The sequence below is a fragment of the Neopsephotus bourkii genome, unplaced genomic scaffold, assembly GCF_033783945.1.
Source record: "Neopsephotus bourkii isolate Nb327-2 ecotype Australia unplaced genomic scaffold, CSIRO-AGI_Nbou_v1 NB_595, whole genome shotgun sequence".
NCBI classification, from domain to species: Eukaryota; Metazoa; Chordata; class Aves; order Psittaciformes; family Psittacidae; genus Neopsephotus; species Neopsephotus bourkii.
The window spans coordinates 1,970,664-2,113,767 of record NW_026901096.1 but is presented as its reverse complement, the minus strand read 5'-3'; the positions used below and the strand labels follow the sequence as shown (position 1 = coordinate 2,113,767).

The 143,104-nt window shown below is 45.3% G+C and overlaps 2 protein-coding genes across 5 annotated transcripts; one reads left to right on the top strand and one right to left on the bottom strand.

Moving 5' to 3' along the window:
• The first annotated feature begins 25,466 nt into the window (after positions 1 to 25,466).
• On the top strand, positions 25,467 to 104,194 carry HPCAL1 (hippocalcin like 1). Of its 4 annotated transcripts, none has more exons than XM_061351740.1 (5): positions 25,467 to 25,553; positions 57,718 to 57,764; positions 98,241 to 98,643; positions 99,819 to 99,924; positions 103,004 to 104,194. In XM_061351740.1, exons 3-5 carry the CDS (start codon positions 98,266 to 98,268, stop codon positions 103,099 to 103,101), a joined length of 582 nt encoding a protein of 193 aa, XP_061207724.1. In that variant the 5' UTR covers positions 25,467 to 25,553; positions 57,718 to 57,764; positions 98,241 to 98,265; the 3' UTR covers positions 103,102 to 104,194. The 4 variants fall into 4 exon arrangements, with proteins under 4 accessions (XP_061207724.1, XP_061207723.1, XP_061207725.1 ...); XM_061351739.1 differs by lacking the exon at positions 25,467 to 25,553 and adding an exon at positions 41,956 to 42,243; XM_061351741.1 differs by lacking the exon at positions 25,467 to 25,553 and adding an exon at positions 50,041 to 50,225.
• Positions 104,195 to 120,621: 16,427 nt separating this feature from the next.
• Positions 120,622 to 130,293, bottom strand: ODC1 (ornithine decarboxylase 1). The gene is made up of 11 exons (XM_061351736.1): positions 129,997 to 130,293; positions 126,978 to 127,128; positions 126,636 to 126,809; positions 126,301 to 126,473; positions 125,882 to 126,016; positions 125,657 to 125,738; positions 125,278 to 125,361; positions 123,894 to 124,056; positions 123,693 to 123,805; positions 123,198 to 123,412; positions 120,622 to 121,098 (listed from the first exon to the last, which is right to left on the bottom strand). The coding sequence occupies exons 2-11, from the start codon at positions 127,077 to 127,079 to the stop codon at positions 120,957 to 120,959; spliced, it is 1,383 nt and encodes a 460-aa protein (XP_061207720.1). The 5' UTR covers positions 127,080 to 127,128; positions 129,997 to 130,293; the 3' UTR covers positions 120,622 to 120,956.
• Positions 130,294 to 143,104: the final 12,811 nt, after the last annotated feature.

Here is a 143,104-nt window from a genome sequence, read left to right as displayed (position 1 = left end):
AATCATACTGTCATTTACCTGGAGATAAAATAGCCTGAGGGGAGCTGGGATTCCTTGCAGAACATCCAGTTCCAACCAACCAGCTGAGGTGGGTTTGTTGGCAGCTTCTGGTAGCAGGTCCTGTGGTGGTTGGAGCATGGAACTGCAGACATGGAGGTTAGATATTACTCGAATCCTGATGCTGAAGCCTTCTCAGACAAGGCCTTGGAAAAGCTCTGTGAGGGTGCATTGAGGAAGGAAATTGCCATCAGGTGCAGGTATGGCATATCTGTGCCAAAATACACAGCTTCACTGTGAAACATTGCTGAGAGACATATCTGGTCCTCAAGCCAGGGAGTGGCTTCATGCAAGATCTGGAGGAGCTAGCACAGTTTAAAAATAACTTTTACCCATTAAAGCCCTGTTCTCAGATCTTCTCTGCAGTGAAAGACAGGCCTGGGGAGACATCTCTATGGCCTTCTATGTCCATGATCACTTAAACACTTATATACCAAGTCCTGGAGTTCCTGGTTCACTTTCACTAAATTCTGGATAAGAAAATACTTTCACTGAGTCAGCTGAGATTTTTGCTTTCTAAATCATGACACCCTTCATGACCAAGAAACTTTACACCTCCAATATGATGGTATTTAGTTTGTGCCAAAGGTGGTTAAGCCCTGACCGTAGGAGACGCCACAGGACTAGGTGCTGTACCATTATGACCAGCTAGCTGAAAGTGTGAAATAGCAGACTATCCTACAGTTCTGAAATGCTTAACATTTCTGCTTCCCCACAGGATCCAAATGAACAAGTGCCTCTAAGACATGAGGTGTCTTCTTCCTGGTCTCTGAATGGGATCTGTCTTATTGACTCCCAGCCATCACACTGCTCACCTTCCATTAGTATCCTGGGTGAGATGTCCCATCACCTCCCTGCCCTTTCCTGCACAGCCTTCAACCCAGGTCTTATTTTTTATCTGCCCAGAGCTGCAGGGATGGCTCAGACCCACATTTGTGCCAACCCCTCTGATACTGTATTTGCCTGAGGTTCCCAGTTGTGGCAAAACCTTTCAAACAATAGGTGGACCTCAGCAGTAAATTTTAGCTGACTATCAACCTTGGTTTGGCTACCCAGTTGAATCTGGGCAAGGCAAATCTTAACTTTGTGTGTTGTTTAGAAATGCTTGTACCATGTGTAGAGTGCAAAAACATCTATAAACTCTCCTGCTGGTTTTATCCCTAATACACAAATTGCTAAAGTATAGAATCATAGGATCATAGAAGAGTTAGGGTTAGAAAGGACTTTCAGATCATCTAGTTCCAACCCCCCTGCCATGGGCAGGGAAACCTCACACTAGACCATGTCACCCAAGGCTCTGTCCAACCTGGCCTTGAACACTGACAAGGATGGAGCATTCACAACTTCCCTGGACAATCCATTCCAGTGCCTCACCACCCTCACAGGAAAGAACTTCCTCCTTATATTGAATCTAAACTTCCCCTGTTTAAGTTTTAACCCTTCACCCTTTGTTCTGTCACTGCAGTCGCTAATGAGGAGTCCCTGCCCAGCATCCCTACGGCCCCCTTCAGATACTGGAAGGCTGCTATGAGGTCTCCACGCAGCCTTCTCTTCTCCAGGCTGAACAGCCCCAACTTTCTCAGCCTGTCTTCATATGGGAGGTGCTCCAGTCCCCTGATAATCCTCGTGGCCCTCCTCTGGACTTGTTCCAACAGTTCTATGTCCTTTCTAGGTTGAGGACACCAGAACTGCACACAATACTCCAGGTGAGGTCTCACGAGAGCAGAGTAGAGGAGCAGGATCACCTCCTTCAACCTGCTGGTCACACTCCTTTTGATGCAGCCCAGGATATGGTTGGCTTTCTGGGCTGCGAGCGCACATTGAAGCTGGCTCATGTTCATTTTCTCATCGACCAGCACCCCCAAGTCCTTCTCCGCAGGGCTGCTCTGAATCTCTTCTCTGCCCAACCTGTAACTGTGCCTGGGATTGCTCTGGTGTAGGACCTTGCACTTGGCATGGTTAAACTTCATGAGGTTGGCATCAGCCCATAAGTGCATCAAGGTCCCTCTGGATGACATTCTTTCCCTCCAGCCTATCAACTGAACCATACAGCTTGGTGCCATCGGCAAACTTGATGAGGGCGCAATCAATCCCAGTGTCCACCTCACCAACAAAGATATTGATCAAGACCAGTCCCAACACCGATGCCTGAGGGACACCACTCATTACTGGTCTCCAGCTGGACATTGAGCCATTGACCACAACTGTTTGTGTGTGGCCATCCAGCCAGTTCTTTATCCACTGAGTTGTCCATCTATCAGATTGATGTCTCTCCAGTTTAGAGACAGGGATATCATGCAGGACAGTTTCTAAAAAGCCTGTGTTTTTTTTGTGTGTCATTGGCTTCTCAACATGAAGTCTTATTCGTCTACTGGGGTGACTTGGTCAAGCAAAGCAGCTAACAGTGAAACTATAACTAAAGGGTCTTTCTATTTAATTCACATGCCACAGAACTAACAATTTGCTGATGATTTTGGTCATTAGGGATGAGACTTGAAGGAGGGGAAACCTTTTCTATCTAATCCTTCTTGATAGTTCTGTAACATTTGACTGTATTTTCTAGAGAAAGCAAAGTGTACAGCTGCCAATGGTAGATCTGAGCAAAAGACAGCTAAGGAGAAGTATGGGAGTGTAATAAACTGAAGCCTAATGAAAAGGCATTCTTAAAGGGTAGACAGACCAAGTGCTTGGGCAATAGTTTATGAAAGTCTGGGGAAGATGTCCAGCCCAGCAAAACACTTCATTGCTACAGGATGGTTGTTTCTGTATTACGGCTATTTAATGTTTCCATCAATCTTTCAAGCAATAGTAGTGTAAAAACTTCTATACTCACAAGTCAAAATGTGCTGCTTTGTTTTTCCTTCAATGAAGACATTGTGGAAGGTTATTATCTGTATCAGCCTACTGCTCCTCTTACTTAGGTTGTATCATAAAGGAGGATACAGATTGTGTATTTCAATGAATGTAGTAGTATTTAAGGAGATAACAAAAGCCAAAGTAGCTGAAAGCAAACTACTCAACCTTACTATAAAGGGAAAGCTTGCAAAGCAAGAATGCTACAAGGAAGGGAAGTTGTATAGACTCAGAAAGTAGGTTAGGGTTCCCAAGAGATAATTTAAATGAGCTAGGAAGGAAAAACAGATCTGGGCTTATTGTGAGACATTCCTCTCTGTTAATATTGCAGAAATTAGTAAATCCAAGGAGTGGGGAAATCCCATTTCATATGTACTATTTCATGTTGTGCTGATTTCTTAAAACCTCTATGAATCATCTGCATCTACACTGTAGGAGACAAAGATGCCAGAAGGAGACTAACATGTGTGATCAAGTATAATTTATGGCACAAATTATGAGGGAAGCCTAAGCTTGTTTTCCATGACTAAAGGTAGTGGAACATTTTGGGATCTTTGGTTTTGTTGTGCACAGTTGTGTATCTGTGCTAAACTGTTGTTGTTATCAATGAGCAAGAATAAAAGCCTGCCCTGAGTGGGATGCTGTGATTTAGCAAGATACAAAACGGGAGTTAACACAGTTTCTTGGGAGGATGAAGGAGAGGAGTGCATAATGGTACAAGTGAGATGAGGAACATGAATGCTGGCATGCAGGCTGGAAAAGGCTTTTGCTAAGGCTTCTCTGAGCACCATACCTGCAGCTTTGGAAGCAGTGGCTTAATGTAGGAGCTCACCCAGTGCAAACAGCAGTCAACAATCACAAAGCGAACCACTGCAAAATGTAAGCCATTGATTTTGGCTCTCATTAGCCAAAGGCAAGTCTTTATGCCTGAGGTGGCTGCAGCCAGCCCATGTTGCAGTTTTCATGGCTCTGAGCACCTCTGGGGGTCTGGCACTCTGGATACTCCCATTCTGCCACCCCAAGAGAAGTTCATGATAGAGTAAAGCCTCAAATCTTTTCACATTGCAAGCTGGTAACCTTCTTTCCCAGCGTAGAAAGGATCCTCCATTTTAAACAGAGTGAATTACTGACAGGCAGAATATTCAGTGGTCATAGAGCAGCTTTTATGCTTTTGTTCAGTTACGCTCCAGTTGTTCCTTCAGCTGAGAACTTGCCACAGGGGAAAGCACCACTTATGCCCTGTTCTTACACTTTCATCGCAGTCCCAGGTGAACAACACAATTTAAAGACATCTCTGAGTATTACCTTCTATCATCTTTGTGACATGGGTCACTCACCTGATAAAAAGATATTATCTGTTGGAAAATTAGAAACCTTTGTGTGAAGTCAAACTTCTTTCTATAGCTCTTTGTAACTGCACTCATTTCATCTGGGATTAAATTCTGCAGTTTCCAAAGCAGTAACTGTGAATGCTAGTGAACCTTATGCAGCAGAACTGCAGTGCTGAGCCCATTACAGTACTCAGCTGGAGCCAAGATTACAAAAAGGGAACAGGAGCAACATACAGATTTTCGTTTCTGGTTTTAGCTGTCTGGTAATATCACTAGAGCAAAAGAAAGGGCTTGCTTGTAAATAGAATTCCAAAATTCAAATGAAAATCTAGATGAAAATATGGGTTAAAGACAGAGGACAGACTTTATCCAGCAGCACCAAATGAAGACAATTGGCCTTATCTTTTAGACCTCAGGAGTTCCAGAATCAAGTACTAGTTATATTTCTACCTACTGGAAGAAAGAAGAAGCTATTTTGTGTGCACAGGTACTGATGAAGCCTGTTTTCCAGTGGATTTCTCTGCCAGTTGACCACTGGCACAGTGGATGTCTTCTTCCTAGGGAACAGAGGGACCTCATAAAATGGCTCACATAGCTGGCACTAAGGTATGAGCTTGGGCTACAACTTTTCCATTTGCCAATGCCACTTGCAGTATGCTTTCTCTGTGCTACTCAGTCAGCCCTTGTGCCCACAGAGCTTGACTAGAAACTAGATTATCTCTAGTTTTGCTCTTCTCCTGTTGACTTCTGGCTGGGAGGAGCAAAAAGGGTTCAGAAGTTACTAGAAGGAGACAAGAAGACAGTGTGGCTGCGTTAAGCCTTGTTCCCATAGAAACATATCTAAAAAGTGTATTTCTTGCCAAATCACAGGAAGGGAGTGCTGCAGGGGACAGCTCACCGGTCCCAAGAGCTTGGCCACAGGCAGAGGGACATGCAGTAGCTGGTTTGCATGTTTGTGTGCTCAGTCCTGTGTGCAGTCAGGAGGGCATAGCCAGGCACCAGGGAGGGAGAATGCACCTGGCTACCTTGTTCTGGCTGTGGATCCTACGTAAGGTGGGGACCCTGTTTTGGAAAAAGGGCTGCATGCTTGCGCCCAGGGAGGGCATGTTTTCAATACAGCTTCTGTGCTTCCCAGGCAGCAGCCGAAGAGACTGGGAAACTCTGGAGGAAAGCGTGCTCCCCCACTGGATTCAGAGAAGAAGGAAAGACAGACTTTCCCCTAGGGCTCAGAGGGACTGCACGGGGTTCACTGAAAACTAGGAGCTTCATATAGCTAGGTGACTGAAGGTAACCTCAGAGGCTGGGATCTGTCCTGCAAAGCCATGGATGGCAAGGAAGGAGCCTGCTTACATCTTAGCTGGCATAACTGAGTTTCTCTGCATAAAAAGCTTATTTTTCAAGTAAAACACAGCCTTAGAGATTAGAGACTCTCATGGTGTCTTTGAACGTTCATGTTAGATCTGCCACTTGGTTTGTACTGTTTTTTTGTGAGCCAGCTGTCACAGGCACAGTGCTTTGCCATTGTGAGGTTTCACTACATCGTAGAATCATAGAATTGTTACAGTTGGAGAGGACCTGAAGATCAATAGCAAAAAGATGCATAGCAGCAGAGCATGGCTGCTTTGAGCTGAGAGAGGGAATGATTTCACTGTGCCTCAGTGACAAAGACTATTCCTCGTGCACACACTCTGCACAGGTGTCCTGTGGTCCTTATGTCCCGTCACTGAGAATATGGGGACTTTTCTCACAGTCTCTTGAGGAACATCAGGTGGAAGTTGGCCTGAATGAATAGGGTTTATGGAAATCTGGGCTGAACTTGCATATTTCTTCAATGCAACTTTGGAGGAAACTATATTCCAGTATCTGAGCTACCATATTGTACCAGGCATGCTGCAGCATTACACAGCAACTTTTGCACCCAAGGTCCTCCTAGATTATTTCTCTCTGCAAGCAAAATACATCCTAAAGCATTTTGACTTGTTCTGTGCAATAACCATTTCCTTTGAACTCCTGACCAGCTGCATGTGCTGGGTCACTGAACAGAGCAACAACATGATGATGAGCTGTTGAAGATGCAGGTTTTTAGCTCAGTAGGTAAGACTCTACTGGGTCTGCATGAAAAGTATTTTCCAAAAAGCCTGTGCAGGGTCTTCCCTAAGCCATTTAATAATAGGGGAAGAAAGGGAAACAAAAACCAGACTAAATCCCCATAGGAAATGCCACACTTTTGTTTACTCCACTGTTTTTCAGAGTATCATTTTCTGAGTAGTTACTAAAACCTTCTGGAACCGCGTCCTGTGCAGTAGAGTTCCTCTTTTTGACATCTTCAGCAGGATTTCAGGCCTTAAATAGAGTGCACTTAATATAGGTTGGCATTCCTGTAGAAATCTAAGCTGACATTCCTGTATATGAGTGCTTACTGTGGTCATCTGGGCTCCTTCTAAACCAATCATTGTTCTTACAGAACTGAGCATCTGAAGCCTTGGAAATATGCAAAAGAGACATAGAAGAATAATTAAAATGGTGATAGGAAATCATACCAATGCAGTTCATGGCTCGAGGTGACTCCTGTTCTGATTTTGACAGTATGATTCTGTTAAAATTGTTCCTTTTTTCCCCATTGGGATGATATTGCAGCCTGGTGATGATCCAAGCTGTCAGAGTTGAAATGCCACCCATTTCTACCCTCCTTAGTTGCAATATTGCATGAAAGAAATGAAAAGTCTTCTGCATATACATGTGGAGATGTGGCACAGGAGTGAGCAGTTAGCATTCTGGTAAAGGTCTGATAATGCCGAGCCAATTAAAGATAATTCAGGATTATCTGCATGCTGAAAACATTATTTTTTTTTCCCCCAGAAGATGAATAAATTTTCTTCCTCAACTGTTTGGAGTTGTTGAAGAATTTTGTTCTATTTTTAAAGCAACTTTTTTAAGCATTGATCTTTTCTTCCCTCCACATCACTTGAATCTGATAACTGCATATTTATTTGGGTAAGAAACGCTTTTTGCTTCTTTACACTGAAGTTCTTGTAACTTATTTTCTGTTGGTCTCTTTGAAATCCTGAGGTTTTCTATAACCAGCCTGAACTTGAGGAACTGATGAAGGCAATTAATTTAAGTAAGCCATCAGTATGCGCTCGCAGCCCAGAAAGCCAACCGTATCCTGGGCTGCATCAAAAGGAGTGTGACCAGAAGGTTGAAGGAGCTGATCCTGCCCCTTTATTCTGCTCTCGTAAGACCTCACCTGGAGTATTGTGTGCAGTTCTGGTGTTCTCAACATAAAAAGGACATGGAACTTCTGGAACAAGTCCAGAGGAGGGCCACAAGGATTATCAGGGGACTGGAGCACCTCCTGTATGAAGATCAGCTGAGAAAGTTGGGGCTGTTCAGCCTGGAGAAGAGAAGGCTGCATGGAGACCTCATAGCAGCCTTCCAGCATCTGAAGGGGGGCTATAGGGATGCTGGGGATGAACTATTCAATACGGACTGTAGTGACAGGACAAGGGGTAATGGGTTAAAACTTAAACAGGGGAAGTTTAGATTGGATATAAGGAGGAAGTTTTTTCCTGTGAGGGTGGTGAGGCACTGGAATGGGTTGCCCAGGGAAGTTGTGAATGCTCCATCCCTGGCAGGCTTCAAGGCCAGGTTGCACAGGACCCTGTGCAGGGGGTTTGGAACTAGATGATATTTAAGGTCCTTTCCAACACAAACCATTCTGTGATTCTAAATGTGCTTAGAGGAGAACTGGGTCAAGAGTTTTGGCTTAAAATGTGCCATGGCTTTTTTTTTTTTGCTTATTTTCCCTTTGTTAAATCCTCTAAAACATTGGAATGGAAATCTTCAGGCTTTCAGAATGGCATTTTATATGCACAATGATTTTTTAATGTCAACAGTTGTTTGTGGGTGTAGCTCACAGGTTTTGGAAAACTATCTCTCTTCCATCAGAAAAATGTCTTTAATATTACATATGTTGAATTCAGCAAATTGCACCTTCAGTGATAATGTAGGCTGATGTGAGATCTTTCCCAGACTACCCAGCTACCTTTCTGCGCAAGGTTTGTTTATTTCTCAGTTGTCAAATGTACTTTCTCTCCCATGTTTCTGGTTTTATGTGTATAGACATGTAACCATTTTACAGAGTTCACACTTCTCTTGTTTTCTTCTTTTTATTCCATATCAGCATTCTGGGTTCACCATAAAGCTCTTCACCTAATGTGTGCTCTTAGGAATAGAAGTCTGACAGATTGAGTCTAATCATTAATGTTAGGGCCCAGCTCACTGTGGTTGCCAGAGCTGGAGCTAATAGGCCCAACAATCCCTTCTACCCTGTGTTCCTACCAGTGAGTTACAAAAGGTAGGAAGTTATGTCCTTCTCCTCCTCCTTGTAAAGTAACGGCAACCAAGAGTAGACTTAACATGGATGTCCTATGAAGAGACAGGAGTTGCAAGTTTTTGGTCATGCTATTGAAGTGAGGACAGGTAGTGTGTGTACAATAGTTGTGTAGCTGTTGTCATTTTAGAGTATTCCTATTATTTGTCATCCAGTATTACCTGGAAAAACGGCTGACAGAATTCAGGTGTAGCTTGTGCCCAGCACTTTGTGGTCACTACTCAAAAGACTATTTGCTGGTTTCAGTTTCCTCATGTATTGAAATGTGAGGCAAATACTGGAGAGGAAACTCTTGCACAAGAAGATGAAGTGAGTCACTTGTGGTTGTGCTATCAGTCAGCTGCAGAGCTGGGACCAGTGCTTGGCTCTGGAGAGCCCCACCAAGGCAGCTTAGTCCTGTTCCTAGCTTGAATTGACTGATTTTAACTACAGCTTCCAGATGGAAAAAGTGGTTGGTGGTATCCTGTTGTGCTTCTTGGGATGGTAGTAATTTGGTAGGCCCGAGAGCAATGTCTTTCTAATGCGAAGTCTGGGGTGTCATCTTTGGTGGCTTAAAATGGTTTTGCTGTTAAGAGGTGAGCTGTGCAATCCATGCATTTCTGACTAAATGCAGCCAGAGAAACCCATCTCATTAGCATTTCTACCCACAAACATCCTTAGTCTACTCAGAAATGGGAACTATTTAAAAAACAGGCTGTGAATAGAGATTCAATAAGGTTGTTATAATTACTGTACCAGACAAGATGGCTCATTTTAGGAAGGGGAAAGTAGTTACAAATACAGCATCTCATAAAAGAGACTTTAATTAAGTTGAGAGGCAAAATATAATAACAGGCTTTTTAATGTAGACATGCTGTATCAAAGATCCCCAGACTGACAGGAAGATTAAGCTGGTTATGGTTTCTACGTCAGCTTAACTGTTGGATTCAGCACTTGCCAAAATAAAGCCTGGATCATAAAACAGGCAAGTTCCCAAATAGAAACTATGGAAAGTTTTCAGGATTTTTAATGTTTTTAATCTGGATGAAAGAGTTTTATTCACAGTGAATGGCTTAATACTATGCGCATTTGTGTGATGAGGGACAGAAGATCCTTAAAGTAATGAAAATTGCCCAGATTCTACTCCAGATCTTCCCAATACAACTAAATTTTGGGCACATATATTCATACATACAATGCTAGTTATATGTGCAGTGCTCCCACTAAAGCACTGCTGGTTATGACCACAGTTTCAATGGCTTTTCCCATGTCCTTCAGTGGTGGTCCTGTGATCCTACCCACTAAACCTTTCCCAAATCTCCACAGCCCTTGGAATCTTGTGCCTCTCTGGAGGTGACTCTACTTACTACCCCAACTTGTCTGTGCTTTCCCTGCTCTGTGTTGTTACCTACTCGCCATCCCAGCAAGGTGGCCTGGCTTATCTCTCTAGGTTGGGTTTGGGATGCTGCAACAATCAAAAAAGAAAAATGTCAACCTTTTTCCATACGCTTATTCTCTGAATAAGCAACAGCTTCCTTGTGTGGTTCAGAAAGCCAGGCTGTGTTGGCTTGATCACTAGCACTGCCTTTTCAGTAGATGGTGCACCTGGGCTGGTTCCTGGACATCCCCCCTTCTTGCATGCCATGGTTAAAGCCCCTGGGTTTGGCTGCTCTAGCAGCAGATGGGACCATCAGGGACTAATGCTGGAGCTTGTACCCTAGGAAAGAAAAGGTGAACTTCTCTGACCAAATAAGCATCAAGTACCTATTGCACTGTGTGCTTGTGCTGCCAAGTCCTTAAGATTTTGGACTGAAATCAGAGGCACCAGTTCCTATCATTGGCACAGACTTTTTTTCCCAATTCAGGCAGGTCGATGTTAATAAAGACAACTTTAGAAGCTTCACTGCACTTGGAATGTTACGTATTTATGGTTAACTTCAGTGTGACTTAAGCACTTGAATCTAGATCTTCTCTATTTATTAGATGTGGTTCCTTTGCCTCTTATTTGCCAAATGTGGTAAGTCTGTTCCCCAAAGAGCTAACTCTGTGAATGTGAAATAATTTGTATAATAGGACACTGCTACAGCAATACTATTCATTGTTAGTGAAATTCTGGCAGACGCAGTAGATGAGAGCTGAGAATCACTATCTGCTTATACAACTTTGCTAGGACTTCAAGGTAGGGAGGAAAGCAAGAATATGGTGCTATAGGCTGGACTGTAACTTCCTGATAATATTTATAATGGTCCTTTTGGATGAAAGATATTTTGTGAATGTTATTTGTAACCACTCAATACTTCAGAGCTACCCTGCTATTGCTGGGTGTCATTATGGGCAAAAACCAAGCCGTTTAGAATTCAAATGAGATGCAGAGAGCATCATTCACAGGGCTGGCTCTGCTTTTGTTGGCAATCTATCAAACACACTACCAGTGGGAGTCCGATTCTGCAAGATGAAGAACAGTCAAATCTGCTGGCCCTGCTGCACCCCACGCTGGTTTTCAGCCATGTTTGAAGTTAGGTTACTAAACACCCATTCTCAGCCACGGCTGGTGGTGGGATTGATCATGGCTGCTTGAAATTCTCTTAAAGGTGAGAATGTTCCTGGCAATAGGAAAGATGCTGAAGGCTCCTGGACCAGGGCCTCTGCAACAGCATATGCATTTTCATCCAGAAGATCATCAGAAAAGCACTGCCTCTACCTGTAATATTTGTTACTTGTTTTTTTTTCACTCCTCAGGCTTGCTGGCAGTTTTTAATAATGATGTAAAGGGTATCTGTTTTCTCCAGGAGTATATGCACAGCATTCTCAGGAGACGAGTAACCCTTGTGTCCTGCTTAAGGGTTTGGTTTGATAGTTTGTGCCACCCAACTTATCTTTCACTTAACTAGGAAATTACAGGGACGTATTGGGGTAGTTTGGAGCCAGGAAGCAGTTTCCCAGGGCCAGGGTTATCTGCCTGTATGTTTGGGTGAGCTCCCCAGGCATGGTCCCACAGGCAGAGCTTCTCCAGGGACATGTGGGGAAAGCCACTATAGCTGTTGCAGTTCTGCTGGTTGTGCAAAGGCTTGTGCTGGCTGTTCAGAGCTCTGTCCTGGGCTGCACTGCAGCCTTCAGCTGCTTGGCTTCTGCCCTGTCATCAGGCATGCTGCAAGCATACCCCTCTTGCCCTCTTTGGGGGGCCATAAGCTCCAGTTAACGTGTAAACCCATGTTGTCCCAGGGCTCCCCTCCTTTCTGTGTGCACTTCATCACAAGCATAATTCCTATCAACAACTGAAGGTTTCAACCCAGAATAGGAAAAGAGCAGGTTAGAAGGTAGCTCCTGAAGTTAAGAGTTCATTCTTGCTTTCATCTTTGAAGACAAAGTGATATGAGGACCATGATGAATAGATTAGGTTTTTGGAAGTCAAGGAGCATTCAAGGTATACTGAAGATAAAGTGAAAGAAAAGACTCAGAGATGAGTCAGCTGAAGGTACAGCCCTCCTACCCAAAAGCACATGGAAGAATAGACTGTTGGAAAGCAGTTGGAAGGACCAGGTAAGACAGGTAGCAACAAATACCTTAAATTCCCAGGTATTTTCTCTGCATAGTTAGATAAAAGCCAATGTGCTAAAGAGAGAAGCAGATATTGGAAATACTGACTTCAGATTTTGGATATTATGTGTAAATGCCTTATCTGACCAGGAAGAAAAACATGGTCTGCCAGAATCTACCATGACATATGAGTGAGGCTGGTTGATAACAGTGTGGTAATGCTTCGCTTCAAAATGAGATGAGGGTACCATTAAGAATTGCTGCATCCACCCTGGACGTGGTTTTGCTGTGTTCTTCAATGATTACCTGGATGAGGGACCAAGGCAGACTGAGCTTGTTAATCTGCAGACAGCATGCACCCAGGAGTATCTGCAAGAGCGTCAGTGGGCAGGGTGAGAATTCAAAATAACCTTAAAAAATGGACTAAAAGTGTAGGAGGCGAGTCAGTGATGGCAAACATAAGGCAGGGATGGGTGGGGGAAGATAGACAGCGTGAGGGTGTGTGGCAGCCCACCCTCTGGGGGAGGGATGACAGAGGTGGCAGGCTTGCGGTGACCTGCTGGGAGAGGCAGAGAAGAAAGAAGTCAGTTCTTTGTGCCTTTGGTGGGCAGGCAGAAAAATAGGAAGCTTATATCTGCAGGAAGAAAGATTCAGGTTTTACATTATCAAGAAGCTCATGAACTGCCAGGAAAGCAAGGCAGTGGAAGAGCAGGGGGAGGAACTTTTCTTACATCTCCCTCCTGTCAACCACCACATTATTAACAGCTGAACCGTTTGCAGTGGTGGACCCTGTAGTTCATCTGAATTGGTTTCAGGCAAGTGCTTCTTGTTTTTCAGACCAAAGTGCAGAGATCAGTGCTCAGTCGTCTGTCTCCATGACAGCAAAACACTAATTTTGTGGGGAGGGAACACTTTGGGAGGTTTAAATCGGGAACCTTTTGGCTGTGGAAGCCTGGTGGGTAAACACTGGTTTTGCTCCTGGCAGATGTTCTTAGCACGACTCTTCAAGAAAGGAAGATGTGAAGTTGGGCCGTGACTGAATGCACAGGCGGTGCGGGGCGATGAGCTGGCACGGAACAGAGGAGAGAGAGGTGGCTCTGCCTCTCTTCACACAGTGCTTGGGCGCTGGTGAAACAAAGGGCTAAATATAAGCCTGGTGTTATTGTTAATGTTATAAATGAGGTGTTAAGCAACAAAAAATGGAGAGACCAAGACATTCCTTTTTGTCCCTTACCATCTCTACTTGCCACCTTCAGCTTGCCTCTTCTCATCCTGCCCTTTTCTCCCGTCCAGCAACCAGCCACAGGCTTTGGCAGGTTTCCCAGCCCTCCTCCATGGTCTGACCACCACAGCTGGAGGCAGTAAGCTCTGTCACTGGCCACAGTGTCCTGAGAGGGTGGATGAAGACACTTTCCTCAATCCATGACTACATGATGAAATTCTTTATAAATAATATACATTCCTTATAAAAATTCCTAGATTTTGCAAAGATCTTGACATGCCTCCAGCTGCGCTTACTCCTCTATGAATACTTATGTAGTGAAGGGTCCCAGTGCTTGCTGTGGTAGGGTGTAGAAATAGCTCACTTATTTAAAGATGCAAACCCATGGTAACTTTGTTGGGTTATATTCCTGTGTCTGAATTCTCTTCTTGCGCACTGTTGCCCATTCAGTTACTATGAACACTGGATAGGTGAAAAGCAGTGTTGGGTTTCTGTTGGTTTATGTTCCTTTTAAGTTGCTTTCAAATTGGAAATTCAAATAACATGTGGGTAGAGTTCCAGTCAAGCTGTAGAGGTCCCATTTGGATGCTGTTACAGTTATATTCTGATCCTTAGAGATGCTGAAATGTGTTTTCTGAGATGGAGGCAGGCAGTGGTCAAGGATACTTGATTTTTTTATGACTGATTTGATAAATGAAACTTTTATTGCTATTGTCGCAATCAGGCTAGTAGATTGAGTTCTGTGATTGCTTTCTGATCATTTAACAATTCCAAATGCTTAAGCACCTCTATAGGTTTTGATATCTGCAATACCAGAATTAAATAGAAATGAAAGTAAACTTTGCTTCTCCATGACAAGTATTTCCTATTTTGTTTCTGAGATGTTACCAGTATCTGCGTGATATCATGCTCTGGGAACAGTTTTACCTTGCAAAACATGACAACTATTAGCACATTACAGGTTACGGTTTTAGGCACAAGGAATCGTGCAAGTGCATAATCCTGCCTAGATGATGATCCAGCCCTTCCCAGAAACATGGCGATTTTCAGAGTGAAAGAAGAGTGAAGGAACAGAGTGAGTATGTGGCAAGATGTTCATAACTTCATTCCATCTGCATCTCCTACCTGTTGGGAGTCATACATGATGTTTCCCCAAGTTGATACTCTTAGGAGGCTCCCATCCTACTCCATATTTAACTCAATTTTTGTGCACCACAGGTTTTTTGTAACCATTGGTAAGATTCTCTAGAGATGTTTCATCATCTGATATTTTCTGCATGTTCACCATTTTGTCCAGTTGGAGAACATTAAACAACACTGGTAGGAGCCAGGCTCAGGAACGATCACCTGTCCCACTTGGACTTTGTGACTCCTCCCTGTGGTGCCTCTGATCCATTGCCTCTCCTGGCCTGAAGATAACCAGTGTGTTGAGTCTTCATTGCCCTTCCCTGTGTCCCTCTCGGCTCCAGTCAATGCTGCTGGAGGTGATGGGCACCTGACCCCACATCATGTGACAGATGGCAATGTTCCCTGCATGGTCATAGTTCCATGAGGACAATTTTTTTATGTTCTTTACTTCTCTCCTTATTTTTATGTTCCCTGTATCCAACAACTACTGTGTGATTTTGGCCAAAGCTATCCTATCCATTAATTGTATGCAAAAAGATAATTTAAAATCCATTGTTGTGCAGGATTACACATGCATTTTCTATGGCAAGGGAATTGAACTGGCCACTTTTTTGCACGTGTTTCACTTTGTATTTCTCATAAATTACCTACCAGCTTGCTGCCAGTTGCTGCCAGTGAGGTCCTGAATCTCCTCTGTCACCTTCAGATTTTCTTTCTCCATCCCTGGCAGTGTTCAAGGCCAGGCTGGGCAGCACCTTGGGCAATGCGGTCTAGTGTGAGGTGTCCCTGACCATGGCAGGGGGGTTGGAACTAGATGTTCTTAAGGCTCTTTCCATCCCAAACATTGTATGAGTCTATGATTCTGTAACTCTGTATCATCAGCAACATTTTTTGTGTCATTATTCAAGCTCTTTACAGCTCATTACATCTATTATAACTTCAGGATCTTCTTCGTTAATGGTTTGTTCAGAAACTGCTATCTTGAAAGTAAAGCAAGAACTGTTCTTCTCATGTTTATTTACCCACAGTAAATTTAATTTGTCATTATATAAAATCACATTGATTCAAAAACTAGAAGATATTTATTTAAAACAGATTTCGGTAAGAAGCAAAGTTAAAATTAAACTATAATAACAAAACATGATCTGTTTTAAGACATCAAATTATGAGAAGTGTAGTAACGCCAGAACTTGCTGTAATATCTGAGAACTTAAGCTGATGTAAATAAAATATATTTAAGAATGACATTGCTTATTTCCAAAGTTTGAAAAAGTAATAGCATAAAGCTCATAAAAGTCACCAGACAAGCATCTAAACCAAGTGTTTTGTCAAAATAATAAGACAGTTTTACAGCTATTTCATCTCAGCAGGAAGTCAGTGGGGTTTTTGTTTCAGCATGTTCATCTAGTTCAGCTCAAAGACAAGTTAATTGAAAGATGAAAAACTGTTTCAAAATGGGAAAAGCAAAGTGCTTTTTTTTCTGCACTAACATAGAAGAAAGTGGGATGTAAAAAGACCAGCTCATTTTAAAGGACCTTGTGGCTAGTAAATAGCCAATTCAATTCACTTGTCATGGAAAATGCATATGCTAATAAATTAGATACTTCTTCAATGGCAATTGTATTTCATTCAGGACTTAAAGATATAAACCCAAAATAATCGTTGTTGTTTGTTTGTTTGTTTTTCTAAGTTGCTATTGTGCTTTGTACCTGTACTTTTAACCAAATACAGCTTGACCCCAGGTACCTAGGAAAAGAGTCACAAGCAAATAACAAATCTTTAACTTATGTTTTAAAATAGGAAATGATGATCTACAATAAAGATTTACAATCTGGATGTATAAATACAGCTTATCGCCCAGTCCTCAGATAGTACCATTTGTACTTCCATCTTTTATTAAGCTGTAAAATATCATATCCTGATAGATGCCAAGCAATAAGAATTTTGTGCTTGTTTGTTTTCAAGTAAAATATACAAAGTATGATTAAAATTAATTAGTTTCTATCTGCAGTTGGCAGAACTTGTAGAAACTGGTGAAAATTGCAAGTGGTCAGAGTCAGCTCTTCAGGAGAGAGCTGTTCCTGTATGTGTACTTCAGCATCTTCTGGTCAGCCAGCAGCTTGGTGCACAATTCTGCCAGGCTGATGAAATCAAATTTATCTAATCTCAGTTCCAAGCCTGTAAGCAAAATTACCACAGCTAGAGGGTCACGTACAATATCAGTCTACGGCAGTAGGTTAAAAGCAAGGGCACAGCAGGATGACTTGAACAATACCTTCTAGCTAAAAGTCTTAATGCAATTTTGCAGCTATTCGAGGTAAACCTCAGCACTGATAATCATAGAATGATTTCGGTTGGAAGGGACCTGAAAGATCATCCAACCCCCCCCTGCCATGGACAGGGACACCTTTCACTAAACCAGGTTGCTCAAAGCAGGCAGGTGGGAACTACATTATAGTAATGGTATTAACTGGATGATAGATGAGTCTCCTGACTGGGAATGAACCAAGGATTCCATTCTTGACAATGCCTCTGATACCATGAGCTTGTGTGAGTTTTCATTTTCATTTCCAGGGACTTGGTAGTTACATGCAACACCAACACTGCAGCTTCCTCTGGGTGGGATCTGACACCTGGAACTTCCCTAATGTTAACAGACTACTCCTGGACTCTTTTGGCACCAATCCAAGTCTTGGCCAGCACAAATCCATGTAGCCCCATCGACTGCAAAGGAGACCAATTTAGCAACAACTACAGACTGAGCCTTGGTTATGCATACGTGAGCTTTACATCTAATATAAAAGGAATGTGGTAATCGTTCCTGTCAGTAACAGCCTCTCTTTTGCATCTACCCCCTCTGAGGTATGAATCAGCTTTCTTGCTTCTCTGGTGAGCTAAGCAGGGTGGCCATCTCGGAGAAGGATTTAATTAACATGCAAATATTAGATTGTATAGAGAAGAGCTGACACCTCTGTCTCGACCTGATTCATAAAGCATTGTAAGCAAAATAATTGCTTCTTTTCTGAGGCTGTAATTGCTGAGTGCATTATACTTGGTGTTCAGGAAGAAATTATCACCGTGCTATCAGACAAAAAATCAAGAACTAATAGGAAACACAATTTTATGTCAGGGAAATACAAAACAAGGTCATGCATTTTCTGCATGTAATTGTGATAATGTAAGGCCTAATTCTGCAAGACCATGAAATTCACCCACTGAACAAGAGTTCTGATCATTAGCATAATTCAGGAGTGGGTTCCTATTGGAATAACAATTGTGAATAACATTCCTAACTAGATTTAAGTTAGGGTAACAAAGCAGTGCAGAAAGCATTTGGATAACACACATGTTGGATTCAATCATAAGATACATACATAGACATTGACATTTTAAAGTGTCAGGGAGAATAAAAGCAAGCTGACTTGTTTTTCTCCCCATGTAGATTTTTAAAGAAAACTATAACAGTCTGATTAGGGAGATAATATCTCAGTTGCTGATATGAGGCGGAACTTGAGAGTCGATGGTGTTACTCCAAATCAGTAATCAAGTATCATCAGGCAGATTGCTTTTGACTGCAGTATTTTTGTGGAAGGACTAGATCAAAGAGATGGAGCTAGTCTTAAAAAGCAGCTTAAAAATGTAAAAAGAAAGGGAGGAAAAAAGCCATCCAAACAAAACAACCCTCAAATCCCAGCTTTTAAACACAGAAAATATGAACAGAACTGCATTGGAAAGGGAGAATGCTAGATGCTAAAATCTCATGTACTGAACTTGGCTAAGCAAAACACCTGTAACAGCGTTATCAGCTTCAAAACAAGACTCATGTTGATAGCATTGGCTTCTGAGCTGTTGCAGTGGTCCTGGGGTACCTCAGGTATCCAGAACACTGGCAAAGCTGATCCTTTAAAGTATGAAATGAGAAGAAATGTCTCTCAATGTAAAGCAGGAGCAACTAATGCATGGACTGAAAGAGGGTAGATTTAGATGAGGCATTGGGAAGAAATTCTTCACTATGAGGATGGTGAGGCACCAGAACAGGTTGCTCAAGAGAGTTGTGAATGCCCCATCCCTGGCAGTGTTCAAGGCCAGGTTGGACAGGGCCTTGGGCAACAAGGTCTAGAGGAAGGTGTCCCTGCCCGTGGCAGGTGGGTTGGAATTGGATGACCTTTAAGGTCCCTTCTAACCCAAACCATTCTGTGATCCTGTGACTAGACTCCTGCCCAGGCTATGCCAGCTGGGTGGCTTGGAGCAGCTCAGAAAGCACCATATCCTTCCTTCCCTTGAGAGCTGCCCTTGCCAGGCACTGGAGGGGAATCATTCCAGATGCACCAGGGTGTGTAAATGCACACGGGGAATGGATGGGATCCCTGCTGCCAGCTGTGGCAGAAGGGCTGCTAGGAACATCTCCCTGTGCACAGCTCTGCCAGCCTTGTGGAGCCTGTGGCTGGGAAGATCACACCTGCCCTCCCTCTTGGTGTTGACAAGGTGAAGGGCTTTGCAAGAGTGCATAAAGGCTTCAGATGTCCCTGTCCACACCACACGAAGAAGACAACCTGCAACAGCTGCTGAGAGCCACTAACTAACACAATTAGGTGCCTAGTCCTGAGCTCACTTGTCCTGCTGCAGAAACACGCTTTGACTTTCCACGTGTGAAGCCCTGATGTGTCATACTCACATTAATTTTGAAAAGAGGTAGTAAAGCCTCTTTAACTATGCTTTTTAATGCAGACCAGTACGGCTGATGTAAGTGTGCATGGGCTTGCCTTGGACTAGGTGAGGGAGTAATCAAGCTTTGACACAATTGCTGTATAATGAGAGGTAAGATTGTCCCTTGGAGAGAGATTTGCATTGCTACTAGATTAATCTTGTTAGGCTTACTTGTGCCAGGCGTTTATGAGCATGTTTAAATGAAGATAAGATGTGCTTCTTTTTCAGGATTCACTTACTGCCTAGGTACTGCTTGCCTTTCCCTGCCGTTCACCCATGTATCAGTGTTCAGTGGGAGTAGCCACAGCCTTTGTCAACTGAAACTGAAGCTTCTCACACAATGGGACCCCAAGTCAGGGCATCCCGATACTGCTCTAGGGTATAAAGCAGCATATGGGTGGTAGTGTGTTACATAAACTAGGAGAGAAAGGGATGTTAATATTATTATGAGATATTGATTGTTGCACTCCTGAGTTTCAGAAGCTAATACCTGCTGTGTATGCACACCACTCTGTACCTGGGATTATTGACAGAATTTTAATTTATATGTTAAATACAATGCACTTACAGTATTGATGTGATATGCAGGAATCTACTTATCTTTCATTACCAGCTTCACAAACAAAGAATATTTCATGCTGGCATCTGCATTATTTGTAACATGTTCTCCCTATTCATCACAATAATTTTGTTTCTTCTCTCCTTCTATGTGCATATGCGACATATCAGACCGGTTTCACTATTTTCTTTCTCTTATTGTTCAAGATTAAATTCCTCAGAATTGTATTTTCTCTTCCAGCTAAGACTGACCATGCAGTCTGATATTGCTTCTTTTCTGAGTATTAGATTTCTCAACAGATGAAATATGGACGCTATTAGATGGCATTGATTTTTTTTAAAGCTGTAAGTAGTAACTGATAAAATCAGCAATACAGACCATTTTAAGTGACCTTTCATCTTAATAATTCTTTGGCTTAGTCTGATATGGAAATTCATTTTACGTAATGGGAGAAGATACATTTACGGAGTCTTCAAAGAGCATATCTTACGAGTAATTGAGAAGAGCAACTCTATTCACTTTTTAAGTTTGTGCCATTCTTTGTGGTAAATGACTGAAGATGCTATCCAGCTCTGTGTTTTAAAATTATGTGCAGTGGAAGATCTGGCTAATCTGCCATATAGTTATTGCAGTCATGATGGGCGAGTCTTGTAACTCTGCAAGAGGCAAGCTGTAGCTGGTGCTGCTTAGAGCAACATGGTCTAGTGGAAGGTGTCCCTGCCCATGGTGGAGTGGCAAAGGAGCTTCTGCAGTGCTGGAGTCCTCTGCTAAAGCTGTGAAAGCAACTGGAGAAAGTGTATGCGGCTGAGGATGATGGTGGTGGGATGAAGCCACCTTGCTCAGGGCTGTGTTGTTTAGATAGGGTCAGAGTCAACTTGGCTGCATGTGTTTGGGGATGGTCCAGCAGCTTATGTTCTGTAAGGAGGAAGGTTTGCATGCCGAGCTGAAACAATGTCCAGCAGATCCTGAAGCCAGAGGCACTGGGGTTTTCTCCTTTACCATAGATGGGTGGGTAGAATAGATGCACAAATCCAGGAAAACTAAGGGTAGAACAGATCCGCAAATCCAGGAAAACTAATGTCATCCAAAACTGAGCAGCACATACTCATTACAACAGAGCTCCCACAGTTGTCACAGACAAACATCTGGGTCCCCATGCATGAAAGAGGACTGGGGTGGGCCAGGCAGCCTGCACTGTTAGGGTTAGGAAGGGACAGAAGCCAGAGAGTGAAGCTATTGCTGCTGCTGAAGTGTGAGCAATGGCACCTGCTTCTGTGAAGGATGGAGAAGGAAACAAAGAGCTGTGGAAAAACTGTGCTGGTAATAGAGAAGTGTTGATTCATGTTGTTGTAACACTCCAAGGGCAAAGCTTGGGGGTCTGCTGTGTTGACTGCCAGGTAAATACATAATTGCCATCAGCAGATGAAAGCAAATGTCAACCTTCCTTTGAGGTGAGAACCCCTTTCTAATTAAGGGTAAACTAAAGCCCGTGACAGACCCAGATTACTTGGAAATATCATGCTCTGCAGCGTAGTACAGGGTAGCAGAGACCAAGGTAAACGAGTGAGGGATTCCTGAGCTATGAAAGGTCTTCCATCACCCCGTAACTCAATCTTGCATTTTTTGTCTTGCAGAAGCTTGAACTGGGTATTTAGCAGGTGCTCAAGATGACTGCTGGCAATGAACTTGACATTTTTCCAGCACTTTATGGGATAAAGCTTGTTTAGTCTCTAATTTATTTTTGTGTGTATGTGTGTTACTAAATATGAAGACTTTTGAAGGAACTTCTATTTCATCAAGGGTTACCTTTTCTCTGTGCCTCCAGACTCTTGGAAAAAACATTTAAACTTGCACAGCTGTGTAGACTTGGAATTACTAAGCAATTTCCATTCTGAAGTCCTGTTTATAGTCGCTTCTGCCTTGTCAAATAAGATTGAATCCAAGTGGATTACGTATTATACTGCCTATCCCAGAGCATGGTGGCTTTACAAGCTTCAGCAAACTTGATCCAGCAAATCTGGAAAAAATCTGACACAAACCATCTTAATTTCCTTAATTCAGAATTCTTGCAGCTCTTTAGCCCAAACTGCAGCGTCTCTTTTTTGAGCAGGAATTACAGCTCAGTAGGAGGGATTGATTCACTACTGGATCAGTTTTCAGTTTTCCCTCTTACCCAAATCTGATCAAGATACAAACCTCTGAAAAAAATAAATAAAGACCACTATTTCATGTACACTTTAGGTATGTGGTGGTGCAAGGAAGTTCTTGGATTATTTAATCTCCAAACAGAAAGTTCCAGCCCAGCATAATCTCTGGAGCTTTTCCTTTGTAATTGGGCACTGGAACAAACAGCAAAGAAATGCTGTGCTTGCAGTTGAAGCATATAGATGCATAAGGCAGAGTTTTAAGAGCAGGTGAAGAAGAGGCAGATTAGTGAGTGGGGATCAGATGTAAAGATAGAGCAATCTGGGTGGCAGGAATAAGGGCAGGGTAAAAAGCACAGTAAGGAGCTGGGATATGAAGAAGGGAAGATAAGGGGGAGGCAGTTGGGTCTGTAACCAGTGGGACATCTGACCTAAGATCAAACTCAGAATGAGTGGGTTTCCTTAGTATCTTCCCCAACAAGTGGACCAGAAATAATGTCAAGTAAAATGTGAATGTTTTCCTACACAGAAGGCAAGACCTTGTGGTCTCTGCTGCACTAGCTTAGTTTGAAGGGATTCACAGTTCAAAGCAGCCCAGTTTGGGTAAGGGCTGCTTTGGGGTGGAGCATAGAAACACCTTAGGTGCCCCATACACACGAGAGACAACAGACCAGTGCATCAAAGGGAAGTAGAAAAGCATTGAGACATTTCAGGAGAAAGCCACTGGTGTGGGATAAGGCCACCTCTGAGGAACACGACCACAGTATTAAGCAGACTAGTTTCTAGTGATAGTGTTTGAATAACATGATGAAAAAGCTGGCAGATGTGTTTCAGAACACCCTAATATCTTGTATAATATCATCCAAGGATTGAATAGCTTCATCATGACAACTAGAACAGATTGGCAGAGCACATCACGCCGCAGGATGCATGATACTTCAAGAGAGAAAAGTACAGGAAAGGAGATACTGAACTTAAAATCTTGTGTATTAATACCAGCTGCAAAATATAGAGCTCTATGTTTTGCTATGCCAAATCTGAAGAAATCTATTCACCTTCATACAGCAAACCCTAGCACTCATTTGACATATGGGTTAAGGTTCTGCTTATCTGAGAAAGGAGACACAACCTGAGTGATAATGAAAGGACTGTGAAGGGTTGACAGCATTTGAGCAGGGTTGATGCAGAGATGCAATGAATGGACCAGGCAGGTATTAAACTTAGCGTGGCCAAGGGGCATTGATTACAGGAAACTGGCAGTCCTGCAGCTTGGGCACAGGCTGAGTGTGACGCTTTGGCTGGGAGCAGAAGAGAAAGGCTGGGGAAAAAGCAAGGGATGCAGCTAAGTTGTGAAGGCTGGGGGCATGTGGGGGGTGTTTTGTGCTTCCATTCAGACCGAGGGAGATGTGAACAGCAGTATTTCAGTTGCGAATGGCTGATGCTGGCTTGTTTTGGAGTAGCAGCCTTGAATCTCTGCAAAATATTTGTTGGAGGTAACATTTGGAAGAGCAATACATTTCCAATACAAGATTAGTGCTCTTGAATTCAACTGAGGAGGGGCATGACATTAGTGCAGGGAAGGGACCTTACCCTGTGCTCCCAGTTACATCCTGAGTTTGAGCACCTTGGTGGGGTGTAATGTGAATGATCCCATGGTTGCTGAATGATTGTTCATAGAACTGCTAGAAAATAATAACGAATTTGTAAGAGTAAACTCAAATAACTGAATTTACTCATTCGGAAATTTTTCCTGGAGCTTTGCTTGAGTTCTGCATGCCTTTAGCATATGCATACCCTGTAAGTGCCAGGAGAAATTCTATATGCAAGTCATGAAAGGGACCTTTGGGTGGCCTCCCTGGGAAATGCAGCGATATTTAAAGTAAGACTGAAAAACTCCCCTCTAGGGCAATGCTGCTCTGGCAGAGATGGCCTACATTGCCCTTTTTGATAGTCGTATCAACATGAAAAAGTGTGTCAGAGTCTTACTTTTAAAACTGGGTAGGTTTCAAAACTCTCAACTATTGGATTCAGCAGAAATACATAACTTAACAATTTAATTTTATCAATATATTAACATAAATTTCAGATTGAGTGCTGCTTTATCTGCACTTCAGCTGGCTCTAAAATGAGACATAGTCTTTGTCCCTGTCCCCTGCAGCTTCAGTCCCCAGGATAAGCCTAAACTCAGGGCTTCCTTCCTGCAGAGTGGAGGGAGAAGATGGCATGTGTCTGTGTCCTAACACAGACTTGGAGAGTGTTTGTATCCCTCTACCAGAGCCTAACAGATATCATGTGTGTCACAACAGGCTTTTTCTTGCCTTGCAAAGGTTTGTTTAAAAGAAACTAGCCTTGAAACACACTTTCAGTGAAGAAAGAGTGTGCTTAACGTACACAGAGAACATAGGACTCATGCATAAATAACACTTTCCTGCAAACAGTTTTCATGGGACAGCCTTTTCTGTCAGTATTAATGATTTACATTGGAAATATGAACCTATAACTCAGGTTATTCATATAAATAAAAGAAGATAAATGATGAGCTTCAGAGTGTGAATCAGAGGGTCTGCAAACTGCTTCTGGTGGTGGCTGCATCATATTTCTGTAAGTGCTGGTCTCAGTGCTGATACCATCAACATCGGCCTATTGCAGTGGCACTGTGTGCGCAGAAGAAAAAAAGAAAAGAAAAAACAAGAAAGCATCAGTTTGGAGATGAAATTTACTTTCCCCTCTTCTTTCAGGCTCACGGTTTTTGTATTACTCAATTCTGTGGTCACTTTTCAGGAGCTCCTGGAGGGGATTTTGCCTCCTTTTCTGTGGGAGGAAGGTAACACAGGGAGTTTCCAGCTGTGTTCAAGTACTGTGCAAGTACCAGCTGGTTTTAAAAAGTCTGTCTTTTTAAAATGTGAGAATCAGACATCTGCACAAAGTTGCAGGAAATGATGAATGAAGTTTGGAAGCTTCTTACAAACATGAGTGGTTCTGCTGCTTGATCTATTTGGTTTGTACTTACTTGTGGCTTAGCTTTAGCTGAAGCTAAATGCCAGAGGTGTCGATCTAGCACAGAAATGGTACAAAATCTGTGAATCTGGCTGCAGAACTCATGTTGCTCAAGGCAACCTGCATTCATAGTCAGAGACAAAGGTAGCCCATCTTGCTTTTCCTACAACACAGTCATTTGGGTGATGTATTTGCTGCTGTGTACTGTAAGTGTTGATACTTTCCATGTAGAGAATGCCACCAGTGTGACAGATAATCACTGCCAACACATTGAAATGGAAAGCCTGCTGCAATTCGAATAGAAATATCCTGGGAGATTCTCAGCTATGTTGAATTAAGGAAGAAGAATAGATCAAATGCTTTTTTCTAAGCTCATTTAACTCCATGAGAACAGGACACAGCTGTGAATCCCTTACAGGCAGTACACATTCCCTGCCAAGTTAGAAGGCAATTATTCTTCATAAATCTGTCTTTTTAAATTCAAGCAGATCGATTGCCTCGTCCATCCTATGCCTATGCAAGCACCCGGAAAAGCTCTTTTAGCACCTCCTATGACTATGTACCCCGCTTATCAGGAGAGCCACACCATGGAGGCAATGAAAGCCCTGTCAGTCTTGCGCATCTCTCTATAATGGTGGATGCAAAGGTAGGTTCAGATTTTTAATGTTTTAACCAAGAAGTTTCTGTGCTGTTTTTAAACATTGTCTTGGCTTTAAATATCTGATCCCTATGCAAAGAAATAGGATACTCCTTAAAAGATATTGTCTAGGCAATAGGCAGAAGAGTGTTGCAAGAAGACAGGATAGTTTACTTACACGTACTATCATGGTTGTATCAGCATAGGGCTTGTAGAGCTGTGCTAAACTGGATTGGTTACAAGACAGTCATCTCCTAATGGCTCTGTGCTGGCAGATCAGCCTGGCTCTGAAAGTCAAAATGGCTTCTACCCTTTCTGGTGACCTGCAATCACGGCAAAATACCCAGCACGTAAAGAGAAGGCAAATATTGTTTGGTGGAGTTGTGAGCAAAGCCATGTGAAAACGTGTGAGACTGGGGAGGATCAGGCACCTTAACAATAAAATCTTGATGTTTTTTCACCTTTTTTCTGCTTTTCAGTGTTTGTAAAGTGCATTTTGAGATTACAGCCATTACTGTCATGATGTGTCTTCTCTGGCTGACATTTGGTGGATTTACTACAGCCCTAAAAACCAACAAACACTATGAGAAAAGGAAATGAGTGGGCATATATTGTCTCCCATGCTGCAGTAGCACAGCACTGAAAGAACAGGTTTTCATTAATTTTTCACTTTTTTTTGAGACCACATTGGTATACATACCTCGTTTGCAATCTGTTATAATAAAACAAAGCAGGTAAATGAGATGTTTGTCCTTATCAACCGGCCTCCAGAGCCCAGCAACAGAAGTGAGCCAAGGAGAACTGAGGGGTGGGATAAAGTGTGAAACAGACCCAGCAGCAAGTCCTTGGTCACCTGCTTGGTGGCACTGGGTAGGACTGGGGCAGCCTCGGAGGACATGCTTATTGTTGCAACTTAAATCCAGGAGAAAAGCATGTTCGAGGCATGAAGAAGTGTGGGAAATTCTGCTGTGAATTGGGAAATTTATGCTGGCATCATAGAGGAGTCCCCTGGGGTCTTAGTCCCACCTCTGACCATGGTACGGCCAACTTCAGAATCAGGTGAGACTGTCCAAGGGCTTGTCCCATTCAGTTTGAAACTCCAGGATGGAGGTACCACTGCTTCCCTGGGCAACTTCTTCCTGTGCTTCACCACTCACTCTCATGATGAAAACTTCTTCCTCACTTCTAACCAGTTTCCCTTGCTGCATCTGTGACAGCTGTCCCTTGTCCTCTTGTGGTGCGTATCTACAAAGAGTCTGTCTTTGTCCTTCTCTGTCACACACCATGCTATTAGGTAGCGGGAGGCATTACTGCTCCCCCAGAAATAGCAAATGAAGGAACTAGAATAGAGCCAATATATCCATAATAGCTTCTGGGGGACTGAAAGGCCATGTGAATCTCAATTTGTGAATCATTTCTGCTACAAAAGCAGAAGGAATTCAGAAAACTCAACAGCTTGGCATTGGCACTTCCAGGACAGGAACCTGAGTTTTCTTTTTATTTCACCTTGACTTTGAAGAGACCAAACGGTTGTTAAGGGATGATGGGAGAGAACAGGGTTAAACAACCTGGAAGCTGAACTGAAATACTGCTCTTATTTTGCCTCATCTGTAATTTGGTGTTGATATTTTAGTGCCACAAAAACTGGAGAGAAAAGCTTTGAGTGTTGCCTTCTCAGATCCTGAGGAGACCACAGCACAGCTTGCTGGTGACTTCATGGGGGTTTTGCTCCAAAAGTGGTGGGTGTCACTGGGCTTAGACAAGAGGGCTTTCTCTTTCTCCCAACATCTCCACTGTGGTGTTGGCCAGTAAAACTGCATTTTTAAACCATGAAAACGTGGAAAACTACATCTGTGAATCCTCTGATAAATCACAGAAAAACAGGGCCAGAAAGATTCGCAAGGGCTCATTTAATCTTTCCTCCAGCTTCAAGGCAGGTTGTACCACTTTTATCATCTCTAACCACCACTTGTCTGACCTCTTTGTGATGTGATGGAAAATTCAATTGCCCCCAGCCATCCACTCCAGTTCTTTGCTGCCCTTACCTGCAGAAATTCTTATTCCTATTCATGCTCTGACTCTTGTTTTAATTTAATCTCATTGCTCCTGTTCACTGCAGACATCCTCCTCCGTTTAAGACAACATTTTACGTAGACAGAGGATTACGTTTTCCTTCAGGCTTCACATATTTAGGCTAAAGTCCAATTCAGTCAGCCTCTGCTTTTGGGGTGTTTTCCATCTCCCTGCTTGGCAACTGGGCTCTGTGCAAATGCCACTCCTCAAGCCACTGTGCATCACTCTAGCTGGTGTGGAAGAAGGCTTAACATTTCCCATTGTATGGGCTCTGCTCTTCCTTTAGCCACCCTAGAACATCTGTCTTCTTCATAACAACACGATGCTGTTGACTCGTGTTCACTCTGCAACCCACAACCACCCTCTCAGACCTTTTCCTGGCAGAGCTGCTGACCCAGGCTGTGTTTGCACAGCTGATTGTTCCCGCCTACCTCACACGCGTCTCTACTGAAATGCATCCTTTCTTCCAGGCCTTTTCCCCAACTTGTCAGCGTTGCTTTGAATTGTCATCCTGCCTTTCTTTGTGCCTGCAGCTCCCACTTGCTTTAACTTGTCTATAAGCTCATAAGGATACTCTCCATTTCTTCATTATCTCTACCCTTACCAGCTACTCTTCTCTTCAACTGACCCTAATGCTTTTAGACACAAGGGAAATATGTGATGCTTTACCTGCCACCCGCTTAAGAGCTCTAAAGAGCTGTGTCTCATGGAGTTGGCCTTTTGTTCCCCTTTCATCAAGAACCACACAGCAGGGTTGGATGCATTTTTTACTGATACAGTAATGCTTGTTTGCTCTCTCCAGTTGCTTTGTCTTGTGTCAAACAGCTCCTACACTTCAAAAGGAAGGAGAGAATATCTGCTTATAGTATATGACTCCTCTTATGCACATTTAAAGTTCAAGGAATGGCAGTGGCTTAGAGGGGAGCCTTTCACTTTGAAGGATGCCAATGCTCTTAAGTCTATAAAAAAATCATAGCCCACCACTATGAAAAGAGTACTTGTTTGATAGCATGCTATGACTGTACCAAATAACTTTGTTCTGGGAATGAATAATGCCATAACAGAGAGCTCAAGCACAAGCTGACACAGGACAGACCCCTTTGCCATTCTGTCCTTCTCTTTGGCCAGGAGATACAACTGAAAGTGCCTGGTCCTATGGCACCAAAGTCACACTGAAACAGGGTACTGGACATTAAACAGCTCTTCTGAAGTACTGGTAATAGGATCATAGAATAGAATCATAGAATAGTTAGGGTTGGAAAGGACCTTAAGATCTTCTAGTTCCAACCCCCCTGCCATGGGCAGGGACACCTCACTCTAAACCATATCACCCAAGTCCTCGTCCAACCTGGCCTTGAACACTGCCAGGGATGGAGCATTCACAACCTCCCTGGGCAACCCATTCCAGTGCCTCACCACCCTAACAGGAAAGAACTTCCTCCTTATATCCAATCTAAACTTCCCCTGTTTAAGTTTTAACCCATTACCCCTTGTCCTATCACTACAGTCCCTAATGAAGAGTCTCTCCCCAGCATCCCTATAGCCCCCCTTCAGATACTGGAAGGCTGCTATGAGGTCTCCATGCAGCCTTCTCTTCTCTAGGCTGAACAGCCCCAATTTTCTCAAGTCCTTCTCCGCAGGGCTGCTCTGAATCTCTTCTCTGCCCAGCCTGTAGCTGTGCCTGGGATTGCTCCAACCCAGGGGTAGGACCTTGCACTTGTCATGGTTAAACTTCATGAGGTTGGCATCAGCCCACCTCACAAGCGTGTCAAGGTCCCTCTGGATGGCATTCCTTCCCTCCAGCGTATCAACCGAACCACACAGCTTGGTGTCATCAGCAAACTTGCTGAGGGTGCGTAATCTCCCTGTTTGTTAGCCTGTGAGCAGCCTGCCAATTCTGGCTTCATAAAACCGAATTCTCAGGTGATACGTTGCTATTGCTAAAAAAAAGGCAATAAACTTCTTCCTCTCTGTGGGTGTGCTATTTTACCTAGGAGCAACACCTGAAGGCCAGAGTCTGTCCTGGGAGCCCTGTGCAGAGCCTTGGGAAACCCACTGAGATGCTGAAGGCACTGGGGTTGTGTGGTGCCAGCCATAATCCAGTCACCCAATGCTGGCTCCTCAAGTATTCAATTAAAACGTGCCCAGTATGCAGCTTGTCTCCATGTGTTAGTATGTAGATGAAAAAATCCCACATCCCCATACCTGAAACTGGTGAGTGAAACAAGCAGTCCCAAGGATTCAACATCTTAAACCAGACACTCTAATGACTGGCTTAAAAATTGGGAAAATGGGAGAAATCGTCTTTGCTTGGTTGCTTGTGACTCAGGGCCCAGGGTTAATGTTTTCAAACTTGCCATGAAAAATACAGACTAGAAATACAACTGCTCAGAAACCTGAAGATCTGTGTTTGCAAGCAACACGTGAATTTCAGCATCTGGAGCTTTGAAACAAGCCCAAATGTGATAAGGTCTGCAAACAACCTGGGATGTTAGAGAACCAGCTGTAACACAGTAGACATGCAAGTGGAGGCAGGGTGGGGGGAAGCAGGCTAAACTAGCATTAAACCAAAATATTTCAGAAAACATCACTCCCGATTTGCCGCCGGGATGTGAATGCTAACCTGAAACCATTTCACTCCTTTCTTTTATGCTTTCTATATTAGGAGGTGCTATTTCAGATTTCTACTCCCTTCGTCACACTGCAGAGTCTCTCTTCTCTCCCTGGGCTGAATCAATCCCGGGAGGAGCCCTGCAGAAGACTGTGCAGCTCTGCCAAGTGTGGATTTGACCCACTGTGCTCAGTTGTCCTACTAATGCATCTGTCTTGGGTCCAAGTGCTCTCCTGATTTGTACTATAATTATCCTAAAACTAGATTTTTCTAAATTTCATTCTCTCGCAGCTTTTTATAGTTCTGGGGATTAATTATTCAGAGCTGTGGACGTTCTCAGCAGTGCTTTTCCTCAGCTTCTATGGACACGAATGCATCTAGCTCGTGTAGAGTGGAGCTCACAGTGGTGCTTCAGATGGAGACAAGGGAATGACCTTTGGCCAAATGTTAAACACACCGTGTTCATGTCTTCTCCTCTGACACCACCTTCTGCTCTCTGCTCTGGTGAGACCCCACCTGCAGTACTGCATCCACATCTGGAGTCCTCAGCGCAGGAAAGACATGGACCTTGTGGAGGGACGCACTAATTGAATTGTGATTGGAAGTTCCAGAATCAAAGTGCCAAGGACCAGCACAGGAGGTTAAATTCCTGGGATTCTGGTGGACTAAAGGAGCTGCTCCTGTCCTCTCCCCACCTTTCACATGACCTGTTGGAGAGGGTCCAGAGAAGGGCCACAAAAATGATCAGAGGGATGGAGCACATCTCCTGTGAGGAAGGGCCAAGAGAGGTGGGGTTGTTCAGCCTGGAGAAGACTTCAGGGAGACCTTATTGTGGCCTTTCAGTACTTAAAAGGGGCCTATAGGAAAGATGGGGACAGACTTTTCAGCAGGGCCTGTTGTGGCCTGAAGAGGGGTAATGGTTTTAAACTAAAACAGAGGAGATTCAGCCTGGATCTGAGGGAAAAAATCTTTATAGTGAGGGTGGTGAAACTCTGGCACAGGTTGCCCAGAGAGGTGGTGGATGCCCCATCCCTGGAGACATTCAAGATCAGGTTGGATGTGGTTCTGGGCAACCTGATCTACTTGAAGATGCCCTTGCTTAAGGCGGGGGGGTTGGACTAGATGAGTTTTGAAGGTCCCTTCCAACCCAAACCATTCCATGGTTCTTTAATCTTTTGAGGCATCACTGCCTTCCCTCACTGGTGTTCACAGGCTTTAGAGTCTCTCTTTACCTGTTATAGGTGGATGTCACCTGTACCATTGTGGGTCAGGAGGGACTGCAGTGAGGGTGGGGACCAGTATGCCTGCAGAATGGGGCAGTTCCAAAGGCCCCCCACATTCTGGCTGAAATGAAGTTGAGCTGGGGTGCAGTGGGTGGCTGAAGGGGACAGACTTCTAGCCTGGAGCCAGAAGCTGGGGAGAAGTCAGCAAACTCATTTTGCTGGCTGGGAGTGAGTGGACATGCAGTCAGGTGGCCAGGCTCTGGGGGACACATCCAAAGGGTGTCTCTGAGGGCTGTAGGCTGCGAAGATGTGTCCTTACAGCCTTACAGGCTTTGTTTGAATCCCACTTGAGCTGGAAGTTAGGAGGTGTGTTTGGAGGACATGGAGGCACCAAAGCACAGAGCTATGAGGCTGCTGCCAGCACAGCTCCTCTGGCTTACTCAGCTGGGGACAGAGTGGTCTCCAGTGCAGGTGTGTGGAGCAGTGCCTGTGATGCAGTGTCCTTCCCTCCCTCGCCAGGCTCATCCTGTCTGCCCAGGGAGTCACCGCCACTGAGCCCTTTCCCTTGGAACCTGCCACTCACACATAGGGGGGTTTCCATCGCACAGAGCGCTGGTGAAGGGAAGGGTCCATGCTGCAGCTGCCAGGCTCTGAGCAGGACCCTGGCTCCCCTGCGGTTGGCTCTGCAGAGGCAATACAGCAGTGGAAAATGAGATGGAGCCTCTTCTGCCTCCCACATCCTCGTCTGGGTAAGTGCAGTGTGTGTACTTTAATTAGCAGTGATACATGAGGGAGACAGGAGATGAAGCAACACTCAAATTAAATATCTGCAGAGCTGGTGAGAAGGTAAATATGAGCTCCCAGACTTGGGGGATTTTTTTCAGTCCCTTCTTCTGCAACAACAATTTGAGTTTTAATTTAAAAAGCAAAGAAATCATTGTTGCACCATATTTTTTTTTCCCTAAATCCATCACCTTTGTGGTCCACCTTCACAGGCCCTGGGGCTTTATGGCATGGCAAAAGCCAGGGAGGGATAGCTGGGTTCCCACTGCAGGGGAGGAGGCCAGATCCCTCCCAGATACAGCTTTGCCTTAGGCAAAAGGCTGCTGCTCCCATGCTGCAAACCCACGGGCAGGGTGATGGATTGATGCCTGCATTACACCACCAACCCTCCTGCAGCGTATCACACTTTATCAGGAGCAAAGCACAAAAGGTTTGGGTCTTTCCTCAGGGATGGAAGCTTCAGTGATCTGCTAACCAGCCTGACTCCTCTCTCCCATCACTTTGCACTGCTGGGGGGACTGTGGGTGCACCTCTGCTCCCACAGTCAGGAAGTGCCACGCACAGCCATGTGCTTTGTAGCTCTGCCCATCCTCAGGACATCTGAACACCTCCAACTGTTATGCTGAGCATTCTGTTCCCTGCTGGCATGGGTTGAGGCTTCCGACTGAAAGTGGATGGGATACTGAACACAAATGTTACACGTGTCAGAAGGATAAATGAAGGTTTATTGAAGGATAAATTAACCTTACGTTTCAAAATCGTTGTTTCTTAAGTGCCTGATTTCCTCTGTGCCCTATATGACAGATTTTTGTTTGTTTTTGTAAATAACTTGGTATTTCATTATTGAACAAAGCATGTTCCACAGCGAAATATGGTTTCTAATGCATTTTAAACTGGTAAATGCAAAGTATTCACACCCCCTTTGTTACAATTTCACTTTAATAATGACTTCGGTGTTTCGGTATGAGTCAGGCAACAACACAGGAATTGCTGAGGAATTTTGCTGAAAACCTCTCTGAAAAACCAGTTATGAGTCAGAGGAAGCACAGACGAATTTTACTGGTTCAGGCCTGGCTTGGTTGGGTCTGTAATTTCAGAATCCAGATTCCACATCTGGAATTGTCTAGAGCTCAGTTATTAATAGGATGTCTGTATTTTCATTTGAACACCACCACTGAGAGACCGGACCTACCTTGGGGAGGGGAGTGGCCACTAGTGCTGGCCTCTGCCTGGAGGAGGGGACCCTACTAGAACGGGAGATTTCCTGCAGAGATGACTCAGGAGAAAAAACCTTTTTTCCAATGGAAAAAAGCATTGCCAATGTGAAAGAAAAGACACTTGAAGACCCCAAAGGCTCCAGAGTCCCTACTTCTTGCTTTCTGCCCCTGCTAGTGTAACTTGTTTACCTACCTTTTTGTTACCAAACATGAAATTTTATATGCCATTAAATGTTGGCTATTCCCAAAAAGAGCCTAAAGCAAAGCCGCAGTTGCGTTGCTCTTGGAGTTCATGTGTGCAAGGGCAGAAATGTGCTCTTTGCATGGCTGAAGCCAAACTGTACATTAATTAATCAGTGCTGAGACTCTTATGTGAAAGGTGACCCATTCCAGCATTTTTTAGGAATTCATCTGGTTTAGGAACTTGATTACTTCTTAATCTCTGTCAGCATGAACAGATATCTCCAAAATCTCTGTCAGAGGGAATTACTGTCGTTCAGATACCCCCAGCATGGAGTAAGTAACTGAATCGCTCTTCCTTGCTTGGGTATCATTTTATATAAAACAGGACACCTGTATCATAATATGAAAAATCTGGTGGTATCTGCATGGCAATGTGAGCACAGAGGAGCTGCTGTGGCTTTAATAAGCTGTGCCACTGTTTGCCTTTGAACGCTGCTGGGCGGATCAGCTGAGAGCGGCCGCACCAGCGGGTGACTTGAGCACCAGGTACCTTGCCAGATCACTGTGGGATGCTGATGAAAACATGGTGTCATGCATTGTCCAGGATCCTGCTAGCAGGCTCTCTTATAGGATTATTATCTGTTTGTTTGGACGGGGAAGAAAATATCCTTCGCTTGAAGCAAATTGCCTCATGGTTTGTGTTGTGATACAAAGTGATTATATATCCCTGAAGGCTGAAACTGATTTTAGTTGCAAAGTTGCTGCTCCTCTCTGTTGATCTTACAGAAAAATGCACGTTTTGGTGGTGCCGTGGTAAAGGTAGGGCAGGATGCTTGGCAGGGCTAGAAAATAGCCTGCCCTTGGGAAAAGTCCTCCCATTTCAGCAGGAGTCCTCTATATTTTGGTGTGATATCCCCATTGGGTGAGAAGCACCAACAGGGGGGATACTGCTCCCCTTTGTACCTGCCCGAGGCCCACCATGTCAATGGGTCTTTTTGCTTCCCCCTCCTCCTGCACCCACCAGGTCGGGCACCAACTATGCATCACTGCCTGTCCCAGCTAAACCCGTCCCAGCTAATCCCAGCACCCAATGAGTTGGAGGCCCTGCAAAGCCAGGAGGCTGCTGCTCAGCCCATAGGCTGCTGTAGCTTTGCAGGATCATGTGTTGGGTTCTCCAGCTGATGGGAAATGCATGTGGACTTTGCAGGTGAAGGCCGGTCAGTGAAACATGGTTGTCTTATGCTTGAAATTAAGTACAGTTTTCATTTGAAATCAAAGCTTGTGGCAGCAGACCTGGGACGTTCCTGCAACAGCATGGAGGATCTGGTGATTATCTAAATGAGGAATCAATACCACCATTTAATTATTAGTACACATCTGTCAAATGCCCAACAATGTGATTACCCTATTTAAGTATTTTCTCCAGGCATAAACCAACCTTTTCAAAGTTACTAACTTTTTTCTTGTTGAAAGTGTTGTTAATTAATACCTTTATTGTCCTCCCCTGTGATTTGCTTTCTCTTAATTACCAACAGGAGCAATACAGGAGTGCTCCATTGCCTGTACCAAAATTAATCGAACTTCCTCCAAATTGCACTGAATGATCCACATGGCTTTGCCTTCAGGTACTAAGTAGGAAATCTTGATCCCATGGAAAATGCTGCTTTACGAGGCCCTCTGTTTTCACAGAATCACAAAATGGCTTGGGTTGGAAGGAACCTTCAAAAGTTCTCTAGTCCATCCCGCCTGCAATGAGCAGGTACATCTTTAGCTAGATCTGGTTGCTCAGAGCCCCATCCAGCCTGACCTTGAATGTTTCCAGGGATGGGGAAACTGTTCCAGTGTTTCACCACCCTCACCATAAAAAATTTCTTCCTTATGTCTACTTTGAATCAACCCTCTTTCAGCTTAAAGCCATTACTCTTGTCCTATCCCAATAGGCCCTACGAAAGAGTTTGTCTGCATCTCTTCTATAAGCCCCCTTCAAGTATGAAAAGGAATTTCAGTATTAAGCATTTCAGGGTGGATTTATGCAGATGGGAATGGTGTGAGGACATGGATGACCCGGCAGGAACCTGGATGAGGGGTGCAAATGTGATGCAAAAGCCCCTTAACTCCAGAGTGGGGGGGCAGCAGCTTCCTGATGCTGGTGTGTGGGGTTCCCCGGCTCTCACAGGGCTCTGGAAGGCATCCCAGAGCATGCAGGCTGGCAGAGCACTAAATCAGCATCTTGTTGGCTTCAACATCCCAGAAAGCACCGTCGGGTTTCTTTCTTTCCCTCTTTTGTTCAGCCATATGAAAAAAAGCGGTCTGAGCAAAACTGAAAGTCCCTGTGGGGAAATACCAGGTTTACTGTATCATTCAGTATTGCCCTGATTGAACAAAAATACTTTGTTTTGTTTTGCCTTTTAAAGCTTTTGTAATGCCAGGCCAAACCACTGATTTTCATTTAGACACACTGGTATTTCTCATGCTTAATTTCTGACTCTTGCATTTTCCTGTTGTGGTTCAACATGGAAAATGTAACAGCATTGATGCATAGAAACACTTGAATCTTCTTACTCTATTCCACCTCTCTCAGCATAAATCTGCCACATTGGATCACAAAACCAGAGTTCATTCTCTTACATCTCACAGACACAACAGTCTTTGAGGGCTACTCTGCTCTGTGGAAAATCATCCATTTCGAAGGCGCACTTAACTTTCTGCTTGGACAAATTAGACATGTCATTTTGTGTTTTGAAATTGCTGCTGCTGCCAGTGTGAGGAAATAGCCCGTGTGGGGATGCCAAGTCCAGGTGGGAATGCTGCAGGATCATGGGCAGACACCCAAGGCCCTGCTGCTCTGCCCTGATAGCAGGTATCCTCGTGTGTAGAGCCCGCAGGATAACTGGGTTGTTGGTAGATGCAACTTGAAATAAGCATGTGCAGGCTATGGAACACAGGAAATTCCCCTGGCCCCACACTTTGTTTGATGGTAAATCCTAGCAAACATTGTGGCAAATCCCTCAGTGCAAAACTGCACCGCAGGGAGAAATGAGGCTTTCTATTTTTCCCTATTTAGCAAGGCTTTTCCCTTTTTGTTTAAGAAGCTTTAATATTAAAATCTTACCTAAACCACCTTAGTGTCTTGCATAGCAACTGCAGCCTGGGAGGCACAATCAGGTCCTTTTTAGATTTCCATGTAATAAGCTACTAAACAACAGCAAATAAAATGAAAATGTGCCGTTTAATTCATAAATTCTTCATCTCTGTCAGGGCTGATGTTTTTTAATATTGCCACCCCCAGTCATTCTATTATCAGAGGGAAAAACCAGGAAGCCAAATTTCTTTTCATCATTACTCTCTCTGACTTTGAAAAGGACACCAAGTGTTCTTATACATGTAAATGTGCCTGATGGCTTTGGCTGTTCATGAGTTAAGTCCCCTGTAGTCGCTAGGATATCCCTGGGGCAACCTTAATACAAATGTAGGTAGCAGAGTGAGTTTTTGTCTTTGTCCAGCTGTGCAGGCACACATCTGCTGTTCTCAGGCTTACTGCCAATCATCACCGCTCTTAACAGTTCATTTCTCCTTGTAGGGGAAGAAAGCACCCAAGACAATCTCCTGCTAAGAGAAAGCAGAGCAATCATGCAAAGATGGAGTACTGCCACTATTTCTGCTACTTATTTTTTAATCTATCTGACGTTACTGGCACAGTGGCAGGCATAGCAAGTAGGTTGGAGATGAAAAAGCATGCAAAAATTACATTAAACATCGTGTTGTAGCTAAATCTGCTGAACGCCCATTTGCCCTTGCTCCACATTATATCATTCAAACTAGACAAAGAGACTCTAGAGGGTACTGCCAGATTCGCCCCTCCTGCCTCTCCCCATCCTCCAAGGTCATTTTAAACAGGCCAGGAAAGTGCGCTAGAAGATACTGCAGGGAACAATCCTGCTTTGGCAGGAAAATGCACTGTAAAAATCTACCTGCTCATTTCCACCTCCAGTTTCTGTGATCCAGACGACTGACAAAACCCCTTGGCATATTTGTTTTGGTAGTGTGTAAATACTGGGTCTGCCTGCTCAGGCGATGCCGCCTGTCCATACTGCGGGTGAGAGCAATGTGTGCAGCTGGCATTTCCCAGGTTATGTTTTCTTGCCTGTTAAGTCCCACTTGGAAATGCAAAGGAGAGCAAAGAAGGGTTAAACTGGTAAAGCCCGTCACCTGGTAGCAAAAAAATGGGAGGCTTTATAGATGAACACCCAGGAGTTTGTTACTGGAAGACAAAACTTATCAAAGAAAATAGTTCTGATGAACAGTTTTGTCTCTATTATTTCCCCAAGCACCTGTCATCCATCTTGGCTTTATCACAATGAAATAACAACTGCCTGCACCACTCCTTTACTATTTTCATTTGTGTTTCTCTGAAGTGATTCTTCAGTGAGGGATTTCCAAAAGCAAGATTCTAACAGGATGAAGAAAATAATTACAGTGTCTTTTGAAAGGTTGCCTTCTTGCATCAAATGTAGGTTGTGAGGCAGCTCAGTGATGGGGGGGAGGGGTGCTCCTGGGGGTGCTCTTCCAACTACTTGTGTGAGGCTGTCCTGCAAATGCCCCATCCAGTCAAGAGCTCCCTCCCAGGCAAAACTCTGGTCAGTGGTTCCCCCCAGAGAAGTGCCATCTGCCTCCAGGACAGTGTGGATACAACCAGGGTGATCGTGTCCACAGCCCACAGCCAGAAGACATGCTTTTACTGTCACTGCCTGCAGTGGAAGCACATCCTGGCTCTTACGACAGAGGCAGATCAAGGCCTCTCAGACCCACACAAACTTTGCACCAAGACAGATGCCCTGAAAGCGGACAGAGCAATTGTCTGCCTTCAAGGATACTGCCAGCTCTTTCCATCCCAACAACCATGACAGGGATCAGGAGACCAACAGGGAAAGAGCGGGATGAAGCCTTAATCCTTGCCAGCAGTTTCTTTCTTTCTTCTTTTTGGTGCTGGGCTGCCCACGTCAAGCTGATGAACTGCTCAAAAAAGGTAATATCGCTTTAATCTCTTCTTGAGTTAATCATGCCAAACCACAGGAAGGCAGGTAATAATTCAAGATTAGCAATAGCCTCATAAAGCTCACATTATTATGGCAGATATTAAAGAACAGCAGCATGCCACACAACTCAAACACTTTAGCTTCCACCTAATCCCTCGGTGATTAAACCCCAGACAGCAGAAGGAATTTCACGTAGTATCTTCAAATCCAGCATAGTTGGAATGATGCAGATGAATCTAATTTAATCCATCTTTGTTTCTTACTCCTGACTGTGGAACTAGAATGAAAAGCAGAAAGAAAAATCAAACGAAAGGTGAGATGCCAGAGCAGCTATGAATTTAAGTTTGGGAAGGTCCATGCTGGGTCATCATGTATTACAGATAGGCTTAACAACATACACTATCAAAAGAACTTTAAATAAGCCAGAAACACCCAGTGGGCCCAATTTTACAAACGCTTTCATAAAACCGCAGAATCAATTAGGTTGGAAAATACTCTTAAGATCATTGAGATCAACCCTTAACCCAGCACTGCCAAGTCCACCACTAAACCATCTCTAAATGCTACATCTACTCATCTTTTAAATACCCCCAGGGATGGTGACTCCATCACTTCCCTGCGCAGCCTGTTCCAATGCTCGACAACCCTTTTGGTGAAGACATTTTTCCTAATATCCAATCTAAATCTCCCCTGGCGTAGCTGAGGCCATTTCTTCTTGTCTTATCACTTGTTACTTGGGAGAAGAGACGGACCCCTACCTCTCCATTCTTCTTTCATGTAGGATGAATACAGTATTTCACAGGACATTAAGTTCTCACAGCAGTATACTCAAGTATGCATTTAAGCACTTAACATGAAAAAGTAACTACCTACATTCTCTGGTACATTCTTTGAAGAGGAGAGCAGCACTGTGATGCTGCAGAGTGGGAAGAGCAGCCTCCCCAAACTCATTGCAGGAATGAATATGCAGCTTCTTTTAATTTCAGGTTGTTTGTGAGCAGTTGACAACTTTCTACAGGCCATCCTTCCTTGTTTCCCAGGGGATTTCTATAACCTACAAATTGCATGTTATGAAGCAGTAGGGCTCAAAATCATCTGAAATCTTGGCGGTGTTTCTTTGGTTGGATATCTATTGGGGTTGCACCATCCTGTATCCAGTTACAACTGGAAGGGTGCAATTCTTGAAGAAAGAAGTTTGGTATAAGTGTCTCATTTGGTCCTTGTTGTGTGTTCCCCAGTAACTGTTGAATTGAGAATGATTTTCAGTATTTATGCAATTTATCATAGGATAATATAAAAAATGCTGGAGGGCTGAAAGAGAGGGGCAGCTGTGGGTACTTCTCATAAGTACTCACTGACCATACAATGTCCATGAGTTTCCAAGCACAGGCAGCTCCTGACAGAAGCATTTGAGAGCTGTGCTGAGCAGCGTGCAGTGAGGACACCCACCCAAGAATCACCCCAAACTGAGGCAGGGTGCTTGCATCCACCAAGCCCCATCGAACCAAGGCATCCCTGCAAGAAATCAGTGGCTGCAGGTCTCATCTCACAACCTGTCTGCTGCAGAATGCAGGGTTGTGCTGTGCCGAGGAAAAGGTGCTGCTGTTGGAGCAACCATGTTAAAAATGAAAGTGGAATTGAGTGCCATAAACTGTCTCATCTTGCCAGATGTCAGCCCCAAAGGTTGTAAATCACGGAGGCTTCAAGTAGGTACTTGCTCAGTTGCCACCTATTCCTGGGCTGCGGGTGGTGGTGTCACCCATGCCACCTCCCCCCTGGCAGAGCGGCTGGTGAGGCACAGTGACAGCCACAGCAGGGAAGGAATTACAGGGAAGTCATGGGGATTACTCACATGTAATCATCTGCAAGGAGAACCCAGTTTCAAGTATGTGAAGTTGGCAACAACAATGGTGGTTGCATACAGTTTTCCATTATATGTTCCTGGTCAAGCTGCTTGTAGTTTTAACTTCAGGTTCTTTAGTTTCCACACTTGTTCTTTGCCTTGGGCTGACATTTTTATTTATTTATTTTTCAAGCTGGCAAAATGGTTGAACTATTTCTGAAAGCCCTTGGAGAAAATGGTATTACTTGGTAACATTTTAATCTATTTGCCTCTGTGTATTCAGTTTCAACGGATTCAAGCTTTTGAGTACATGTGAAAGGGTTTGATGCTTTCTTTTTTTTTCCTGTCCTTATAAAAATCTGTTGGCCCCTGTGCAGATAAGCTTTGAAAAACTGCTGCTTTGGCGGTGGTGTTTTTTTTCTGTTTGCTCCTATCCCTCCTTGCATCCCAACGTTTGTCGCTAAGATCTTTAAGTATCTTTTTCCTGGTGTGGCCTTGATTTCAGTTCGGAATAGTTCTTATCTAGTGACTGCGCTCAGTGTGCTCACTTAGTCTCCTGTAAGTGGAGGCAGACTGAAAGCTACCGATAAGGCAACACTGGCAACTACATTAAATTCTCCATACGTTTTTGATTTGAAAACGTGCTGGGCAGGATCTGGGGAGGGAGATGGGAGATATCCTAACAAGATTCACTTTCTTTGTGCTGCAGGCCATATTTCTGAGCAACGCTTCCAGTTATCTCCCTCGGGAGGCAGATTAGCATCAAACCCTAAACCCGCTCCATTTTGTGGTGGGGTGCGCGGGCAGGCTGGGCACGCTCGTGTCTCGCACAGAGCCGCGACCGCCTGCCTGCAGCCGGACGGGACTACACCGACCGCGGACTCAGCCGAGGGTACCGAATTCACCTGCATCGCTGACAGCCCTGGTTGGGATACCCGTGGGATGGGAGGGGGCACCGCGGGTGGCAGGGGGCTCAGCGGGGCTGCAGTGCTCCCGTCCACCGGCCGCTCCGGAGCCGCCGCGTCCTCCCCGTTCACCGAACGCTCGCCACCTTCATCCGCGCTGCGGATGCGCGCAGGGCCCGGCGTGAGCCGCTGCCGCGGGAGTTCTGCGGCTCCCTCGTTTCCTTGTTTGCTTTGGGGTTAGAAGAAAAAAAAAAAGCATATATAAAGAAAAGAAAAATGCAAACTTTTTCCACCCGCCCCACACGCCGGCAGGGATGGCAGCGAGCGCCGCCGGGGAGGGCGCGCCCCCCGCAAGCGCGCAGCCCCGCGGAGCCACCTCTCCGCGCTGCCCCGCCGTCCCCGCACTTCCTGCCCGCCGGCGGCAGCGGCGGCGGCCCGGAGAGGCGGGCAGGGCGATACCAAGTGGCCCGGCTGGGCGGGAGCGGCGGCGGGCGGGCCGCCCCTGCTCGGGGCTCGGCGCTGCGCACGCCGCGGGGCGGCCGCGGAACAGCGGCGCGGTGCAGTGCGCTCCGCCCTCCCCCCCCCGGCGCGCCCGCTGCCCCGCCGGGGAAGTTGAGCTCCGTCCCTCGCTCTCCGCGGTCCCTCGGCGACGGCTCCTTCCTCCCCCTCCCTCCAATGCGCCTCCCGCTCATTTCCTCTTTTCCTCCCCGCTCGCCGCCGCTCCGCAGGCGCGCGGCTCGCCCGGGCGCCGCCGCGGAGTTGTAGCTCCCAGGAAGCCGCCGCGCAGCCGCCGCCGCCGCCGCGGGACCCTGCTCTGACAGCCGGGTAAGGGGCTGGGGCTGCCCCGCCGCTGCCCGCGGAGCGGCGCGGAAACTTTGGCGGGGCGGCGGGAGACCGCGCTGCCCTCCCTGCGGCGGGGACTGTAGAAGAGCGGAGCGGAGGTGGGGAGGGCGGTGAGGGGGCTTTAACCGGCTTTTGCAGGGGTATTTCTGCGGAGCGAGGGTGAGAAGGATCCCGGCTGGATTGCGGGTGCGGAGCGCTCCGCGCATCTCTTACTCTCCCGCGGGGCGCGGAGCGGGCCGGGGCTCGCCGGGAGCCCCCTTAGCAGCCCGGGGACGCGGAGCGGGACCCTCCGGCCCCGCCGCACTGAGGCTGCGGTGACAGCGCCCGCCGCGCCCCGAGCCGTGGGAGCGCCAGCGCTTTCCCCTTCCCTCGGAAAAAACGCGTATGCGCGTATCCGTGCGACTTTATTATGTTTGTGTGTGTATGCAGATATACGTGTGTGTTTATACACATGCAGCCCGCGTGTGTATCTGGGGTGTGTGTGAGTCTCGCTGATGATGAAGGGGGTTACGCAGCTAAGCTTTATGGTGGTTAATGGTTTACCCGGCGAAGTTCCCGCCGCATGAATATTGCAGGGTGTTTTGAGTCAACTCCTTGAGAGCCGGACTTCCTACTTGCCACCCTCCCAAACAGCCTCTAAAAATGCTGGCGTTTGCCTGTGGTGAGTAGGATTTTTTGGCTGTCATCCCCTGGGAGATGTCTGGGGTGCACTGGAAGCCAGATGGCTGCAGCTGAGGTCACCCCAATTCCCTGAACCTGTGTCTGCCAGCCACGGTTTGCATCTGGCTGCCGGGGGACCTGCAGGAGTGTGGGGCTCCAGTGTGCAATAGCTGCTGGGGTACCGAGAATCACAAGAAATAGGGGATAAAACAAGGCAAGTGTATTTACAAGTAAGTTTCCATGCAATAAGTTCCTGCTCGGTTTGGGAAAAGGTCACGTAATGCATCATCTAGAGCAAAGGACTGACTGGGAACAGCAGCTGGGTGTTCAGTAGGTCTGTGTCTTCTGCTTGCAGCTGGGTAATTTATACCTTTGTGACAAAATCCTGCTTTTTTCACAGGAATACTTAGTGGCAAGCACTGGAACTTGAGTGTTACCCTGTAATCCCATTCCCAGGTGAAAATCTGGAGGGGAGATCAGATTTTCTCTGTGGGGAAAAGAAAGAAAGGATCAACTACTCCCTCCCCAGAATACTCCCCAGTTTTCCCAGTAGGAGCAGTCTGTTACAGTTTCAGGTTCAAAAGCTCTTCTTGCCTGAGGTGAATCTGCAGCAAAGACCAAAGGGTTATTTCAGCAGCCCACTGGCATGAGAGTGCTGGCCTGCATGGGGTCCCACCAGCATCATCCGGTGCTTCCCGTGGCAGCCAGGGAGCAGAGCTGGAGAGGAGCCCTCTCTGGGGCGAAATACCCATCTCGCTCCTGGTCTCTCAACTCTTCTAGGTGCTTGGATCAGGAGCCCTTCTATTTGGGTGAAAGATCTTACAAGTGCATGTGTTTGATTTCAGATAGTGTGGTGGGGCTTGGGGGACAGGGCAGATCATCTCCCCACATCTTCCCTTTGGTCAGGTGAGGAGCTGCTGGCTAGCTAGCCAGACACATTGGCTTTTCCTGATACCTGTTTTTTGTCTTTGTTTCTTGCCTTGAATTTTGCATTTCTGTGCGTAGAGGAGAAAGTGTAGGAAACTGGGAAGGAAAAAAAGTGTGTGCTGCTATAGAGTAGCTGTCGCAACGCTGGCAGCAGCTCAGCTGAGGAGTCAGCTATGCTGGCAAAAAAGTGTGTTTTGTTGGCACAGCTAAGTGCATTCAGGGAATTGCAAGGGTGAGAAGAGTTCTGCGAGCTGCAGGAGTGGGGTTTGCGCTTGCAGCTGGATGCTTGCACGAGCAGGAACTTGTGTACAGGTAGACAAGCCTCTTGCGTTCTCTACTCAGGCTCTCTGTGCAGGCACAGGCAATGCTTTGCTTGCAGCTGGCACTGCAGTGCCTCCTCTGCCACCCGAGCGCATGGGCATGGCAATAACATGAGCCCAGTTGTTGGGAGACTATGGTAGAGATTACTTGGTAGCCTAAGCAACATTAAACTTGGATTATGGCTCTGCAAAAGAACAAAAAAGTAAAAGAGGCAAAAAAAAAAAAAAGAGAAAGCATGTGATTTGTGATTAGAAATGGTTGCAATTAAAAATACTCATGCAATGTGATTTATTTTTCTGTCCAAGCACGACAGTATTCTTCTGAGTGTCAGTTACTTTGACGTGAGACAAGAATGCTGGTGGATGAAGGGGGCAGTTGTGAATTAAATGTTGGGTATATTGTTGGGGTTTTTTTCTTGGTTTTCATGATGTGAGTCTGTAGGGAATGAGGTTGTGCTGTCTGCATGTGCAAAATGCACTGGTATGGGAAGAGGATCTCACACTTTTCCAGAGAACTGCTGGTCTTTCTTTCAAGCATGGCTTTTGGGGCAGATCCGGTAACAAATGCAATATGTTTTCCAGTGAGTGGAAGAAAAACAGACTTTAAAAAAAAAAAAAAAAAAAGCGTTTTTCCTCATGTTCCTAGGATGCTTCCCATAATGTCGTATGTGGGATCAGTTTCTTTGTTGTCTGTATTAGAAAATGGTGTGTGTCCAACTTCAGTATCGTCATGGAGCTTAACTCAGACTGAAGTTAAATTTCTTTCATCAAGAAGTGATTTATCTTAGCTCATGTTTACTGTATTACTGTGTTGTATGGGATACTACCCATGGATTGTGGAAGGATTTGCTCTTGCAAAATTGTTGGGGCTTAGCCTTAATGAGCAGGAAATGTCTTAAATCAGTGCTTGACATTTCTGTTGTTCCAATAATCCTTCACCATCCTGAGAGGATAACAAATGCAAACAGTTACCTTTGGTTCCTCAGCCTATACGTGCATAAAAGCTTTCACAGGTTGGTCATGTTCTGCTAACCTGCTAATTAACCCGTTGATTTCTGCATTTCTTGACTTCCCCAGATAAGTATCTTCTGCCTATCGTCACACTCCCATAGCGAAGTAATTGTGAAACCTTCAACAGTGAGGGCATATACTTCATGAAGGAGCTCGTTACTTTACCTCCAGAGTCTTTCAATGGATAGGAGAGAACATTCTTCAGCTGAGCCTCCTGGAAATGTGACCTTTCAGGAAGTTCAGTGTTATATTGCTTAATGACTGGGAGACTCAGACTGCGGGATGAATTATTCATTCTCCTCCACTGATTGCACTGGAATTTGAAGGCAGGAGTGGATCCACCTTATAATCTAAGAAATATTGCAGTTCTTCTGGATTGCACTGCATGAAATACTCCTTTATTAAGAAATACTGCTTATAATTCACAGAGTAGATGTGTGAATACCACGGTGGAAGAGATTGCAGTGGTACTGTGATTTTTTCAGTGTTTCTTGTCCTCTAGGTTTTATCTTTTAAACTCAAAGAAAGCAGAAACTACTTTAAGGAAGTCTCCCTGGTGATCTGTTAGTTGAGATACCGTGGAAACCCTTGCCCTCAGCATTCCATGCAAAAGATGCTGGCTACAACCTGGTCAGCTTTCCTCTTCTCTTGCATGCCACGTGTTTCCTGATGATCAAACTGCCTGTAGCAAGCAACACAATCTACTTGAAATCTGGCTGGGGAAAAAAGCCCAACCAGAGTAACAAAACTTAGAGATAGCTATAGTTACATACGGTTCATGGTCCAGCCTTTGAGACCTTCTGCCAGTTTTTTTTGGTGAAATTTACAAAAATGTTTTCTCCTTGTTTTCTTTTTCTGCGCTCTATTTTCAAGGGAGATCAGGCTGCCTAAATGGGAAAGGGTGCAGCTGTGTAAATGCGTATTTAACAGCTGGGGATGGGAAGAGAAGGATGCTTCCTAGTGTTGCAGTTCCTGAAATCGTGACGTAGTCAAAGGGGTGTTCTGAGCTGATGGTTATTCACTTGGGTTGGAAAACACTGGATTAGGGTAACAGGGGCATCTGGAGGCTTCAAGGGTGCAAGGCACGGCTTGCACCTACAGAGGTGCTTGCTGTAATGAGGCATACTGAGATCCTGACACGCTTGCCAAGAGCAACAGCTAAACTTGGGCATCTGGTTTAGCAATTAAAGTATGTTTTTGTTTTGGACAATGGGTTTATCGTAATGAATTAACCGGACTGGTCAGAGTGGCAGAGGGGTTTGTTTTTGATTCCCCAACCGTGCAGCATGCCAGCATCAGGAATGTACTTCCCACCTGTGGAAGTGCAAGAAGCATTTCATCCTGAGTTCCCCCAAGGAGAAGGGAGCACTCAAGTGTACCTTCTGGTGCGCAAACCTCAAATTCTTGTAATGTCTTGAAAATACAAGCATATGATGGATGGTATAGCTTGCCATGGGATAAGGAAATACATTATGCTGAGGCTTGAAAGTTGGCACGTCTCATGCAAAGTCATTTTAGAATAGGCAGGGGTGGTGGCAAGTGGGAGGAGAAGGAAAAGAGATGCCTTCAGGGAGGCGGGAGCCAGCACATAGGCGTGCTGCAAGGCTTCCTCACTGCTTCTTGATCAGGTCTGCTTCACAAAGGCTGGTGTGTCTGTGCAGAAGGGATGCTTTGCCTTGCTTGCAGGTAGCAGGATTTTTCCTTTCCCCATTTCTTTTTTTCCTTCCTTTCTAAAGGGCACTTTGCACAGGATGCTCTGTTCTTGGCAGCTCACTCATGGTGTGAGGAGAGAAAGCTCACTGCTTTTGTCCATCTTGCAGATAGCCACTGTCAACGCCAGTTAGCATTTGCAGGGCATCCTTTCCTTTTTTCTCTCAGTGAAGCTTTTATTTTAGCAGGTAAATGGTGTTTCTCCAAAGACTGCTCATTGTCCTTAGATCTTACCTGGGGAGAAGCAGACTTCCCTTTGGAGAACAGTTTGGGGCTGGTTGATGCTAGCTGCTTGTGTGTGAGAGGGGAGTGGGATTTACAAAGGGGGACCCTGTGGATACATCACCATCAGCACTGACTTTAGTCTTGAAATGTGTGTTCAAAAGAAAGCAAGTGTACTTTGTGGTGCTTTGGAAAGGGTCTAGAAGTAACATCTGTTACATATATTAGAAGATGCTTGAAAACCATGTATCCCCTTTACCAGAGCTGAAGGGAAGGCAGCAGCTTGAAGCATAGGCCTGAGAGCACAGGCCTGTCAGGAGCTGCCTGGCCGGTGGGTATTGCGGGCAGCTGCATTTCCTAGTCCTGCAGTGGTCAGAGCACCATCCTGGAGCAAGCTGGGCTTCTGCTGGTCCTTCCAGTTTCCAATTCGAGTTTCTTCTTTGATGGTCAGTACCCCTGTGTCTTGTGTGGCCTCTCTCCCCACCCTGGTGTCTGTCTTCTAAAGCTCTTGTACCAAGAGAGCTGGAGTTGCTGTACAGGGGAGAGGGGAGAAGAAAGCAGAGTGAGCATAGAAGGCCCTCTGTGATTAGACACTACTGTGATTTTTGCTCGCTGAGTTCTACTGCTCCTGAGCTCGTGTATGTCAGCTTTGCTGCAGAGGGATTCTGGGGGGCTTCCTAGAAAATGGGTGCTTGTGTGTGCAAGAGTTTAGTAAAGGAGCTACTTACACAAAACAAACGGGGGTTGGAATGCAGTCCCCTTTTCGTGACCAGTCTCTGAAAGCCAGAATCATTTGAATGGGAATGAGCATGTGCCTCTCTCCTGGCTTTGCACAGTGAAGCCTGCTGATGGCTACATCCAATGGAGGGTGGCAGGCCAAGCCTGTCCCTGGTTAAACAGCCTGATTAACCTAAATCCCATGGCAAATGATTCCCCTTGGCTCAGTTAGGTTTGGTGTGAAGCAAACCCACTGAAATTAGTTGTGGGAAACCATTTCAGCTGGCTCCCTTGCCATTGGTAACACATCAGCTGGGGTTTTTTCTGGGTGCTGTACCCTCAGTGATGGCTGTGCCCACTTCTCAGGTTGTCAGGACAGGAGTTTGGCCCTTGCATGTGTGCCGGTCTCCCCAGGGAGCACCATGTGAGCCTGGGGGTGCTGCGCTCCTCCACACTGGGCTCACCCCAGCAGCAGCAGCTCTTCCTGGGCCATTCTGGGTCTCTTCTGAGGTTTTTAGGAGGTGTATTGAAAAATCTGTATTTTTTAATGGAAATTGGATTTCACTCCAGCTCTGGGTAATTTGTGGCTGCAGTCTGAAAGCAAATGAAAATGAGCTCTGTAGACTGCAGCCACAACTCTGTTCTGCTTGCGTTGTACTTGTTAAATTGACATTCATTCCTAAGTCTGCCCCTGAAGTTCTGTTACTAAGAGCTACGTTTTTCCTGGGAGATATGCAAAGTGAGGGAAGACCACCCTTCACTTTAAATTCATCTGCTAGCTCTCCTCTTCCATCTCCTTAAGGATGCCCTGAACCTGCCCGCTGACCTGCTCAGCCAGGCTTGTCCAGTGGGAAACCACCTGATGCTGGTGGCCCTTTGCAAAGAAACAAAAAGCGTCTTGTCCTGTTCAGATCACAGCAGCCCCCAAAGCAGCTTATATAGGAGGAATCTGTGACTCCAGTAATGTCTCCCTGACAGCCAGGAGGAGGAGAGGAGTCTTTCCAGGAGAAAATCCCATCGCTGACACCTGCCAAGGTACTTCTGGATCAGCCGGAATGGAGAACCAAAGCAGTTGCTGTGCCTGTCACAGGAGGAGGTCTCTGTTCTGACAGAATGGCTTATTGCACATGGGTTTTGCCAGATCTGAGCTGCTCAGCCGCACCGACTGTGATTTCTCCTCTCAGATCTGCTGCTTGCCCGTGTCTTTCATCACCCCCGATGGTGACTGTTGGTGGGCTTTTTGCAAGGTGTGTGCTGCAGCTTTCCAGAAGTCCTGTCCCTTAAGTAAGGCAAGCTGCTACGAACTGACAGCACCAGAAACAAGTCGATGTATGGAGTGCTTATTTTTATGAGTGTAATTCAGAAAACTTAGTTTGTAAGTGAATGTGCCCTTGCTGCCCATTTCCACAGCTCTGGCTTGTTGCAAGACACAATCAAGGATATTCTTCTTAGCTTAGCCGTTATCTTCTGGGCACTGAGCTTCACAGCCAGCCCTTGGCTAGTCCTTGTGTTAGGACATTTAGAGCTAGGTGCAAGCTGCATCTTGGTTCCAAGCTTTGTTTTCAGATGCTTGGCACCCGTGGCAGGTGCTGGGATTTTGTATTCCTCAGTAACGGCCTTGATAGCATTTTATGCTTAGTGGGGATGCATGTCTCTAACAGAATTCTCTGCCACACTTGCTCCATCTCATGCAAGCACTGCAGGAATGTTTTTTGGGAAATTTTAATATTCTTGAGCTGTATGCATGCAAAAGGCTGGGCTGACTATGGAATATTAATGACTGCTCAGGGGTTTGTAAGGAGCATGCCTCCAGGTGTAGCAGTCATTAGACAGGAAGGCGAACTACATGTAGCTTTTAAGTACCATGAGGGGTTGGGTCAGTGCTGTGCCTCCTGATACCCATGCAAGCACACTTGCTGTCCTGTGCCCAGTGTTTGGGTGGACTCCAATGTGAGGAGGATGTGTAGGCACTGGGGAGAGCGGTGCTGCAGGCTGAGCTCCTCAGCCTGACCACCACTGCTGCCTCTGTCTGTGGCAGTGTTTGTGACATCACTGTGCCAGGTTCTGCGGCTCTGGCTGGAGCCCATGGTTCAGTGTGGTGAGAGGTTTGCAGGCTGCTCACTTGCCATCACTTGTCTCCTCTCCTCCGCCACCTCACCCTGCTGTCCACGTCAAGCCGTGGAGACACCAGCCTCCATTTAAACACATTTCTTAATGTCAGTCAGCCGTAGGAGAGGGAAAAATCCCTAACCACAGTAGCAATGGTGACAGATCCTGAAGCATAGACTTAAAGGTGGTCACCCATCAGTCTTCTCCAGGTGCGTGGTTTTACGCAGGTTGTGTGGCTCCCACCAAGTAAAAAGAGGAGGGGACTTCAGTGGGACAGCCCGTGCTAAGGTAAGCTGTGGACTTTGGGAGGCTGTTCTGACAGACCGAGGAAGACCCATCAGCCTGGAAGAATCTTTATCACCCGAGGTTGATATTTTAGAGCCTCTAAAGCCATGATGGATATGTGCAGGAAGTTTTGCTCTTAATGTTGCTTTTCCAGCTCTGTGGAGGGTAACAAGACACTGGTGTGTCTGGTTTTTGCTTTGCTTTCAAGGTGGTTTTCCCCTTGTAATTATAAAGATGAGAATGTGTCATTAATTTTAAATGAATAAATGATCTGCCCAGGGGCACTAGTTTGTGATAAACTCGATTTAAATGCAGCTGCATATTCTGTGTCTGGAGTGCATTTGTTAGGTAGCGTAAAAGAGCCTCAATATGCAGAGAGGGTTAAGGTTATGTGAGGCACCTTGTCTGTGCCATAACAATATCACTGAAATTTTGTTTTTTAATAAATTCAGGCTTCATTCAGTCCTTGGAAAGTTTTTGAACTCTTTCAACTACTCGGTTATGTGCCTCCACCTGGTATCTTAGCTGGTACAGATTCAGAATCTCCTTTGGTAAAAGGTAGTTAACACTACGTCCTGCGTAGCTGTGCAGAAGACCTTATTTTAGCAGATACCTCCCTTCCCATATCCTTCCTTATTCACTCTATCCCTCCCAAATCATTATTGTGTAAATTGAACGTAATGTTTAGTTTAGTGCATCCTGTGAAGCAGAGAAATGCAACTGAAAAGGAGGCTAAAAATGGAAAGAGAGAAACTTCCTGGACAATCAATGTGTAATGACATAATTTAGTTAATTGTACTGAAAAAAAAGTTTAAAGAAGGAAATAGAGTAAATAAGTGGCACTGTTCTGTCCCCAGCTGCCATGTATCCTTACCTGTAGGTTGACTGCTTGTTTACAAGTCAGACCAGGCAGTATGTGGCATTTGTAAATAGTGGTTTTGGAAGAAAACCTGACCAAAACAACCCTGCAATTCAATAACGGGAAAATTTTTAGGTGAAAATAGTTCATCTTGTTCTGTCACCTGAAATTATATTAAAGAAAATGTAATTCTTTTAGTCAGCAGAGTGTTTGAATTTCCATACCTTCCCTTCTTTCACGCAACTTCTCGGGAAATTTAGTGCAGTATGTGACCTTACTTTGGGGTAACATCAACTTACCCAGCTTGGCTTCTAGTCTTATCCCTCGTGCTGTCTTGAAAAAGCCTTTGCTTACCCTTGGATTTGTAAAGCTTCCTTACACTGTTGTGGTTTCCTTTTTGTTGTTTCTGTGGAACCCAAGTTTGGGGTGCGTTTAAAAAAAAGACAGAGAGCTTTGCTTTTGTAAAACTGTGCTAAGGACTGCAGATATTAATTACTCATTGAATTGGGTGGAGGAGATGTTTAGACAGCTTCCTCATCCCTCTGAAGAGAGCATGATACGGGCATCCTCAGTGGCCAGAAGTTATCAGCCAACTTGTGAGAGGGTCTGTTAGGAGGCACTGGAGCCAAACCTAGGTGTAGTACAAAAATGCAGTTTTCAGCTTTGAGTTGAAATGAGCAAAACTCCTCCAAAGCCAGGGGAATTGTATCTGCCTTCACTGAGATGAATCTGTGGTGGTGTTTCCCATGGTATATTTCGTGATATGCCTCGCTGGCGTGCGTGTTTCTCCTTTGCATGGGCTTCTTTTGGTTTCCATTGGTTTCCTGGTTGTTTCCCTGAATCTGGCAGGGATAATTGTTTGTGTTATGATAACACCAGCCAAAGATAAGATTCTCGTACCACACACTTCAGGCTGTTCTTTAGTCAGTGGTTTAACCACTACCTTGCAGCTGTGTCCAATAAATAAACCTTCAGGGATGCTCAGACTGGGGTTTTTAGAGATGTGAAACAACTGCTAATTTACATTCAAGCTTTTTGGATTGTACTCCAAGAGTGTCTGTGCTGTAAAGACAACTCCAGCACAGCAGACATGGAATGAAGATGTGCAGGGCAGCATGGAATGTTCCCAGAAATCCCACAAATTTTGAGGGGATAGATGAAAGGGATTTGATTTAGATTAGATAGTTGGAAGAAGTTCTTTACTGTGAGAGTGGTGAAGCACTGGCACAGGGTGCCCAGAGAAGCTGTGGCTGCCCCATCCCTGGCAGTGTTCAAGGCCAGGCTGGATGGAACTTTGAGCAATCTGCTCTAGTGGAAGGTGGCCCTGCCCATGTCAGGGGTTGGAACTGGATGAGCTTTAAGGTCTCTTCCAACCCAAATAATTCTAGGATTTCTGTGACTTCTGTGAGCCCAACTCTGATGTCTCACAGCTAAGGTGTGTTGTTCCTGCTTGGGTGGGAGCACAAGTCACAGTCTTGCAAGGGCTCTTACTTACTTGGAGAGTTGACATTTAAGCACACAAGCAAACATCTTGTCATGCTCTCAGGATAGTAGACTTACCTGATAGACTTGAGTGGCAAGGGAAACCAAAGAAAAACCTTCTGCCAGGGCAGAGATTACAGCATCATTCCTGCAACACCCAGCAGCCCCACTCTTCCTGGGTTTTCTTTTTTCTTTTTTTTTTTATCCAGTAGTACAGTATCCACCAATGTTTATTCTGTCTTCTCTGCTGAGAGGTGGACCTGGCTTTGCATTTTAACCTCACTGTTACAGGTTAAATTCTCCAAGCAGTGTCAGGGTGGTTTTGTCAGCAGGTAGGTATCAATGATGCTGCATCAGTTGTCCTGGGAGATTGCAGGAGAAAGTCTGAAGGCAGAGAGGTGGCAGGGGTTGGACACCTTCTGAACATGAAGGCTGCTTTACAGCATGAGAAATCAAAGTAGCCTGGGAACCTGCCCAGTCTGTTCAGTCAATAGGTGCAGGAGGTGCTCCAAATAAGCAAACACAGCCTCCAAGGAATGTTTTGAACTCTTCCCGGATGCTGTTTCCTGAAACTGTCATTGCTTGGTGTTTCCTTCATGCTCTGACAGCCGCTTGGTTGCAGTCTTCCCCATGAGAAGCAGTGCTTCACTATGGTGACTGCTGGGAATCTTAAAAGAGTTTTTGGGCTGTGCAGCCATCTCACTGCATATGTCCAGTTTGATGCATTCAGATTGAGATTCACTGTTGTTACTGTCATGGTGACAGCTGGAAGCAGGCATAGGCTGTTACCAAAGATGATGCACTTGTGGCTTGGCTGAAGGCCTGGGGCTCATGGGAGTGACATTCATTCTATGACTTAACCCTGTGCTTCCTGAGATGTTCCTGGGACATCAGATTCACATTGCAGTGGTTGGATTGTAATACATTTCTGGGGTTGTTGCAAGCATTTGGCTTGCAACACCCCCCCAGCACAAGTGCTGGCACACCTACACGTGCAGTCTGGGTGCATCCACAAACATGTAGATGCGCAACAACCAGTGGTGAGGTGGTGAGTGATGAGCTGTCTGGCTCGGGGGAGCTGGAGGAAAATTAGAATACAATAGTTCACCTGGAAGGGACCTACAGTGATCACATAGCCCAACTTCATAGCAAGTGACAAGACAATTCATTTCTTGTCTGTCCATGCACTAATGTAAAGGGGACTGCAAAATTCTGTCTCACAAGCCCTCACCAGTTTCCATTTGCAAGATAAGAAAAGAAAAACAAAGAAACATATTTTTGTAAAACAGCAGAGTCTAGTTGAAAAAGAAATTTTAAAAGGGAGAGCAAAGGCTTCATATAGTGCTGCGGGTTACCTTCTGTGCCGCATGCTGGTTTGCAGGCAGATCACACCATCCCCAAATGTAGCAGCATTAATAGCAGTATTGATTTGTCTTAATGCAGTTATGAAAGCTGAACCTTGGAGGTGTGGGAGGGCCTTATTGGGAATCAGCATCAAGACTGATGAAGGATAGAACAAATGAAGTCTAGAGCAGGGCAGGGTAAAGTAGTGGCCATTAAAGGGAGGAAAGTGTCCACAACACTTCAGGCTTCTCTATCGTGAAAGGAATCTACTTAATGTATAATCTCTATGACTCGCAGCAAAGGAATGGGGTTAAAATCACTTTGAAAAACAAGAAAAAAAAGAAAAATAAAGGTGTCTGCAATGGTTTTGGTGCAAGCTAAGGCAGGTCCAAGGATGCTGTGGGATGTGGCAGAGCTGCAGTGCCTGCAGGGGAGGCAGGGGTGGGTGATGTGTGACTGCTGGAGGGGAGTTTTACCCCTGCCAGATGGGTCAGAGTGTGGTCTGGAAAAAACTGTTTGCCACTTTGGTTTCTCCAGGCCATCAATGAAGCACTTTTTGTAAGGAGGATCTTTGGAAATGATTCTTTGGATCAGTCTCATTTTCAAAGAGTTTTGCTAGCAGGTCTGAAAATAGACAGATGCACTCGCCTCTTCCTGCCCAGTCTCCAAAGTTACTGACATCTCTCCCTTTAATTCTGCTTTGTAATTGAATTTCTGCTTTAGTTGCTTCTTCTAATTCAATTATGCCTTACTTTTAATTACTTTTAAATACTTCATGTGCTGTTCACATAGAAATTAATGTGTGATGTCCGGTTACCCTCTACTCCATTGGGTTAGAGCAAAGGTTTTGTATGATTATAAGAATTTAAAAAGCCTTTTTTTTTTTTTCTGAAAGCCTTCTGGTATGCCAGAATCTAGCTGAGGACTGGGAAATGCCATCTGTTTTGAACATATACATATGGCCAAATAATCTTGCACTATTCAGTAAGGTTTGTTGAATGGGTAAGGTGTGACAATTTTGTATTAGAACACAGAAGAGAAATCAGAAGAGCTTCTGGGTTGTGTTTCCTATTTTTTTGGTGACTGGCTTCAATCCTTTCTTTGCCTTTCCATTGGGTTTCCATTGGCAACTTGGAGAGATAACATCCATCCCTGCATAAAATGGGGATGCTAGGCTTTCTTCCTAAAAAGATGTTGAAGCTGAAGTTATTTATTTAAATGCTTGTATTACTGTCAGGTTGCAACATTTGTGAGTGCCTGGACAGGAATCTCAAGAGTAATAGAAGATTTCATGGTGTCTTGGATCTTCCTTCCTGTGAGCAGAAGATAAATGTAGTTAAAATCTGCTCTGACAAGAGAGGATACCAGGATAAAATAGAGACTCACAAAATGATTTAGGGAGCAGTCTTAAGAGCTTTTATCTTTTTGTTTATTTTTAGTTCCAGGTTCTCTGGGCCTTAGGGAAGGGTTTGTTTAAAACAAGTCCCCAGATGTTGGGAGGACACATATGGACAGGTTGGTCTTCAGTAAAAGCTGGTCAACCAGCACCAGCAGTGATCAGGGGAGACTGCACCTGCAGGGGGTGGCTGGTGACCCTGGGGCAGGGTGGGATGCCCTGAGCTCACCTCCATGACACTTGTCTTGTTATCATTTGTAGAAGGAGCTGGATTTCAACTACAGTCTGCTTCACTTTTGTTCTTTTCAGTTTCTTCCGGGTGATTAGTTCTGAAAACCGGTGGAGAATTTGTGAGGTTTCCATAACAATGAAAAAGAAAAAAATATCGTGCTAAATTTTTAATAAGGAGGAGATGGAATTGCAGTACAGTCACTCTGACCTTATTATGGTATTTTTCCCACCCAGGCATCTTCTGGGTGCTTGTGAGTAACAGCGTGGATTAGTCTGAAACGGATCATGTCAGACATCCTTATTTCCTTGTACAGCAGGGCATGGGTCTTGTGGATAGAAGAAGAGCAGATGATAGGATGCACTTTAATCCTAGCTAGGTTTTTGGCACTGTTTTGATATTCTCGGAAGCTAGGGAAAAGAAATTTTGGTGAAACTTTTTCCTCATGGAAGGTACAGTTGCAGGTGTGCTAACCCTGCTCCAGGCTTAGCTCCGGTATGTCACCAAGCTCAGAGGAAGTACAGTGTGGGATTTCTAGAGGTGGACCCTGTGGCTTGGGTCATTTTAATTGATCCATTTGATAAAATGCTGGTTTAGACTCAACAGGTAGCACCAAGCTCTAGGAGATGTTACAAGCACTTGGGGGAGGGATTAGATGTTCAAATGCCTGTAGACAAAAGCAAAAAATTAACTTGTAGGGTCCATCATTCACACCAAAGACATTATGTGGGCTTGCAGTTACCTTGGTAAATGAGTTGGCTGTACAGACTAATCAGGGGTGGTTGGAGGGGCTTGGCTGAAAATTGTCTTTGGATCATGGTCTCAAATGACTTTGGCAACATTGTCCTGCCCAACAGCAGCAGATGCAGTCTTCCATAAACAGGAGGGTGGGCTTGCCATGTCCTGTGTTGCATCTCCTTCAGCATCGCTGGAGCACTGGAGCCAGTGTGGGGGACTGCATCTGAGGGGAGGACATGGAGAAAATGAGAAAGGCTGGTGGGAATCTGGAGAACAGGACCCAAGAGGAAAGATGAGAAGGAGTAGGGTGCTGGTCTAGAGAGAAGGCAAAGGATTGGCACAATGGGTTTGCAATGTCTGGAAGACTGCTGTGAGGGGAGAAAAAGGAAACCTCTGCTTCATGTCTGGTATGATGAAAGGAAGAAACTCTAGGGATGGTGAAGTGTTGTAGAAGCCTGTTGGGAGGCTATGGTAATGTCTGGGATCTCTGTGGCTGGGGTTTTGTGTCAGGCAGACCAAATGTATGTGTTAGGGGTGGGCTGGAGGCACATGGGAGTAGGGTCCCAAACCTGGTGGGATTTTGTTTGCAGAAGGTAGCAGGTTTACTGGGTCAGACAAGGTCTGGCAGGAAAGTTGGTGTGATGGGACTGGTGATGTTGGACTGAACAAGATGAATGCTTCCCAACTGTGCCTGACCTTGGTGGTAGAAGAAATTATGGTCAGTGCTGTGGGAGGGTGGGAATCACAGTGAGTCACTTGTTTTCAATGCACGGACTTTGAGAGATTAGGAATCACAGGAGCAGGTGATCTCGCTCCTGGTACTCTCATCTCTGAGTCCTTAAGTGCTGATGACCCCTCAGGATTCACAACTGGCAGATGCTGAAGGGATGCCAATTATTATACTCTGCTTCCTCAAGAAGCATGCTCAGTGGAAAAAGAAGTGATTCCCAGCCTTTCAGAGCAATGCTTAATGCCTCCAGAAAACTTGAAACTGGCACTCTCATATTTTGTTTCTTCTTCTCCTGGTTTAGATCTTGGCATAGTAATATTTTGAGGTACATGCCAAATAAACCTTCTGGTTCTGAACTCCATACTTGCTTATTTTGAAAGATTAGTTTTTCAAAAGGATTTAGTAGGAAGGGTGGTTTTGACAGATTTTTGATTTCCAGAAGAATTTGCTGTCTGATTTCAAGACAAATCTATGTATTTTTTAACATGGGAGCTGTTTGCTCTTTCAGGATAAATTACAGAATGTACATGCAGGGAACAAAGTTGTTTCTTAGTGTAGGGTAAGAACTGGAGGAGGGGGGTTTGCATGTTTAGACTAATTCTGATTTGTTTTTCAGCTGGGAAAATTGTTTTTTATAGGGGAGGCCAAAAAGTGGGAAGGTTGTCACTTAAAGAAAGCTGTGTAACGTAAAGCATGTTTGGTTTACGTCTCCTCCAGGCAATCAAGCCCTGTGGACTTTCTCTGAAGACGTTCCAAGATAGGTGGTGAGTACTTTCCAGAGCCTCCTCCTTTCAAAGCACTCCTTAAATTAATAATAGAGAAATCAAATTAGTGATAAAAAATACAAGTGTTGGCTTTTGTTCTGCACTGGGTGCAGAAGTTTTGTGTTTGCTGAGCTTGTGGCATGCTTTCATTTTAAAGCTGGCAGGACTAATCTTCAAGTAGGGGTTTGGCATCAAGCTGTTAAGCTTTACCTTTGCACCAAAATGAATTTCATGAGACTTGATTAGTGAAATAAAAGAGATATTTTAAAAAATATTTCAATTCAAGGAAAATCTGTACAAATTACGCTGTACAGATAAAAAAAGCCTGCCCTTTCTGTTGGGACAAAGTGTTTTCTGTGTCAGAGAGCAACCTTAGTTGTTTTTTTTCCCTTCTGTCCAACTGTGTTGATCTAAAGGAATGTAACTTCCCGAGGGTTAAATGAGCTGCATAGCTCACACTAATCTTTGACGTGTGTGATTGATTTTGTACTGCCTGCACCCAAGACTTCCATGTCATTCATTTGTATGCACTTCATTAGATCCTTAGTTGTAAGCAAGCAAAAACCCTGACTCTGTAAAGAGCTGCAGGAGAATGAGATTGCTAAGAAATGCTGATACTGTGGCATTGCAGCCAGGGAGACACCTTTTATGCTGATGTAATTCCGTGTGATTTCTTTTCCTCTGGTACAGCTGATCTCTGCCAGTAAGTGCCGGCCAGGACTCTGCTCTGTATCACCCTTTGCTGTTTGTTTTCATTGTTTCTAGAGAAATACGTGCTCTGCTTCCCCTTTCAGTTCTAGATTTCTTCCCAATGTGATTAACTAAATTATATCATTACCCATTAATTGCTCAGGAAGTTCATTCTTTAGTTGCATTTCTTTAGTGCACAGGATAGGATACAAGCTATTAGAGCTTCTGTGTGTTCAGACTGACTAATGAACTACAGTTGAATGTCCCAAACATCTAACGGATTTCTCAATTTTCAAAATCAATGTATTTGACGTGGATGAGGGGCCTTTTGGTGCATATGGTCCCAGGCTGATTGAAGTGTCTGTCCAGCTGAAATGTAGCCATCTGCACTTGTATTTTGTTGGGGCAGGGAGGTTGTTGGGGTTTGGTGTGCTGTACTGTGCTTGTGACCACCTTAAATATGTGTTCATTTTTGCCAGAAAATGCTTATTTAGCATTTTTAAAGGTCTTCTTTAATGCCCCTTAAGTATATTAGTTATAAATTACATCTTTCATCAATGAAACCATCCCCTACTTGCTAAAATGTTATCCACATTTTTGGGGAGGACCTAATTTAACTCCAGACGGTTCTTCTGACTAAGGTTTATGGCCATAAAACATGAGCTGTGCAAGGCCAAATCATGAATCCTGTGTACCTTTTGCCAAAACGTTCTTCTGAGTAATAGCTTATGAACCCTTCCTCTCCCCCAGCCTTGCAGCTACCGTTGGATCTGTATTATAAACCTGCATGCTGGTTGTACTGGTAATTGCTATATTGGGCCCTGAATCATCGGTTAATCTTTCTGAGATGTTGAAAGATGAATCAAGCTAGCATTTCCTGAGGGCAGAGGGGAGTATGGGATTGGTGACTGTAATGCCATATGTGCAAAGGCCAGGTAATTTTAAACTGCCAGTTTAAATTGTAATTAGGAGGGTTTTTTTGTTGTTGTTTCAGGTAACACCTGAATAGGTTAAAGTAAAAAAAAAAATCTTTTAGTACTTGCTTGCTGTAGTTAATGTTTCTTTTACCTGTGTATTCCATTTGGGCAGTGCTTTCAAAAGCATGAAGGTCCTGTGTTATCTTTTGGGGAAACTTGGGCTTCAGGTGCACTTTTCCAAAGAGAATTTAGAGGTGTCTTGTGTTCATACATCACATTTTTGCTGCTGTAACAGGTATAAATTCAGGTATGTCATTTATTCCAATTTGGGAATTGAGATGGTCCATACCAGTATGAAGGTCCATCTCCAGAGTGTAGCAGTTTCTGTATGGAGCCTTATGGTGATCTGGCTGTGTCAGTTCATGTTTAACATGCATTGATGATAACTCTCTGACACAGGCGGTGAAGGAGCCAATGAGGAGAAGCGTGCTCCTGAACCTTGTACTAACAAACAAAGGACTAACTAGTTGGGGGTATGAAGGTTGGGGCAGCCTTGGTTGCAGTGGTCATGAGATGGTGGATTTCAGGATCCTTTGTGGAAGAAGCAGGTCAGTGAGTAGGATTACAGTCCTGGACTTCAGGAGAGAAAAGTTTGGCCTCTTCAAAGACTTAAATGGAGGAATCCCATGGGTTTGGGCTGTAGAAAGTAGAGGGTTCCAAGAGAGCTGGTTAATGTTCAAGCATCACTTCCTCCAAGCTCAAGATCAGCGCATTCCTATGAGTAAGAAATCAAGCAAAGAGGACAGGATACCTGCATGGATGATCAAGGAGGTTCTGGCAAAGCTCAAACAGAAGAGGGAATTCTATGGCATGTGGAAAAAGGGGCAGGCTGCTTGGGAGAAATACAGGAACGTCAGAGTATGCGGGGATGTGATGGGGAAGGCTAAGGTCCATTTAGAATTAGGTCTAGCAAAGGATGTCAAGGACAAGAAGAAGGGCTTCTTCAGGTACATCCAGTAGGAAAAGGGAAAATGTGGGCCTGCTGTGAATGAGGTGGGTGCCCTGGTGAAAAATGATGCAAAAAAGGTGGAGGAACTGAATGCCTTCTTTGCTTCAGTCTTTACTGTTAAGGCCAGCCCTTGGGAATCCCAGATGCTGGAGGCAAGAGAGAAAGTCCTGAGAAAGGAAAACTTCTACTTCATGAAGGATCAGATAACAGATCACGAAGGCAAACTTGAAACCCATGGGCTCGCTCCAATGGGGTGCACCCACAAGTGCTAAGGGGCAGATGTTATTGCTGAACCACTCTCCATTGTCTTTGAAACATCATGGAGAACAGGAGAGGTGCCTGAGGACTGGAGGAAAACCAGTGTCACTCCAGTCTTCAGGAAAACCTTCTAAAATTCAAGTTTTTTTTCATTCTTCACTGTAATGGGCAAAATTTAAAATCAGGCTTTCTTTTAAAAATGGAAGTTACTAGCCAAGATTTCTAAGATAGAAGATAGTGGGGTACCCGGTCTGAATTATTCTGTAACAGTGCTATTTTCCCATCATGTGTTGTGCCTCCTACAAACACCACCTGCCTTCCGCATTTTGTATAGATGTTGCTATATAGCACGCAAAAGAAGTGTCTCCTATTACAAGTATGTCGTGTTGATTCACTTCTATACAACTGTTCGTTCTCTAGCAGTGTGGGATTACAAAGCATTATCATGCTCAGATTGACTCAGGTAGTGCTATTTTTATTTAAGCTGTATTAGGGTATCATTGTGAATCTTTGGTCTTGCAGCAGGGGGGTAATACGATTTACTATTTTTATAAAAAAATCAAGATGGCTGTACAAATCCTGTTCATAGCAAGAGCTGCAAAGATTAGTCATGAGCTCAACACTTTCTTTTTTCTCCCTTTATAATGAATCGTTACATTTCTAATTTTCAAGTGACCTCCATTGTATTGGTCAGGCTTGGAATAAAATGAAAGGGTGCTTTGGCTTGTGGTCAGGGACTTGGTACTTGGTGGGAGAAGCTTTGGTGTAGGAGGGTAGCAGGTTTGGGGATGCTTGGTGGAGTTACCAGGGCAGCTGCCAAGGGAGTGCTGTGGGTTTTATAAATCTGAGCACTTGCAGGGTCATCTCATTCAAGCAAATGAGACCTCCTGTGGGCATCATACCAGCACTCATGTCCATCCATCTTGCTGGCTTTTGTTTCAGTCTCTCTTAATTAAAATAAATGTGGTAATTTGATGTGGTTCCTTTTCTCACTCCTCTCCTCATTACCCTGTAGTAGGCTGGTGTCCTGATAAAGCAAAGATAAATGAATGCCCTAGGGTTGAGGTTGGCTGAGTAGTGCAGTCAGAGGTCTGAGCATTTTGCTGCATTCCTGCTGCAGCCAATGACTTGGGTCTCATTGCTTTGTTAACAGTTCTGTTTGAGAGGCTTGTTTTGGGGCTTTGTGTTTTTTGGGGGGGAAGGCATTGTTTTGTTTTTCCCCTGACCACCACCAGGTGTTGCATCTACCTCTGCTGTCATGTCCAGGTATTGCCCTCCTCCTGCACAGTGCTCTGGTGAAGCTCCAGCAGAGCATCAATGAGGTTGGTGGGGTGCAAACTGTTTTTTATCTGAGCAAAGAGGGTCTGAGCTAAGCCAGACAGTTTTGTTTCCTTCTCCCCAAGCATTTCATACTTATGAATACTGCCCTTGGATTACTAGAAAATCTTGTCTCTTAGCAATTGAAATCCCAGTTGCTTCCTTCCAGAGAGCTGCCCTGCGTTGCTTGGGAAGCAGATGTGACCATCAGATTTTGTTGTTGTCATCTGGGATGAAGCTTCAGTCCAACAGAAGCATGCAGTTGAACTAAATGTTCATCGTAGGTCCCTTCTAACTGCACTATTCTGTTCTCTTAAAGTGCAGACTGGGTTGGAGAGCTGGAAGAAGACTGGGCTGTAGATCCCAGCTGGTATCTCTGTTCCTACTTTGGTGCAGGCACTGTGGGAGAGATTTTAGTTGCTAGGTGCTTGCTGTCTGTCTGTCTTACACCCTCGTGCCTGAGAATTAATCGTCTCAATTTTGATTTCATCAGCAAATGGAGTGTAGTCACAAAATATAATGAATCTGCTGCAGTAAAAATGAAATGGATTCAATTACAGAATTCAGGGAATTTTTAATTCCACAAAAAGAAAAAAAAGGAAATGTGGTCTTCATTGAATTTCAAGGGGAATATAATTTGACATTTTCTTCAATGAAATGCAAGGAAAAATAATTTAAGAAAAATATTATTTTTTTGTAGTTTGAGGAGGAAATTTCATTTCAGGGATTTACCATCAAAAACTTCTTTTATGGCATGTCAGTATTAAAGCATGTATCCTTCAGGGTGTATATCATGTGTCCTTGTTTGTGATGTACTGTTGCTACCTATCTGTCAGAATAGTTACTTAGCTAGTTCTGATCATTTATATTGGAATCACGAAGGCACTTTGCTTTTCATGTCTTTTTTTCTAGGTTAAAATATCTTCTTTCTGAATTATGATGAAATATTTTAATGCTGTAATGAGGAACACAATAGATATGTTAATGTAAAAGTATGAAAATAGAAACTTCAGTATTCAAAACCTTGAGCAGATTGGGTTTAGAATATCCTTGGAGCACCTGCCCTGGGTTTTCAAATGCTTTTCTGAGTGTTCTGAATCTGAGGAAAAAAGCTTTTTCCTTTTGTTTTGCTTGAGTTTTCATTGGGGTTTTTGTTTTAAGTTTGACCAAATATATTTGACAGACTCTGCTCCTTGTGTAGTCAGGTAAGAGGATTGAATGGTCCCTTTACACCACTGTAAAGATAGCAGGAGTTGCAAAAGGGCAACTGAATGGAGGATTGATGAAAGATAGCAGCTGCAAAAGACATTTCAAAGCGGGAAGGTACTAAATGTTAGCTTTTGTAGAGTACCCGGGAAATTACTTCAGGTTGTCTTTTTGAATCAGTGTGCTTTTAAAGATAGTGCTCATAGTCTCTAGGGAAAGGGTTTGGTTTTGCAGGCTGTTTTTTTGCTTATTTCAGACTTCCAGCTCTGTGGTTGAGTTCCCCTCTAGCATGTTGTCTCTCCACCTGGGATAAAGTGTGACTTAGTTGAAGAGTGAGCCTTACCATGCCCTCCATCCCTCCCAAAACCTTCCCATGATGGCAAGGGGGTTGTTCTATTGCTAGTTAAACAACTGGAAAGGGTTTTTATTTCTCATTGCATCTCAAGAATCCTTCTCGCTTCAGCATCCTGTGCTCTACAAGATGCCCAGCCAAGGGTGACGATGGGTCTGCCTGGTATCCCAGATACCCTGTGGGAATGGAGCAGCATCCTGCCTGAGAGCACCCAGGCAGAACCCAGGGGTTTTTGTGCAAGTCAAAACTTGTAGGAAGTGGTTTAATAATGGGGATATCAGCAGACCCCTGAGTACAATGATGCTGCTGGATGCTTTCATAAATCTAAGGTTTAGGGATGACAGTTATGATGCATGGCACTGGGAAAATGTGAAACTGCAGTCATTAAACAAAAATGGGCCTTTAAACTAATGACAGCTGCCTAAACAGTTTTGCAGTGAAACAGATTCCCTGAGGCTACCATTCTTCAAGTAATACCGGTCCTATTGACTTTAAAAAAAAACAGGAAAATATTTTGTTTTGGTGTTGTAGCAATGCTTTTACATTCATCCCAAAGGTCAGGCTGCTAAGCATTTGCTAGGTTTTGTGCTGGAGGTGTTAGAAAATAATGAGTGGCAATGTTTACAGATAATTCATTCAGTTATTCCACTGAATTAAGCCACCTCCAATACCAAGAATTCACACCTGTTCCCAGATTGGTTTCCAAGCAAATATGGGGGCATTTCTCTCCATCTGAACTTGGCGGTGTTTAACCCAGTGGGTAGTTCACCACAGTGTCTCAGTTGTGCAGCATTTTATCCAAATACCTCCATCAAAACCTGTTCCAACTCCAGCTGGTTTAAAATGTTACACAATAAAGCAGCGTGTTCCCTTGTCTCCTTTGAAGCCATCATGCCTAGCCTAAAACTGGAGGCATAAAGATGCATGTATTGCCTTTTTCTTCATGCCAGAGAGGTCCTGATGGACAGGGGATACTTGGGATCTGAAGTGGCCAGTTTCCTTGAAGAGGCATTTCAGGAGGGTTTGGTGGTTTCAGAAGACCTACTCATTCTCAGCCACTCACTTTTACATCTTTTTAACTTTTAATTTCCCCCTGTGCAGGCTTGGTTTCTCCCTGCAAATAGCTTAATTTTGCTCTGTCTCCCATTCCCCCTAATTCCTCATCTTGATCAGAACTTACGATGTTCTTTCTTTCCTTTTCCCTTCCCTCTTTTTATTACAAGGAACAGAAAACAGAATAACCCAGACTGTGAAAGAATGCTGAACTGCAGAATTTGGTTGTTTTGTGTCATCTCTCTTCATACCATACACAGCTCAGAGCCCACTTCTCTTCCTATAAGCTCAGTTTCAGCCTGGGCTGGCCTTGCTTGCTGAGTAATTTCAGACCGATTTTTAATCTTTTCCTTAAGTTACTATTTTTTTAAAGTTAGTTTCATTAGAAATATATATGAAATCCATCGACAGCAGTCATACTTCACTTTGAAGCCCTCCATATCCTGAGATGAGGTTGGAAAAGGTGGGCTGGAGGTCTCTTGCTGTGTCAGGGACATTGAGCACAGCTTTCAAAATGACGTGTTCTCCTCTGAGTATCACCTGCAGTCCTGGCTTTCTGCAGATTTTAGCTGTCCTGTGAGACCTAGATAACATCCTGCTTCTTATCACCACTTTTCTCCTTTGCTTCCATAGTCTGTCCTAACCATAAACATGTTTTCTGTGGGCAGTTCTTTGTGAAAGAGGAGAGCTGCCTAACTGCAATGACTTTTGCCATGTTTTCTTGTTCCTGGGGAGCTTGAGTTAGGAGAGGAGAGTGGAAGAAGAAAGGTTAAATTAGCTATAACATGAACATTTGAACAGATGGACAACCTTTGTAACACCAAAAGCCATTTAATTTTAGAAATTTGCAGGCTGTTTTAAGCTTGTCATGGTCTTTACAGCCATCTGAGCCATAGATACACAATTCATTAGCTTACAGCAAAGCTTCGTTGCTTAATTTCCCTTCTGTTTGAAACACTGAACTTTAGGTGAAATGAGCAGGATCCTGGAACACCTATGGGGTCAGCTCCTTTTGTTCCAACTTTCTTTAAACCCCTGGAAGCTTAGGGAGGAGGGGTGCTCCTGGTCATGCTAGAAGCTCAGCTCCTCTGATTCACTTGCTTTTCCAGCGGTGCTCAGCCCTAGCAAGACAAGGGCCATGGAATAGTTAATTGTGGGCAGGGAGAAGACAGATGAACATCCTGCCTCAAATCACTTAACCGTCTTAAGGGTCTACCCTTGCCTGCCTGAACGAGCCAAATAATCCTTCAGTGAGCCGTACAAGTGAGCGCTGAGCTATATATGTGCACCGTAGGCCTGCTTAATGGTGGAAGAACATCACTGTTCAGCACAAATTGTTTCAGGCTCTAGTGGGTTTCTCCATCCTCTGGAGGCTTTTAGGTCAGAGTTGCGTATCATCTGAAAACAGATGGTGTAGGCCAAATGGGTGGTGGATGGAGAGATTCTTTAAATCAAGAGGTACTGGGCTGTGTCAGTGGTTCTCAATACGTTTTGTAAGATCACAGTGAATTCCCAGGGGCTGTGCTTCAGACACGCGTGGCCATTTGGAAGAGCAGTATTTGCACATAAAGTCCTTGGTGCTGCCCTTGAGGCCTGCTGGGATGAGTGATGCCAAGGGTCCCATTTGGGATTCAGTGAGTCAAGGGTGAAGCAGCAACTGTCAAGCACTTGGAAATTGTCTTTATAAGGAGCGTACCATGTTAGTCCACCAGAAAGTGAAAGGAAAAAGAAATCTGTATCAGTGCAGCATGTATTTCTTTTACAAAGGTCTGGCTCATCACCACAGTTGGCTTTTCTTAATTACTGCTAATGCTTCTGCAGGCTGTGCAGTTGGAGCTGGAATGCGGCTGGCCCAGGGTCAGCGTGCAGAGGCTTTTATCAGGGCCACTCCGAGACAGGCCATCTGCAAGATGTATTTATTTTTTTCTTGTTTGTCCTCTCTAAATAAAAACGTGATGCTGTGAGAATGTCCGTTCCATCCTAGTGCTTCACTCCACCAAAGTTGCCATTTTCTGACAAACTCTTTTAGAAAGTTATATTTGGCAAATGCCTGTTTACTTAATTCCTCTATCGTTGCTGCTTGTCCATGAAACCTAAATCTGTCTGTGTGCAAGCTCAGCTGTAGCTCAGTTCAGAGCATTCTTTAAACCATAGCTGCCTTCTGCTCTTCTTTGTTTTTTTCAGCTCCTTTTCTCTCACAGTAGAGGAACTGCAGGTACTTCGTATGTGATGAAGGCACATCCAGTACCTGCAGAACCAAGAGCTGTTACAAGCTGTGACAACCGTGTGGTTGGGTTTTCTTGTGTAGCCCAAGTGTTGGAGCTTCAACACTCTTGGCACCCCACAGCTGTAACACAGATTGTAATGAGGTTTAGCTTTGCAGGAGTGTGTTTCTTCTGTCTGCAGAAAACCATGTGAAACTCCATGATGGAGTACTGGCCCATGTTCATTCCCCAAGTCCTTCTGGCTCAGGCCCTCGGCCAACAGGGAGACTTCTCCATGGTTACCTTCAGTAAAACGGGTTTGTCAGGATGAGACTTGCAAGAAGCAGCTTTTTCATTTTTGGATGGGGGTGGGAGTGATGTGTATTTTTATTTAGGTTTTGGTTTTTTTTCTTTAGAAAAAGTGATTTCTTTGGGCTCGGTGCTGTCTCTGAAGTGAATTTGCCTGCTTGGGATACTGGGACTTGTTTTAGAAATAAAATACTCCTTCACCATGGAGCTCTGTGCAAAACTGCTGTTCAAATCACCAGTGAAAAAAGGGACAGTCCCTTGATGGCACCATTTGTTGAAGGGTTTTTCTTAAACTAATGAATTTAAGGCTCTCCTTGGCAAACTTCAAGTTTAAGCAAGGCTTAATATGCTTAATATGCTTTACGGTATCTATCTCTGGCCACCTTAGCCTAGCAGTGGGTGTTTCTGGAGGAATGTAAAGCATAGGGACTGTAATTACAAAGGGAAATGTGATTATAAAACCAAAAGAGCAAACCATTGTTTATAATCGATGAAAATTGATGCTTGTTGCTCTCTGGTTCACCTTCCTTGCCTTAAGGTTTTCTCATTAGAAGCTGTTTCTGTAAATGCCATCTCTTTCTTTCCCCTTGGAGAGATCTCAAATTGCTGGGCTGGAATTGTTGTCTGGGTAATCAATAAACTTTAACCTACATGACAGGTATTTTCCTTGAAGTTGGATCTTTCTGTACTGGAGATAACACGTCTAAGGCAAACGTAACATGAAGAAAGGTTAAATTCAGCTTTACTCAATCTTGCTATATGTTCTTACAACTTTGCAATATGAATGTCTTCCAAAACAATTACGGTTATTGCTAGGTGGACACTAAATGATTAATCTACTAGCAGACAGCCAGCACAGTAGTGTCTTTGAAACAATTTGGGAGCTTATTCCCTGCTGCTCCTTCCCTGCAGGAATGTTTTAAAGGTAAGACACTGACAATAAAATAAATTGTGATCTGTAGCCCGTTTCTCTTTTGGTCTACTCCTTTGCTTCAGCATTGTACTTCTGTCTCATGCTGAAAAGTGTGTAATGAAAGGGATTTAAAGTCTGCCCTAAGCCAGAAGAACATCCAGTTTTGTATTTCATTTGAGACATACGCTTAAATTATCACGGGGTTGGCAGGATTTACCCATGCATTTAGATGCATGCTTAATCTGGGTAAATAATGATACTTAAGAGCTTTTTTTTTATGGGAGGTCACAGCGCTCTTCTTGTTGAGTTAGCAGCATCATGTGCAGAGCATGTGAAAATACTCACTGATTATTTTACCATCTGGAGTAGTCCTTGTAATGGGAATACCTGTTTATGTCCTGGTTTTCTTCTCAGAAAGTCTCTCCTTTTGGCTGTGTGGTGTGGAGAGAGACCATCCCAGCACTTAGTTAAGGAGCTGAATTTAGGGAGATGGGTAAACACTTCAAAATGCAGTCGTTGGTGAAAGCAAAGTCAGGGCTGCAGAGAAGACTTCAGTTTGGTTCCTCATACATTCTGTGAACTTGTACATTTTTAACATTTTTACAGCTACAAGTCGTAACATTACGTACCCTACTGCATCAAGACACTGACTCACAAATATCCTCTAGTGTCTGTTGATGCCATGGACTTGCCTATGTGCTCATGCCGGTTTTAATTGTCTTTCTGTCTGAGGAAATGACCTCAAAAATGACCTCAGGTTAGAGGTTAAGCTGTTTCTCATTGCTTTGGATAGCAATGATACATTTGGTTGTATACCCAGTTGAGACAGCTTGGAGCTACTGAGCAGCAGTGGAGCCTGGCATAAGTCATGGAGTTACTCATAATAGCTTCTTACTATTTCCTTAAGTTGTTCTGGTTAATAATATAATAATATTTTTGGACAATAATAGGTTTGTTTCCCTGGCTTGTGTGATGGCAGTTCTGGTGTTGCAAGATTTTGATTTAACTCTCAATTAACTTTAGGCACAAAGCCAGTTACTGCATGTAATGTTGAGCACTGGCTTGATGGAGCTACAAAATACTTTCTCATCTCCTGAAGGCAACCCTATGCTCTGATAGTGACGCTTTCATTCACTGGAGAATGATGTTGAAAAACTGGCTCATACTGCACGCTTTTTAATCCCAGATTTCTCAAGTAAATTAACCCCCTTTTGTTAATTCCATGTGGTGGAAGAAGCAGTCATGGTAGTGCTTATAAATGATGCAGTTTGGTTTTGGTCAGAATGCTGAAGTTTGGGAGTGAATTCCAGGCAGACATCTGTGCTATGGTAAGGTTATTCAGGGCAAACCTTAGTTTTAGTCTTAAGGTATTTGCTACCAAATTTTAGAAGGTAAACTTGAGACAGACTGCTCCCACCCAGCATCAGATACAATTGTTTTGGTGGTATAGCTTTGTGCCTGTTTCAAAATGACTCAGATGACCAGTGCTTAAAAATAAGCATCCTCCCCTCCTCCAAACCTCTGGGTGTGGAAGCCTGAGCTGCAACTAGTGCTGAAAGAGATCAAAAGAGGGGTGATGGTGTGCTGAGGTTGCAAAAGGAATCCAGAGGTGCTGAAGGAGAGCACCAAGAGTAGTCTTGCCTTTGGATGCTGTGGGATGAGGCTGCAGGTGGCAACTAATCCCATTTAATCTTACTTTTAAAATAGTTTTCACATCGTAAGACTCTCATCATGCTGTTGCTTAGTTGTCTCTGAGAGGTCCCCTCTCAGGTGGTTGGCCTGCTGAGAGGCTGTTCACCTCCCTCCCTGACTCGAAACTGCCCCACTTCTAGTTTTAACTTATTCATGGGCTGTTTAATAGTTTGGGTTATTTTTTTGTCAGCACTGTGGGTTTATTTTTTCCATATGGTGTTCACCATCCTGATGTGGTTACAGCAAAAGCGTCTCTCCCTTCTGTGCTTTCAAGAGGCATCAGCCAACTGCTGCTCATCTCCCACTTTTCTTAGGTTTTTTTCTTTTTTTGTTTAATTCGCATCACTGAAGAACATTTTGATGTTTGCTCCTTATTTTTATTTGCATGAGCTAATTCAGCTTGACTTTGGCAATTTCTCTTTACCTGTTTGCTTCCTGACCTCTGTGACACAGCTGTCTTTGCCAGGCAGCCCTTCTTTTCCAGTCCTCGCAGTCACTCTGCTTAGTCCTGAAATCCCTTTTTTAGTGATTGTTCATCCAGTTAGATTGGGAATCATTCCCTAGATGTCTCCCCTGCTTTGCTTGGAGCTACAAGTACCAGCTCTTTTTTTTTTTTTTTACCATATTCTTGCCATAAAGCCTCTTACAAGTGTGTCCTTGAGCACTTCAGTCTGGTTGACTTTCATGCCAAGGTCCTTTGATTCCTCAAAGCTCATGGGAAATTGAAAATGCAGATTTCCATGTTTCATCTCAGAGTATTCTTCTACCCAAACCACCTCTTCATGTTTTAACATTGCCTCCAGAGTTGCTTTCTTTGAGCACTTATGGCTATTTAGAGTGTCTGAATTAGTATCACCCTGTTCAGGTTCAGAAGCTGGAGGGTTACAACTGCTGTCTGTGTCTTCTGTGGTCAGCTCTTAATGTTAATAGTAGCTTCTTCAGTTGAATATTTTGGGAACTTACAGTCCCACAGTACCATAAACCCTGTTAGCACTTTTGTTTTGCTGTGGACCTTGCAATCTACACTGCATTTCCATCCAAACTCTGTAGAGCGTAGGACAGCCCAGGCCGTTGTCCGGCCTCCCAAGCAGTGTTGACCCCATAGCACCATAGGCTGGCCATGATGACGTCTTTCTGAGTTTCTTTTTCTGCTTCCTGACTTTCCTGCTGTGTTGTCTTGGCTCCCAGTATCAAGTGTGTTAATCCTTGATCTTATTTCTTACTCCTCATGTGTGCATTTCTGGCTAATTATCTGCTGTCCTATCTGACTGCTGCTATTGATGTTAACATGCTCTTTGTTCTAAGTTTGGATGACATATGTGCTTTTTTTTGTCCATGTTTACCAATCTCCCTGTCTGTTTATTGAAACCAGATGTGGGAATTAACTGATTTTCCTGGTTTTCATGTCACTAGAAGGCTTTTTTTTTTTTTTTCCTTTGGTTTAAAATTCTCAGCTGTGCCTGCTGTGATCACAGAAGACCATCTCTCATCCACAGAGAAATGTCCTTGTTCCATAAATGCCTTCTGGTGGTGGAACACCATAAAACTTCCCTTGCAGTGTCAGTTCTTGAACCATATGGATAACATTAACTTGTAATGGCTTTTCCTTCCTGTTGTAGCACTGAAAGAAAGTCCCCAGGCTCAGAGGCTAATCCTGGTCTCCCCAGGCTCTCTCTTTGGCCTAGAAGGAGGTAAGCAGCACCAGGGAGCATCTAAAACAGGCTCCTGCTCCAAATTGCCTTCCTAATCTACTTTTTCCACTGGCAGAGACACTAGCCCCTTCTTCTGGGCTAATAAGTTTAGTTCTGAGCCTTGTTCATGCCTGTGGCTGCGTTCTCTCTCTGCACACTGAGAGCAAGAACACTTCATCTCTTACTGAAGGCCAAAGATGAGCCTCTCTGGGAAGAAGGAACTAGAATGCTCTTAATGATAAGGACCAAGTAAAGTGGTATAAACAGAGAGCTGAGGACAGTACAGTAGAGCAGCCAGGGGCATGAGATGGAAAAGGAGAGGGAGAAGTCAGGCTCACATTCTGGGAGCTGTGGCCTTGCAGTCAGAAGCAGCTGAAAGACTTTAATGATGCAAAGACATCTTGCAGCATCTCTCCAAACAGGAAGGATGAGTCCAGATTGCTGTGTCTACAGAGAGCGATTGTTTTATTTCCTATTAAGAGGGTAGACATAAAATCAGATTTCCACTCTGAGTTGTCTTATATTTTTAGCCTGTGATTGGATTGCAAATGCGCACTGGATATTTACATTTCTGGGAGCAGACTCTGGTGCTGTCTTCTTAACCAGGATCGAAGTTAATTTGCTGAACTTCCAGATGGGAGCCATTCGTCTATTACAGATTTGCAGGAATGTTTAAATTAATCTAGATTTTCTAGCTCAGTAGTTTGCCTGTTCTAACATTCAAATATTTTCCTTACCTCCCCTCTGCCCTTTATTTTTTTTCCCCCCCTTGAGCTGAATTACCCACTTGTGCATAATAAAGAAAACTGGGTTTGCAGAAGGAGGAACCTGTCTGTCATCCATCCTTTGTAGAAGCTCTTGGGGAGTAGATCGTCCTTCCATCTCCTACAGGTTTCCTAGGAGGGAACTAAGTGCAAGACATAGCTGGTAGAGCCTTTTAGCCCTGTTTCACTTGACTTACTGAGGTTTACTGTATTTTGCTAGCTTCTTTGTTTTAAATTATTGTGATCAACTTATTGTGGTCTAGTACATGTGTTGAATAAAGATGATGTTAAGCTACTGGCTCTTTCTCTGTTGTGGGTAGATAAGGGTATTTACAGGGGAAGGCTCATAATTTTCCTTAGCAACATTCAGCCTCCTGTGCATTGAGTGACTTGTGATTGTATTATAGCCATTTCTTTAATGAAATTTTAAACTACATGTCTCTTTACAGTCACTTGTGCCTGGGGTTCATAGATAGCCATACAGACAGTATGTATATCATTGCCATGGTGGTACATGGTACATCCTGAAGAAGCAGATGGGGTGTAGACAGGTGAGGTTAGCTCAGAGCCAGCCCTTTTTGTCATTATTGCATTTGCCATTACGTTAAAGACTGGTAGGAAAAAATGATGCATCACATTTTTTGCTACTTTAGTTTCAGAATGAATGTATTGAACCAGTTTGAGTTCAACTTTAATTTCTTCTTCTTGTGTTACAAATTCCCAGTGCTCTCAATAGCCAAACGTCATCCCAGAAAAACACAGAAGTCCTGCACAAAGACTGCATCCCTAAGCCCTGGAGCCACAGTGTGCCCAGGGTGACAGACACCACTGAGAGCTTGTCCTGAGTCAGTAGGGTCAGTGAGCTGCAATACTTAGCACATGGATGAGCATTTGCAGTTGTCCTGTGCGGTTCCTGTGTTGCTTATGGTGATGCAGTACTTGAAGGAAACTGGGGTTGGTAGGGAATATGCAATATGAAACAGTACTACTTCATTCTTGTTGAAGATTGTTGCCTGTGAGGTACTGATGATGGGGATGATGTGATAAGGTAGCAGAAGACGTCTTACTGTTCTGCATCTGTACAACATAAAGTCTTGCTGCTTCCTGGTCTTCTGGTCTCTGGCTGAGGCTCCAAGGTGCTGGGGTGATGTTTCAGCCAGGTGATTCTCAACCCTTGCAGTGGTAGGGAAAAGTGAGGAAGTTGGCTATGCAGTCAGGAGTCTCTAGCTGCTCACTTCTGGTTTAAATAGTCCTTGGCACTTTGACATTTTGGGGATGGAAGTGTCAGTTTTTCCCACAGCAGATGAGTGGACAGGTTTTGGAATATTTTATCACATGATGGAAGCAATAGGGGCTCAGTTTCAGGAGGCAGATGATGGAGCGTGAGGCAGGCATGGGCCTGGCAGCACAGCCCAGCCTCAGGACCCAGGGCAGGGAGTACATCTTGTATGTGCTTGAAGGGTCAAGGCATAACCTGGACCTGATTCTCAGCACCACTGGCAGGCCCTGAAACACCACAAAGGCAAAGGGGGAACGATAGAGTAAAGGATTATACTGTTAACAGTACCTGGGTCATCATCTCAGAGTGGCAGACAGTAACCCAAACAGGACTGTAATACAATGCTCTAATAAAATATATATTACAATACCATTTATATAATGTCCAATAATGTTAAGTATTAGACTGTTTTCACACTCAAGTTTATCACATCATTTTACCTCCTGTAAGTAAATTAAACAAGTTCTCTCACCGAGTCAAAACTGTATTCAAACAAATGTATAAAATAAGAATTTAAACACCCATTATATCACTTTATTCCTCCTAAGTAAATTCCATCCTGTTTGGGTTACTGTCTGCCACTCTGAGAAGATGACCCAGGTACTGTTAATCAAATAATTCTTTATCGGTAAAGGATTGGTGTGACCAGGACACCAAAACCATGGGATTGTTTCTGTGCTCCCCCCGCCTCAATTGCAGCACCACATGGTATACATTGTGTTGTGAAAATCTCTCAGCAAGGTTGCACTGCAGTAGCTAGAGGTAGTTTGGGCTACCAGGCAAATCCTATTAAGTCAGGGGTGTCCAATACAGTGTGTATAACTTTGGTTCAGAGAGGACTATTTATAGCTGCAGTAAGAGTATTGTGTGCATAGGGCTTTTCTTTCACACCTGATCAGGGACCTTGGCAAATTCACCGTCCCTTTCATATGCTCAGCAGCTCGGGAGCCAGACCTCTGAGAGCACCAGTGTTTTAACTGGAAATCCTGGTCATCTTCTCAGGCCATCTGAGGGCATCATGGAGGAGGAGGTCATGATTTTCTGTCTGCTTCTCTGTACAGCATCTCTTCTCCTTCTCACTCACTGGGTTCAGTGGTTTAACTCTCGGTTGTGCAGCATCCCACCATCACCATGAGTGCTGCAGTGGGAGGAGGGATGCTATGTATGTGTCAGTGGTGTCGTTAAACTTCTCAAGCTCTTCTTGGTGGTGAGTGAGTTTGGGATAAAGTGGAGCTGGAGTTTGGAGGGACCGAATGTGGCAGAGCTGCAGGGGCAGGATAACAAGGAGATCTGCTTGATCTTCGTGGGAAGGAGGATTTACCTGCCCCACTGGTGATGTCAGTTCATGGATTTAGGGTCTGGCTGGGGAGGTAGGAAGGACTTGACTATTAGAAGCTTCCAGTCTGGGGTAATCAAATGGTGGAGTGAGGACTTCCTTTGTAAGTGTGCGTTTTCACAGTCTGGTTTTAGGTGTTGGCGTTTGATGAGCACACTAATGCTATGTCAAGGAATCACCATGAATTTAATTTTACAATAACACACCATTAGTGGAGCACAAACAGGAAAGACCAGCAAGAACATGCTGCTTCCTGCAGGTAGCTGGTCTAGGCTGGAGTCCCTCCACCACCACCAGCCCCCAGGATGCTGCTGTGCAGTGCAGTCAGATGTGTTAATAAGGCCTATGAGGTTTCTGCACGCTTACTGCATTACATCGAGCAAGTTGATTATAGGGACTGTTTATTTTATGGGGTTTTTATATTCTTATTGGGAGCCATTTGTCAGTCTGCATGGAAATCTGGTTAGCTGAGAATTGCTAGCTCTCTGGTATATGTTGACCGATAAAGTGAAGGATGCAGCAATAAACACAGTCCATTAGGCTGAAGGAGAAATGTGTAAGCTTTGGAGTTTGGAAAGGAGAGGTTTGACATGTAAATGCCTTTCCCTTGGGAACTCATTTGTGTTTGGTGCAGGCGTTCTGTGCCCGCAGGGGATACCGGCAGCCTCTTTCAGCCCACTGGTGCTGCTTTCCACAGTCTCCTTCAGGGCGTGGGTATACAAGTGTAAGGCTTCCCCTTTGGCCAGCAAATGCACTTCCCCATCAACTCTGTGTAAAATACCTTTAAGTTCTTAAGCAAGGAGATACTTAATCTTGGCATCAGGCACCTTGATGTGTTACCAGAGAGTGTTGAATGGGCTTTGTACGTGGTCAGATAAGGCACAGACAAGGTAACTAATGATACCTGCAGCCTTGCAGCGGTATCATTTTTGTATGTCTCCAGTGTAGCAAAAGCCTAAGGCTCTTCTCCCCAGTAGCCTCTTCTTTTTCTTTATCACTACAGAAGATTTAATTTTTTGTTAACAGTGCAGGAGAAACTTTTTGCCATAAGGTGAGCAGAGGCTGTGGACAGCTTTGCCCTTTGTGGTGATGCGTTCAGGATGCTGCTACCTGCATCACACAGTGGGGTGGTTTTGGCAGCAGGGTGGTGCTCGCATCCCCATCCTGGCAAAAGAGGCCTGTGAAACTAAAGTTTGGGGTGGCTCTTGAGATTGTGTATACTGTTTAACTGAAACACTCGAGGATACAAATAAGGTTTTTACTGTGAGGGTGGCGAGACTCTGGAACAGGTTGCCCAGAGAAGTGGTAAATGCTCCATTCCTGGCAGTATGCAAGGACAGGCTGGACAAAGCCTGGGGCGACATGGTCTAGTGTGAGGTGTCCTTGCCCATGGCAGCGGGATTGGAACTAGATGTTCTTAAGGTCCTTTTCAACCCTAACGATTCTATGATTCTATACTATAAATTTAACACCTGAGGAGCTGGAGAAGAGAAGCAGCAGCCAAGTTCTGGTTAGCAGGGATTCAAAACTGTGTTTGAACTCATGGGAAGGGACAGATAATCTTATGCTAGCTCTCTGTCTCTGAAATGTCTGCAGCAAAGCTTTGGAGGTATGAGCTGCCGGTGCTCCTGGATGTCTGGATTCTGATTGTTTTTTGGGAAGGAGGGAAAAGAGACAAGCTGAGAGTAGAGCCACCTGCCTGAAGTGCAACATAGCAGTGCTAGGGGTGTGTTCCTGCTCTGAGTAATCTTCAGGCTTTTCCTGCTTCATGGAGAGACTTAATTCATTGTTTGATAGACTCTAATCATGCCCATGTAGGTATGGGGATGCTGAAGGTGCTAATGGAAATACATGGGGTGATATGGTGATGGCTGTTCTCCACTATTGCCTGGGAATTTCTGAGTGTTGGCAGGCTGTAAAACGTAAAGCCCATCGCTGGGTGGAGTGAGAGCAAACGTGTGGTTTGTGCATGTGTTTTTGTGTCGTATTTAAGAGAAAAAGAAGCATCTAAAAATAAACGCCGGCTCGCCTCCGCTTCCTGGCTTGTGCGGGGCTGTGGTGGAGCAGCCGGAGCAATGGGGTGGCCAGCCTGGCCTAGCCTGGCCTGCGGGACTCTGGGCAGCCAGAGGGACGAGGTGAGGGAGCTGGTGGGGAGTGGGGATGGTGGCGGGATCAGCCTTTCTCCATGTGCAGGGGGACACACTGCCGTCAGTTGGTATGTAGGCACCTTTGGGTGCCGGTCATGCGTGGGGTGGTGGCTGCATGAAGTCTTCTGTGCCTGTAAATAGATGTCATGGTGTGATCATGTAGGTCCTCTATCAGGCCCAGGCATGTGTTTCGGCGATGAGGGAAGAGGTTGCTTTAAACCCTGAATACCAGAGAGTAGTTTAGAGGTCCGGCTGCTGCTCTGAGGGAGACGGCTGAGCAAGAAGAGCAGCAATGAAGCCATCAGGTAGCCTCTTGTGCCAGTACAGCAGCATGGTGTTACGGTGGCATAATCTGCACTGAAACTCAGCTCGAGAGTCATCAGGACACTGAGAAATGGCAGCTGTACTGGCTTATGAAGGTGTTTGCTCTCCAGGTAGGGAAGAGTAGCACAGTGATGGGGTGGTTGCTGAGCTGGTGCCAGGAGAGCTGCAGCTGGGAAGTGAGAAACCGCAGGGAAGTTGTGTTCACCGAGAGCTGCGTTGGGAGCTTTGTTTTTCATTAGGGAAGTTGGATGCTAGGACATTGCCTACCATGTTGTTTTTCCTGGTTTTGGTACCGGGTTTTGTTTGTTTGTTTGTTTGTTTGTTTTTAAGAAAGCCTAATGATACTGTGCAGGGGATGCACAGGTGACTAAAATGTTTGTAATACTAAAATGTTTATGAATAAGCTGACAAAGGTGTTAGGAAGTTGTGTCATTTTCTCTGCTGCTCTTTACGGCAGGATTGAAACTCCCCTCACAGTCAGTAAGATATTGCAGAGCCTGGTTCTGGCCTGAGTTGACAGCAGGAAGTTTTACTTTCTTCTCTGTATGAGCTAAATTCTTTTTATCCCATGAGCCTTGATGAACCTTATTTTTACCTCCATGGACCTAGTTTTTACCTCCGCAAGCCTACCTCACTAGTCTTAATCCAGAAGTTGATGGTGTGGAAAGCTTTCTCTGGAAGTCCTCCTAGGTCTTACCAGTGATTTCTTGTTATTAGTCCTACCAACCTGTGTATCATCTATATATTTATGTTGTATACATCATAGCTTATTAGCTCACGAAGCAGCCTCATGGGAGAATCGGTGGCTTCAGCCCTTCATGGTCTCGGTTTTCTGACCTGTATTATTTTTCTGCCAGCACAGAGGAAGTGGTGCTTGTGGTCACCAGGGAGTTACGGGTTTGCCAAGTGGTGGGTTGCCCACCTGCGACAGCCGATGACAAGCATCTGTCATTTTAAAAGCATTAGTGGATGATGGGTATTACATCTGTATGTGAAAGGTACTTTAAAAAGGGTGTGGAGGGGTTGCAGATTGCCCATCTAACTGGCAAAGCATCTAGAATAGCATAGCTGCCAAGGGGAGTGTTTTGCCATACTTGGGGGTTTTTCTGAGGAGGGGTAAAGTTGGAAGATGCCATTTAGTTTCCAGAAGACTGTAGGCAGTTACGCACAAGTAATTGTGAAGGGAATAATTGTGGGTGGAAGGAAAAATGTGGCTGGTGTGGTGAAGCAGGGCTCTGATGAGCGTCACAGTGTGGTTTCTTTCCGCCATTTTTCTCCCAAAGAAAGTCCAAGCATTGGTGGCTCTGTCTCTGCTACACTGCTCTGTGGGGATGCTCTGGGCTGTGACTCCTGGGTACCAAAGTGCCTGAGGAAGAGGTGAAAGGATGCTCCTGCACTGACTTGAGTGGAGGCATGAGGCTGTTGCCTCGTCCTCGCTGATGTCCCAGCCCAGGGATGGCTAGCTGCTTTTTATTAACTGTGGGTTATCCACCTGGTTGGTTTTCCTCTGTGGGGGAGGACCTGGCTGTAGTGCAGGGATGCTCTTTGGTGTATCTGGCAACGTGCTGTGAATTGTGTGACTAATTGCTGCAGCAATTAAATTCAGTGTCTGAAGGCAGCACCACAGTCAGGCATGATGGAAAGGGACAAAAGCAAGTTTTATATTTAGCTCCTCTGAAGACTTCTTTTGATCTGGCCAGTTTAGCCAGTTTTGTTGTTGGTTGGTTGGCGGTTTTGGTATTTTGAGGTGTGTGGGGGTTTTTTTATTATTAAAGACAAAATAATAGCTCCTTGCCTCTTTAATGTAATATAATTAGATGGAGGAGCAAGCTGTTGAATGGTTCTCTCTAAAGCCGTGAAAAAGAATAATTTTAACTGCTGTTATGAGAATTTTCCCTTTTCTGCTTTTATGATGATGAATGCCCATTTGTATTTTAGCATCTGTTCCTGTAAGAATGTGGAAGGAAATGAGCTGGCTCAGCAGAAACTGAAACCCAAACTAATCTCACGCTGTAGTAAATGCTCAATAGCCTCATTGTTTGTGGGCACTTCAGCAGCAAACTCAGAAAAAAACACCCCAACAAACCCAACAGCATTAAAACCCAGGATAGATGGCAGAGAAAGCATCAAAGCCCTTTTGTTGTTTTCCCCAGCATCCCGCAGGCTCCATGCACGTGCCCAGCAAGCACAGAGCTTTGCAGCAAACCGCCAGAAGCTTTGCCCTGCTGCTTGGGGTGCCAGTTGTAGGGTCCCACAGCCAGCGGTGCTGGAGCCTCTCTTCACCGTTGCTGGGGTGGCCAGTTTCTGCCAAAGCTCTTTATGAGCTTTTCGAGGCTGGCTGCTGTGCAGCCCACAGAGTCCTTCTGTCCTTTCACCCTGTGCTTCCCCACTTGCATAACTGACTTAGGCATTACCTTCCCTGCTCTCCTTGCCGTGTCTTTGGAGCTCCTGCATCACTTGGCCTCTTTGTTTCGATAAATAACTTTCCAGCCGAGTCGCTCCTTAGGTGAGGCTGGGAGTATTTCAAAACAGAGACTCTAAGTTTACATTCTTGCCTGTTTAATTTTGTAGATCTGTTTCATACCTAAGCGCACTGGGGTTATTTACTGAAAGTATATGGAGAATAATATTTCTCATTAAAAAAATCCCAGTAGCCCGTGTGCTCATTATGCTTTCTCTGGTCAGAAACAGAAAGTGAAATGGATGTTTTTTTCTGTAATTATCAGACAGAGAGAAGTGTAGAGATTAGTAGAGCATAAACAGAAGGAAGTAAAGCAGCTATCAAGTGTTTTAATGAACTGAATAGCTGATTTGTTTATTATGAGTTGTCACTGAGCCTTCAGGTTTACACTTAGGGTTTTAGTTTGTTATATACAAATAAGGCATGGAAATGAAGTTTCTAGAAAGAGTGGTCCATCTTAGCTATGCATATATTCTTTAGTCCCACATGTGGGATTGCTTGGTCTGCGCTGGTATTCCCTGGCTGAGCTTTTCCTTGTGAGTTTTTGTTGTGTATTTTAACTTATTAATGCCGTAGAGAGTGGGATTGGGTGCTCCCTCAGCCGCTTTGCAGATGACACTGAGCTGAGTGGTGCAGTTGATACATTTGAAAGAAGAAAGGATCTCATACACAGGGAGCTTGACAGGCTGGAGGAGTGGGTCCTTGTGAACCTTGTGAAGTTCAACACGGCCGAGTGAAAGGTTCTTCACCTGGGGCCCCCAGTATCAATATCGGCTGGGAAATGAAGGAACAGAGAAGGACTTGGGAGTATGGGTGGACAAAATACTGGACATGAAGCAGCAACATGCACTTGCAGCACAGAAATCGTGGCCAGTAGCTCGATTCTCCCCCTCTTCTCCACTCTGGTGAGACCCCACCTGCAGCACTGCATTCAGCTCTGGGGTGTCCAGCACAGGAAAGACCTGGACCTGTTTGAGCAATTCCAGAGGAGGCCACTAAGATGGTCAGAGGGCTGGAGCACCTCTCCTATGGAGATAGGCTGAGAGAGTTGGGCCTGTTCAAGCTAGAGAAGAGAAGGCTTCAGGGAGACCTTGGAGCAGCCTTCCAGTGCCTAAAGGGGGCCTACAAGAAATCTGGAGACCAGCTTTTTACAAGGGCCTGTAGTGACAGGGCACGGGGAATGGCTTTAAACTGAAAGAGGGTAGGTTTAGATTAGGAAGGAGCTCTTTACTGTGAGGGTGGTGAGGCACTGGCACAAGTTGCCCAGAGAAGCTGTGGCTGCCCCATCCTTGGCAGTGTTCAAGGCCAGGTTGGATGGGGCCTACTGGAAGTTGTCCCTGCCCATGGCAGGAGGGCTGGAACTAGGTGATCTGTAAGGTCCCTTCCAACCCAAACCATTCTGTGATTATTCCTGTGAGATCTGGTGCCAGAATCTGCATTTGTTTGCTGGCGAAGGCTGATATTCATACTGTACTTGAACAACTGTTGGCACTGCTGCTTGATGAAGGCAAGCAAAATTTCTGTGTCTGAGTGGAAAAAAATGTTCTTCAAGTTTAAGACGTGAGGCATCTAGTATTTCAGTCAGGGTGAGTTTTAATGATATTTTATGGACTGGGAGGCAACGGTAGAAAGAGGTGCATAACCTTTTAAAGGCGAGGAAGCGGATTGTTATCTTAGGCTTTCAAAGTGTTGCCATTTATCAAGCAGCTCTTCTTTATCCCCAGCCTCTGTCCTTAGATCTGCCCAGGACTGATTTGAGGGGACCCTCCACCTTGTCGATGTAGGGGGATGTTTGCTGCTGCAAGATGTGTTTCTCCAGCCAGCTGCTTGTCAAAGCAGGGAATTCCCATCAGCTGTCTTTCTACTTAGATTACCCGCTTTTTGGCACAGAGAAAGGCTCTTCTTAGCCCTGTGTATGGTGCCTGGCACAGCAGAGGCCACATCTCAGCTGCCACTTCTCTGCATTGCAGCAGGAGAGCTCCAGCTTCCTGCTTTCGGGCTGGGACAGCCGCTGCCAGATGCGATCCCCTATCAGAGCTGGAGTGGTGGCTTTGCAACTTTAATGCATAGCACCTAAGATGTGCTTTTAGCAGAGCAGCTCCCACTGCTTGTATGAATACGTGAAACCAGGCTGCTCCTGCTAAATGTAGCGCAGGCTAGAGCGTGTGCACGACGTGGTTTTCTCTGGAAGAGCTGCAAGCACCACTATCTCCATGCCTGCAATAGCAGCATCAAGAAATCGGGTGTGTTTTAGTGGAGTTATTTGTGGGTAGAGAGTGGTGCTGTTTTGTTGCAGAGCTCCCTAAGCTCTGCCTGCGGTGCTTCTGGCAGCCCCATGGTTTGCTGGCACAGCCTGGAGAAATGTGCGGCCAGAGCTCCCCTCTCTGCTGGAAAGAGCAGTTTCAGTCAAGAAACAGTCACTTTCTATAGGAAAAGTCATTCTGGGGGATGAAGCAGATTTTTTCAGTGGCGTGCTGAGACATGCAGGGGTTTGAGGCTTTTTCACAATTGATGTGTTGGCAGCGGTGGGCCGTCAGAGCAAGTGCCTGGCTGAGCAGGCTTGTGCTTGGCCAAAGCTACCTGCATGCCTCAGCGTACAGCCGAACACCCTTATGGCACAGCCTGAAGTTCTGGCAAACTTGTGATATTTTTGCATGGTTTTTCCCCATCCATTCACTTGCACAATGACCCAATCCAGGGCGCCTTCCTGGTTTGCAGGAGTCATGCTGTGTTGCTCCAGGGAGAGCACTTCTTGGAGCTAGGGGAGGAGTTGTGCCAGATGACCATGGTCCCACGCGTGGTCTGGTAAAGCAGCAAAGGGAACAGTTCTTTAGATGTCACCAAAAAATAGTGTTCTTCTCAGTGGCAAATCTCTCATTGACTCCCGTGTGTCTGTAAGCATGTGTGAACATGTATTTGCTGAACTGCTTCACCTGCTCCTGTGGCAGATACTGAGACTCCTCATGCTCCGGGGGGCCTGCAACCTGCTTACAACACTCAAGTATTGTCAATCTTTTTTTTCACTGCTCTAGTGAAGGTGGGTGCTTTTATTTTATTTTCAGAGCAAACTGCCTGATGGACGGACTGTGTGTTTGTTACAGCAGTTCCTCTGATGTGTGAGATTTTAATCTACCCCTTTCAGAGTAAAAAGACCTTAATTTTAGATAAAATAGAAATGTATGTGTGTGAGAAGCTGCACTTGCTGAAATGTTTTCTAATACACAGATCCTGTTGAATAGCAAATAGAGAGTGACTATGTGGTCTCTTCTAGTTAAGGCTGTGGTTAGATTTGTTTGGTTTGGTTTTGTACAAGCCTGCTGTTTTGTTTATGAAACAAATACACCATTATTCCCTGTTCTCACACTGGATGAACAGTAGAAATGATCTTTCCCCGTCTCCTCTCACAGCTGGAGAAGAAACTGGAAGGTCACTGTGTGACTTGCACCACTAGGTTTTGCCATGTGGAGATGTTCCAGAAACATGTCGGATCACTTATTTCTTAACACTGTTTCTCCACTGAGCTTTTACATATTTTTCATTAGATCTTTTCAGTGGATGGTTTTTGAAGCTCCTCATTTGGGAAGGCACAGATCACAGAAGTCTAATACCACAACACTGCCATTTGTGATTAATGTGGAGGAGTATCAGAACATGGTTCTGAGAGAGCTGGGTAACCCTGGGGATAGTGACAGAACAGGCATGAAATGCAGGGGCAGTACATCTCTGAATGGGGTAGAAGCTGCTCATCTGGAAATGTGGAGAAGAGCCCAAACAGAGCTGAACACAGATTCCCAACACACTAAGGTGAAAAGACAAATCCCCTTCTTGGATGAGTTCCCAGTGCAGATAAGGAAACTTGGTGTTGAGGTGAGACCTTGTTCAGGGTGGCGCATGCAGTCCTGGTGGTCAGGAGTCAGGAGGCTGTCACTGCACTAAGAGCAGAGGAGGATTTCTATGGCACAGGGAAAGGAAAATGTGTGTCTGAAAGGGGGCAAGAAGAGTCCGGTCAGTTAAGCCAGGAAAGCCAAGGCTGATGTGGGAATGATGGAAAGATTGAGAGAAGATGGTGTTGATAGCAGAGCAGATGTGATCACCAGCACTTGGCCTGGAAGTTAAGATGATTCTGAGCTGGTAGAGGAGTGAAGCCTGTGACTGGGATGGTAGGAACAAAGCCTGGCTGGCTTTTGGGATGAAGTTCAGGAAGGAAGTCAGTGAGTGATGCTGCATCTGCCATATCAGAGCCCAAACGTGGTGTTTCCAAGAGGAGCATCTTCAGGAATATTGAAAACAATGAGTGCATCAAAGTGCAAGTATATTGCGATACATCCATTCTGGCATAGCTCTGTACGGAAACCATTAGTACAAAACTGAGTAATGGAAGCTTATAGGATATTGAGATGGCTTGGAAGCAACGAGAAAAAAAGAAATTACCTAGAGTAGACAAACCTAATTTGCAGGAACAGCGGCACTAAGTTCATTGCATGCCCATGGTGGGTATGCCACCTCTCCGGGGCTGGCACTCAAGCAGGTCTGTCCCTCTCACTTTTGGCTGCAAATCTGGTGTTGCCATAGGTTGTTTTTTATTGCACTTTGTCTAATTTCAGCCCAACAAAGCCGCCTTCTCAGCTGGGTGCTCACTGTACTGCCATAATATGAATTAGTGGAGAAAACCCAGGAGTTTTATAATGACAGTACATTTACTGAGCGCATTTTGTTGTCCAGTGAACCCTATCTGCCAGAACCTGGCAGATAATTGCTATGAGAAATAGTTCTGACTCTTTTGCTCCCTTGAAAACAGGGGAGGAGTTGATAACTTTATCTCTCCCAGTTTTGGACCAAGCACAGTTTTGATGGCTATCTCAGCAGGTCAAAACCACAGACGTCTGTTCCAAACCAGTGGGTAATTGCTTTGTGCAAAGCCATTCATGAACTGATTTTTTCCTCCAGGAAGGTGAAGTTTGTTTATTCAATCCCATTTCAAAGCAATGCCTTTTCTTAACAGAGACCGTAGCAGAAATGTGTGCTCAACTTGGTTATTTCTGCCCTGACTATATCTTCATTTTTGTTTTGAGAATATAATTTGAAGTATATTTTTTTCCACATGGCTTCTTAATCTGTCTAGCCTGATATTTTCCAAAACTGTGGTTTCCTTCCTTCTCTTCCTTATTTTCCCCTATTAAATCTTCCACCTCATTGAAAATACCTGATACATAGATTTAAGCAACTTTGGCACAGCACAAGATTCTACAATTGAGTTAATAGGCACTGAGTGCTCCAGCACACTAAGGATAGGTTGAAAGACAGCAAACAGCTTTCTGCCGTGGGCTGATGCTCAGGACAAGAGGACAGGTGATAGGTGTGAAAACAGAATATGTACATTAAAATGGACAGATAACTGGTGTAGGACTGTACAGAGGAAAGCTCTGGATGGTCTGCAATTATGTATTACTGTATTTAGGGTCTGATTCTGTTAAATCCAAGCAAAGTAATTTCCCATCAGTATTCATTAGGAGTGGGTGTGTTTTCGTCAATGCCAGTATTTGCTTATCAGTACTGTTGCCCAACCTACAGATCATCCTGGCTCCAGTGTTTATGGTCTATATATGGGACTATGCAAGAGGCAGGAGGGAGGCAATGGGGGAAGGTCTGATGTGGCCGCTGAGGTGGGCAGGGAGGCAAAGAGCCAGGATGGATGAATGGAAGATGTTGAGTGTCTCCATCCGTCAGAATAAAGGGTCTGCTGAAGCCCTGTAGGCCTTACATGAAAGGGTAAAAGGTAAATGGGGCTGAGAAATAGTGTGATGCTGAGGTGGCATTGCAAGTGTAAATGTAGCTTCCAGATTTTCCTTTTTCAGCAAAGGATGTTGTCAGCAGACAAAGCTAGCTCTGCACTTTTGCTGGGGGAGCTGAAAGCTCTGTCCCAGGCTTTCCACAGGCCTTTTTTATGTGGATGGTGCTGATCACAATGGGACTGTGGGCAGCTCAGCCTTCCCCTTCCCACTAATGCGTTGAGAACTGCTGCAGCGGAGCAGCTGCATCCCATGGGAGATCCCCGGCAGCCTTCATCCGGGTCTCAGCCAGATAGGACTTTCTTCTAGCAGCAACCCTTTTGGTTTTCAGCAGAGCTTGGAGGAGGGTTATTTAAAGCCCTTGTCCTTTCTGTGGAGTATAGGAAGTAGGAAGCGCTTCCTCCCCGTAGATCTCTATCCAAAGCTTTTGTCCACTTCCTTACAGTCCCACCCTGCTTGGAGTCGCTCCAAAACCCAGCATAATGGGGCAATGCGCCGTTGTTCAGTGGGGTCATCTTCAGCTGCAGCTCCTCTCCTTGTCCAAAACAGAAGGTTTTGGCACCAGAATGCCAAAAGAGGGCTGTCTTGAGCTGGACTGTGGGATATATAAATGCCCCTCTGTCCACCCTGCCCCACCACCTCTCCTGCAGTTAGAAATGGTGTTGCAGAGAGGGAATATGGGGATTGACTTCTCTTTGGAAGCCTGATTGATGCTTGCTATGTTTTAATTGTGAAACTTAAGGGAGGTTTCAAAATAAGTCTGACAAGTCATTATCTCTGCGATAGAGGATCAAGAAGCTAAAAGAAAATAAATTATGTTAACCACATGAATGGTTTTAAGCAGAGCATGGGGAGGACATGTGGGACTATTTCTGTTGTGCTGGGTACGTCTAAAGAAAGTCCAGCATCAGCATTGTGCCTGTGTTTGCAGAGGGGAGAGACGAGATTGAATGGGAGGCTCAGCCTGGGCAGAGCATCAGCTGGAGGACCTACCTGGTACCTCCATGGTCGAGATTGCCTTCAGTTGAGCAGATAAAGCTTCACGTTCCTCTGCCAGGAACATCTTCCCCAATGCCAGTGTTACACCAAACATCTACATCAGTTTCAGAGCAGACTCCCCTTGGCCCTGAGGGTGGTACATAAAGTGGTGCATTTGTTGGCCATCCCTTTTCAACATTCATACTGCCAACAAAAAGCTGTTCACAAGCTTCAAGGCAAAGGGAAGTGGCCTCGCTGTTGTGTGCTGAAAGATGATGTCTGCACACCCCAGGAGAAGGCATCACTTCAGAAACTTTCAGTTAGTGCACATTCCTCCACCATCATAGCCCTCCTTTTAACCACTGCCGTGTCCTTTAAACACTTTTTTCCTGTTCCTCTCAGGAGGAAAAAATAAATGATAAATTATTGTGTTGATGTTACGCAAATGTTGCACTTACGGAAGGGTCTTGTTGACATGGTTTCTCACGCAGGATGCCTTCTCCTGGTGCAGAAAAGTTGCTGGAAGTTTCCAAGAAAATAGGTATGTCATCCTTGGGGAAGGAAGATTAAAAAGAAATGGTTGCTATCGTGGATCTTTGTTTGTGAAAGGCACAGAAGTTAGTAAGTGTAGGGTTTTCTGTAGTCCTGTTAGAAGTGAAGCTGTCTAGTACTTGGTATCAGCTGTAGCTTAGATTCTTTTCAGAGATCAGAGTAATGAATGAAAAGACCACAGAGTGTCTGAGGTCAGTATTCTGGTGTGCCTGGACCCAGAAGGGCATTATCTGTCCATGGCCTGATATGTTAAAATCTTACTTGATTGGATTCTTTTATCTTTGCCTTTGCTAAAAAAATGTTCATGAAGATAGTGCCATCTGAGAGAGAGACCTTAAGGTGGTATCAGGAGTAGGTTTTCTCCCTTGTCCCCTTCTCCCCCCATGCATGTCCACCTTCAACATTGCTGTTGAAAGAAGACACTCATTTCCTGTTTTTACAGTCAAGACCATCACCAATGTGGCAGCGAGGCAGTGGGACAGGATATGCCTCAGGTGGAGGTCAGCTCTTCTCATTCCTCCCCTGTCGGGGTGCTTCCTGCTTCACAACCATCACATCTCCTTCCTGTTACCATACCCAGTTAGGGAGGAAAGTACACCCATTTGGCCACTACTGGCATCACTTAGAGATATAAAATTCAGCATGATTTGATTTTCCATTTGCTGTCTTATCCAGCCTGCTGACAGAGGCTCAGCTCAAGGCAGCCCTCACCCGCAGTGCTCAGAAAAGCGCATTTGGTGTGGATAATGCTGTGGATGGAGCCCTGTGGTGGAGGTTAATGGAAAAAGTGATGTCTTGAGTGCTGATTACGTGGTTTACTTCTGAGGTTATATGCATTTGAGTATTGAATGCCACACAGAAATGCCAGAGGAAAGAAATTATTTTCTTAGGGCTGTTACTGGTGCCCCTGAAAATGTCATAGTGTGTCTGGGTCAGGGGTCTTCAGCTGTCTCCTCTGGTATGGGGCACTGCCTTTCTCTGAAACAGACAGCCATATTGCTTTTTTGCATAGTTTATAGTGAATGCACTTAAAAGCAAATCGTACTGTTGAATGTTCAGGATTAATGAAAATTGCAGCTACTTAGCGCATGGGCTGAGACTGGAGGTGTCCTGCCGTGCTGTTGCGTTAGCCTCTGCTTGCCTTGGACTCAGCTGCTGGGAGAGTCACAGAATCATAGAATCAACTAGGTTGGAAAAGACTTCTGAGATCAAGTCCAACCATTACCCCAGGACTGCCAAGTCCACCACTAAACCATGTCACTGAAGGCCTCATCTACACGGTTTCTGAACACTTCCAGGGACGGTGACTCCACCCCTGCTCTGGGCAGCCTGTTCCAATGCCTGAGCACCCTCTCAGTAAAGAAATTGTTCCCAATAGCCAACCTAAACCTCCACTGGAGCAGCTTGAGGCTGTTACCTCTTGTCCTGTTGCTTGTTACTTGGGAGAAGAGACCAACCCCCACCTCACTACAAGCTCCTTTCAGGCAGTTGTAGAGAGTGATACAGGTCCCCCCTGAGCCTTCTCTTCTCCAGACCGAACAACCCCAGTTCTCTCAGCTGTTCCTCATCAGGCTTATCCTCCACATCCTTCGCCAGCTTTCTTGCCCTTTTCTGGACCCAAAAGGAGTCTTCTGGAGTCCAGTAAGTGCGGTCCCTGACAGCTCAGTGAGGGGGTGTTGCCCATGTTTCTACTGCTTTTGTAGGAACTGGTCACGAAATAATGTGGTATCTTCTGTTTTCTGGAGATCTCCTATTTTTAAAGATGGGAACTGAAGTAAAAGATGAGAGGGGGTATTACTTGTAACACTGAGTGTTATGCATGGCCAGAGAGATGGTCTGTCATATCACCACTGATTAAGCAAGATGTCCTTCTTATCTCTGCAGTGGGTATATAAAATGGCGCTTTGTAGTCAGGATCCACCTAAGAGGAACATCAGTCCTGCTCATCCCTGCAGCCATTGGGTCTGGAGGTCACACCTCTGAGGCACTACCTTGTGCCCTCGCCTGTAGGGAGCCACCAAGCCAAGCATCCCTTGGCATGAGCAGACCTTGCCACCCCCGAGAGGACAGCAGGGCATTTTCCCACATGGGTTCCCACATCCCAGCCTAGCATTATATTGCTATGATTTAGACAGTGTTTGGGGTTGTGATCTCAAGGCACGAAGGTTTGTGGCTGTCCTGAATGCTAACTTGAGCATGAGCCTCATGTGATGCTCTTGTCCAGGATGTGTGCTGGGGACGTGGCTTTCCTGCTTGTGACAGTAATCTCTGCACTTCTGGCTCCGTGATTTTAAAAATAAACAAATAAATAAATAAGATCCCTGTGAGGCTGGTATAGTCACCCCTCAACTAGCATAGAGATTGGGCTGATTCCTACCAGCAGAAGATTCGGTTGTCAAATGCCTGAACTGCTGCATCCAGCAGAACCAGGTTTCTTCTTTATGGGTGGAATGCTGTTCTCATGTAGTTATTTTACAGAGTTTTTCTTTCACAGGGTTTCTGCACCTCTGCAAAGAAAAAAATAAAGTAAAATTAAGCTCTAGGTTTGCTTTTAGATTTTTAACTTCAGTTTTGCTTCTGTCATTCAGCAAACAGGAATATAACAGTGTGAAACAATTAGATTACTATCACTGGTCGTTGCCACTGAACAGAACAGTGTTTTGAGAAGAATTTTGGTTTAGTGGAGTGTATTTTTACAAGGAGGTTAGCCAGTGGCTTTTGTGCTGTTTTGAAGTGATGATCGGTTAAAAAAAAAGCTTGATTAAAAAGCGAGATTAATAAAATAATAAAATAATGCACTTATTTATTTGACATTTTTGGAACAAAACGTTGGGAGGTAGTAGAAATTGTTATCAATATTTGTGTATTTGGTAGGTGAAAATACTGGTGACAGTTGTTCTCTCTGGGTTGACTCCCCTCCCCCCCTCCCCCCCCCCAGTGTTTCAGTATTTTAAATCAAGCATTGAAATAAATGTTGGTTGAAGTTTTATTAAAGGCAGCTAGTTGGCATATCTCCAAAACCACATTTCTGAGCATCTTTTTACTAAGCATACTAAATAATGCGTCTTAAAAACAATAAAATAAGAATTCATTCCACTCTTTGAAAAAAACCCACAACTCTCTTCCCCGTTTCAAATTAGCTATCCTGAAATCCCCTTGATTCCTCCAACCTCTGTATCCCAGCACAGTAGCTGCAATGGGGGAAGGATATCAGATCCCTTCTGATTTTGGGCTTGTTGGGTGTTCTTTTTTTCATTTAGGCATCATTAGCAGCAGGGATGGTCTCGAAGACCAGCCTCTGAGGGCTGATTGTCATCCATCACTGTCTCTTTAACAAGTATCATTGTCCCCAAACTGTCCATTTTCTCCACATGAATGGCTCTGATGCCATAGGGCTTGCTCAGGTGCCATTGGCTGGCTCTTATACTGCCGCCTTTTGGCTAATTCTTCTAAAATTTAATCCACCTTCCTTTCTCCCAGAGCTGTGGGTATTCTGCAGAGAATTATTCCGTGATTTACCTTCATCACTTAAATAAATGCATTGTATGAAAATCTAGTGACAACCATGCTAATTCTATGCGTTTACTTACATAAAAAATGTAATGTCCTGTGCTGATTTTGACATTTCTGTTCACTTTTTCTAAAAGGGACCCATGTTCTCTCTGATTTCCCAGTTCACATTAGGCCCCTTCCCCTATCCTGCAGGCCTGCACTCACAGAGCTTCATTTAGATTTACGTATCAAATAGTATATTCAGAGAAAGTGACATGGGTTTTTCTTCATGCAACCCAACGTCAGAAAAAGACCTTGTGCGCTAAGACGTGCTGACATGTTTTCCTTGCTCTGTAATATTGTGTAAGCAGACTGTAATTTACTTTTTTTTTAAGCCTTGCCAACTTTGCAGAGCGTCTGAAGACAAAGTAGGGTTGGTTGCTTCTTGCTTGGCTTCATTAAGAAAAAAGGGAGGAGACGAGGAAGATCCACTCATGATTTTCTTTTCCTGTCTGCAATCACAAGCTACAGTGCTGCCCAGTGTGCTCCCACCCAAATTAACCCAATTTCCTAATTTACTCAAAATATTTCTGTGCTGCTCTTATTGCATTGGGAATATTTGTCCTTTACAGTAATAAGCTCTCCACCCTGAGCTGGAGAGCGTTATAGAGAGCTCCTGGAGGAACTACCACATTTATTGTCCCAACAAAGGTCTCATTTTTTCCTCATTGGCAACAAATTGTGAATGTTTGGGGGTGTTTTGTGATTCTGTTTCTTCTTCGCAGGAAATTTCTGACCTTGCCCTCACCTCCTGGTGATGGGGGTCTGTGTTGCCGGGCACAGTGGGTACCAGCGTGCCCTGGCTCATTGCAGTGGCTGCGATGGCTGGGAAGGTGTTGCCACTGTCATCTGCAAATGCCTTTGCACCCCATACCAACAATGCAAATGCAAAATTGTTCACAGGTTAATGCACTGATGCTGGATGTCAGAGACTAATTGATTTTTCCATATAAATCAGGACTATAATCCCAAGTAAAGTGACTTCAATAGATAGTAGCAATCCAGAGACCTGTAAGTGAATTTCTTAGGTTTCAGCCTGTGCAGCTGACTCCATGAGGTTAATGGGCCAGCCTGGAAATATTCCTCTCACAGCTATTTGCAGGATTGGAGCCTTGTAATTATATCTTTGTTTGGCAAGCTAGGGGTGGGTGGTTATCTATAATGGGTTTTCATCCCAGATGTGCAATCAGGTTTTCAAGACCACACAGTTCCTGAGTACGTGTTTATGGGTAAACTTACAAAGTGAGGTGGCTTGAGGTCTGTTACCAGTTCGCTGCACCTCTCGAGGAACATTCAGTGTACATACCTGAATTGTTACAAAGTGTTCTGGAACTGAAAATGAGGGTGATCCTTCCCCTTCACCCACCTTTTTTAATAAGCTTCTGGAAAGGGTTTAACTTGAAAATAAGTTGCAAGTAAGCAGTGGTACTTAAGTAAAAGCATGATTAGGCATTGAAAGTGAAAAATGTAAAAAGCCCATTCATTTACTTAGTGTGGTCTGTTCTTCGCTTGTCAGGTTTCGTTTCTCTTTGTTTCCCCGAAGGCAGCCGAGGAAGGAGCTTCAGCTCTTTCTCATCTCAAACTCCACTGCGTTTCTGCAGGGTTTGAATTTTTTGCAGCATTATTGATTGAGGTTTCTCCTTTGTCTTGCTGCTTCTATTACTAAGTTTTCAAGATGTGAAGATTTTCCTTGCTGTGCTTTGAACTTTATCAGAAAGGTGTTATTTTTGACCCCATGTCTACAGCTTGGGAAGAGGAAGCAGGTGCTACAGTAGCTGGTATATGAGTGTCAGCATTACTTTTGCCACAGAGCAGGAAAGAAGTTCACATGACTTTTACCAGGCAGGACCCAATATCTATAGCAACGTATTTGTGTATCCTGTGCCTTCGCTATTGCAGCTCTTGTTGCTTAGGATACTGGCATTAAAACATGTAACAAAATCTGCTCTTTACTCCGGAGTTCATTATCTGTCCCAGACCCTTGTAATTGCACATTTCCCCTCCCAGTTCAGATCGGACCCATTGACCATGGTCCACAGGATGTCGTTATAATCCCGTTTTGCAGCCTTTTTGCTACGTGATCTTTTATTACCACCAGGCATTTGTTGCTAGCTGAAGTGCTCAAGAACCCATCTCCCTCTTGCAGCTTGGCCCACGGGAGCTGGAGTCTTCTTAAATACATCTGTGCATTGACTGAGTTGGTGAGCAGTGGTGCGCTAACAGGGCCCAAAACGTTTTTGTGTAAGGGTGTGTTCCTGAAGTGTGGCCCCGCAGATCTTCAGTGATTGAGGCTTTTCTTTGGGCTACCTGTGGGGTTTTTGGTGGGTTTTGTGGGGTTTTTTTTCCTTTTAAATACAAGGATCAAACTTTTAAAAATACAGCCTCAGAGCAAGGCAGAATTGCCCTTTTCATGGCTCTTGTCTTCACCTGGCCATAGGAAAAGGATATTGAGGTTATTTCACAGAATGGTTGACGTTGGCAGGGACCTCTTGAAATTATCCAGTTCACCCCACTGCTCAGGCAGGGTCAGACTGCCCAGGACCATGTCCAGTTGGGTTTTCAGTATCTCCAAGGATGAAGGCTTCACAGTTTCTCTGGGCAACCTGTGCTAGTGTTTGGCCGCAATCACTGTGAAATAGTGTTTTCAAGCAAAGCTTTTCTTAACGTGGTGCTCTCAGGGTCCCTATGGGCTAAATCCTTTTGTCTCTTCTTCTGCACCCCAAGGCAGAAGGCATCAGTGACAGATCTGACAGTTCAGGTGTTTCAGTAAAAAAAACCTTTCACCCCTCTAGGAATGGTTCTTGCATTTCAGACCAACTTAGAGCAGTATTTGCTGCCTGGCATGTGCTGTTCATTTGCTTTGGGCTCCTGCAGTCCCAGAGGCACTGTGCTACCGCTTCAGGACAACAACAGATCTCAGACATGCTTGTTCTGTTTTATAAATGAGCACTGCAAGAGAAATAATGCTAGATTTCCCCCTGCAAAGCAGACGGCTCAGATAATATAAAGAATATTTATTCTGTGCCTCTGTGCACTGCCCTTCTCTGCTGGAAAGCACCTATGTCCTACAGACAAGTATTTCATCAATTTTCCTCTTTTTATTAACACTAAATCAGTATCCAAGGGGGGTTGCACAGGGAAGTGCATCTCTGGAGTCATTCCTCCTTTTGCAGCCGTGACTAATTCTCTAAGAGGATCCCATCAGGAGTTCAGTTAAAGGGGCTTTTGCCTCAGGAGGTTTGCAGTGAAAAAGCCGGCTTGGTCTCTGGCTGTCTGGGTTATGTGCTCGGCGAATGCTGCTACCCGCAGTAACTGGTGGTTGACAAGAGTTTGCACACAAGTAGGATGCACTGAGCTTTGTTAGAAGTATTTCAAATACTTCAGTGTGTGGATGCTGACAACCAGTCCACCTATCGGTAAAACCAGAAAATTGCTGGTTGCCATGGTATAACCTCACCCGGCAACTAAGAACCATGAAGCCACTCACTCACTCACTCACTCACTCACTCACTCACTCACTCACTCTCACTCAGTCACTCACTCACTCACCCACCCACCCACCCACTCACCCACTCACCCACCTCCTGCCCCAGTGGGACGGGGAGGAGAATCAGAAAGAGAAGGTAAAAACCTGTCTGTTGACATAAGAACAGTGTAAGAATTACGGGACATGAGGGGAGGAATACAGAGGGAGACAACAAAAAGAGAAGTCCCAAGACAGACACGTGACGCGCAGTACAACTGTTCACCACTCGCTGACTGATGCCCACCCCGACCCTGAAGAGCGATCTGGGCCTTCCGTGTAGCTCCCCCCAGTTTATATACTGGGCGTGACGTGCTGTGGTATGGAATACCCCTTTGGCTAGTTTGGGTCAGGTGTCCTGTCTCTGCCCTCCTCTGGCTCCCTCTGTCCGTCCTCACTGGTAGAGTGTGAGAAACTGAAGTCTTTGATGAGGGTAGGTGCTACTGAGCAGCAACTGAATCATCAGTGTGTTATCAGCACTGTTCTCAGACTAAAGCAAAAGACCTCAGCACTATACCAGCCATTAGGAAGAAAATTAACTCAATGCCAGCTGAAACCAGGACACGGGTGTGCATCTCGACTTCAGTGAAAGACCTTTTTTCTCATTGCTAGGCTTTTGCTATGAGTTTATTGCTTCTATTTGGTGATCCTGGAAGGACAGAGGATATATTCAGGTAGGATTTCTCTGGCACTTCTGCTGGAAACTGAACTTACTGCAGACAGGCAGCAGTCCTGTATGATTTTAACAAAAATTTTGGTGTGAAACAGGATCAATAATGCATCTGCATTTCTCCCTGTTCCCCATCATGACTGAGTGTCATTTTCATGAGCAGTGTTACACTTGTGACGTCTACTGGTTTGCAATTATATTTCCAACCTTTCCTTGTCTGATCACCCCAAGGGCATTCCTGTGGTTATTTTTGTTGCTGCCATGATAGTGCTCGGTGCTCTGAGGGTTCACACTAAGCAGGCGTGGGACTCATTGCTATGTATGTGGCATTGTTTCCCTGGATTTCTCCCTGGCTTGGTCAGAATTGAAGGACAAGCAGACCTGGGGCTGCACTGGGTGCAAGGGTATCCCTCCTCCCTTGCTTTCTACACCCACTGCAGTGAATGATGTGGCTGGTACAGGCTCCTTAAAAAAACACCCCACAGTCCTAATCACAGGACTGACCTGAGCATCCCAAATCCTCTCCCTGCGATTTCCATTAGCAGCAATCGTGCAAGTGGTCTTGTGGCTAAAGCAGCCACTGAGCCTCTGGAAAGTGATTTGATGAAAGCATTTTATAGCAATCAAATGACATGTCAGTTGGATGCCAGCAGCAGGGGCTGCTGTCATGATTAATGTGATATTTAGGCATTTCGTTTTGGAGGAGCTACCAGCAACACAATTCACATCGAAACTGGGGTTTTTTAGATGGCTTTAATAAATTAATGTTAATGTTGGTTATTTAATTATTTGTAACAAATTGGTTGCAACAACTGCAGGGTTACATTTGGGCTGAACACATTATGAAGCCTTTCAGAAAGCTCATATGCAAAAAAGGATTGTGTTCAGAGCATTGCACATTACTTTTCTGATAGAAAACAATGTAAAAGGGGAGAAAGGGTTGAAATAACCTGTAATTTGTTGAATTCAAAGACTACTTGAAAATAAAGCTTTTGAAGCTGATATTAAATGAGCATCCATCCAAATAACAAGATACGTCTTACCTCTAGTAGAAGTAGTGAAATTTAATAAATGAAAATAACATCTTACCTCTCTTATTTAGGGGCCTGTATTTTAAAGGGAACGGGAATAATAAAGGTATTATAGGAACACAGAGAACTGGCCTTAAACCTTTTCAAACCATTTGGAAGTTTTACAGTCTCTTAACCCTGTGCATGATTAAAGCTGAGGTTATTTCTGCTTTAGTCTGGTTCCTGCTTTAAGCAGGCTTTGCCGTTTGTCCTCCTGCTCCTCTCCCAGGAGTCGGAGACACTAGCTGGCAAGGCAGGGACTGCTTTTGGCAGTATTTGGACAGTAGTTCTTACAAAGCACCTGAGCATCGTGAAGTGAAGGAGTTCACCAAAGGCACCTTGTTGCGCAAGGACAGAAACACAGTGCTACAATTTCTTAAAGAGGTCCAAGGTCTATTCATTGTTTGCTCCAAGCCACTGTTTTCTGCAAATTGACTGCAGCAGAGCAGAAGATAGTGTTTTCTGCCCCTTGCACTGCAAAGATGAATATCTGGAGCAGGTGAGATTCAAAGAGGCAGTAGGAGCAGCTTGGAGCTAGTGGTTTAACTAGAGGGCAGCCCAGTGATTTCCTAGGGCTGATGCTGGCAGGGACTGGGAGCTGTAGCATCTCTGTATGTTGGGAGCATTGCAGAGGTATGTCAGGGGCCCCGGGAAAACTGCAGTGTAATGGACAAAAATAAAGCTTGTAGCTGACATACAGGCAGCTTTTCTAGAAAACACAAGTGCTAATGATAACACAGTTTTCTGTTAAGCCTGATGCATTGAACTAATGAGCAGCTGGCTGGTTTTTGTCATGAGCATTAAGCCACAGAGCAGGATGTGGATTTTTTACATTGCTGAGGAGATGCAGAGACTAAGTGGAATACAAATAAACAAGCTTAAATTCAGCTGTTGAAAACCTCTCTGCTGTAGAGCAACTTGTTTTTTGTTGACCTTCTTTTTTTCCCTTAGGTTCTTATGCATGCCTGGGATTTTTAATCTCTGGGAAGTGCTTACCCCCTGTTATATTTTTCCTGGTCTCTTCTCAGTTCTTTCAGTTTCCAAATAGCCATGTGGTGTTGGCCTGTTAGTAAGCTGCCTTCTGCACTGGCTGCAAGCAAGCCTAGCGGGCAGATGGGGCTGTGCAGAGAAGTGTCATTTATGCTGGACCAGTCGCAGGGGTTTGGATGTGGCTTTGTGCAAAGCTTCTGAATAAGCTTCTCAAGTCTGGGGAAGGAGATGCAGCTCAACCCCTTACTTGGCAGCTCAGTTTGGCATTGCTGGGAAGCCGTGAAAGGCTGAAAAGGACAAAAGCCAAAACTACGTTATGGTTTTGTTGGGGTGTTTTTCTGTTGTTTCCTAAGTGCAGACTGACCATCCTTCATTTTGCTGAAGGAGCTTTGCTGTTGCTGGGCAGTCCCACCGGTGTGTAGCCACCCACACATCACGGCCATTGTCAAGGGAGGGGACAAGCCCAGCCCCCTCCTGACATCCTGATAAAACCTGAGGTTAAAATGCCCTTTTGTTCACGCTGGGGAATATTGAACTTACTGAAGAAGCTTATATAAAAGTATAAACCACAATAAGCCTGAAAGGAGTTGTTTTGCTGAACAGTTTGCTTTAAAAAGCCCTTTTCTCTGCTTGTCCGTGAGGGCAGAGGGTTGCTATCTGCTGGAAAGGATGAAGTACCTTGTGCCAGTGTTTTTGTCGCAGCGACTCATCTATTCACACAGCTTCCACAGCTGAGAAAAAGAGGGAGAAATCTTTCAGGATGATGCTGTTGAGCATGGGCTGTGCTGAGCTTACCCTTGCTGCACCCTTCTGTGACCTCTGGGTTGCCACAAGCAGCACCAACTGCTGTGGGGCTGCTGGGGGTGGAGAAATGCAGGGAATAGGTGCTCCAGAAACCAAGGGAGGAGATGCTCCATAAGCCAACGTTTTCCAAAGAGCATCAGGACAATGCAAACACATTTGGCACAGAGCTGTCTGCCCTTCCTGCTTCTTATTCACCCCCACTTCCTTTCACTTTTGAATAGATGGATTTACTTTTCATTGCTACTGCCATCATCACAGCAGATCAGCCTGTTGGAGTGGGTCAAGAGTTGGAATCCAGACCTGGGCATCACAAGCTGTATGACAGAGGGGAGGGGTTGTAGCAGAGAAACAAAATAATGACAATTATTATTTCCCAAATAATAATTAATATTTCCCAGATAGTCCCTCACAAACTAGCTTCCCTTGTCCTTCCACAGCATACTAGTAACTCAGAGAGCCTAGATGGGAGGAAAAGAGGCCAAATGAAATGAATATTTTCCTAGTGACTTATAGCATCCTTTTTCTCCTCTTTTCCCCTTGTCCCAAGCAGGCTCTGCCTGCCCCTGGCCCCTCTCCTCCGGGGCTCCGGTGGCTGGAGCTCAGGCAGATGCTCTTTTGCTTTGCAGCCAGTGAACCCAGATCCAGAAGAGGATGGGAAAGCAGAACAGCAAGCTGCGCCCTGAGGTGCTGCAGGACCTGCGCGAGAACACCGAGTTCACGGACCACGAGCTGCAGGAGTGGTACAAGGGCTTCCTAAAAGATTGCCCCACAGGCCATTTGACTGTAGAAGAGTTCAAAAAGATATATGCGAATTTTTTCCCCTACGGCGATGCATCAAAGTTTGCAGAACATGTCTTCCGCACCTTCGACACCAACGGTGACGGGACGATTGACTTTAGGGAATTCATCATCGCCCTGAGTGTCACCTCTCGGGGCAAACTGGAACAGAAGCTGAAGTGGGCATTTAGTATGTACGACCTGGATGGCAACGGGTACATCAGCCGTGGGGAAATGCTAGAAATAGTGCAGGTGAGGCATTGTCTCTGCTTTTTTGTGTTTTACTTGTGTTGCTATAACCTTTTTCCCACGGGCCACTGGAGCTGGAGATGAAGGGTGTGCTGAGCTGGTTTGCTCCTGCCCCAGGGAGGCTCCTGAGCCCATGATCCCCAAACGGACACTGGGGTCCATGGTGGGATCTATGAGATGCAGGTGAGGCAAGGGCCTGAGCCATGAACAGGGTGCTTGTGCAGCTGGCCCGCAGCCAAAGTCTTGCATGCCTCCCTGGTGATTTCTTAGTGGGACATTGATGGGATCAGAAAACCCTAAATACAAACTTTACTGACCTGATTAATCTCAAAATTAATACTTTGAAACTTCAAATCTGAGTCAACGTGAGCTCTGAATGAAAGGCTGTAGCATGTCTTTGTCTCTGGGAGGCTGAGGACTCATAACCCATGGGCTGTACTGGGGGCAGGCAGAGCAGAGCCCCTGTATCGCTGCCCCGTGTGCCAGCCAGGGCTTGGCCTCAGCAGTGGGCTGGTTGCCATCTGCTCTGCAGCTGAGATGTGTCTCTAGTGCACTTTAAGGGACACCGAGAAGCATGTAATGCACCCAGCCAGTGCCCTGGCAGTTGGTCCTCATGGATGGGATGGGGTAATTTAGGAGGAGGGCTTGGACTTCAGACAGCCTAAAGAGATCTCCTCTTTATTCATGTTCTTGTAAGTCTGAAAATGTGTTTCCTTACCCTTCCACAAAGAAAAACAACCCTTATTCCTATATATTCATATTCACCTGTAATCCATACAACACCCCATATGCATACGCATAACTGAGTGTATGCTGAGAGCCAGCCAAAGAGGCAGTGGCTTTGCTCAGTTGCAGAAAAGAGAATTACACACCATTACCTCCTGTATTTTAGCTCGGTCCTGCTTGTATATTAATCTAGACCCTGACATTCAGTTAAACTGACCCAGCAGCGTGGGACCTTCTTTTGAAGTGCAAATGAATACAGGAAAGAAAAATAAAGCTGCAGTCAGAAATTCCTGTTTGTTTTGGTTTATGAAGTCCTGCAGCTGCTTGCCGGGGTCAGCTGCCTGGTTTTATTGCTACAGGCTTAAAGTCTTTTTCTCAGTCCTGATGCTTTTTCATTTGGGTCATGTTTTTCCTATATATTTTTTTTTCTTTTTTGTGTTTTTCATGCTCAGGCAATCTACAAAATGGTTTCATCAGTAATGAAAATGCCGGAAGATGAATCCACTCCTGAGAAGCGAACAGACAAGATCTTCAGACAGATGGACACAAACAACGATGGTAGGATCCCCACTGGCACCTCTTTCTAGGCTCTAGGAATAGAAGTTTCCAGACTGGCATTGGTAGAACCAGATGATGGTATTTGAGGAGAGGGGTAGAGGGCAGGGCTGTCCCCACCAATGCCTCCGGTCTCTGCCTGGCTTTGGTGGGCATCTGCGGTCCATAACAAATAGGGTGTGTAAGTGGCAGCGGGTGAGATATTTTTGCTGGGGCCTGGGAGGGGAGTATTCCCTCCCTGACATCTCATGGGTAAATCCCCTTCTGCAGAGGCTCCTCTGAAACTCCCCTGACTCCAACATCTTTGGGTTATTTCTCTGGGTGTAGGATGAAGTAGACACAAGATTTTGCGCCAGTTGCCCTTGACAGGTTGCACTCCTGGGCTTGGCATCAGCAGTGTGGGTCTAGGATCTGGCTGGGTACCTGAAAGTAAAAATTCTGCTGAATCCATAATACTTATTCTCTGTGCATGTTTGTGGCATGTGTACACGTGCATATGGTCACCTGCTAGCCTGCAGTGTTTGCTCTGTTGCAGCATGTGTGTCAGGGGGATGTGACAGATCCCAAACCAGTTATGGTCATTTGATAAATTATCTGACGGTGTACCTGTCACAACACCTCCACCTGACCTATCTCATTTCCTTAGGCTTGAAAACACAGGCAAAACTGAGCAATTTCCTCTGCCCATCAACCTGCTGACATGTTTCCTCTTGTCCCAGTTGAGGTGGGGCTTTCCCTGGGAATTACCCCAGCAGCATCCGAGGTGGCAGCTGCCCACTTCAGAGTTAGGAGCTGTATCCTACTGATGTGCTCAGCAGGAGAAAAAAAGTGGAAAAATACAATCTTATCTATAGAAAGGTCTTTAAGAGAATTTTAAGGCTGCATTTTGGCATCTGCTGCTGCAACCCCTGGGGCAAATTCCTGGCACTGCTGAAGTCCTCGAGTATTTTTACTGTTGACTTCATAAAAACTGGCACTTCATCCCCTGACTTCACATGTGGAGGGCTCTAAAATAACATGATTAAAGTATTTTTGTTCTGCAGAAAGAAGTGGCTCATGCAGATGTGCAACATAGCGGTCACAAAACCTGCTATGTATACATCCGTTGCACTTTGTTGCTCAACTACAGTCATCCTATCCCCAGGGAAATGCCCTGCAAGCCATGCAGTGGAGGCCATAAAGTCTGTGCACGGAGAAGCATATGTGCTCTTGGTGGATGGAAATGTTTCCCTTTCCCCATTTGACTGTCAGACATCGCAAGTAGATTTTGATTTGTGCTTTGCTTTTTTTAAGTATTGCAAGGAGAGGGGGAAACTAATAAATCGCAGAATCATAGAGTCATGGACCGGTTTGGGTTGGAAGAGACCTTAAAGAACATCTGGTTCCAGCCCCACTGCCATGGGTAGAGACAACTTCCACTAGACCAGGTTGTTCAAAGCCCTGTCCAACCTGACCTGCTAGTCCTGATAAATGTCCTGATAGTTACAAGTACTCCTGTGGGCTGATAAAAACTAAAAAAAAAACACTTGGTTTGGGAATACTAGGTTAAAAGTAGGGAATTAGAACAGAAGTGTGCTATTGGTTTGTAAGTGTCTGTGATTTGTACAAGAGGAAGGTTTGCTCATTCTTCCCTGTTTGACCTGATTTGGGTACTTGGCCACTGAGCTCAGTCCTCTCCCCATCCTCCTGCAGGCTGGGAGCATCTCGGGGCTGGTGAAAACTGCCACAGTGAGCTTTGTACTTCCCTCTTTTCAGGGACACATAGCCACAAGTGGCAGCATACAGCTACTAAGTGCCAGATGTTTGTCCATGGGTCCAGCCTGCCTCAAGCAGAGCAGTTTGGGTTGCGTAAGGATGGCCCTGCAGTGTTGTGTGAGGGTGTGGGTAGGTCATACTGGGAGTACAAGGTAGATGGGAGATCACTGGATATGGTGTCAGGGATGCCAAAAATGCTTGTCTCCTCTGGTTCATAGGGAAAACTGTTTCATTTCTCAATAATGTTGCTATGGCTCATTTCTGCCATGGCTCAGAGTGCAGGAGCAGGAGAGTACTAGTGATAGAAGGGAACACAGAAACTGCTCCTGGGTTTCTGATGGCATTTGTGCAGGGGACTGGTCCTGAACTCTGGAAGAACCTGCCAGAAGGCTGGATCACCCCTGGATGAGGTCTGAAAGACCAGATGGGAACTTTCCTCCTTGCCATGCTGTGCCATGCTGTGCCACGGGACTGTTGGATGCCAGACTGGCAGTTGCTCCTCATGGTCTCTTCTCCAGAGATCACCTTTTCAGACTGGTAGACTGTTACAGGGTCCATCTAAGTCAGTACATCTGCCCTAAACTGAAGATGTGTAAACCCAAAACCACTCAGGAACGGTACGTGGCAATAGGGCTCCACCAAGGGTGGCTTTTTTTGCTGCCTTTTGAAACCAGTCCTGTTCCTGTATACACAGCAGGACACAGCAAGTGGCTTGTAGAATCATAGAATGGTTTGGGTGGGAAGGGACCTTTAGAGGTCATCTAGTCCCACCCCCTGCAGTGAACAGGGACGTCAACTAGATTAGGTTGCTCAGAGCCCTGTTCAGCCTGACTTTGGAGGTGCAGGAGAAGCCATCGCTGCTCAGCCCTACATGTCACAACAAACAGGGGGGCAAAGTGCAGAGATTTGGGATATTTAGGCTTAAAATTTCATACTAATATAAGCATCATTTTCAAAGCATGCATGTGTTCAGGTACCATACTTTGTGTTCATGTGTCCTGCAATTTGTGTAATCTGGTTCTGGGCAAAAAGCTGCCAAATGATACTAGAACAGTTGCTTTTATATTTGGTACTGTCTTTTTAAATAAAAAAAATAACAATTATTATGCTAGGTTATTTTGCAGAAGAAAAAAATCATCTGGGCTTAAGGGCTTGAGTTGGATTTGGCTGCTGTGCATTGCACTAAATTCCCCTTGATGCCTTTGTGATAGATTAAATATACATACGTTGCTTCAGTGAGGAGGGCTTTTTTTAAGCTGAAGCAATGGTGGCAGCAACAACTGAGTTTCCAAGAATGATTTTCATTCTAGTTTTTCCTCCCTTTCAGGTAAACTGTCGCTGGAAGAGTTCATTAAAGGTGCCAAGAGCGATCCCTCCATTGTGCGGTTGTTACAGTGCGACCCCAGTAGCGCGAGTCAGTTCTAATGAAAGGGGACAGTGTGCACAGAGGATCTCGGCTTGTGTCCTTCAAGCTTTGCTTGCAAACGGATGCCTTCTCAAACACCCCTCCACACCTCGCGGATAAAACCCCATTGCCAGATGTGTGTGTGTGCGTGCGTGTGTGTGTGTATCCGAGCGAACCAGCGCTCGCTCCCCTCACTAACACCAGTGCAGCTCTCCTTCGGCAGCTCCGTTCCTGCTTCCCTGTAACGTTATGATTCACTCCTCACAGTTTAAACATTAATCAAAAGGTATGTTTACATGCAGCTGCAAAAGAGTTCAAACCGCTGGTGAGATACCACTTCACTTAGGCCGTAAGAAGTAGTTCCCAAGAAGATGCTAGGTAGGACTTTAACCCGACATAGCAGATGGTAGATAATTTATTTTGCTTGAGAAATTGCTAAGTTAAAAAAAATAACGGACTGAATGGAGTAGAAAGTTAAAAAAAAAAAAAAAAAAGAAAAAAAAAAAAAGCCGCTTTCCTGGGCATGGTTCCAGTTTTCTTTTTGAGGAAAATTGCTTGCACTTATCTAATGGTCTTTACTTTCTTTTAATATATATATAAATTATATATATATGGTGAAGTAAAATTTTAAATATTTAGGTCATCTATTTAAGGCATAAAATAGAATTCAAGCTTTGTTTCTTCTAGTTGTCTGTGATTTATTCAAATCTTGGAGATTGTTTTTTTTGTGATATTTATGCATTAGCAAATTGCTGTTCCAAAAGAAATGCATGACTAGCAGTTCGTGGATATTTCACTCTGTTTAATTCCTGAATGCAAATATTTGTTCATTTTTACTGTCAATCGTTCCAATGTTACTGTATTAACAGAAGACCTGAAAGGAGTTCATCCTCATTTTGTATTTCTCAGTGGAGTCCTACTTTCTGGTGGTCGCTGCATTAAATGGCTTTTGAGTGCCCCAAGGTGACGTGACTCGCACTGCTGTTCTCGACTTGGCTACACCTCCTCCCTTTTGCTGTCAATATGTTAATAGTCTTGTGCATTCCAGTGTTATTTAATATCTGCCTAATGCCAAGAAATATTAATTGAAATAAAAGACTACTTTTCTTGTCACTCCCTGTCTTGGTCTAAGCCATGCAGTAAGTTCCTAGCATCACACGTTTAGGGGAAGGACTAGGTCAGCTCCTTGCCTAACATGTCCCTGCTTTGTCCGAGACACATTACCTTGTAAGTACGTTGGATTTTTGGGGAGCCCACTGTTGCAGGGGTGTTAGTGCCTGTGGGACCCTGCTCCATCCCAGCTGGGTCCTGGGTGGAGGCAGCTCCTAGGTGAAGACTGCAGGAAGGTGACAGTTCAGTTTCTGCTGGATGTGGAGGAGGTCAAAGCGATGAAGGGAAAGCTGCCAGCCCCATTAGCCAGGCTCTTGTGACCATGAATTTACAAACTAAAAGTACCTCAATCCTGTCAGGTACTGGGTTTGTGCTGTTGGAATAACTTTTGACATTAGTAGCATGAAAAGCAGTTTTCCCCACATTCATCAGGTTGGCAGGTAGCTGCTTTAAGCCTTTCTTCTCTGCAAATTAAACTATCAACAAATGATTTGGCCTGAGGTTAATGTTAAGGATGTAATTAAGGGATTTTTGCTATGCAGAATTTCCTAGTTAGTGGTTAGGTGTTAAAACTTCTTTGATATTAAAAGACTGAGGTATTTTATGCTGTATATGATGACCTAATAGTGGTTGGGTGTTAAAACTTTAATGTTAAAAAAAGTTGGTTGCAATATCCAAATGGAAGTATGTTGTTAGGTCAGACTTAATCTACAATACAGGCTTATGTCAATGCTGCCAAGCAGAAAAGCATGTTCACCTTTATCTCCTAGAAATTCAAATGTGAGCTATTAAACCAAGAGTCCTTTCAACCGCGACACCCTGCTAATGAGTGTAGCCCTGAAAGGGAGGTTGATCAGGAGCCTGCCTGCTTTCCCTGGCTGAGCCCAGCTTAAAAGCAAACTGTTGGAAAAAAGATATGAAATCTCCATGGTTGCTTACAGTCTGTCTCCAGCTTACTGTGCTCACACCCACTGGCTGTCTGCCAAAAGATGCTGTGGTGTTTAAGATGCTGCAGATGTTCTTACTCTAATTGCTCTTCTTGCATAGGCTGGGTAGCAGTTGTTTAAATGTGAATTGGCCACCATGGCTTTGTTATCTCTCTGTAGTTTCGAGAAGGTGAAAGAATGCCTATAATCTCGTTGTGGGATGGTGCCTTTGAGAGGGACCACAGCTTCTGAATCTTGTTTGTGTGATCTTGCAGTGAGGCAGGCATATTTTTAGTCAAGCAGTGCACAGGGTCTTTTTCTTAAGTACCAAGGATATGAACACCGTTTTGCTGTAGCATTCATAAATGCAGCAGTTCTGTCATTCATCTGCGCTTGCAGGTGGTACTGGTTTTTACCTTTTCCACCTTTTCCCGACATCTCTTCTGATTTCCACTTCTGTCTGCATTAAGTGGCAAGTTTTTAGTAGCTGTTTAACAAAGCCTAGACTCTTCTTATTTGAAAAGAAAAAAATACCTCCTTACCAAAGCTCATTTTGACCTTGTTTTTGCAGAAACAAAATGAAAGAATCTCAATTTCAGTGGTCAAAACCATTCCCTTTTCTTTGACATTGTAATTTTTGCTCTGAAACATGCCGAAGTTTCTATGGTGGAGACACTGGGATTACATCCTGCTTCATCTGGCCTGATTTCTTCTGCCTTTCTCTTTGCCACTTTAAAATTTCCAGTCACAGGTTTTTGGGTTTTTTTTTGGTTTTTTTTTTTTGGGGGGTGGGGGGTTGCCCCCCACTGCTTTCCCAGCTTTTAAGGAGTTTCTTCTTTTCAGAGCAGGGTGGATCGGCTCCGTTTCAGAGAGGGGCTGGCACAGGATATGTGAGCAAGGCATTCCCATCTTGCCTTTTGGAAAGCAAGTAAGAAAGATTCCTAGTCAGCCATCATGCATGGCATCCTGGGGAGACCGGGGGGATGCTCTGAAGCCCAGCCATGCTGAGCTTGTCAGAGGTGGCCGCTGATAACAGGGAACCTTTTGATTACAGGCCAGCTAAGTACTGGAAAGGGTTTTATCTGCTACTGCCAAGCAGCTCTCCTGAGAAAATCAGACCAGCTTCAGAAGCTGAAGTTGTGCATCTACAGTCACTGGGTAACTTTGAACATCTTGGCTGTGCTTTGAAGAGCTCCTCTAAGAACACATCTGCTTCCCTGTCTGGTAATGAGGATTAGGAGGGAGAGCAATTTTCAGGCTCATCCTCCAGGGTGTGTTGTTTGAGAGTTGATCCAGGCGGAGTTCAAAACCGATGGAGAAATCAGTGACAGGCTTGCAGAGCTTTACTGCTCATCAGGCTCCATGGGTGTCTTTTGGGGAGGGACTGGTGCATAGAGGGGTTAATAACTTGCAAAATGATGTCAAGTGATTAAGAGGAAACTTCAGCTTCTTAAGTGACTTTGGTGTTTTGGTGAATTGTGTGCTTAAAAATGGAGTCTAGCAAAAGTGGAGTTCTGCACAACAGAACCCCCAAGCCCATCAGCAGGTCCATTTTTACCTCACTTCAATAAGCTATGTAATTATCTTCTTGCCACGGAGATACCTAACACTCTGAAAGCTCTGGCTAATTACTACATAAACTCAGGCTTTTCTGTATGAATTGCAGGTCCTATTAAGCTAATTTGAAATTATGTCATTGCCTTTCAAATTAAGTTAGTGCCTGTCTGTTTGCAGCTTAACTTCAGCCTGGATGGCAGAGGTGCTTGTGCTCAGCCTTGTGTTTCTCTGTCACTGGGTTTACATTGGCTCCTTGTTTTTAAATAAGGCCCTTTGCAATATATTTTTAGCATTAGTCTCTGAGTAATAAACTCCCTCCCTGGGAGGAGAGGTGTTCATTGAAAAGAAGGAAAAGGAGAGAAGAAGGAGAGCAGAGCATCCTCCTGTGTAGGAGCTTTAGAGATGTGACTGCATCGTTGGGAGCAGTGTGCCTGCAAACAGACCTTCAGAGCCATGGGGGTAAGCCCACAGACACAAGTTGTGTTGGTTAATTTAACAGGCTAACAGCAGGCTGGCCCTTCCTAATGGAGGAACGGTTTATCCCAGACAACACCTTTACTGCTTGCGCTGCCACTAGAGGGAATCATCTCTCCCCTGAAGGTGAGGAGCACCTATCTGCACACATTCCCACACCTCGGTGTTTGGTGCTGTCAGGGCTCAGGTGAGTTGAGGCTGGTACCCTGGGTCATTCTCAGCTCCCCCAAACCCCCACTGCCTGTAGGGCTACAGCTCTGAGCACATCACTGATGGGTTTTCTACCTGGTGCCTGTTGCTGGGAACCATATCACTGAAACCCTGGGTGCTGCCAGCTCACAGCTGTGCTCCTGTGTCCCTGCCCCAGGGTTTTTTACATTTCCTGCACTGTTTTTTTCTGGGATCTTGGCAGTTTCCTTTCCTTAACTGCATCTGACATGCAGCAGTGTGGAACTCGGTGCAAAAGGCAGGTCACACTGTAAGTCCAAGTTGGTCACAGATACATTATTACAAATACAACCAGTTATATCCTAGATGAAGTTGGCCTTTGTGTGCCTGCTCCTGACACCCAAACCGTTCTGCACATAGTACGGTGTAAGTGAGGGAGCCTGTTTCTCACCACTGGTGCTGGCTGTGCCTGCTTTCCTACAGCAGTGGGGATGGGATTGCACTGCAGAAGAGAGCAGGAGGAGGGACAGGTCCTGCCTAAGGGTCCCATCCTGTCAGTCACCCACAGTGAAAACTTCCATTGTCTTTTCCATGTCAGAGCACAGGTATCTTTCCAGATACTGTCCCACCCCCTCTGACGGAGAAATACAGAACTAGTTCTGAGAATCCTACGCCTGCAGCTGGGATCTGTCTTCTATTTGGGCTGTTTTTACAGGGGCAAGATGTCTTTGTTAGTGTTTTTAGAAGTGTTTGAGAGCAGACGGGAAGGGCCATGGGCTGAGCAGCACAGCATGGAGCTGGGGAGCATCATCCTCTTGGGAACACCAAGAGCAGCAGGTGTCCCCTGGGTCTTCGGCAACCCCAGGAATGCCATGCAGTACCACTTCTCTCCCTGCTCCTTGATGCAAAGCCTTAATGGCAAAAGGTGGTGGGAGAGGAAACCCTTCCTCCTCCTGCCAGACCCAGCTGATGAGAGCAAACATCCCCCTCCTGAGGTTCCAGTGATGACTGAACCTCTCAGCTGAGCCAGGCTGCTGCTGAACCTGTATGGTTTTCCTCTTTATTTGGTTTTCAGTGCTTTCTTGGACCCTTTTCAGGGCAACTCATTGATTCCACTGCTGAGCGGATGCTGTGGGCAGCAGGCACAATGCTGGCAGCTGGTTCCTTGGGGAAAAGGTGAGTGCAACGACTGTGCTTTAATATCCCATTAATAACCAGGGACAAAGCACAAGCACTGCACATGCTTTCCTTGGAGAAAATAAAATGAACTCAGCTAATTTAGATGTTAGTGTTGCACAGACGTGGCTATTCCTGCACTGGCTTCCTTATGAATTACTAATAGCTGCAAGGCTCAGGACAAGCAGGTTTGATGCCTGCTGAAGGACACAGGTAGCAGCACCACATGTATATGGTGACACCAAGGAGCAAGGCTGCACACACACTGGGTGCAGTGCTGATGCTCTAGAATGGGGTTGCAGGTGCCAGGTTTCACCCCAACACTTTGGTATCCACCTTGCCAGTGTTACACACAGTGGTGCCCCAGTGAGCAGCTGCTGCTGTTTCACCCTGGGGAAATGTGGTCTTTGGGGGAACTGGCTTTGGTAGGCCCCCCATGCTCCATATGGGGAGTTCTATGGGCTAAAGATAACTCTATATAAGCAAAGAACTTCATTTTTAAGCAGGAGTGGCTTAAGCCAGTTTAAAAACAGCCATTGAACTCTTTTGAGCTATTTGCCAGGTTTCACAGCCACTTCTTGCTGAACTGCCAGTGTTTTCAGCTACCCTTCAGGCATACCACCACCAGCCCACTGCCCCCTGTGGGACCCAGTGACAGCTGTGTGGTACAGCAAGGCTCCCCAAGCCTCCCTAAAGCCCTCCTGGGCTCCAGGTCTCCTGACAGGATCCCAAAGTCTTCTGTGACTGAGGCATCATGGACCACACTGGTGAAACCTGCAGGACTACTCAATTGATGCAGCTCACCAACTCCAAGTCTGCTCAGCCCTTTGATAACTGCCAGTGCTGCTGCTGAAAACTAGCCAAAAACAGGGAAAAATGTTTGGGCCCTTTTCCCTCAAGTGCAATACTTTCCCATGATGCCTGTGAAGGGAGATGCTGGACCTGCTGTACCTCCCGCACCCACCACACTGTACCCAAGTGATGCTCTCCAGGCAGCAGAAGCCGGGGCCACCTCAGTTGCTATGGCAACACCCAAAAAGGAGCCAGGAGTTTAATTGTTTTTTTCCTCTCAAAGCAAAGGAAAGCAACTTGCTTGAAGAAAGGTCTCTCTTTTTGTTTCAGATGGCTTTGCAGTGCCCCAGGTTCACGTCTCAGTGCAGTTCACAGCACCCATGCTAGGCAGGATGCTTGAATATGCAAAAACAGAGGGGACCAAAGCCCTCGATTCCTTTGCTCCACCATAGCATTCGTCTGACTAAGTTACTCTCAAGGCAATTGTGCTTTGCATTCCCCTGCATTGGGGGGGGGGGGGTGTTGACACTCTCCAGAATACAGAGGGGGTTGTGAAGAATAATTAGAAGGAGTTTCCAGAGTAACTGACTCAAAGTTCATGTTAGACCATCCCCCCACCAGCCAGCTAGGTTTGTGCTGTTCCTTGCATTTCCACCATCACTTTTCTAGTTTTAACTCCTCCTTTGCATGCTGCTTCCACCCAGCTACAAGTTTCCGGGCTCTTATTTAGCTTCTGTTGTCAAACTTCCTTTTCACGCTAGATCCAGCACCAGTTGATGGTAATTCCCACACCAGCCCATGCTTGCTGGCCTGGGGTGTGCCACAGATCTCAGCAAGCCTCCTCACAGCTGAACTTGCCTGCGAGCAGGAGGCACAGGTGACAGTGATAGGTCTTGCCAGTAAGAGTATCTCCTGCTCCCGGTTTCCTGTAGGACAGGTGACGATTTCGGACATACCCGGTTGTCAGCAGTTGTCATTGTGATTGGCATGAGCTGCCATGTCTCCTGAAAGCCTTTTCTGTACAGGATCAGCTCTTTCAATCTACATGCACTTGCTTAGCAGTGAGGTTGGAGAGCTGCTGTCACCAGGGGTGGAAGCATGAGCATGGGCACTGACATGGCACAGGCAATGTTGTTCCTTGCTGCATCACTTTATATTGCTTACAAGCACTTTCCTAAAGATCAAGCTAAATGTTCTGCCTCTGGGTTTGTCTTGTTCTCCCCTGGAATGAGCAACTCCCACCTCTGTCCTGGAGCAGACTCCTAAGTCTTCCTCCACCAGCTGCACAGCTCTGTCTTAGGGGCTTTTTCCAAAGCAAGACTGCAGGTTGGTTCCCTCCTCAGTAATCACCCTTCAATCACCAGTCATTTCCACACCTTGGGGCAATAAGGACAAATGAGCACCTTAGATGAAAGCAAGGTGCTTCTAGAAAATGGGTTTAATTTCTAATGGGTTTTTGAGAAGGAGCTGTCAACCTTGGACCAATTGGTTCCTCTGCTGCAGGTGTAAGAAGGAAAAGGGCATAAATAGGAAAAAAATGGCACATCCCTGTGCTGTGCACAGCATTGATACAGAAAAACACTTTCTAAGTGCAGTGGGAGACACCTGAGGGGCTTTGTGGTAGTCCCTGCCTGCACTCTGCCTTTACTTATGCCAGGAGCTAGCAGCCCCAGAGGGTATGCTTTTCTGGATTGCCCAGCACTCTCTAAAGCTCACCAGCTCTACCAGAGGATTGAGAGGATTTTTGGTACTTCAGAGACTCTGAACACACATCTTGGATGACTAAATAGTGATTGTCAATGTACTGGAGACCACAGGAATCCCCTGACACATTCTGGAAGAGAGGATGGAGTCAGACAGCAAGGACCTGGGTAAACTGGGGCTGGATGAAACCAGGGCCCAAAGACATCTGCTCTGACTTTATGTTTCATACAGGTAAGAAGAGCTGAGCTGAGTGGATTTGACCCAGCCAAGTTTTTATCTTCATCCATATACATTAGGGTAGCAAGAATCTTTTTCTGTCTCGTCATAGTGGCATTTTGCTATTTATGCCACCAGCACGGCAGTGAGAGTACAAGCTTCAACAGTTCGTTTCCTTAAGATAAAGCTGAAACCATGGTCCCCCACAGGCACGGGTGACAGTGAACCAGGCTACGGAGCCTGAAACATCACAGGGAAGGTTTTCCAACAGCCCACTGAAAGGAATAGCAGAAATCATTCTGATCAGGTGGTGCCCGCTGAGTGCACCCGAAGGACAGGAGCATAACCTCTCATTTAACCAGCCTCTGGCAGACATGGTACCAGATTATTAGTAGTATTTCTTTTAATGACTCCAGGGCACAGCCTGAAAAGCTCTGGAGCAGTGAGCCTGATGTCTGAACCAGAAAAAAAGGGGAGGAACTACAGCAAAGTACAGGCATTGGAGATCTTGGGATAAATGTGATGTGTTAGGGAAGAGACAAAATAGGATGTCTTTAGAAATTGAAGTCTTGCCTGATCAATCTGTTCATGGTCTCTGCAGGAATGAAGATGGAGCACATTCCTAAATGGTCTGAAAAGGGACGGATGAATGGATGAATACACTGAGATAAGGAAGTTTGCTGATAATACAAGATTGTATAAAATGAGCAGAAATGGGGCAAAACAGTCCAGAAGTGTTTCTCCAAACTGATGACCAAGCAATACAAATGTTAGTTACGGTACCTATTATTAACTGCAAAGAAAAAGGGACTCATAAAAAGTATAATTCTAACTATTCATACACTTTGGGGTCAAGTTTAACACAATATTAAGATCACTTTGGGTAAAGGTCAGAAAATATCAGGGCAGTGCTCAGCTTACACCACTAATAAGCTTTGGGGGAGCCTTCAGGTATAAGATGCTACTGAGCTGGGTGAAAGGGATCCTGGGCCTTCAAAACCTCCCTCTCCCTCTCGGGCAGAGCTGTCCCTCCCTGTGCAGCCCTGTGCCCATGTTTCTGTGCCCTTAGCCCCTCGAGACAGTTTAAACTTCCAGGCTCTTTACCTGGCAGCTGGTACCTGGCTGAATCACGTACACTGTGATCACATTGTCTTCATGCAGTCCCCTGGGAAACAGCTCCACAGGCAGCTAGTGCTGGCAGGGAGCGTTCTGATCGGCCCATCGTGATCCTGCAGCTAACACAGGCCAGCCACTCTGCCTCGGTAATTTGTGCACCTTTGGCCTGAGGCTGGGGACAGCACTAAACATCTGCCACAGACTGCTGAGGGTGACGTCAATGCTGTCTTGCCTCAGATCTGGTACTGGCTCGGCTGCATCCGTCTTTCCCAGAGATAAATCGTACTTTATTGCATGGTATTGCTCAGGACAAAAGAATCTCCTTAGGCACCAGGAGTTCAGCACTTAATACTCAGAGTAATGAATAGATTGACCAGGGCAGCTTTTTGTCCCTTCCCACTTTGTCTTTCCTTTTCTGCTTTCTGCCTGTACACACGCACTCCAGCTCTTGGGAAGCACAGGGGTCTGGCAGGGTGGTAAAGGATCATTGCACAGTGCTCCTGGGTATTACAGGGAACAGCACTGGGAAGCCAGGCCAGCAGAGATGTGGTGTGCCTCACTGGCATCATCAGCCCATGCAGAGTGGTTTTCTTCTCCAGGCAGTGACAGGAGAGGGAGAAACTCAGGACACATCTTGGGGTGCATCCAAGCCTCAGCTTACACCCAGGCTAATCAGTCCATCCCTGGGTTCGGGGTGACCTCCACTTTCCATATGCAATAAGTGCTGTGAGACTTCTGGCTCCAGCCCTCCTTGAGCCATGGGCACTTGCCTGGCCCTGGGAAGGGGACATGGGCACATCTCATGCAGAGGTTTTTAGGGAGCCCTCACTCCAGCAGCCTGCCCTCACCTCTCAGCAGTTATGGATACTCCAGGGAATCTCTGCTGTGTCCTGGAAACCCCTGGATTTGGTGGCATCAGGCAGAAGGATGCCTGGGCTGCTGGCAACCCATCTGCAGGGATGCATCCTGGGCAGGGTAAGCTGGTGCTGTCTGCTCCCCACTTCCTATCACCCCCCCTCAACTCAAATCCAAAGGTTTAAGAGGTTACATTGTCCCCGCAGGCACAGTTTCCCTCAGCACAGGTCAATTTATTTGCTGGTGATAACGAAATTTCCTCTCTCCCCAGCAGTGAAGTGTGCGGGCAGTATCCATGGTCTTGGGAAGGTCCCAGACCTGAAGGCCTCGTACTGCTGAGGAGTAGGTGGCAGCAAACACCGATTCCTACTTCTGGGATTAAGGATGCAGCGTGTGAAGCGCGGTCCTAACGCGGGCTGCTGCTGCCACCTAGCCATGCCTGCTGCTCAGGCGCAGCACAGCCCTCCCCACGCACCGCTTTCAGCCTTTTCCATACAGGTTACTGGGGGTTTCCTTTCTTTTTAAGGTCTCTGCGTTCAGCCCACCCTTTCTAAGACTGCTGCCATAGGTGCTGCAGTACCTGGGGCCAGGACACGCAGCTGCTTGGTGACCAAACCAGCGTGGGACATACCAGCTCTCCATGGCCATAGGCTGAGTGTTGAGGGGCCACGCTTCTTGGGTTACATCCTTCCACCCTCTGTGCCTTAGATGCTGGCATGGACATGGGACCTACCAGATCCCCCACCGCCCTGCCCAGTGTCCTAATCCTGAAGCAGAGAATGGGTCTCTGCTTTCAAAGCTGTTTGTTCCCTGCAACATCCATAGCTATCAGCTGACTGGGGAGGAGGAGGAGTGAATGGTGTCCCCAGGCTGATGGGCAGCACATTCAGCTGGGGACACAGGGAAACTGCTTCAGGAAGGTGGGATGCCATCTTATGAGGGTCAGGGCTCCTGGGTGAGGAACCTTCTTCACACCATGCAGCAGGATGTGGCTCTTTGCTCCAGCAGCCACACTGTGGCTTGGATTTAGCATCCATTGCCACTTCTTGCCCTCCCCTTCCTTTTTCTGGGACAGGAATGGGTCCTCTCTCCCCAACAGCTCCCCAGAGGCAGCTGCTCAGTTTAGATTTTAGCAGTGGAGCAAGGGCACCTCTCCAAGCACAGCCTCAGCAGTGGGAAGGTAGCCAAGGTGGTGTTGGCAAAACCTGCTGTTGGACTGAGGACACTGCACTGTGGGGCCCAGCCCCATGGCACTGCCAGGCACACACATGCTTAGATTGGAAGGGGGTTCAGGAGGTCTCTGGCCCAAGCTCCAGGTTCAAGCAGATCAGGATCAGCTGCAAGGTCAGCCCATGGTTGCTCAGGACATTGGTCCATCACATCTCCAAAGCTCTGGCAATGGAGGCTGGCCAGCCCCAGCAGCAGCCTGGTCCCCTCCTGGCTCTCCTCATGGGACAAGATTCTCCTTGCACCCCGACAGACACCCTGGTTCCAGCTTGTGTCCACTGCCACTTAACACCAGCAATCCTGCAAGGCTGCTCCACAAAAGACGGCATAAATCAGTTCCATGGATGTACTCCAAAACAAAACCCCTGACAGCAGCAAACCTAAATTAACCCCAGGAGCAATAGTGGAGAATAAAAAAGGTCGCAGAAATAGCTACTGGAAGATCCAAGCCTCAGCCTGGGCTCCAAGCAGGAAGCTGGAAGCTGACAGGACATCTGAGGTAATGTTTAATAAACAGAAAAAGAAAAAGCCACTCATTTTGAAGTTTTCTGTATTAAAAACCTCAAATCCTCTGTTTCCCATTTCTGTGAATGGATGGGAAGGAACCTTGTTTGGGTTTGGGTTTGGGTTTTTTTTTTTGAGCTGTGCAATAGTGTAATTATTACTCTGTACATACTTTTCCCTTGTACTTTCTTATTTGCATTTGTTCTCCCTAATAACATCTCGCTCATGCTGTGGTCTGACATGGGGACTGTGGGAAAGCTTTCCATTCCTCTCCTCTTTCCTGCCTTCCCTGGCTCTGGCAGTGGGGATTTTTGATGCCTTCTTTGTGCTGAGCTCCATCTCCCTGCCTTTCTCTGGGCTGGTTTGTCACCACATCCTTAACTGCAGGAGCATCTCCATTGGCCCGGGTCCGCTCCGCTTGCAGTAAGGAGCGATCACCCACTGGGGCATGAAGCCCGCATGGAACACGTGGATGGGTCCTGCAGCACCTGCCTCTGGGGAGCTTGGCAAGGCACCCTGGCAGGCTGCAGGAGGAATTCCCCTCCCGCATCAGCAGCCTCCCGGCGAGCTGGAATTTCTTCTGCCTTTCACTTTGTTCAGACACTGTAATGGCTTAATGTGAGTTTTGACTGCGGGGAAGCAGAGCAAGCACTGTTTATGGGCAAGAGGTGTTTATGGAGCTGTTACAGTGAAATGCTGTTGCTACTGATGGACTGCAGTTAACAGCAAGTTAACTTGTTAAGAAGAAATCTTTTTATCTGGCACCACAGTGGATGATTTTCTTCTCATCCTCACAGAAAGAGCAGCAGCATCTCTGTTATCCTACTGAAAACTGCATCCATGTTACCTTGTTTAAGCATTGTAACCCTGTTCCTTGCAAGACTGCCAATCTAGAGCTAGTATCTTGTTCTTCCCAGCTAGCGAGGTTAGTAGCCAAATATAAAAGCGTGATGCTTAAGCCCACTGGATACCCTAATCCTGTTCTTCTCTCAACACAGGGAACTGCATTTGAAGGATGGATGGAATAATACCTGTGGTTGCAAAGTACTTTGGGAATCCTTCATCATGAGCTGCTACGGTTGCCCTTTCTCAGCTCATTTGCGGTGGTTGCTGTGTTCCCGAGTACACAGACTGACCCTGCACTTACCCAACAACGGTAAGGTGTCAGTAGCAATGCAGCTGGGAGCACTGGTCTCTGCACTGTTGGTCTGAAAGTGTCCCTGCCTCTGCTTCCTTCCTGAATGGCTGCACGGCCTTGCTGTCTCTTGACTGTTTTCTGGACTGGAACATGGGAGTTGGCTCCATACTGCAAAAGCAGGGTAAGCCAATATGCCCTTTGCAAAGCACTCTGAGGGCATGAACTGAAGACAGTGTAACTGGAAGGCACTTACCTTTTGTGGAAATGCTGTAGGCAAGACTGGGACCAGCTCCCTAAAAGCAGGGAGAGGAAGGAGGGCTGGTTTCAGCATGCTAATGCTTTTGGATTTGGGGAAAGACTAACAGACTGAGGAAAAGTGTTAGTGTGGTATAAGTGTGAAGAAAGACAGGCAAATAAGGCTCTAATAGTAGCTGGACCTTAGTGATATTTTCAAGACAACATGGACATATGATCCCAAGAGCTCCCCTTTATGTGCCAGTGCTTGAGCATTTGCTTGTGATGCGAGTGGCCGCTCCTTACCAAAACAAAGGGGATTCAAGGGACCACTGTTGTTCATACCCATCACCAGCTCTTCAAAAGCGGCACTGCTGGGGTTTAGCTGCTGTAAACACCTCCCATTTGCAGAGGACTCTAAATCCAGCTGAAGAGCAATAGCAAAGCTTGCCAAAATGGGAGTCCCAGACCCATATAAGCTTCCTGTTCTCCATGTATTTTCAGGATAGTCGAATGCAGTGTTTTATATTAGCACAAGGCAAATTTGAATTCAAGGCATCTGGGACATGGGCATTGAAACCAGATCGTAGCCATTGAAGTACCAACTACCCTCATACTGTAAAGAAAAACCAAGCGATGCTTGTTAAAACCAGTGTCACTTATCTAGAGCAAATTACTCTTACTTCTTTTGGTACTGATCAGTGCTTGTGTCAAGAGAAAATTAAAAATACTGATTATTACTGCAGTGATTGGTAACCTCTTTTTGACAAGCAAACAGCATATTCACCTGAGCTGCTCTTGCAATGCTCGTGGATGACGATTACTGTTTTTACCCGAGAGCGCTGGTTTTGACCCGGGAAGCAAGCTTTCCCTTTCACTCTTCTTGCAGACTGGTGCTGCCTTCAGTAAGAGGTCCGTACGTGCTGCGGGCGAGGGCAGTGACAGCACAGCTCTCCCGGCTGCTCCCACGCCTTGGTCCTGCAGATGGAGCTGCGCGGCCCCTCTCGGCGCTGCTCCCGCCTGCGGGTTACGCTGCTGGTGCCGGTGAGGAGGCAGGCTTGTCTCCTCCACGGAGCCACGCACTAACGCCGTTGGTCTGCAAGGCCTGTGCGGGAGCCTACAAGCCTTAGCTTAAGCAAGACAAGTCTACAAGCAGCTTAAAATTGACTGTGAGTTAAATGTGCATGCAGTGACACGGGGATAGCTGCTCCACAGCACACTGCCGTCAGCATGTACCCCCTGGTTCCTCTCAGTCTGCTCCCTTTATTTCAGTACCCTTAAAGCATTCCCACCCTCAATTTTCCATCAGAGGACAAATGTTCCCCAACCTTTTTTGGTTTATGAAGCCACATTCGCACCAAAGAATGCCAGCTGAACTCCAGTACAGGCCATGTATAGCCATAGGTGGACTTTGGATTCAGATCTCAAGTGGCTTCACCCCATTCAGGAAAAAGCAATGGGCTGATGAGAAGCCATGCCCTCATCTGAAGGAGATGTCCTGCTATTTCCCACAGATATTACTTGTTTTCCAAGAGCGATCCCAAGAGAACTGGCACCTCCATCACCAGTGAGGAACATCAGAAGCAGGAACACCACAGTCCCTGCAAACAGGCCAGCACCATCCACACTGAGACACTCAGCACCATACAGACTTTGGTTTGCAAGAAGAAAGCTGAAAGTGCAGACTTCTTCTTGGCTGCATCTTTGATATTAGTTGAGCTAATTATGTAAAACAGATGCAGCTGATCTCAATTATTCTGTCATTCAGCTCCTCCCTCCCCTATCAGACAAGCTTGCTCCAGGGAGACATAATTATGATCAACGAATGTGGCAAAATAGAGCAAAGGCTTTGATGCCCCAAGACTTGGGGAAAGGACATCAAACTAAACTATTCACTGCTTGCTTTGTTACAGCTTTGCTGTCCTAGTGTAAGCTGCTTCAGCTTACGCTAGGAACCCCATTTCCCTCATTTGGATGGCAGGGAATCCCCACAGTCACCATATGACTGATTCTTAGCATTTAGAGTATTTTAAAACCAGTTTAAGTGGAAATGAACCCACTGAGATTCTGTGGAAACCAAGAGCGGGGCAGCTGTGAGATGAAGGATATATAACTCAGTATTCCAAAGCCCAAAACATCTGCCTAGCATAATCCAGCTTCAAATGAGAAACTTGGTTCTTGCTTAAAAACACCCCATTGGTATAAATATTTATTGCTCCTATGGGTACAAAGTCAGCTAGCAACCTCCCCCATCCCTTTATTAAAAAACCACCCACAGTAGATGCTCACAAAGATTAATAATAGTTTTGAACTTTGGATGTTCTCCTTAGGCATGGCTTATAGAGCACCAGCTGAGGCTATGACATACACTACGGAAGAAGGTAAAGAACTGAGGTGAGCTGCATCTCTTTTAGGGAGAGTTACTATGATAGTCGGTGTGTATTAGCTCATAGCCTCTGTCCTGGCCTCCACTAGAGAAAAACAGATACAGTTTTGGGGAGGGGGGGTTCTGAGACAAAACCTCATTAAATAACCAAACCAATCAATTTAAATGCAGACTGAAGGTAAGTGGCAGCCTGCCAGATTCCTCTGAGAAGCTAATTAGCTGACACAAGTAATTGCCTTCAACCTACTTGCTGGGGATGGTCTCCACTGGCTGCAAGTAGAGCAAGCCAAACTGCCACTGGCCCACCAGAGCACCAGCTGCTAATGCAGGTATCACATAAGGTCTTTACTACAGCTGTGCTCAACCATCTGGCTCAACCATCCTCAGCTTTCAAAGGAGCAGATTAAAAAAGTAGCTACATCTCCTTTAGACAACCACAGGCTTTCCAAGAATATGCTTTTCTGCACAGCTGTTAGGTTTTTTCCACAGTTCAAATGCAGTCAGCACTAACAGAGCAAGATCTAGACGTGAAATTGTTAATGTATTACCATCTAGTTATCATTCATCACTTCTGCTTTCATAGTAGGAATCATTCAGTTTCCACATGAAGTTGGAGCAACTAGAAGAAACTCTGTCGCAGATGCAGGGAGTTTCTGTAGGCTATCACTCCGCTCTGTGTATGTACTGAAGTTTGCACCAGTGTAGTTCAGTAGCCAAACAGCCTACTGCCTGCATGAGAATAAGGGGCAGTGCTACTTCAATCACAAGCTTGAAGCTAGGAGTGATGCTATTAAAAAAAGTCACTTGGGATGTTTCAAGACAATCAGGAATAACATACCACCACTTCTGTTTACCCTGCTAGTTCAGCTCATGACGAGTAGAGTCCCAGCTCAAAGCACAGAATAATTAAAACATTGTCTTTCACAGCTGCCTGTAAGAAAACAGCTTTATTTCTCATCCTGCTAGGGACGCTGTTTCTACCAGTAATGCTCCCTTTGGATCACCTTTTAAAATGTAACATTAAGTTGGCTTAACCTTTACATAGTTATATAATACATTAAGGTTTTCTTCTTTTCACCATGCATTTGCTAAGGTTCTGCAGTCCAGGACCTTCTGGCAAACAGAACAGACCCAGATCCTAGACAGGCAAGTTTGTCAGATAGATTTTGCAGTTTTAGTGCACAAAGTGACATCAAACTAGCATAAGGTTAAATAGAAGTCAAAACCCTCTACTCCAGTAAGCAGACTCATTATCACCAACACACCCTGTATTAGCTCCTAGTATTTAATACTTAATGTCATCTACACATTTAATCCAAAATCAGAAATCTAACAGGGTAGCTTGCGTTTTCATGACATTAAATAAAAGCTTCTAACTGTATTGCACGCACAGTGTTGAGTCCCAGCTCTTATCACTCAGTTTTACACTAAAGCCCTGGGCAACAGAGAGTATTTGTCACCTATCAGTCATGAGTTTGTTTCTGAAGTTTTCCCATGACATTATTTAATCTTTGCACACATAACAAGCAGCTTGTGAGTGGCAGCCATGGTGCCTGTGTCATATTCTCATTAAGGACTAAATATATGTGTTTAAATAGCCATTAGTCCTGGCCACAGCAGCTACAGGCCAAAGATGAATGAAACCAGCACCACACTGAGCTTACAATAAGCCCATGTTAAGCCTATGTACAATCCGTGTTAAGCCCACATACAATAGCAAAAGACAAATGTAATTCCCCAAGGATTTATGTACCACATATTAAAAAGACAGTTTAGTTTCCCCACCCATTAAGGGGTTTCCTTCACTTCAGTTAGTTGGGAGGGTGGAAAGATAGCAATTACATTATTCATTTATTAGTAAGCTCTGGGTGCACAGCCTTTGGTCTGCTTTCATACATGCCACAAGGGCCATCCATGACAGATTCACTTTCAACAGATTAGCCAAACACAGGTCCAGTTATTTCAATATACTTTATTTTAAAACAGGTAGGTCACAAAACACTAAGCTTAGCCCGTTCTGCCATAGACAAGCTACAAATACTTGTTTGACAGTTGAGGGTCAGTCTTTAGTAGCATACATGAAAAGTGAATAAAAATCCATATAAAACAATAGTCAAATAGTTTCCATAGGAACACAGATAATTGTGACCCACCTCCCAGTCGTTTTTGTTGCATTTATGCCAAACCTAAACTTTAAAAAACCACTTAAAAATTCTAGCAAGAATTAAGTTAATGGTCCCCCAAATGCCCTAAATTCAATTGCTAACCTTGCAGTTAATTACTAAATATTACCTATACATTAATACTAGCTGAAGCACAAGTTGCTGGATATTCAATTCCACTTTCCCAGGCACAAGAGAGTGGCAGACTAGCAATATCCTGCTCCTCCACTTCGGCTAGGAACCCTCGCTCCTTGATCTGCTGCATTAGTTGCCTAGAATGAAAGAAAATTAAACAGTCACAAAGCATTTCACTATGATGTGCCAAAAAGGTAATGAAGTACTTTTGTTACTGCAGGGAGCATGAAATGAAATCTTTATTCTTCACCTGCAATCCAGATGATATTACCAGAGGGGGAAGGAGAGTAAAATAGCTAAATAAATGAAGAAAAGGCAGAGCATGTGCAGGTCACTTATGGCTGCTAGGTTTAGGGTAAGTTCGTTTCCCCATTTCTGGGTAGGATCTAGATCTGCAAAGACGCATCTATATACCTGTAGCTACATTTATACCCACATGCCACAGAGACTTAATGAGTTGCTGCCCAATAGTTAAGAATTTCTGACCTATGCCACTGACTGTCCCTTATCCCACACCCTCACATTCCTGAGAAACTTGAATCACATGAAGGTATGGATGACAGATTAGGAATGTAGAGGAGCTGACCAGGAGAGCCACACAATTCCTTCCATACCCAGATAACTCCAGCTGACTGGATTTTTTAATTTAGTTTCCTTACACTATATGCAAGGCATGAAGCTGTGCTACTACATCCCTTATCATTCACAGTTACCTGGCCTGACCTCACAGCAGAGGTGCTCCAGCCCTCTGATCACCTTCGTGGAACAAGTCTAGAGGAAGGTCAACATACTACTTATGCTGGGGGCCCTAGAGCTGGACACAGTACTCCAGGTGGAGTCTCATGAGAGTGCTATAGAGAGGGAAATCACCTCCCTCAATTGGCTGTTCATCCAAGGCTCCAGCCCTCTTTCAGCCTTACAAGACCACCTGCCTTTTCCATTTTGGCAAGAAAATTCTGTGATACAAGCTGGCCCTTACCTCAAGGGGAAGTACCAGTGAAGTTACAGGGAAGATCTTTCCAGGACAGGCTGAGAAAGTTACACTTGTTCAGCCTTCAGAGCCTTTCAGAGAAGGCTCCAGGCAGACCTTAGAGCAGCCTTGCAATACCCAAAGGGGACCTACACAAAATCTGGAGAGGGACTTTTTACAAGGGCATGTAGTGAAAGGACAAAGGGGAATGGCTTTAAACTGAAATAGGGTAAATTTAGGTTACATACAAGGAAAAAGTTCTTACTGTGAGGGTGGTGAGGCACTGGAACAGGTTGCCCCAAGAAGCTGTGGATGCCCCATCCCTGGAAGTGTTCGTGGCCAACACTGGATGGGCCTTTGAGCAAACTGGTCTAGTGGAAGGTGTCCCTATCCCTGTCTAGTTCCAGGGGTAGATGATCTTGAAGGTCCCAAACCATTCTATGACAGTTATGTCTGCATAATTAAGGTCAGCATGCCTCACACAACACATTACATTTTAACAGAAACCCAGTACTACAGTGAAAAAGCTAATTATTCTCCTGCAGAGGCATTTTCAGTTCAGTTTGGAGTCTTATGAGAAGTCTAAAAACTCCATTTGTTTGAGAAACTGCAGTTGACAGGAGGTTTCACTAAAGGAAAAGCAAGGCTCATTGTTCCCATTCTTACTTTTATGGCAGGAATTCCCCTGAACTTAAGCACTTTCAGTAAATCTGAAAGCAACCTAATAGCAAAGTTAAACATGCTTTAGGGTAATGCTGCTCCATCTTCCCATGGAGATCTAGTACTATGAGCCAGAGCTCAACCTAAGCCACAGACTAGCTCTCAACTAAACAGACAGATTGCATTGTGAAGTGGCACTGTTGGATGTTCCTGCACCCAAGATTTAGCAAGCTACCAATTTCGAAGACAGCATATTATTAGAACTGTTACTAATAACCAGTCACAGAAGCTAAGTGTAAAGAATGATGTAGTGATTCTGTATGTCATGCAAGAGTGAAACTAGAAGCCCAGGATAATGAAAAGTCTCCCAACATCACCCCTTTAAAAGCACCTCTCCTGAAAATGAGTACATTGTAGAAAAGAGTAATTGGTAATGTTAGCACTGATCTAAGCACACAACAAAACACATTCATACAAGGTTTTACAAGAGCTATGACACAAAAATCATGGCCCTATGTGTTCAGGGACAGCCAAGTGACACGGGCTATTCAATACAGTCATCTTTATCAACAGCACTGATGGATCAAGATACTTAAAATTACTAACCATGCTGGTCTTGACATCACATAGTGTATTGTTGGCCTCTGGAATCCATTGAAGGTAGAAGCTGCTGCAACAGTATAGGCACCCATGTTTTCAAACAGCATCCAGTCACCAACTTGTAACTCTGGCATATTAAAACGCTCAACAATACGATCTAGGCCATCACATGTTGGTCCCCATATGCTGCAGGAATAGCAGCTGTCATCTGGTTTAGGCCGCTAAGGAAGAGAGGTCAGTATAATTAGTTTGACTGTCAAAACAGACCTTTCAGAAGTAGTATCATAATTAGTGTAACACTCCGGAGAAGAGGAGGAAGAGCTGCTTACAGGTCCTTCTCCACTCCAAGCTTTAAAATTAGTTCCACTGCATGCTTCCCAAGGCTAATGCCAGATTCTGGTAACGTAAAGGGAGCAGTAAACTGAGAAGTGACTGCTGTGATGAAGGTTCTCCTACATCCACAATACATGACTAGTAAGTGATATTTCTGACTGAGCATACCTTTTGCAGAACTGGTTTAACATGTGCATGATCATATAGGATGCAGTTGAATGATCCATAGACTCCATCATTCACATAGTACATAAGAGTTTTGTCATTTGCATCATCTTCATCTGTAAGAAGTTGAGATATTGGTATGAGAATACTTTGGAAAGAAACATGCAGTTGGCTAGAAGAAAGATTAGGTCTAGATTTACATACCATCAGAACCTGTTTGTTCCTTTAAGACAATTTTTTTTGCAATGATGTTGACTGCCAGTGTGAATGCTGATGCAACATAGTACCGTCCCGGCTCTGCAATAATAGTTATCCCAGAATCTGAGGGGAAGTATTTATCCAGTGCTGTGTTGATAACACCTGTGATCTAGGGAAGAATCAGTTGCTGATATTAGAACTTCAGCAGTTACTCAGGTGCTAGTCTAAAAGTCCGAGTCAGAATTACATGCTCAAAATGATATACTGGTCAAATGTGTGATAACTATTAGCATATTGTAAACAATATTGATGTTTTTTTTCTGTATTTTCCCACTCAAGTTTTGTTTGCATTAAAACCAGACACCACTTGCAGCTTAAAAATTTAAGTGACCAAAGCGCTCATGTTTCAGTCTAAGGAAATTACCCCTCCTAGACTCAGAAAGCCGGTATGAATGCCCTGCAACTCCCCACACTTCAACTTTGACTTCTAGCCTACTTGTAGTTCTGCTAATTAGGATGCAGAAAGCTGGGGAATATTGCATAAACAAAGAAGGCTTTGTCATCCACTTTCGAACTCAGTCACTTACATGAAGTTATTTCCAAGTTCTGAAGTTAGTGATTAAGCAGCTGCCTCCAACCACAGCATGATTATGTCATAGAGCCTGATGACAACATCATTTGCTCCTGACATTGCCTGTACGCCAATACTGCGCTATGAGAAGCCAGCCTTCATTATGAGGTGTTACAACTGAGACAGTGTTAAGCCCGCATCATTAGCAGAAACTCACTTTAGGTTACTTATTTGCTGATTCCTTGTGTAAATATCTAACATCATTTAATACCATGTTAGGTTAGACTGGCAAGTGTTCTGACAACACTGCTCCAAATGGAAGTCTGTTAATACCCAGCCACCTTGTCTCTTTCTGAAAAGGAGAACTATTTCTGTGTGAAAGCAGACTGGAGAACACTGATCAATTAAAAAATGATCCAAAAGCCAATTCTAAACCAAATCAGAAACAGATCAGTTTGCTGCCATCCAGAAGGGCAGTATAGTCTCAGGACTACCTTTTCACCCTATTTGGGAGCACTGCCAATCTAAGACAGACTTCTTCCAGTTGATGCTGCACTTCAGACTATGTCAGTAAGAATCAAGCCTGCCATTAAAATCTGCTTTACAGGATCGATATCTCTGCATGCTTATGTAATCATTTAGCTATGTATCTAATTTTCAGTTTTCAGACTCATTCCTCTTCTAAATTAAATTTCTGACCAAGCAAATTTTCTTCTTGAAAGTATGTCTGTACACAAATAGAAAAACCGAGATCTTGTTTAATCCAGATTGACATTCAGAATGACTCTACGACCTGAGAAGTTCTTAGCAAAACTATACCTCTTCAAATTTAAGCTTGACATCTTCAGAGCCAGGGAAGCCACCACCAATATCAAGGAGATACATACTGAAGCCAAGTTCAGCCTAAAATGAGATTAACAGCAACACTGTCAAGAAAGCAGCTCTTAGTTTATCATTGTAGCTTAAAAAGTATTGTAAAACCATTTCACTAATACTTGGAACACAGCTGATTTATCATTTTAGTGCATTTGTAAATGAGGTCTGCAGAACTGATCTAAGTAAGCCATCATGACCTAAAAAATTCCAACATAAAATCAGCATCTTGGCTAGCTTTTAACCTCACAACAGTTTAACACTTGATTCAGGTTTTGACACAACAGCTGATCAGCAGTTCCAGAGAAAGCAGGACTAGACTTACTCCCATATCAAACACACAGCGGGCATCAGAAATGGCTTGAACAAAGGTCTCTGGGTCTGTGCATCCACTTCCAACATGGAAACTATAAAGAGATACAAAATACCAGTTGTTATTTGGCAAATTCATAAAGAAGCTCATACAAAATTCAAGCCACCATAGGCAGAGGCATCTCTGTCAGGTATACCACTTAAATAAATCTGACTGCATAACGATCTATCAACGCACCTTACTCCAATGATGGCAAGGTCAAGCTCTTTTGCACGCTCCAGAAGAAGCCTGCTGGTCTTAAGAGTAGCTCCAAATTTAACGCTCAAACGACAAACTGCTTTGGAGTCATCAGTTGTAATGCGCAAGACTAACCTAGAAATAGGAGAAATGAAAGTTTAAGTTCCAGTACAAAAAGACATCATTATCAGGCAAGTATGACCTTAGAATGAGACAACTTAAACATACAAGCCTTCCCGTGCGTCTCTTCTTAATGTGCCAGTAAACTATACAGGATTAGATTTCACTGGCTAAAAGTACTTTTCTTGTAGCTTTGCAGCCTATCTTCACTAACAAAGAACAAGGTTCAGATAACAGCAGATGTTTCCGTAACTTGGGAACCCAAGCAAGAATTACATAGAACAATTAGCATAACTTACTTAGCTTTTGGATGAGCTCTTGCAACTTTCATTAATTCTACTTCACTATCAAATGTCATCATCTGTACACCACTGCTGGCAGCATGTTTGATTTGAGATACTTGTTTGCAGGGATTTGCATATATTATTCGCTCAGGAGGTACACCAATGCTTTGTATCAGTTGTATTTCCGTCTAAAGAGAACAGATTACACTTGTGAAATGTATTTCTAGATGGATGATTAAAGTAAACAGTGCAACAAAAGAAACACTGCTTGGTTATAATTTTATATGAACACATCTTGTAAAGCTGAACATACCCCAATGTCACAGATTAAAACACAGTCCAGACCTTACCTTACTGGCACAATCAAATCCTGCACCAAGAACAGCAAGTGTCTTCACTACAGCTTTGCTGTCGTTACATTTGACGGCGTAGAAGGGGGTTACCCGAGGAAGGGCTTTATGCCATCGCACGTGCTTCTTCACAATATCCCCGAGGTCAGCAACATAAAAGGCATCTTTATCATCCTAAAGCAAACACATATCTTAGTTACAAACACCAGATAACAAGATAAGCATAGAGGTCAGCATTTGAGGAGGAGGCTGCCTTGCAGATCATCTGCAAAGACAACTTGTTCCCCTAGTTTATAAAGTTTATGACCTCACAAAATGCAGTGATTTTCCTATCATACTTACAGAAGATGACACTTCATTTATTTTTTGGTCAAGGATATCCTTGGCAGTAAAGCCTTCGTCAAGGAAGGTGAATTCAAACTCTTCATTGCTGAAGCTACTCATGATTTCCAAGATTTCAGCTTTACGTAAAAGGATTTAAGACAAACTGTTGCTACAAAGGGAAACAAAAAAAAACCCACATTCAATACTTCATTTAAATTCATACAATTTACATTCACTACTTCACTTTAATGTACCCATTATATGACCACTACATAGTGGTCATACAATTTACAGTTATACAGTTCCTACAGTGATTACTAATAGTGACATAGATTAGAATTTTACATAGACGACAGATCAGATTTGATCAGAACCAAGGAAGCACTCCACAAAGTAATCTTGCTAGCTTGAAGGCTAATTCTCCTCTGTTAAGCAACCTGTATTATCTACTCAACCTAGCCAAAGGGGAAAAAAAGAAAAATCAAATAAATAGTGTCAAATATTATTAGTCAAAGCCCCTGAAAGTTTCCACTGTGTTCACCTTCACCTCCACATCAGAGCTGTTAATATTGAGGCTAGTGACAGTGGCAAGTGGGTAACTTTTAAAAGGTACCCAAACTCTTGAGCACTTTTGTAGCTCACCAGTTTCTGGGAAAAGGCCTTTGTGTTACTACAGACAGAATCCGAGGATGCTACTGACTTCTGAGTAGTAACAACTCTCACTAGGTCTAAACCAGTTCAGACTATGGATAAACCAGCCATGAGATGACAGCTTTCCTTGAATTTGCTCTGTTGGTGGTTAGAGCTTCCCTGTTACACCCATGACCTCCAACCTACACAAGGAAAACCTCAGCTGTCAGGAGTGGCAGATATACGCTAACAGTGGTTCCTAACTGTGACCTCTTAACAGTGATCCCAATTAACACTTTATAACAGCATTTTACAGTAGTCATACATAAGAAATATTCATTGTTAACAGGAATCTATCAGCCAAGTAGAAAGGCCCTTGAGAGCCAGAACTAAAAAGCAAAAGTACATTCCTCTGCCATCCAAGACCCATGAAGCCCATGGCAAAGTGTACAGGTCATCCTTTTACCGGGTAGACCAAAGAGAGAATTGACAGTCTACTCCATTAAGCAGTTAACTTGAGCAGAAGCGTGTGCTACCTTTTAAAGACCTCAGCCTTGCAAGTGACTCATAGGGAAGATATGGTTTCATGTAACCAGGTCCAGCCCTCTTCATTCTCTCAGCATTTTTTACACCCAATCTAGTCATACAGTTTGGGACTGAAGATTATGTAAACTCTAAACTATTCTCTAACCTTCAGTTACATCACCATTTCCTCTATTTCAAGAGGACTGGCTATAGAATGTATGATAAGTAACTTATGTTTTATAGCTGTTACAGATTAATGAAGTTCTAACACCAACAGAATCACCCATTCCATATACGAGAATCCATTAAACTTTTATCTACTGAACAATTCTGGAAAGTCAGCGCTTACGACTTCACTTCAGCCTTCAGAAACATATGGCAGCTGAACTGCCAGTGTCAAGACCTACTTCGCATCTTTTGATCATTTCTCACTTAAGAGACAAACCAGATTTGAAATTCAAACTAGATTAAGCTTTAATGAAATAAAAGCCAACAATCCACCAAGCCTTATCCTCCCCCCGCTCTCATTCACATGCAGTGTTAATTCTCCCAGAAGCTGGATTAAAGTCTTCTCTTAAAAGCCTCTTTGAAAGAACCTTAAGAAGCAGCAAATTAAACACTTTTCAGGAAACTGTTATTAAAGAGACACAGCAGCTCATTGTAAGACGATTTCGGCAAGATGCTGCAGTTTTGCAGAAAGCAGTTCAGGGACTTCCAGCTGCAGTTCAGAGAAGCAAACACCATCAGGCAGAATTTAGTTTATCCTTCCCTCTGCACAGAGCTGCATGAAAAGCACTTTTCCTATTAACCTCTAAGATAGGAATTACTTTTGCTGGACACAGCAGACTGAGAAGTTCTTGCAAGCCTTCCATCTCCACCTTATTGCACAATTTTAACTACCGTGTAATTACACATAATACAGACAGAACATGATCACGTAGATGCAAACTGTGGCCTCACAGTGTGTATTTCTGTTTGGACTGCGTGGAAAGTGTCTGCAGCTTCCAAAAGAAAGGCAATTTGTGCTCCCTTGGAAGTTACTCTCCAGAACATTCCCTTATTCAGCAGCTGTATTTAGACACAGCTGAGTCATGCCTGCAGGCTCTGTACTCAAACAGCGAACCTGCGTCTCGAACGGGCGCCCGAGGCGCTCCTGACCTGGGCGGTAGCAAGTCGCTGCTGACTGCTACCGACCGGCAAGGAAACCGCTGGCTGCCCTGCTCCCACTGACGGCCTTTCTCCCTGTAAAGCCAAGCGGTGCTTAGCTGTGCTACCTGACCGGGCACTGAACGCTCCAGCAGCCGCAGATGCTGCGGCACCCTGAGGAGGCACCTCAGTCTGCCCTGGGGTCGGCTTTGCTAAAGCCTACTTCACCTCACAGTTACCGCCACATCCGAGGCCCCGCAAAGAGACGGGCTGCCGCCTGGGGCCAGGGATGCGCCGAGACGCCCCGAGTAAGGGCAAGCCGGGCGCCCCGAGCCATGCTCCTGCCGCGCACCTGCCGCTCCCCACGCCGGAAACAGCCCGGCGGGGCCGTCCCCTCCCCCGCTCCCGGGACGCGCCAATACCTCCCAGGCAAGCCGGCCTGAGCAGCTCGCAGCCGCCCGGAGCCTGCCTTCTTCCCCTCACGCTCCCCTCCCTTCCCCGCCCCACTGGCACTGGGGATTCCCCGGGCGCGGAAGAAGGGAGGTCCCGTGCCCGGCGGCAGCAGCCGGCGCCCAGCCCGGGCTGCTTGGCAGCGGCCCCGCAGACACGTGGCTCCCCGCCGGCCGGCTTCCGCCGCGCGCGCGCCTGCCCCGGCCCCTTCCGTCCGCCCCGCTCCGCTCCGCTCCTCTCCCCGCCCGGCCGGGCACACGCCGCCGCTCGCCTCGCCTCACCTCACCTCAGGCAGCGGTGGCGGGAGCTGCTGTCAAGCCTCAGCGGCGGCGGCCGGTGCCCTCGCTCTGAGCCGCCTCCTCCTCCTCCTGCGAGCCGGGCGCGGTGCGAGGAGCCGGCCGAGAGGCGCCCTGCCGCCTGAGGAGGAGCGGGGCCGGCGGGGCAATCGGCTCGCCGCAGCTGACAAAGCTTCACCGGCGCCGCTGCTCTCGTATATATAGGGCAGTCCGCGTCGCTATGGCAACGCACCAGCTCAAACCAGCCCCGATCGGCTACGACCGGGTAGGGACTCTGGCCAGCCGCTATTGTGACGTCGGCGGGAACATGCGCAGGGCGCGCCACGCCCCCCCGTCCGCCCCGCCTCTGGCTCCGCCGTGCGCTGAGCGCGTAGGGTCTCTGCGGGAGCTGGGGGTGCAGGGGGACCCTTGGCCTGCCCTGCCCTGTCCTCGTCCCGCAGCGCGGTGTGCGCCATCCCGACCGACCGACAGCCGCAGCACCCCTGAGCGTCCGGCCCCGGGCAGCCGGGGGCTGCGGCTGCGGGCGGTGCTTTGGCAGGTGCCCAATGAAGCGCTTAGCCAGGGTGCTCAGAGTGTCACGCTCATAGCATCAGTGGGGTGACACGCTGAAACCCATGAGGTTTGCGTGTTGGCAGTGGGAGCTGCCTGCAGTGGTGCTGCCTGCATCCGAGTCCACCACGGATGTCACCCAAAATATATAACGCTGACCATCATCTCTTTGCTTTGACACTGATACGTGTTTCACCTGTAAGGTTTATTTGTCTCCCTATGCACTGGCTTGATTTTAAAAAAAGGGGGGGCCTTGGTGGAAGTTGTAAGCAGGTATAAACCCCGCTCTTCTAAATTCATTTCTGCCTTAGCCCTGGAATGACCACTTGCCTGGGCAGGCACTTTCTGTCTCTCTTTAAAAAGTTCAAGTCTTGCCCCATGGAATGAAACTCCATGGGGACCAAGTCCCTGCTCTGCCACTGTATATGGGAGCTCTGAAGGATGGAGCTGCTCTTGCTATGCTGAAAAGGGAATTTTTACCCCATCAACTGCGGGGTATAAGAAGGCAGGAAACCTTCCTGCAGCATATGCCACAAGATGGACCCTCGGGTGTTCCTGCTCCCCATCACCAAATCACTGGTGGGTATTTTAATTGAGCTAGTGGCTTTCTGAAGGCAGAGACATTAACGGCCCCTGCCCTTCCACAGAGCTGCCAGATGGACAACACTACAGGGGGAAAACCCTCAGCCTTGCATGGGGAAAGGTGATGGGAGATGCTGGCTGCTGCAGGATTCAGGCTCATCTGGTGGAGGTGCTGAAAAGACTGTGCCCACCAGCCTCAGAGGTGGAAAACCCATTGTATTTCAGGCAGAAGTGGATCAGCAGGATGTGCTTGTGTGTCCTCCCCAGACTCCTGATGCTGGAGCTGGGCTGGGGAGGAGGGCTAAACTGGCACTGCACAAGAATCACTTCAAGGAGTAAAATAAAGGAAAACATCTAGATCAAGCAGATGAGAAACAAAAGGCAAGGTGGGCCACAGCCAAGAGAAATGCCTTGGAACAGAGCTGGCTTTGGTTAAAATGGTGAACGAAAGAAAGAACAAAAGTTCCTAAGAGATTAAAATATGTATTTAGTGTGTGTATGTGGCCACAAGGGCAAACTGGGGAAGGTTTTCTAAATAACAGCAAGCAAGCAGTGGGGAAAACTGTTCCAGCATGTAGCACCCACATCAGCTGGTCCCCAGGACACTATCTTCCTTCTACAGCTACTCCTGTTGCTGCACGAGCATTGCCTGTGCTAATCCACCAAAAACCCAGAGGAGTTTCACATCACCTCCCCTGCCAGTTAACGGGGCAAGAAACAGGGCTCACAAACCTCTGGATTTGGCTCCATGGGCAGCAGATACAATTTAGGTGTTGGAAAAGCAGCCAGAGAGGAAAGTAAAGGGCTGTGTCACCACTGCAGGAGCCAGCAGCTCTCTGAGCTGGCAGAAAAGTAAGGGCTGAGGCTGGGGTGGGGATGGTGGCCATCATCGTCGTTGTTTTCCCTTCTACCTTCTGGTTAGGACTGGAGGAGAGCCTGTGGCTTGATACCCACTGGAGTCCAGGTTGACCAACCTCAGCTAGGGCAGGAGGGCAGCTGCTGGTCGAAGGCACCTCTCAGGTGTAGATGTGAGACAACACGGAGCAGTCCCTGAGCCTGGAGAGAAAAGGCTGGACTGCTCCAAGGGAAAAAGGCAGCAAGAACAGCCACAGGTTGTAATTATCCAAGGAACTGACGCATGTCAGCTATTTGCAGGTGATTAATAGTAATGTTATATCAGCTCCTCAAAAGCATGGGATTACTGAAATGATTTACCCCCCTCCGGTTTTGTCTCTGGAGGCTCTTTGAGAGCTTCCGATGGCAAGGGCTGGCCTGTGAGGAGCACAAGATTTGTAGGAGGTGTCCCAGTGCAGGGAGGGAAGGGGGATTGGATCTGGGTCTCCATGCCAGAGGACAGCCAGGGATAGCCTCCTGGTGCACCAGATGAGAACAGGGAGACCATGTCCTTTGCTACCCATTCTCTGACTAGTGCCCTGAGGGTCTGGCCAAGGTGCTCTGAAGGGCGTGAGAGGAGCTGCACAGCTCCATGGGTGACAGGAGCAGAGCAGACCCTGGGTATGAAGAGATGGGAGATGCTCCTGCAGCTCCTGGCAAGTCACTGCCAATCTCAAACTACCTCACATGAAGAAGTTGCTTGGGCCAAAAATGTTTTCCAGAAGAGGGCACTGGAAAAGCATTTGTTGGCAGCAGACTGTGACCACATCTTCCTGATGTTTCCCCTCCTTGCTTTCTCTCCAGGCAGCGCCCTTGCTGGTGTGGAAGGACAGGGGATAGGCAGCATTGTCTGGCTACCCTGTAGCTCACCATGTCTTCTACATTTTGCAGCAGCAACAACCTGGTGGTCCCTGGTCCTGCAAGTGGTGGGTCTCCTGGATCTTGCAAACCCCTGAATTTGGTAGGAGCCGAACCCAAATCCCAGGTTCCTGCAGCTGCCAGCCAAGCAGTGAGAGCTGCCCAGTGGGAGAGGGACAGTCACCCTGGCCAGCACCATCACAGCAGCTGAAGGAAACCTCGAGGTAATGCCAGACATTTCTTGACTGCTGTCTTTCCCTCTGAGCCTACCCAGGGCTTTGTGCTTAAGAAATTAAGCCCTGTGACAGCTCATGGAGTTAATAGTACCTCCACTTTACAGATGAGAAAGTGGCACAGAGTGAGATTCAGTGATTTACCCAGGATTGTGGAGAGTAAAAACCAGACTGGGCTGTGGGCCTCTGCAAGGTGGAGATCCTTTTCGGGCTGTGGGGTGCAAGACACATGCATGGGGAACTTCTGTGGGGCTGCCCCAGGCCTTATGGGGACAGCAGCTCCTCACTCCCTTTCAGTTTGTTGGCCATTGAACAGAAAAAATAAAAGCTATAAATCCTTGCCATTCAAAAAAGACCATTAGAGGAAACAAGGTATTTGCAGAATACATATTTGCCATCTTTTATTACACATTTTGTAGGCATTTGAATGCAGTTTCTTGTCTCTCAGTGCTGCAAATGTGATGTTGCATGCTTTCAAATCACAGCAACGAACTAAAATAGTTCCTTGCGGTGGCAAAACTAAAGGAGATTGAGTGACTGAAAACCTTGTGGAGTGACCAAAAGCCTTGTGAAGTGACTGGAAAGCTTTGCCTTGCTTTGCAGCTCAACTGCAGAAACGCTTACTGTTCTGTTTCCTACCTTGCCTTTTTTAGGAGAAAGTGGCCCCAGTATGTTCAAAACGAGTCATTCACAGACACGTACCAGGAGGTGAAGCACATAGCTCTGACATTACAGCACCACTTTCATGTCTGAGGCTCTTCCAGTCCTTCACATTTACAGATTTGAGATAAAAAAGAGACATTTTAAAAAGTCAGTGCTCTCACATGCATGTTGTTAATATACTTGATACAGCAAGGTGTTTGAGTATCATCATCCTTTGTATGAGCTCAGCACCCATGAAAGGTGAGACAGATCATAAGATTTGGCTCTAGCATGTTATGTTTAATACACAGATTCTATAGACAATGTATAATGGAGATTTAAAACACCTTGTATTTTAATAGACTATTTGTCTGGTCTTACTCTCCATGAAGACAATGTCAGAATTCTTTGAGAGTCAGGAAGTGTGAGAAGACTCGTGAGCATTAGGTTGAAAAGCAGAGGTCAGCCTGTACTATGGGATCAGTGGAGAGGAAGTCCTGGAAGTGACAGACTGATTCTGTGTGTGCAGCCAGTAGAGTGCTGTTTACACCAGGATGTGGGGAGGCCATGGCCAGTCCTGCTAGCACAGCACTGCGGTGTTCAGCCTGTGGGCTTCATCTCTCTCATGCAGAGAACTGTTTTCTGCATGGTGAAGAATTGCTGGGACCAAGAGGCATTAGTATCACACATAATTCACAGCTAGCTTCTGAGCCTGCTGCAGACAAGACCTTCATTTACTCCAGAAGCAAGGTGGGAGTTTGAGCAGGTCTCAAGTTTTGAGTGAGGAAGCATTTGGTGCTTTTAAGTGTATCAAGTGTCCCATCAAACAGTGACTACTGACAATGTCGGTGATGGATCTGACTCATGTATGCATATTGTCAATGGCTACTCAAGAGAGTAAGATGCTGCTTGACAACGAGAGTGGCAGCAGGACCTGAAATATACCACAATTTGCAGAAATTCACTCTGCAGATTTAAATCCTAAACTGCTTTCCATGGATCAGGTCTTCAGGTGTTGTGCAAACACAGTGAGGTTACAGACTGCTCCAGCAAACTTGCAATTGCTCGTGTGAAGTTCCGTGCAGGACATGAGGGGGCAGGGGACCATGGCACGTGTTGGGTAGGAGACCCATCCCTGTAGGACTTTGTATGTGTGTGTCATACATACTGACACTTGCTCGCAAAGGTTTGTCTTCTGGTTAATGTGTGTCCCCATGCAGAGCTCTGAGTACACACTAACGATTTGCAGTAAAACTGAGGAGAGGTAGAAAGCTTAGTGGCTTGGTTTTCACCACAGCCGTCCTCTGACTTTTACTGTCTTCAGATAGACAAGTGACAGGAACATGTTTGACATCTTTTTCTCTTACAGTAATGTAAAATATAAGAAACCCATCAGAAGTCAGCATGGTTTCTGGGGTTTATGGCAACATTAGACTTCAGTTATTATCTCCAACAGGAGGAACTGGTGATGTGACTATATTGGACAGTGCATCAAATCTCTATCAGGGCCCAGAAAACCTGAAGGAAAGAGACAAGTGTAAAATTTAGAAGATTATGAATTCTGGATACGTCAAGCCTGACAACTACTCATTCTCTTCTGTGATAATACTAGGTGTACATCATGTAGCAGTCAGCTTTCCAGACTGAGAACTTCTGAAGGTTTCCATGTCAGGGGAAGGGAATAATACAGTATCTGCATCTTAACTTCTGCCCCTGGAAAGGCTTTCATGTGACAGAAAACTTTTGAGACTACACAGCAAATGGCAAAAGACTTTGAAGAGGTAGTGTGTTTGTTCCTTATTTTTAATTCATCTTCAGGGGGATGTAAGGATTGAGATCTCACCTACACAGTACCCACTGCAAGCAGACATGAACCAACGCCTCACAGCTGAAAGCCTCACATTTGGATTACGGTTACAGTTTAATCCAGGATTAGTTTTATCCTGGTGAAGAGCAGTTTTCAAGAGCTGTCTAGCTGAAGGGTAGCTAGAAAGATGGTGCACAGGTCGTCTCTGTATTGCCAGACAGTCTAGGGAGGAACAATGGCCATAAATTGTGGCTTTAGGGCTTCAGGTTGGACATCAGGAGAAACTTCTTCTCCAGGAGAGTAGTGCAGCCCTGAGACACAGGTGGGGTGGCCATCCTTGGAGACTTTCAAGCTTAAACTAGAAAAAGCCGTGTCTGACTTGGTGATAGCCCTATGAGTGTGAGGTTGGACAGGAGACCTCCTTTCCAGCTGATATTCCTTGTTCTGTATTCTGGTGATGCAAACAGGTATCACAACGTTTTTCTGACCAACCCACTAAAGGTGTGCATAGAGGTGTCTGAGCCCTAGGGACACGGCAAGGAAGAAATGGAGGATGTCATAATGGGAGGTGGGTGACCTTTTTCTCCAAATAACCTGCTTCCTGCCTGTTGTGCATCTCCCCGTGTTGGACCAGTGCTTCAGAAAAGGATGCTGAGCAGGATGGTCAGATGCCCTTGCAGACATGGGAGAGACATTGTGGTGCTTCAGGCCTGTGCAAGGGGGAAAGAAAAGCAGAGAGCTTTCACTGGGAGGGGACACGGGACTGCCAAGCTTCCGGCTGTGGTCTTGCTCCTTGCTGTCCTTTGGAAACTTGTGCAGTGAATGCCTGAAAAACTGTATTCCTCATTCGCTTGCAAAAGTACACAGTTGGAAGGACCAAACAGGTCCTTCAGGACCAAACAGGTGCTTCAGGAATGGCATTTGGCCATGCTGATGAGATCCTATAACCATTAGAGACAGCAGCAGGTTGCACCTGAGCTAGGCTTTTACCTCCCTTCTTCTCTAGCAGGTTAAATAAACCTCTGAAAACCCAAGCTTTAGGAAGGAAAAAATTCAGACACAGATTTTGTCATCTGCTTGCTCCTTCCGTGAACAAGATGGACTACATAACTACTGGAAGTAGCAATGGTTTTGTGGAATGAGAGGTAAAGTTCTGTGTCTCAGTGTGAAGCCCAGGGGTACACAATAGACACAATGTTTTGTGCTGGAAGGGACCTCTAAAGATCATCTAATCCAGCCCTCTCTGCAGCAGAGAGGTACATCTTTCACTACATCTGATTGCTCAAGCCCCAGTCCAGCCTGCCCTTGAACACTGCCAGGGATGGGGCAGCCACAGCTTCTCTGGGTAACCTATTTCATTGTAAAGAATTTTTTCCTTATATCTAATCTAAATCTGCCCTCTTTTAGTTTAAATGGTCTTTTCATTGCCCAAACACACTTAATTGCACAAGTGTCCCATGGATAGGACCCGTCTGAAGTCAAGGGGAGCTGTGTGCATGAAGCGGTAGAGCAAAAGGAAGGATCAGGCCCTCAGAGGTATATTTTCATCATAATGTTTGAAGATTTACGTGTATAACTACGCAACTCAGGGTGAGACTGTGCCTCTAAGGCAAAACATATGAGCTCATATAAAGAATTTATCATTATAATAACAATTTGCATTTCTATAGAACCTTTGATCTCAGGATCTCAAAGTGCTTAACAAACACAAATTAATTAATCCTCACAACTCTCCTGCAAGGTAGACATGTATTATGGAGAGACGCTAGCAGCTAGCTTTCCATTAGAGGTCTCATTTTAACTACCTTCTAACTTTGCCAAAACTAAACCAATACACACAAAAATTTCACAAGCAGGATCTTGTCCTTGGGTAGGATCTTTTTAGAAATTGTGGGGCAAATAGGATAAGATAGTTTAAGATAAGTAGGTTAAATGGGGAGACCAGGCATATATCTCTGAATGAACTAATGCACATGCTCCATTAGTCCAGAGGGGAGGGAAATGCAGAATTTGGGAAAGACACTTGCTTCTCCATAACTTGCCAGCATGGAGATTCCAAGGTCGTAAATGGTTATTCATTATGCACTCTATTATTTATTAAATCAGTGAGAAATCAGTGAGCTAGAGGAGTGCAGGAGGTGGCCTGCTTTTCTAAATGAAAGAGTCCTTCTCCAGGATCTGCACTTGGCCTTGACTATGAAGAGGAAAGCACTGAGAGCCACATATTACCTCCCTTGCAGCGTTGATCTTTAACACCTTTGGGAAAGGCTGGGTGAGCAGACCCACAGATGCTCTGGTGTCATGGGTGGAATACCACCTTTAAGAAACTACCAAAGACAGGCGGAGAGGCAGTGTCTGGCAGTGTGCCCGCATGAGGGATGGAGAGCAAGAACAAATTCTTCTTCTGCACGCAAATAATAAAAGCAAAACAGCCGGGGAAAAACCACCTCTGACTAGTCAGAGCTGCTCAGACCTGGGGCCCGGGCGTGGAGGAGAAAGCAGGAATCTTTCCTGTTCCCTTCCTCCCAAAACGGGAGGACAAGGTGTAGGTGGACAACAGGGCGGAGGCCTGTCCCTTGGCCATGGATTGGTGTTAGCAGTTTGCTCCGGCAGGCTTACGCCGATAGCAAATTGCTGCCACTCCCAGGAGGAAGGAGGAGGACAGGGGATTATGACTCAGGTGTTTTTTAGGGTGGTACAGCCTCCAGGGATGCTTCCTTCACAGGGGGAGCCCATGCCTCACTCTCACCCCAGGGCCCCACTCAGCCCCTAGCCCCCATGGAGGCGAACGGTCCAGCGCTGTACCTTGTACCTCTTATCAGCTACACGCTTTCGTGTGCGTGGGAATGACTCAGGCCCCGCAGTGAGGGACAAAGCCCCTGATGGTATGAGGTAGGTACGTCACCCAGTTCGTGCCCACGTGGTGTTGCAGCCTTTGGCCAGGACACAGCACCACTGCCTGGCTTGTGGGCGCTGTGTTTTGGTGACTCTTCTTCAGCCGCACGTAAAAAAAATAAAGTGAAATCCAAAAATGACTCAGAAAGGTTTTGTAAAATCTGCTATGAGTTGGTTGTTGTTTTTCAAGGTTATACAGCAGACAGTGTCCGCAGTGTTGAAATACCGGGTACAAAGTCATTAGGGAGAGCCAGTGAGAACTGGCTATTAAAAAAATGGAATTTTACCCCAAATAGAGGGTCAGGGAGACTCTGCTCCCATCATAGAGTCTTGTGGATGTAGACAAAAGGAAGAATCCCCTTCATGAAAGCTGTCCAATCCTAAATACCCAAGAAGAGAGGAGAGAGGTGGAAAAGAAAGTATAGTCTGCCCTTCACAGGCAGGTGGGTCCCAGTGGCCCAGGCAGACCTGAAGCACTGCCTGTGGCCATGAAGTCAGCAGCAGCATCTGCTGCCAGAGCAGAGCCCGTCATCAAGCTAGGGCCAGCCTGGGGCACCTCAAATGAGCAGTGCCTAACTGTCTCCACTGGAAGGTTGTACAGATCAACCGACTGATTGAAAAGAGCTCCAGAGGTGCTTGGATAGCAATCATTTGTGACTATGTACAATAGATCAACAGTTGTATCAGTTCATAGTCTGATGCTAGGACTTGGCTGTAATCATTCCGTGCAGTTAGCCAAACCCTTGCTGTGTTTTCTTCTACTGATTGTGATCAGGCCACCTTGTCCTTACATGGGTAGGTAATATTTGGCCTTTGTTTCCATTTAATTCCTAGCTGTGCAATAGTTATAGCATGTGGCCTGTTGTTATCAGCCTTGTTACAATGCTGTTATCAAGGCAGAGCAGAAGCGTACTGCAAGACCAAAGTATTTTGCAGGCTTCTGAGGAATGAAGACCTTGATTCCTCTGCTCTTACCCATGTCAAATTATACCTGATTCTTCAGACAATCTAGGCTTCAACAGGATGAGAAACTAATAAGAGTGTTACTATTGGGTCTTAATGAACTTAAAACACGTCCTTCAATAGCTACTTAACTTTTCACGTGCATGCGATCTTTCACATAAAAGGGCATGGAGCAGACAAAAAAACGCAATAGAAAAGAGATGAGGGGGTTGTTCTGTACTAGTCCTTCTGTCAGCATTGCAGTTCTCAGTAAAGCTGTGTTCATCATGGCCATGGGCAGTGGCCTTCACTGCACGTTGTTAATGAGTGCTTTAAATACAGCCTCCAAAGTAGGGTGGCACAGTGGAGAAATGCTTTGAGTTTGAGTTTTGATCTATGAGTACTAACATATTGAAGGAAGAGGCATGAGGGGATTAACCAGTATAAGCAACTTTGTGCTGTCAAACAGCACTGCAGTTATTTATCTGCAGTTAGTTTCTTGAGACCTTGATGGAAAAAGCCCGAAAAGAGATTATTGTGTTATGATAATGAGATTAATCTTCAATTATTTCCTTAACTTGGGAGCACTCTGTTCTAGCGATCTTCTTTTTCTGATCGGCTAGATGAAAACTTTTCAGACAATGCTGATTGATGTCTTGGCAGGTAGGCCTGCCCTGTTCCCTGGAGCTCTCTTTTCTGCAAACACCATCACCCCAAAACAGTTCCCACGCTCAGTCACTGTTCCCAGCCCACTTGCTCTTCCTGAGCCTCCCAGTTCCTGCTGTGGGCTGGATCCACCTTGCCTCTTCTCAGGGCTTCAACAAGACATGGTGTTATTGCAGTTTTAAGTGCCTGTTCCCAGGGAAGATGTTCCTACTTTCCTTCATTCCCAGTACACTCACTGGAGAGACAGTAGGGAGGTGCCCATGCTGCCTGCTGAGGTGCTCATATCTTTCTGCTGACCACAGAAATGCCTCTAGACCTCCTCTGCATAAGCTGAGCACCTTCCTTGGGAGCTTGAGAAACCAACACAAGAAGTTAAGATTGTCTTCCCCTGGGAACTTGCGTGCTGCCGATAGCTAGAGCAGCCAGCTTGGAAGGGGTGGAAGTCATCTGTATTATCTGCATGTTTTAAATATGATCATTGTTAGAACAATAACAGTTTCAGAAGCAGGCATCATAATCTCAGGATAATTCAGGTTGGAATGGATCTCAGGAGGTCATGTAATTCAACCTTCTGCTCAAAGTAGGGTGAGCTATGGAATCAGACCACTTTGCTGGATGCTTAGGTTCCAATACCATTACATGAATGACATAATCACCAGGCTAGAGTCAGGCTTCCTCCTTCCTGCTTTCTCTTTGCTCCTGTACATTACACAATGACTCAACCTCAATTGGCAGCTTGGTGTTCCCAGGCAAGATATCCATGGTGTCAATCTCTTATGGCCTGAGCACAGCATAAAACCCCTCCTTCACAACTTCTGCTCCACTCAGCTGGTTTTCTGGAGGAGAGTACACCATCACTGCCCAGCTGACTCCTGAGGAGCCTCCAAAATTAACTCACCTGGAGTTCAGCCACTCAGCACAGACCAGAACTTTTACAGCCGTTGAGAAAGGGCAAGACCTCTGGACTGGACATGAGCATCCAGAGACCTGTTAGACCAAGCATGGAGGTGACCAGTGAATTTTGCCATGTGTAGAATTTTTTAGTGCGGGAGCCTGGCAGACAGGATTGCTGGCTACAAGGCAAGTTCATAGGCCAAGTCCCAACTTTGGGAGCATCTCATTAGGTTGGATGCCACTTGGTGTGCATAAATGCACAGCAGATTCAAACTCCTCCTTTGTATATTTTGCATATGCCTACATTGACATTTGTATTAATGTTAAGATAAGTGTGTGGGGAATTAGATTAAGATCTCCTTTATTTTCTCTGTTATAAGCGTCATGGTTCTTAAACATTTCCTGTGTGGAAGTTGTAGTATTTAAAAGATACTTATGATAATTTTTCCTAGGAGAACTAAAGTGTAATGAAGGTGCAGGAGGGATAATCATACCAGAAGCACCCAGGAAAAGCCACTGCACCAGGCTGGCCTGTGCTGTGAGTGAAATCATTGGCAATAATGCTTACACTCTCCACTGTGAAATAAAAAAGTCAATTAGGGAAACACTGGTGATGTTGGGATTATTTTCACAAGGAAGGACATGATTTCAAGGTTGTTTTTACGGTCAAAGACAATCACGCTTCACGATGATTCATGATCAGTTTGGTTTTCAACCTAATTCATGGATCAGGCTGGTTTGCAGTGTCCTTGGTGGAAGCAGAGCGGGCTGTTGGATAGATGAATTTCTTGTCATGGCTCTAGCTGCTGAGGATTTTTGACAGGAGCATGTTAGCACAACTCTGCTTCCACCTTACATCCCCCCTGGCACATCCCAGAGCAGAGCTGTGGCCAGACATAACACAGCAATGGGAGGATCAGGTTCCTCAGTTGAAGTACAGAGTACAGTTTGGGTATTTAGGAAAGCAGAGCTGCAGAGTACATTCAGTGCACGTTTCTTTCAGTGATTTATCTACTACACCATCATGCACAGGCAGGCAAAAATTGCTCTGCCACAAACCAAGCATTAAATCTTGCCTACACCCAGAGCCATGCTAGCCCGACAGCAAGGGTGATGCTGGAAGCACACTGTCATCATTATTTCAGAAAGAAAAAGGGGCACAGCGTAAGGGTGGCAGTCAGGAGCTGGGCTCTGTTTCATGCTCTGTCATTGAGCAGGTAGAAACCTGGCATAAATGATGGGTCCCTAATTCACCATCCAGCCTTTAGATATCTGACTGGGGCCCCAGCAAGGCACAAGGGGTCTACTGGCCAGAAGTCCTCTATGGAAGTCACAGAGAGGATGTGTCCCTTCCAAAAAGCAACTCAGATCTCACTGCACGTACCTTTCTCTCTGCCTTTGCTGAAGGCAGAAGAATCCTAGATGCCTAAAGCTAGAAGGAACAGCTTAGCCTTTGTCTTTTTCCCCTACCATAAAGGGGTGATAATGATGCTAACTTTTTGAAACAGCTTCTGACATTCACAGATTTTAAAAATAAACTTGTAAGAGACTATTATTACTGTGATGTATCTTTGGACAGAGGGAGCAATGACGTTTCTGTGACATTTTAAAATCCACATGAAATACTGCCATAATAAAGATAATAACATGAATGATCGACAGAGTATGCTTAGTTGTGGTATTTGGCAGTGATAATTTGGCTTACTTCTTTCCCTCTGTATTTTATAGAGAAAAAAGAAAAATAAAAAAAAGAAAGAAAAAAGAGTAGCAGACACCTCTTACAAATCCTGCTGAAATCAAAACTGATGAATTCAACATATATAGAACTTCTTCAGGTTGTAGAGAAAATATGCATGTTAAGCTATTTTATAAACAGATGTCTGAAAATGGAGTTTGTTGATCACTATGGATGGCACTACTACACTGGTAAGAAAACTGACCCTCCTGCAGGAGCTGGGCATGAGAACTGTGCTCAGCAGTGCAGGATGCTCCTACTTGACTCTGGTTGTGATATTTTGCTGTCTGCCTTTTAGTAGAGTGAGGACTGCAGAGGTCTCCCAGAAGCAATTAGGCTGGGTCAGCTTTGTCTTGTGTCTCCTTCTCAGGCACACACAAATCTTATACCAAGCATGTACT

Excerpts from the sequence above, each read along its gene's own strand:
- HPCAL1 (XM_061351740.1), top strand. The coding sequence starts at position 98,266 with ATGGGAAAGCAGAACAGCAAGCTGCGCCCTGAGGTGCTGCAGGACCTG. Across the intron at positions 98,644-99,818 it reads AAATGCTAGAAATAGTGCAG|GCAATCTACAAAATGGTTTC; the intron begins GTGAGGCATTGT and ends TTTCATGCTCAG. Across the intron at positions 99,925-103,003 it reads GATGGACACAAACAACGATG|GTAAACTGTCGCTGGAAGAG; the intron begins GTAGGATCCCCA and ends CCTCCCTTTCAG.
- ODC1 (XM_061351736.1), bottom strand. The coding sequence starts at position 127,079 with ATGAGTAGCTTCAGCAATGAAGAGTTTGAATTCACCTTCCTTGACGAA. Across the intron at positions 123,806-123,893 it reads GGAACAAACAGGTTCTGATG|ATGAAGATGATGCAAATGAC; the intron begins GTATGTAAATCT and ends AACTTCTTACAG. Across the intron at positions 121,099-123,197 it reads GTGATGTCAAGACCAGCATG|GCAACTAATGCAGCAGATCA; the intron begins GTTAGTAATTTT and ends CTTTCATTCTAG.